The 144,179-nt window shown below is 37.4% G+C and overlaps 1 protein-coding gene across 5 annotated transcripts; it reads right to left on the bottom strand.

Annotated features, from left to right (window-relative positions):
* Nucleotides 1-31,064: 31,064 nt before the first annotated feature.
* Klhl13 (kelch like family member 13) lies at nt 31,065-139,107 on the bottom strand. 5 transcript variants are annotated; one of them, XM_051140929.1, is made up of 8 exons: nt 139,031-139,046; nt 107,970-108,035; nt 74,191-74,332; nt 53,837-53,969; nt 53,110-53,306; nt 40,503-41,298; nt 34,326-34,439; nt 31,065-32,207 (listed from the first exon to the last, which is right to left on the bottom strand). In XM_051140929.1, the coding sequence occupies exons 3-8, from the start codon at nt 74,302-74,304 to the stop codon at nt 31,717-31,719; spliced, it is 1,845 nt and encodes a 614-aa protein (XP_050996886.1). In that variant the 5' UTR covers nt 74,305-74,332; nt 107,970-108,035; nt 139,031-139,046; the 3' UTR covers nt 31,065-31,716. The 5 variants fall into 5 exon arrangements, with proteins under 5 accessions (XP_050996886.1, XP_050996887.1, XP_050996890.1 ...); XM_051140930.1 differs by lacking the exon at nt 139,031-139,046 and adding an exon at nt 109,769-109,883; XM_051140933.1 differs by lacking the exon at nt 107,970-108,035 and having other exon boundaries at nt 139,031-139,107.
* Between the last annotated feature and the right edge of the window lie 5,072 nt (nt 139,108-144,179).

The following is a 144,179-nucleotide window of genomic DNA, read 5'->3' as shown; positions in this document are numbered from 1 at the left end:
ATTTTGGATATTAGACCTTTGTCAGATGTAGGGTTGGTGAAGATTTTTTCCCAGTCTGTAGGCTGTCGCTTTGTTCTCTGACAGTGTCTCCTGCCTTACAGAAGCTTCTCAGCCTCATGAGGTCCCATTTATTAATGGTTGACATTAAGGCCTGGGCCGTTGGTGTTCTGTTCAGGAAGTTGTCTCCTGTGCCAATATGTTCCAGGCTCTTTCCCATTTTTCTTCTAAGTGGCTTAGTGTCTCTGGTTTTATGTTGAGGTCTTTAATCCACTTGGATTTGAGTTTTGTGCAAGGTGACAAATATGGGTCCAGTTTCATTTTTTTACACATAGACCTCCAGTTAGACCAGCACCATTTGTTGAAGATGCTATCCTTTTTCCATTGAATGGATTTGGCTTCTTTGTCAAAAATCAAGTGACCATATGTGTGTGGATTCATATCTGGGTCTTCGATTCGATTCCACTGATCAACCAGCCTGTTGCTGTGCCAGTACCATGCTGTTTTAAGTACTATTGCTTTATAGTACAGTTTGAGATCAGGTATGGAGATTCCTCCGGAGCACCTTTTATTGTACAAGATTGTTTTAGCTATTCTGGGTTTTTTGTTTTTCCATATGAAGTTCAGAATTGAACTTTCAATGTCTTTAAAAAATTGTGTAGTTATTTTGATAGGGATTGCATTGAATCTGTAGATTGCTTTTGGTAGGATGGCCATTTTTACTATGTTAATTCTCCCGATCCATGAGCAAGGAAGATCACGCCATCTTCTCAGGTCATCTTCAATCTCTTTCTTCAGAGTTTTGAAATTTTTTCATACAAGTCCTTCACTTGCTTAGTTAGGGTAACTCCTAGATATTTTATATTGCTTGTGGCTAATGTGAAGGGTGTGGTTTTCCTAATTTCTTCCTCTGCAAGCTTGTCATTTGTGTATAGGAAGGCTACAGACTTTTTTGAGTTAATTTTGTATCCAGCCAATTTGCTGAAGGTGTTTATCAGCTTTAGGAGTTCTCTGGTGGAGTTTTGAGGGTCACTTATGTACACTATCATATCATCTGCAAAGAGGGATAATTTGACTTCCTCCTTTCCCATTTGGATACCCTTGATCTCCTTTTGTTGTCTTATTGCTCTGGCTAGAACTTCGAGTACTATATTGAAGAGATATGGAGAGAGTGGGCAGCCTTGCCTTGTTCCTGATTTGAGAGGAATTTCCTTGAGTATCTCACCATTTACTTTGATTTTGGCTATTGGCTTGCTGTATATAGCCTTTATTATGTTGAGGAAAGTGCCTTGTATCCCCGATCTCTCTAAGACTTTAAACATGAATGGGTGTTGAATTTTATCAAATGCTTTCTCTGCATCCAAGGAGATGATCATGTGGTTTTTTATTTTCAGTTTGTTTATATGGTGGATTACATTGATGGATTTCCGTATATTAAACCATCCCTGCATGCCTGGAATGAAGCCTACTTGGTCATGATGAATGATATCTTTGATGTGCTCCTGTATTCGTTTTGCAAGTATTTTATTTAGTATTTTTGCATCTATGTTCATAAGAGAAATTGGTCTGAAATTCTCTTTCTTTGTTGAGTCTTTGTGAGGTTTAGGTATCAATGAGACTATGGCCTCATAGAATGAATTTGGTAATTTTCCATCCATTTCTATCTTTTGGAGTAGCTTGAAGAGTATCGGTATTAGCTCGCCTTTAAAGGTCTGGTAGAATTCTGCACTGAAACCATCTGGCCCTGGGCTTTTTTTGGTTGGGAGACCATCGATGATTGCTTCTATTTCTGTAGGGGAAGTGGGACTATTTAACTTGTTTATCTGTTCTTCATTCAACTTTGGCAAGTGAACTTGATCAAGAAAATCGTCCATTTCCCTTAGATTTTCAAATTTTGTGGCGTATATGCCTTCAAAGTAGGATCTTATGATTCTTTGAATTTCTTCAGTGTCTGTTGTTATGTCTCCCTTTTCATTTCTGATTTTGTTGATTTCAATACTGTCTCTCTGCCTTTTAGTTAGTTTGGCTAATGGTCTGTCTATCTTGTTGATTTTCTCAAAGAACCAGCTTTTGGTTTTGTTGATTCTTTGGACTGTTTTCTTAGTTTCTAATTTGTTAATTTCAGCCCTGAGTTTGATAATTTCCAGGCGTCTACTCCTCTTGGGTGTTTCTGCTTCTTTTTTTTCTAGGGCTTCCAGTTGTGTTGTTAAGATGCTTATGTGCGATGTTTCCAATTTCTTTTAAAGGCACTTAGTGCTATGAATTTTCCTCTTAGCACTGCTTTCAATGTATCCCACAAATTTGGGTATGTTGTTTCTTCATTTTCATTGAATTTCAGAAACTCCTTGATTTCTTTCTTTATTTCTTCCCTGACCCAGGTGTCATTTAGCAGAGAGTTGTTTAGTTTCCACAAACGTGTAGGCTTTTTGTTATTTCTGTTGTTGTTGAATTGCAGCCTAAGAGCATGGTGATCTGATAGGATACAAGGTATTATTTCAATCCTCTTGTATCTGTTGAGGCTTGCTTTGTGACCTACGATGTGATCAATTTTGGAGAAGGTTCCATGGGGTGCAGAGAAGAAGGTGTATTCTTTCTTGTTTGGGTGAAAGGTTCTATAGATATCTGTTAGATCCATTTGACCCATGGCATTGGTTAATGATGTTATTTCTCGGCTTAGTTTCTATTTCAATGACTTATCCTTCAGTGAGAGTGGGGTGTTGAAGTCTCCCACTATTATTGTGTGGGGATCGATGTGTGGTTTAAGCTTTTTTAGGAGATCTTTTACATATGTGGGTGCCCTTGTATTAGGAGCATAGATGTTCAGAATTGTGATGTCATCTTGGTTGACTTTACCTTTGATGAGTATGAAGTGTCCTTCCTCATCCCTTTTGATTAATTTTGGTTGAAAGTCTATTTTGTTCGATACTAAAATGGCTACACCTGCTTGCTTCTTGTGACCATTTGCTTGGAATATTTTTTTCCAACCTTTTACCCTGAGGTAATGCCTTTCATTATGGGTGAGATGTGTTTCTTGGATGCAGAAGAATGTTGGATCTTGTTTATGTACCCATTCAGTTAGTCTGTGTCTTTTTATTGGAGAATTGAGGCCATTGATGTTGAGAGATATTAATGACCAGTGACTGTTAAGAGTCTTAATTTTGATGTTGTTTCCAGTCGAGCGTTTGTGTAGTTGTGTTTTTGCCATGGGATAGTTGTCTATTTCCTGGGTAGTTTTGGTTGTAGCTTGACCCTTTGGGATGGAGTTTTCCTTCTAGTACCTTCTGTAAAGCTAGGTTTGTGGATAGGTACTGTTTGAATTTGTTTTTGTCATGGAATATTTTGTTTTCTCCATCAATGGTTATTGATAATTTTGCTGGGTAAAGTAGTCTGGCCTGGCATCTGTGTTCTCTTAGGGTTTGCAGGATCTCTGTCCAGGCCCTTCTGGCTTTTATGGTCTCTGCTGAGAAGTCAGGTGTAATTCTGATAGGTTTACCATTAAATGTTATTTGGCCCTTTTCCCTTGCAGCTTTTAATATTTTTTCTTTGTTCTGCATGTTTTGTGTTTTGATTATTATGTGGCGGGCAGTTTTTCTTTTCTGGTCAATTCTATTTGGTGTTCTGTAGGCCTCTTGTATGTTTATAGGCATCTCTTTCTTTAGATTGGGGAAATTTTCTTCTATGATTTTGTTGAGAATAGTTTCTGGGCCCTGGAGTCTGATGTCTTCTCTTTCTTCAATGCCTATTATCCTCAGATTTCTTCTTTTCATGGTGTCCTTAATTTCTTGGATGTTTTGTGTCAGGAGTTTTCCAGATTTGGCATTTTCTTTAATGGTTGATTCAATATCTGTGATTGTATCTTCTAGCCCTGAGATTCGTTCTTCCATCTCTTGGATTCTGTTAGAAAAGCTCACCTCTGTGTTGCTCGCCTTCTTCTCTGAGGTCTCACGTTCTCGTTTTTCTTCTGTCTGTGTGTTTATCATTGAATCCATTTTCATTTTCAGATCTTGAACTGATTTTTTTATTTCTTTCATCTGATTTTTTGTATATTCCTGAGTTTCTTCCATTGCCTCTTTATAGGTCTTCAGAGCTTGAACCGTTTTACTTATTTCTTTCATCTGGTTGTTTGCACTTTCCTGCAATTTTTCCAGTTCCACTCTATGTGCTTCTTTTATGTCTCTCACCTGTTTGTCTGCGTCTTCCTGCATTTGATTACGAATTTTATTTGTTTCCTCCATTATCATCCTCATTACTAAGGATTTGAGGTCATTTTCTTGTATTTCCGTTGTATTTGAGTTCTCTGGGTTATTTTCTTTGGGATAGCTGGAAACTGGAGACGCCATGTTGTTTTGGGGTTTTTTGCGTATGCTTTTTCGTTGTCCTTTAGACATCTTGCCGTCTTTGTTTTTGTTGGGTAGCTTCCAGAGTTGAATGGAGGGTGTCTGACGATAGATTCACTTGTTTTCTTACGATTTCCCTAGGCTGCGAGCTCAAAGCTTCACTGGTGTGGATGTTAGGAGGTTAGCCCTGTTGTTCTGGTCTCTCACAGCCAGTGATCCTCAGTCCCCCTCTGCTGTGGATCCTGCAATTGTTCTGGGTCTCTGAATGAGCGTTGGGTCAGGCCAAGGTATCCACAGCCTTCTGTGTTCCCTGCCAAGTCCAGCCAGGAGCACTGGGACCGAACCACGGGCAGAACTCAGCTAGATTCTCAGGGCCTGAACCGTCTGCCAAGCTCAGCTAGGGATTTTGGGCCCAAAATGCACACAGGGTCCAGCCAGAATTTTTGGGCTGGGACTACGCACCAAGCTCCGCTAGGGCCTTTTGGCCCAAAGTGCGTGCTGTGGTCAGTTATTGACTCAGGGCCCGAACTGACCACCAATCTCAGCCAGGAATTCTGGATTCAAACTGCACACTGTGTCCAACCAGAGTCTTAGAGCTGGTGGAACTGAGAGCTCTGTCCAGCCTGTGCCACAGCAGGAGAACTGCGGCTGCTCTGAGTTAGCGCCAGTGGTGGAACAAGTGCTCCGCCCGGACTGTGTCACCGCAGGGGAGCTGCCGCTGAGCTGAGGTGGTGCCTAGGATGGAACTGAGCACGTCACCAAGCCTGCGCCACAGCAGGAGAACTGCGGCTGCTCTGAGTTAGCGCCAGTGGTGGAACAAGTGCTCCGCCCAGACTGTGTCACCACAGGGGAGCTGCCGCTGAGCTGAGGTGGTGCCTAGGATGGAACTGAGCACGTCACCAAGCCTGCGCCACAGCAGGAGAACTGCGGCTGCTCTGAGTTAGCGCCAGTGGTGGAACAAGTGCTCCGCCCGGACTGTGTCACCGCAGGGGAGCTGCCGCTGAGCTGAGGTGGTGCCTAGGATGGAACCGAGCACGTCACCAAGCCTGCGCTACAGCAGGAGAACTGCAGCTGCTCTGAGTTAGCGCCTGTGGTGAAACCAAGTGCTCCGCCCAGACTGTGTCACCGCAGGGGAGCTGCTGCTGAGCTGAGGTGGTGCCTAGTGTGGAGCAGCGTGCTCAACTAAGCCTGCGCCACAGCAGGGGAGCTATGGCCACGCTGAGTTAGTGCCTCAGGCAGAATTGTTTGCTGGGCCGGGCCAATACCCGGGACTCTGGGGCCGAACTGTCCGCCGAGTCCAGTCTGGGTCCAAAGGCTCCACGCGACCCAAATCCTGCCCCGAGTCCCCTCTCCCGCAGCAATTCCCACCAGCCACCACACCAATCGCCTCCACCGGAAGGCTATGAGCTGCAAACCTCAGCCGCCGCTGCTGGTGCCGCTGGTGCTGCTGCCTCTGCCGCTGCCGCTCCGATCAGAGAAAAACCATGCTCCTCCCGTGTGCAGGGGCACGCAGGTCCTCCGCACCCTGGTCCCTCCGAACCGTGGAGCACTCCTGCTGCCGTGATGTTTGGACCTCGGTGTTCCTGGCTCAGAAATCTGTGCAATTCCCTGAATTGTTCACTGGAGCCTCCAAACGCGGTCCACACTGCTCGCCGCCATCTTGGATCCCCGATGTTCCTATTTTTTAACATGTATTTTCACTCCCCTTTCTTGCCATAAAGCTAAAAGATTGTAACTATGCTAAATGCTATTGAACTGCACATTATAGAACAATTAAAAAATTCCCTGGATTCCTGCAGGCATGATTACCCACTCCAAAGCCTTTGCCACAGCAGACCTTGAGGGGGTGTAATCTCTGACTGCCTGTGCCCAGAGGGAAGTGTGGTCTGCTAAAACACTGCCCTCTGACCCCTAGAGGCAAACTGGCCCACTGAAGCATCTCTGTGCTCTGATATCTTTCCACCTGCTCCCCAGCTTACCTGGTACACAATCAGGGAGCTAACAGAGAGAGGGAACTAAAAGAGGTACCTGACTACCCTGGATCATAAACAGAGAGCCAAAGGGGACAGTGATCTCAGCAGAAGTAAGTAGGGTGCAGGACCAACTCCCAATTGTCTATACCTACCCTCAAACTCTCTGACCATCAGAGCCCACCAAACCAGCTAACACCAGAGATATCACAATGGGAAGAGGTCAGCATGAGAACACAAGCAACAACTACCAGGACCATTTGATACCACCAGAAACCAACAGTCCCACCACCACAACAAGCCCTGGAGATACATCTGAAGCACAGGAGAAAGGCTTCAAATCTGAGGTTATGAAATGATAGAGGCCTTAAAGGAGGAAAATAAATCCCTCAAACTAGAACAGGAATACACAAAGTAAAAGATGAAAGAATTGAACACATCGCCGAAAGAACTTAGTGAAAGACAGGAAACTGCAATCAAAAAGGAGGAGTAAATAAGTGTAAGATGGAATCTCAGAGTCATTTTGATGTGCATTTCCCTGATGACTAAGGATGTTAAGCATTCTTTAAGTGTTTCTCAGCCATTTTATAGTCCTCTGTTGAGAATTCTCTGTTAAGTTTTGTACCCCATTTTTTGATTGAATTATTTGGTTTAGTGGTGTTTGATTCCTTGCGTTCTTTATATATTTTGGATATTAGCTCTTCGTGGGATGTAGAGTTGGTGAAGATGTTTTTCCAGTCTTTAGACTGTTATATTAATTGATGACCTTAGAAGCTGAGCTGTTGGTGTTCTGCTCAGGAATATATTACGGTTACCAGGTGGTGGTGGCACAAATTTTCAATCCCATAACTTAGAACATAGAGATAGATGGATCTCTGTGAGTTTGAGTTCAGCCTGATATACAAAGAAAGTTCTAGGGCAGTCAGAGCTGTTTCACAGATAATCCCTGTTATGAAAGAAAAAAGATGAAGAAGGAGACAGAGAGTGAGAGAGAGAGAGAGAGAGAGAGAGAGAGAGAGAGAGAGAGAGAGTGCAAGAGAGAGCAAGAGAGAGAGGGGGGAGAGAGAAAATGAAAAATGGAAGCCTAGTTCCTCCAAAATTGGAGAGTGATCTAGTTCCTATAGCTGTGGTGACAAGCTACCCAAACTTTAGGCTCTTTAATATATAACAAAGACACACTGTTATTATATCATAATTCTGAAGGTCATAGGAGATTAGATTCAACTGGGTTATGTGTTTTGCAATTCACAAGATTGGAACCAATATGTGACCTGGGCTGGATTCTTAGAGGCCTCTAGAAACCTAAGTGACCTATTTTAAAAGTTTGGCCTGATTTGATTAGTCTCATCTAGGTAATCACATTGGTTTTTAAAGCATCTTACAAAATTTCCTTTGTGGAAATGTTACCATAGTCACAATAGGTCATGGGTGGATAGTACTTTTGAACCATCTTAGAAAACAGCCTACCACAAAGGATTTCCCCCTATTTTACTATGTCTATAATACTTATGTTTTCCAGAGACCTCTTGGGCCCAGGAAGTGTCTTTCTTTGGATTTCACAATAGGAAGTACTACCACAGCAGTAATGTTTCCAACGCTTAATTCCAATAAAAATTTGATAAGTCTCATGAAATAGAGAAAACAGACACAGAAATAAAGTCAAAACCAGTAAATGTTTTTCTTTTCCCAATAATGCAATTATTTAATGGTACTAACATGTCCTAAACTTGTATTCGATTGGAAAGCTAAGTCTAAGGAGAGTTTTAATGTGACCATCTCTGTGTGACTAAACTAGAAGACATATCAAGTAGAAAGACAAGAAGTGTTAATGATTAAAAAGTTAAGACAGGCCCCTGGAATACTCCATCCCTGGAGACCTGTGCCCACCAAGACAGACAGGTGAAACTTCTATACCCCAGCACCCTGCTTGCTGAATGCACCTAGGCAAGCCCATCAGACTTGAGTTCTGTCCTTCTCCCTGCCCACTCCATCTCTGGGACTACAATGTACCTGCTTTCTCAGAGGCAAGTGGCCATCAGGGACTATCAGGTGAGAACTCTGTCCACAACTCCTTTCCTGTCCTATTCTCCTGAAAAACCTAGCAGCAGTGAGCCCTGCCCTGTCCATGGTACACTCCATTCCTGGACCACAGGTCACCCTCCATTCCTGGAGACCAGTGGCCACCTGGGGCAGACAGAAGCCAGAAGACATCTGGCACCACCAAGTTCAGCCTCCATTCAGAGAGACCTGTGACAGACAGAGGCTTGCAGCCAATAGGGACCACCAGAAGCCTGTGACCATCAGGGACGATCAGATATAAATTGTATCTGCTCCCAGGCACTCCATTCTCTAGACGACAACTTGGCCTGCATTACCTGAGGCCTGCCAATACCAGAGACAACCAGATGGCTAAGGGCCAGTGTATGAACACAAGCAACAAGATCTGGGGAAATATGGCAAGCACTATAAGAACCCAGTTATAATACTACAGCAACTCCAGAATATCTTAAAATAGCTGTGTTAAGACCTTATATCCCATCTTATAAAGATGATAAAGGCCTTTAAAGAAGAAATGAATAAATTACTTAAAGAAATACAATCAAACAGGTAGAGGTATTTAAAGAATAAACAAATGAATCCCATAAAGAAATACAGGAAAAACAAGTGAAGGAAATGAATCAAACTGCTTGAGATCTGAAAATGGAACTAAAAACAATAAAGTAAACACAAATTGAGGGAATCCTGGAGATGGAAAATCTAGTGAAGATAACAGAAACAACAGACTCACGTATCACAAATAGAATTCAAGAGATGGAAGAGTTTCAGGATATGATAGAAAAAATTGATACATCAGTCACAGAAAATGTTAAATCTAAAAAAATTCTGACACAAAACATCAGGGAAATCTGGGATACTATGAAAAGACCTAAGTATAATATGAACAGAAAAAGGTAAAGAATACCAGCTCCATGAACCAGAAAATATTTTCAACAAAATAGTAAAAGAAAATTTCCCCAACCTAAAGAAAGAGATGACTATAAACATACAAAAAGCATACAGAACACATATTAGACTGGTCCAGAAAAGAAAATCCTGTCACATAATAATCAAAACCCTAAATACACAGAACAAGGAAAGAATATTAAAAGCCGCAAGGGAAAAGGTCAAGTAACTTACAAAGACAGAACTATCAGAATTATACCTGACTTCTCAACAGAGATAGAAGAGCCTGGACAGATGCCTTGCAGTTTTTAAGAGACCCATAGATGCTGATCTAGACTACTATACCCAGCAAAACACTCAATCACCACAGATAGAGAAAACAAAATGTTTCAAGACAAAACCAAATTTAAACAGTATCTATCCACAAATCTAGCCCTATAGAAAACACTAGGAAGAAAATGATAACCCAAAGGAGTTAACTACATCTAAGAAAATGAAAGAAATAATTCCACATCAGTAAAAACAAAAGAAGAGTAGCTCTCATAATCACACACACACTAGCACCACCAACATTAAAAAAAAAAAAAAAAAAAAAGTAACCAACAATTAATATCTCTCAACATCAATGGCCTCAACTCCCTTGTAAAAATACATGGGCTTATAGAATCAATGTGAAAAACAGGATTCATCATTCTGCTGCATACAAGAAACACATCTCAGCAACAAAGATAGATATTACCTCAGAGTAAAGGACTAGAAAAAGGGTTTTGAAGCAAAGGGACCCAAAAAGCAAACTCGAGTAGCCATTTTAATATATAACAAAATAGACTTTCAACTAAAATTAATCGAAAGAGAGGAATGGAGATTTTATATTCATCAAAGGAAAAATCCACCAAGATGACGTCCCAATTCTGAGCATCTATAATCCACATGCAAAGTTACTCACATTCATAAAAGAAACATTACTAAACCTTAAATCATACATCAACCCCCACACATTGATAGTAGGAGACTTCAACACTCCTTTCTCATCAATGAGCAGGTAATTGAAACAGAAACTAAACAAAGAAATAATGAAATTAACAAATGAGATGAATCAAATGGACCTAACAGACATTTACAGAATGATTCCAACCAAACACAAAAGAATACGCTTTCTTCTTGGCACCTCACCCTCTCCAAAATTGATCACATAGTTGGTCAAAAATCAAGACACAACACACCCAAACTTATGGGACACAATAAAACAGTACTAAGGGAAAAGTTCCTAGCACTAAGTGCCTTCATAAAGAAATTGGAGATATTCTGTACTACAGAATAGTAGTGATAAAAACTGCATGACATTGGCATAAAACAGACACCTTTATCAATGGAAATGAATCAAAGACCCAGAAATAAACCCATGCACCTACAGACACTTGATTTTTGACAAAGAAACCAAAACCATACAATAGCAAGAAGAAAGCCTCTTCAATAAATGATGATGATCTAACTGGATATCTTCATGTAGAAAAACCAAATAGATCCATATTTATCACCCTGCAAAAAACTAAAGTCCAAGTGGATCAAAGACCTCAACATAAAACCAGATGCACTAAATCTAATAGAAGAAAAAGTGGGGAATAGCCTTGAACTTATTGGCACAAGAGACAACTTCCTGAATAGAACACCAACAGCTCAGGCTCTAAGGTCAACAATTAACAAACATGACCTCATGAAACTGAAAATCTTCTGCAAGGCAAAGGACACTGTCAACAGAACAAAAGGACAGCCTATAGACTGGGAAAAGATCTTCACCAACCCTACACCCCACAAAGGGCTAGTATCCAAAATATATAAAGAACTCAAGAAGTTGAGCACCACCAATCCAAATAATCCAATTAAAACTGGGGTACAGAGCTAAACAGAGAATTATCAACAGAATAACATCAAATGGCTGTGAAATACCTAAAGAAATGCTTGATGTCCTTACTCATCATGGAAATGCAAATCAGAACTACTCGGAGATTTCTTTTTACACCCATCAGAATGGCTAAGATCAAAAACATAAATAACAGTACATGATGGCGACAATGTGGAGCAAGGTATACACTCCTCCATTGCTGCTTGGAGAGCAAACCTGTACAACCACTGTTGAAATTAATCTGGGGTTCTCGGAAAATTGGAAATAGATGTACCTCAAGATACAGCTATACCATTCCTGGGCATATATCCAAAAGTTGCTTCCCATATCACAAGGACACATGCTCAACTATATTCATAGAAGCTTTATTTATAATAGCCAGAAACTGGAAACAACCTAGATGTCCCTCAGCCAAAGAATGAATAAAGAGAGGTGGTACATTTACACAATGGAATATTACTGAGCTATTGAAAACAAAGACAACATGTAATGTTCAAGAAAATGTACAGAACTAGAAAAGATCATCCTGAGCAAGGTAACCCAGACCCAAAAAGCCACAGATGGTGTGTATTCACTTATAAGGATATTAGCCATAAAGTACAGGATAACCATGCTAGAATCCACAGACCCAAAGAAGCCAAGGATGGCACAAAGGAAGATCCTTAAAATTCATTCAGAAGAAGAAATAAAAGAGGCATTTGAGGTGGATGGAGGAAGGGTGGGAGAGGGAGTGAAGAGGGTAATAGGGATAGGGTTAAAATATGGAGAAAGCAAGGCTGGTGGGGAAGACTGAGAGAGAGAAGGGAAATCAGTGGGTAGCATCTCTGAGACAGGGGAGGCTCCCTGGAGTCTATAGTAGTGATCCTAGCTGAAATTCCTAGTAGTGTGTGTTAAGGAGCCTGAAATCACCATATGCTATAGCCAGGTGGAACTTCCAGTGGAGGGAGGCAGACACCAACCCATCCATGAAACTTTCAACCCAAAAGTTGTCTTGTCTACAAGAAGTGTAAGGATAAAGATAGAGCAGAGATTGAGAAGATGGCCAACCAATTACTACCCAAACTTGAGACTCACTGCATGGGAAAGAGCCAACCCTTAACACTTTTAATGGTACTCTGTTATGATTGTAGACAGGAGCCTAGCATAACTGTCATCTGAGAGTCTTCATCCAGGAGCTGGTGGAAATAGATGCAGAAACCTACAGAAACTGGGCCCAAAGGGGCTCACAGAGACTGAATTACCAACCAAAGAGCTTTCATGGGCTGGACCTAGATCTCCTACACATAAGTGGCAGCTTATGTGCAGCTTAGTCAATATGTGGGTCACCTAACAATGGAAGTAGGGCCTGTTCCTGTTGCCTACCTGTGGATTTCGTTCACCTAGCTTGACTTCCTTGGCAGACCTCAATGGAAGATGATATGTTTAGTCCTGCTGTGACTGGAGATTCCAGGGTGAGTTGGTACCCCTTGGGAGCCTCCTGTTCTCAGAGAAGAAGGAGAGAGGGGAAATCGAAGGAGGCCTCATGAGTGTGGGACTGGGAGGAAAGGAGGGCGGAGGCAGGCACCAGGGTGTAAAGTGGTTAAATCTATCAGGCAGTGGTGGTTCATGTCTTTAATCCCCATACTAGAAAAGCAGAAGCAGGTTTTGAGTTCAAGGTCTCTGAGTTCAAGGCCAGCATGGTCTACCGAGTGAGTTCCCAGACAGCTAGGACTATGCAGTGAAACCCTGCCTTGGAAAAAAAAAGAAATTAAGACAGAAATTCAGGTGAAATTACTAGTTGAGGGGCTAGAAATGGGCTAACAAGGCATCACACTATATTTAATGCCATTATAAAATAATAGCTTTCCACTACTCTTACCTGATTCTCCTTTTTATAGTTGCCACATTACACACACACACACACACACACACACACACACACACACACACACACACACACACACACACACCAAAACAAAACAAAACAAAAACATGGAGCACATTTCCCTCAGTTTTAATTTGCTTTCTGCTGCTATGATTAAACACTAATGAAAATCAACTTGGGGAGGAAAAGCTTTATTTTGTCTTACTGCTCATAGTTCATCACAGAAGGAAACCAAAGAAAGAACACAAAGCGGGAGTTTAAAGCTGAAACCATGGCGGAATCTTGCTTAATGGGTTGCTTCCTCTGGTTTCTTGGCTGACTCATACAGCACAGGCCTGTCTGCCCAGGGATGGCATTGCTCACAATGGACTGGATCCTTCATCAATTAGCATTTAAGAAAATGCCCCAACAGGCATTCTTACAGCACAGTGATGAAGATGATTCCTCAATTGCAATTCCTTCTTCCCAGGTATGTCTATGTGTCAAGATGGCTAACACTATGGCACTCTTCTTTGTGATTTCATGTACAAACCAGTTATTAAAACTTAGACTATCCTGGAAGTGTTCGGTAACGTCCTTTAAAAAAAGTTAGATGTGAGACTGGAGAGGCGGTTTGGTGCTTAAAAGTACTCACTCCTCTTGCAGAGGACCCAAATTTGATTCCCACACCCATATCAGACATTTCAGAAGTTTCTGTAACCCGAGTTCCATAATGGAGGATCCAATGTGGGCACAGCACTGATCAACACATACTACAAACAGGCACAAATACAGAGAGGGGGGTGAGAGGGAGGGAGGGAGAAAGGGAGGGAGAAGGAGGGAGAGGGAGGGATGGAGAGAGAGAGATATGTAATAAAAATTAAAATTTTAGAAGTGTGATATGACCTTATAAAATTTCCCTTGTCAGTGTTGGCATAGCAATACTCTGGATGCAGTTACAGGTGGTAAATGGCTATTGAAAGAGGCAAAATCAGTAAACTGTTTCCTCCAGAGATGGCTCCAACGTGGGTGATTCAATCCTTAATATGCAAATTTATGGTAGAAATAATACTTAACAGTTCTAAGCTGTAAAGGGTCTAAATTAAATGTAATCTGATCTTTTCTAAAGAAGTTAGGATAGTAGATAGAACTCAGTGTCATGACCAGATTCATCTCTCTAGAATTATCCCTTAGCATGCTGGGGGGAGGGGTTCTCACTAACCACACGTTCCAACTGCTATAAAAACAGACTGGCTGCCAAGGTCAAAGAAGAAACATGGATCAGTGTACTTGTGACTTTTCTTGTCCTTATGACAAAAGACCTAACCACAATGACTTAAGGAGGAAAATTCTATTTAAGCTCACCATTTCAGAGGGTTACCATCCATCATGTCAGGGATGGCAAAGCTGAGTAAATCTGCCTATGGTGGGCAAACACTTGGAGGTGATTTGTTCTCCTTGCTCACACAGGAAGTGGAGACCACAGAGAAGAAAAAGGCATGACCACAACTTTCAAGTAACCTATTTTTACAAGCCAGGTGCCACCTCTTAAATGTCCTGAAGCCTTCAAAATAGTGCCACAAACTGGTAGCCAAGCATTGAAGACATGAGTCTGTGGGAGACTTTTCAGACTTAATCCATAGCTTTCAGGCTAGTAGTAAGACAAATGCTGAACTTAGCTTCAATATCACCAGCTTCTTCTTTTTATGTTGTTCATTAAGTTATGTTTAGATATTTTAAATCACTTTAAGTTGTTCAATAATGATTTTTTAAATTGCACAAATAATCCAGGGATACCTTTACTACACTATAGTTTGCTTTCCTTAATGCTAACTTGCATATCTTTGGCCAAATGAACAAAGCAAGGCCACTGCAGTGGCTCAGTCCAATGAAATGCAGGCTTTACTGGAATGTTGCTGGGTTTCTTACACTAATCTTCGTTTTCTGTTCTAGAATTCAACCCAGGTCCTATATTGTAATAGTTGTTGCAACTCTTTGGTCTTCCCCAATCTGTGACTGTCTTTGCCCTCATATTGACACTTTTGAGATGTGTTGGTCAATTAATTTGTTGAATGTTTCTCAATTACCTCAAGTCATTTTCTAACTCTCACACTGCATCTTGGTCAGGTTCATTTCTTAACATTTGTCTCTAGTTAAGGACTGCCTAAGTATTTTTTTTCCACATTCAACCACTCCCAATTTGTCACCACTATTTTGCCACAATTAGATTTGCTGCTTTTTGGATGTCTCTGGAGAATCAGTTTGTGATGTATCATGAGTAATGAGAACATTGTCAGAGCATCCAATGTGAAGCTCATTAATATGGTAATCATGCATCTGTGTTGTCATTTTGCCTAGTAGTTTAATTATGACAGAGGACTGTGGTGAAGCTGAACAACAGGGTAACATGGGTGCAGTCAAAAGTCATGAAGACAAGATAAATGCAGTACATGAAACCCCATGGAAATGCATGACATAAATAAGGTAACTAGACAACGTTACTTCAAGCCAGTTGTACATGAGAACCTTTCAAGTTTTGAGAGATGCTGGGCGTGACAAATAGCAATGGATACTGTATGCCCCTTCATAAAATAGAGGAGAAGCAGCTGAGATGAAGATTATGTGGAAAAAAAATTTTTGAAAGACATTCTTCACAGTTGAGTGAAGAGTAGGGTATGACTTTCACACGTACTCTGGTGCCTCATATTTGACCATGTCCCCTGGATGGGGAGACCTGGTGGCACTCAGAGGAAGGATAGCAGGCTAACAAGAAGAGACTTGATACCCTATGAGCATATACAGGGGGAGGAAGTCCTCCTCAGTCACAGTCATAGGAGAGGGGAGTAAGGGGAAAATGGGAGGGAGAGAGGAATGGGAGGATACAAGGGATGAGATAACCATTGAAATGTAATGTGAATAAATTAATAAAAAAATAAAAAATACAAAACCAAACAAACAAAAAACAACAACAACAAAAAGAAAGTGTCTTAATACTCCTGAACATGAGCTCCCTCCCTATAACAGAGTCATCTCCATTTACCTTCCAGGTCTATTGGCAGTGGTCATGGGGAGGAGAGGCAAATGCAATACAGCTTACAATGCAATATATTGGGACAGACTTAGGACTGCAAAATTCCACGAAGTGATTCAATTGTATTATCTATGCTGCCAAAAAGCCACTGATGGCATGGATCTGCTCAGCAACACAGCTCCAGGGTTTTTACTTTTAAGGAGTATGTTGCCGGTCTTGCTCCGTTGTGGAGCTATTTTGGTGTTTCCCTGCTTCCATAGCTCTTCTAAAAAGTCTTCTCTAAAAGTCTCCCTCTCTCACGCTTTTTATTCAAAATTTTGCTTTATTCATGCAATACGTTTTTGTCACAGTCTTTCCCCTCCCCTAACTCCTCCCAGATACTGCTTACCTCCATACATACCCAACTCCTCCACTCCCACTCTTCTCAGTCTCCTCCCACCCCACTGAGAGCAAAGAGCAATGTTGCTGTCAGGACAGTACTTGGTCAATGATGGTCAAATGTTGATCACATTGTTTTACATATCTAATTAAATCCTCCCAATAACCCAGAAAAGTAAGCACCATGGATATTATTTCCACTTTAATGGGAGAAATGAGACAGTTTAAATGATCTGCTTGAGGTTATATGACAGCTGACATTCACATCGCTAAACCAGGCCAAATAAACTTGGTCCCATGCCAATGCTCAGCCTGGGATGGCAAACTCAAAAATCTTCAAGGGCCATCAAAATGTGGGTAAGCAGAAAGTGTTGGACACCAGTTGTGGCAGAAACAACAGGATAAAGAGAGTAGATATGGTACAGGAGAGAGAAAGGAAATGGCCGCTGTGGCCTTTGCAGCTCCAGGACTCCATTTCATTCTAACCATAAGCTGTTGAATTTGCAGATGAGACAACTGGAACTTAGATGTGCTCAGTGCCTAACAAAGAAATGGGTAGTAAAAGGCCTTATATGATCATGTTCATATCATTTCAGGGTCTTGTCTAGGGTCAGAGCTATGCAGAGGAGGCCAGATGATTTTGTCTTGGGAGTGGTTGAGAGGGCTAGCCCAAAGAAATGTTAGGAGGACAGGCTCAGAATAACATACACTGAAGAAGAGTTGAGTAGGGCTCCCTTCTCTGAGAATTTCTGAGAAAGTAAAAATAAAAAGACAGAACATTCTGGGAGAAACAAAAAAAAAAGCAGATTACAGGGTCAGAATGTGATTCATTAAAGGAGAATTCAACTAAACTTTCTCTCCTGGGTGTTTTTGTGAAGGGGGAGGAATGAAAGTGGTAGAAAGAAGGAAGATCCCAGCAGGTGATATTGCGGGACAGAGAAAGAATGTTCATTAGTTACTATAGCAATCAAGGTTCAAAGTGGATAGAGGGCAAATGGTTGTTATTATGTGTATTTTCCTTTGCTTCTGTTTCAAATATAGAACTTTATAGCTAACTCTTTCTAAGTTAAAAATTATATATATATATATATATATATTTGTGATACAAATAAAGAGCTTAATATTTTTGTTCAAGTATAGCATGTACTTTAACCTTCCTGCCTTTCCACTAACCTCATTAGCTTCTACTCTCTTAGAACAAGTACCCTTCTATTTTCATATATATGTATATATATGTCATATAAACTGTATTTACATATAGGCTTCATGTGTGCAGAAAAATGATATTTCATGTCAGCTACTTTTTCTGCTGTTCTGATAAAATATCCTGGCAAAGCAACTTAAAAGAGAAAGCATTTACTTTAACTCAGCCTGTGGTACTGTCTTATCATGGTGCGGAACTCCTTTTGAGGCAGCTCTCTGCATTGCCTTTGCTATCGGGAAGCAGAGAGTAATGAATGCTGGTACTCCCCTAGCTTTCTCCTTTTTATGCAGTTAGGGACTCCAGCTAATGGAATGGCGTTGCCCACTGTGGGCAGATCTTCTGACCTCTATTAACCTAATATAGGTAATCTCTTTATATTTTATAATATGGATTTTGTATGTCCCACTAAACCTCTGCACCAGATAATTAAGTGATTTGTGGGTATCATTTAAAAGAATTTATTCTGCTTGTGATGGAATGAGGAGGTGAATGGTACAGGGAACTAACAGATATGGAACTATAACTAGGGCAAGGGTCGAAGCTGGGTTAGAGTAATGAAAACTAAAAACAGCAATACTCAGAGAAGTCTTCTGTTCTGGATCACTACTCAAGTTAATTCAAGTCACTATTTAATCCTGATAGTCTTCAATCTTAATTAATATTAGTCTGAAAGAAGAGGTAGAAAAGTTACCTGCGACTATATGCTATTACTACTGTTAGTCAACACTAAAACAATTAATTCCAATTATTGTTCCATTTATTTGGCAGTATTTTGAAATGATAATCATATAATCACTATGTGCCTCAGCCAATCCATGCTTAGTTGGAAATTCAGGAGAAATTAAGTCAAATATCCCTATATGAATTTCCACAAGCATGTTCAAGAAGCATTATAACAGAAGAAACATAATAGACACAAGCCAAACATTCATCAAGTGATGAATGATAAGCAAGAATGTGTTTTAAGTTGTATGCAAAATGAAATACTATGCTACAATGAAAAACCAACTACAGATACATGGTACAACATGAGCAAATCTTGAAAGGATGCCAAAGAAGGCAGACACAAATTGGTATACATCACATGCCATTTTTATATTCCATTTATGTGACATATCCCAAATGGGTATCTATAGACTTTTGAGTACTTTATTGGGTTCTTTATCCTATCACCCTTCTCCATCACAATTCCTTTCAACACCTCAACATTAGGTAGGAGAGAAAGAAGGATAGAGGGGGAAAGGGGTATCTATATAGTTAGATTACTTCCTGCTGATTAGGGGTATTGAGGTCCTCATGGAAAGTTTGATTTTCATAGTCAGGATAATTCACACCAGCAACCCGCCAACAGCAGCAGCCAGTAGCTGCAGGAGCAAACAGCAATCACACAGCCTCTTGGAGCTCTGATATTATCTATCCTCTCAATAGTCCCCAGAATTCAAAACATAAACTATCTTCAGGGACAAAATCAAGCCCCCTGCCAGAGCATGAGACCAATCATAGTTAGCTGCTAAAGTCAATCTGAAGCAGCCCCATATCCCACACCTAGGATTAAAACAAAAAGCACATGCACATAACATTTTCGTATTTTGAAAGAAACCAAAAATCCTTACTGCAGTTCCTGGCCAGAGGCTGAAAGTTAAGCCAATACTGTGACTGATCATGAGTAAGGTGGTTCTGGGAGAGTCGTGGAATCATAGAATTCAAAGTCAGTTTAGCTTTGGGCTCAGCTTTAAAATTTTTAAATTGTGGAATCTGTGATCATCAACAAAAAAATCTCTGAATGTGAATTCATGCCAGGTGTGTGTTTTAATTAATTGCATGGCACTAGTCTTCATTAAAATACGATTTTCCCTCTAACTATAAAAAGATGGGAGGGAGGGCAATTGGGCTATTTTTCATTTACACTTTTCCACAAGTGACATTTTAATTATTCCCCCAAGAAAAATGTCTTATTTCTCTGGCCTTTCCTGTTTAGAAAGCCGAAGTGTACGCTTCCCCACAGGACAAACCATTTGTAGAGCTATTGGGGGATCAGTGTCAACTCTCATTCTCTTATGAGACTCTGCTGGGTCTGTAGGACAAGTGGGCACCATTTGTCAGGATTGGTCTTTCAGACTCCTGCAGGGCAGCTCTCAAGCAGTGCTGCCCATGACTGCCTTTCTTCCAGGAAGATCCTTTCCAATGAGTCTGCTCATGCACTAGTCTCCATCACAACATGGGGATTGTGTGGTCCAGTGATCAGGAGCCACTCGCTTCACATCCAAACGAGAAAAGACATCTTTGTTTTAGCTTGTTTTAAGACAGCAGTGAGGCTGAGGCAGGAGAATTACCATAAAGTTTGCAGCCAGTCTCAGCTACCTCGTGAGTTACAGGCCTCTCAAGGGCTGATATTACAGGCTTGAGGACCACACAAAGCTTAAGAAAATACTTCTTAAAAATGGCTATGAAAGTCATACTGCCCTCTCAATTACAACTTTCATCTGCAGGGACCTAGTTGTGGAAGAGTTGCTGCTCTCATCCTAAGCAAGGAATCAATGCAGGTTTGCAGAGTGAGAACAAATGTACCTACACAGTAAGTCTAATAGAAGCTGCAAATTCCTTCACAGCTCAGAGGAGTACCTGGACCTTGACTGAATTGTACACGCAGGGTGCCTGGAGACAGCACTGATGGAGGGCTTCCCAGTTCAGGAACTCCAAAGAGACCTTTCTTTGGACATTAGAATTTTAAAACCTCAAGCCTTATTCCAAAAATATAGGATGCAGTCCAGAGGAAAATCAGTTAGTTGGTCCTCAGGTGCCCCAGTGCCATGTCACTAAAAACTGCAGTAGTAGTCCACATTAGGCAAGGGGTCCTTTCATTGGTTTTCACATGAGTTTGGGTCGTGTTAGAAAAAAAAATTACCAATGAAAATAACACCAGTAAATTAATTTAATAAATGCTTTCAGCAATACTGTGAACAGACTCTACTCATTTATACTGGTGGTAGCCTTTGTTTTCTGTTGTCACTTTGTCCTAAGGAAAGTTATTAGTAAGAAAAAAAATAGATTTGTCAAAGGACATCTGTCCAGGTGAGGGGATCTAAGAACTGGAAAGAAAATGAGGCTTTCACTTAGTTGGAAATGCAAAGGGGACAGAACCTTAAGGAATGGGTCACCCAAGACACAGGTCTATGAAGAGAAAATGGACAAGCAGAGTGAATCTTGTTTAGTATGGCCATTGAAGGTCATGGGCAACAGTGACCCCTAATTAAAAAAAAAAAGCAAAATGCCTCAGTGGGTAAAAGTGCTAGTAAACAGGGTCACCAACTGAAGTTCAGCCCCTAGCACCTACATGGTGGGAACAGAAAACCTACTCTGCTAACTGTCCTCTGATCTTCACATCTGCACCATGGCACACTTGCATACAATCACGTGGCTGCACACACACACACACACACACACACACACACACACACACACACACACACACACACACACACACAATGAGTCTTGTCTTATTCGGTCCAGAAAAAAAAATGGCTCAGCAGAAGTGATGGTTAATCTTGTTCATCAATCTGACTACATATAGAATGAACTACAACTTAAGCAGCAAGAGACTCCTGGGAGGGTTTTTAAAAATCAAATTGTTTGAAGAAGGAATACCCATCCTAAATACAGATAGGGATAGCCCAGAAAAAAGGACATGGAAGGACATTGTGTTTTGCCTGCTTGCCTCCACTCTCAATGGCAAGTTCATCTATCTTGTGACATAGCATTTCTTCACTGAGATTAGAACAACTTCTTTGGATCTCAACATAGAATGATGATCAGCAGCTCTCCAGGTATCCTCCAGGCCTTCACCAAGAGAGGCATCTAGCCTCATGGACTTAACGCCTACCAGCTTCCTGGCCTTTCTGTTTTAAGACAGTATCCTGTAAGCAAACCTATATAAATCCTAACACACACACACACACACACACACACACACACACACACACACACACTTATTTTAACAGTTCTACTCCTTTAGAGATATCTGAGTATTACAGAAAGTAAAAGCATGTGCTACAATCCTAATAACCAAGTTTGTTTGACCTCCAGGACCCACATAATAGAAGAAAGCTAATTTTCTTCAAGTTGTATTCCAGACGTCCATCATGGCATGTACATACTCATATTCACACTCACACACACTCACACACACATACACATACCTCACACACATACACACAAAATAAATGAGTGTAAATTAAAAAGTAAAAATTAAAAAAAAATGTTATGGAATATGCTGCTATCAGTGCAAAAGCATGTATAACCATGCATGTTAGTGCTTACTCTGTCTTGTTACAAAGGACGAGTCACTGTTATACAAATTCTTACTGCCTCTATAAGGATAGCTCTTCAATTCTCATTAGTATTTGCAGTCTGGCATGCATATATTCTCAAAGAGGGGGAAAGAAGATGTGGGTAGAAATCTGTGTCTTCCAGAGAATTGAAGAACTAACTCTGTTCTCATATTGAGACCTAGGTCAGAACAACGGAAAAACTTGGGCAAGAATCCTGACGAGCACAGGCATACATCCTAAGTTCTTCCCAGCCACAAACATGTAACACATCTTCATTTTTCACTCACAACAGTGACTCACAAGCCCTGGCTTCCCCTGAGTTCTACTTCTCAGGCCAAGCAGAGGAGACAGAAGGGGAAATTATATGTAGGTGGACTGGTGTGAATTGTTGCATCACACAGAGGATGCCGGAAGCCAGAACTCCCAGGAAAGGCTTCCTGCCAATGCCTGGAAGTGGAGAGAAGGATCTTAGGTATGGCACATTTGGAGAATAGCATCTACCAAAAAAGTAGCAATGGCCAGGCATGTTGCTCAGGCTTCTGACCCTGTTACTTAGAGCTCTAAAAAAATCATTAAAACTCTAGTAAGAAGTTTTCACTCATCATACTTCAGGGGTTCAGTGGGACAATATATACAGATGGTGCCTAACTTCCTTGCCATCATACTGACCTATATTTAAAAAATTGTGCTCTTTGGTGATAAATATTTTATGGGTATGATGGATTGAAGAGAATGGCCCTCAGGGGCATATGTATTTGAATGCTTAGTCACTAGTTAGTGGAACTGTTTGGGAAGGATTAGGATGTGTGGCTGTGGCTCTGTTGGAGTAGGTGTTGCCTTGTTGGGGAAGACATGTCACTGAGAGTGGGCTTTGAGGTTTAAGAAGCTCATGCCTGGTTCTCTCTCTCTCTCTCTCTCTCTCTCTCTCTCTCTCTCTCTCTCTCTCTCTCTCTCTGTCTCTCTGTCTCTCTCTGTAGCTCTCTTTGTGTCTGTCTGTCTGTCTGTCTCTATCTCTGTGTCTCTGTCTCTCTGTGTCTGTCTGTCTGTCTGTCTCTCTCTCTCTCTGTCTGTCTGTCTGTCTCTCTCCTCCCTGTCTCTCTTCTTTCTCTCTGCCTGCTGCCTGTGGATCAGGATAAAAAGCTCTCAGGTACTGCTCCAACACCATGCCTGTCTCCTTCTCATCATAATGATAGTGGACTAACTCTCTAAAACTAATGCAAGCACCAGATTAGATGCATCTGTAAGAGTTGCCTTGATGATGGTGTCTCTTCACAGCACCAGAACAGCAATTAAGACAGCGGGTATTCAAATGTGCACTGAGAGGGCAATTTTGAAATGTCTTCAGCAAGGTAAGGATTTTAAGAAGGAAATTATATTTAAGTATGCATTCAAATATATTTAGGGAAGAAATGCCATAATTGTTATAAATTTTTAAATATGTTAACAAAATTAGATTATACAAAGATAGTAAGTGTTTATAATTGTTTCATATAAACAATGAGTGTGCATGTTTATTATATTAGTACCTCTACTCATCACTATGTATAAATTTTTAATGTTCAAAATGAAATGTAAATGAAATTTTCATTCCATGTAAATAGCTCTCAAGTTATGACCTTCCTTGAAGAAGAATCCAGGAGAAACAAAGTGAAATGTTCAGCATCTGTGTCTGATTAGCTAACTTGCCCATAAATTCATAGTCTACCATGCAGTGTCATAATGAAACATGTGTGTGTGTGTGTGTGTGTGTGTGTGTGTGTGTGTGTGTGAGGGAGAGAGAGAGAGAGAGAGAGAGAGAGAGAGAGAGAGAGAGAGAGAGAGAGAGAGACAGAGAGAGACAGAGACATAGACATAGACATAGAAAGAGACAGAGACAGAGACAGACAGACAGACAGACAGAGATAGAGACAGAGAGAAAGCATACGGGCATGTGTATGTATACCTAAGTGAATATAAGTATTTATAAACATATACATATATTCATTCATATAATCAAAAGAAAGACCTGCTCTACAGGAGGACATATATGCATGGTACTATAAAGATGTCCAGGAACGCATAATTGAGGATCTCACAGGCTGCAGGGGTGACTTTATTGTTACTATTATTTGGCTAAATAGGCATAGTATTAAACTTTCCACTAAATTCATACCACTATACCCATAGACTAGTGTAGCTCTCAGGCCTCATCAAAAATGCTTCCTTGCACAGTACATGGTGGTTAACCTGAGCTCAGATATTTGAACATTTGGCCCCCAGTTTGCCAGTAGTGTTTGGGAGAGTCTGTGGACTATTTAGAAGCTGTTAGCCACTTAGGTATGCATACACATGCATGGTATGTAAAAAGACTGGGTGTTTCATAACACTGAGATAATTATGGGATACCTTGGGCCTTCTTTATCTCCAAGAAAACCTTGCAATAATATAAGAAAGAAAATTTTCCTTATTGTTACCATTGCTGGGTTTCAGTTCCTAGTACTAAAAAACATATATACACAGTGTGATTTGAAGGGGGGCTTGTGAAATATTTCGTCCTGGTTTGTAACACATTTTAAATGGCAAGTTGTGTGCAACCCATTCTGCACAGATAGGAGCAATGGTTGAAGGCTGGCTGCCTTCTCTGATGGTGCTGTTGTGTTTTGACATTTGGAGCCACAGGGTATGTATGTTACTACGGAAGGCCCTCATTTTTGGCTTTCCGTTCATCTCCTTCCCAAATACCCATTCTCATGCCACTGTTCACATCATGCCACTTTCCACAGCCATCACAGCTTTTATTTAGCCCACTGCAGTGTAAGCGCCTAGCGCATGACTAGATTGAGCTCCAGATGTTTGTAGTCATCTTTGCAGCCCAGGTGTGGTGGGGAATGAACATGGTATCTATAGGCTCACATATTTAAAGGCTTGGTTTGCAGTTTAGGAAGAATTAGGAGGTGTGGCCTTGTTGGAAGAGGTGTGCCACCAGGGCTGGGCTTTAAAGTCTCCAAAGCTCACACCATTCCAAGTTAGCACTCTCTCTTTGCCTGCGACCTACTGAGCTCTCAGCTACTGCTCCAGCACCATGTCTGTCTACCTGCCACCAAGCTTCTGTCCCTGAAGGGCATGGACTCTCTGAAATTGTAAGTAAGCTGCAATACACTTTCTTTTGTAAGGTGTTTTGGTCATGCTGTCTTGTCACAGCACTAGAACAGTAATGAGAACAGCAGGACTCCTCATCCACGGATATGAAATAGGCTACACAATGATGAGTACTCAGGTAAGGCAGGAGGCAGGAAACTACAGCCTGTGAACTAAGTAGGGCTTGTGGCCCTTTTCTATGTAGCCTGAGTGAAAAAATGGCTATCATTTTTTTTTCTTGGTTTTTCGAGACAGGGTTTCTCTGTGTAGCCTTGGCCATCCTGGACTCACTTAGTAGACCAGGCTGGCCTCGAACTCACAGCGATCCACCTGCCTCTGCCTCCCGAGTGCTGGGATTAAAGGCGTGCGCCAAGACGCCCGGCTCGGCTATCATATTTTTAAATGGTTGGGGAAAAAGGAAGAGTAATGTTTTATAATATCCCAAATTACATGAAAGTCCAATAGCAGTGTCTTTCAATAAAGTTGCATCCATGATAATTAATGTAGGTATTGTGTCTTTTTGTATTCCAACAGTGCAGATGACTAGTTGTGATGGATACCATATAACTGAAGAGGATTAAAAGGTTCACTGGCTCTATACACAAAATGTATGCCACACCTCCTAATATTTTGGGTTTTTTTTTTCTTTCTAACCTCACTTTTCTCCATCTAATTTTTTAGCATATAACCAATTGACACATGTGAGGTAAACAAGTGTGATAATTGGGTAATATATTATTAGTGAATACATTTAGTGATGAAATAACAACTGACTATAAGATCTCAATCACATGAATTACATTCACCAGCAAATCTTTGAATTGTATTGCTACATTACCTCAATAATATTCAGCACTTTTAAACTGACGAAAGATAAATACATTTTCTGTTCATTAAATCTCACTTAAGACAGGTCAGAAAAACAATACACATTGATGTCATGCCTCAGAAGTCAACCTATTGATATATCAAAAAATGTGTATTAGTTCTTCAAACCACCCTTTACACAGACTATGTAAAACTACACTATATTAAAGGTATTACACTGATGTAATACTTCTTTGTGGTTCGGTGAAATGGGTGAATTTTCTTCTTATATTTTTCAATTTTAAAATACTTTACATTTTTATGATTACCAAAATTTTTAAATACTGATTTGATCAACTTAAAAGAGTGCTTTACCGACAGCCTACAGACTGGGAAAAAATCTTCACCAACCCTACATCTGACAAAGGTCTAATATCCAAAATATATAAAGAACTCAAGAAATTAAACACCACCAAACCAAATAACCCAATTGAGAAATGGGGCTTGGAACTAAACAGAGAATTTTCAACAGAGGAGTATCAAATGGCTGAGAAACACTTAAAGAAATGCTCAACCTCCTTAGTCATCAGGGAAATGCAAATCAAAACAACTCTGAGATTCCATCTTACACCCATCAGAATGGCTAAGATCAAAAACTCAAGTGACACCACATGCTGGCGAGGATGTGGGGAGAGAGGAACACTCCTTCATTGCTGGTGGGAATGCAAACTAGTACAGCCACTTTGGAAATCTATCTGGTGCTCTCTCAAAAAAATGGGAATAGGGCTTCCTCAAGACCCAGCTATTCCACTCCTTGGAATATACCCAGAAATGCTCCAGCACACAACAAGAAAATTTGTTCAACCATGTTCATAGCAGCCTTATTCATAATAGCCAGAACATGGAAACAGCCTAAGTGTCCCTCAGTAGAAGAGTGGATAAAGAAACTGTGGTACATATACACTATGGAATACTACTCAGCTATTAAAAACAAGGAATTCCCAAAATTTGTGGATAAATGGATTGAGCTAGAAATGATCATAATGAGTGAGTTAACCCAGAAGCAGAAAGAACCAAATGGTATATACTCACTTATATCTGCATACTAGCCCAAGGGGCATGTCCCACGAAAGCCTTCACTTACCAAGAAACTGGGACAGAAGGGAGGGCATCCTATTGGGACTCTAAATGAGAGACACATGGGAGAATAGCAAAATAAAAGGATACAGAGGGTCCTAAAAACCTACAAGTAGAACAATATGATAGACAGATTTGGGCCCAGGGGTCCCGCTCAAACTAAGGCACCAGCCAAGGACAATACAGGCAGTAAACTTTAAAGCCCTTCCCAGATCTAGCCAATGGTCAGAAGAATCTCCACAGTTGGGTGGAAAATGGGGTATGACCTTCACAGTTACTCTGGTGCCTCATATTTGACTATGTCACCTGGAGGGGGAGACCTGGTGGCACTCAGAGGAAGTATAGCAGGTAGCCAAGAAGAGACTTGATACCCTATGAGCATATACAGGGGTAGGAGGTCCCCCTCAGGAACAGTCATAGGGGAGGGGAATAATGGGAAAATGGGGGGGGGAGGAATGGGAGGATACAAGGGATGGGATAAACATTGAGATGTAACAAGAATAAATTAATTTTAAAAAAAAGGAAAAAAAAGAGTGCTTTACTAAACCTTTAGAACAGGCACCCTTTAGAATTGTCTTTGCACACACCCTTGCAAAGTGGCTTTGCTTTGTAGTTTCTTCCCTAAAAGCAATGTGATGTGCAAAAGACAACCTACGGCGCAAATGCTTGTAAACAAAAAGCTCAGGGGTCTAGAATCAAATAAGAACCAAAGCTGACTTCCCACAGAAATGTCTTAAGATGAAAAAAAGTGCATGTAATTAAAAACATGATTTAACTGCCCATCTAGAGTATTCTGTCAGGAGCAAATATGCAAGAATGAGTTCAGAAATGCTCTCAAAATGCTAAATAAATGAAGTAAATAAAAATGTCATATACTTTTATAGAATTTAAATCTCCTCCAGCAATTGTAAAAAGGGGGTTTACAGCATTATTTTTTATTTTTACTTATTTTTCTTATAATTTATTCAGATTACATCTCACTGTTACCCCCTCACTCATATCTTCCCATTCCCCCCTCCCTTTTTTATCCTATTCCATTCTCCTAGACCTGTGACAGAAGGGGACTGCCTCTCCCATGATACGATCACAGCCTATCAGGTCTCATCCTGGTAGCCTGCTTCCCCTTCCTCTGAGTGCCACCAGGCCTCCCCACCAAGGGGAAATTATCAAATTGGCGGCACCAGAATTGACACAATTTTACATTCTTAGGCAAATGTTAATCATATGAATTTTTAAATTATAGAAACAATATTTTGTCTTTTAGACCCTAACTACTTTGTCCAAGAAGAAACAAATTAACCTTCTGAGAGTTCAATGATTCTATCAATATTCCTTCAAGTACACCAAGAACCTATGAAGATCAGTATGCTGGTTGGTTTTATGTCAACTTGAGAGAAGCTAGATTTATCTGAAAGGAGGTAACTTCAATTGGGAAAATGCCTCCATAAGATCCAGCTGTAGGCATTTTCTTAATCCATGATTGGTGGAGAAGTGTACATCCCATTGTGAGTATTTCTGTCGCTGGGCTGGTGGTCCTGGGTTCTTTGAGAAAGCAGGCTTAGCAAGCGATGAGGAGAAAGCCAGTAAGCAGCATCCCTCCATGGCCTCTACATCAGCTCCTGCCTCCAGGTTCCTGCCCTGTTTGAGTTCCTGTCTGGTCTTCTTTCTATGATGGACTACAGTGTAGAAGTTTAAGCCAAATAAACCCTTTCCTCCCCAACTTACTTATGGCCTTTCATTACAACCATAAAAGCCCTAACTCAGACAACAGGCAAATGCAAGAAATGTCCGTAAAGCCAAGAAATGACCAGTGGCAAAGATTCTTTTTCCCAAAGAAAATAATTTGCTGAGAAAGAAATGTGTAACAACTTCCCAGATGTTTGAACGATTTAATAACTATTACAGTAAAGTGTGAAATCCAGTGCTTCTAAATAACACATGGCATGGACACAAAAAGAAGACTGCATATGTATTGCATTATTCTCTGTGACCAGCTGCTAGATCACCAGCTCCACTTCCTTTTCTCTCTTTCCTATTCTCTTTGTGTTTTTATGTAGCTAGAGGACTTCTGGCAAGTAGAATGTGGCTGGCTGTGATGAAGGCCTCTTTCCACGTTGACCACTCCAGCACTCACACCTCTAATGTCCCACTTTCCTCCTACCACCTGAAGGGAGGACTCCGTGGAACTAGGGATGGGTAGCCACAAGACGCAAGGAATCTTCACTTTTTGGAAAACAGCTACCCGATTAGGAATGCCAACCTGGGATTTGTATGGCATTGACTAAAATAAATGCACTAAATAGATATCTAGAAAACTAAAATCCCCAGAGAAGTTGTGCTCACTTAGGAACAATCTTGCCTAAGTGGAGGAGTCCTTCAAATGCTAGGTTCTTCCAGCAATCTCCAAAAGTATCATTCAGGGAAATTTGTTTACTAAACTATATTTAACTCAAGAAAGAAGTGATGAGATGTATGCTGCCAAGCTACCCCTCTGGAACAGCCTTACGGTCTGGGTTCAGTTTGCATTCAAGTGCACATTACTCACTAGTAGATGTAGTGGAAGAGATGGCAATTTTTGTTTTTTAGGATCCTAGTTAAAGACTGAATCTTTGGCTGGGTGATGGGAGTGAACCATCAAGTTCCAGGACAGCCAAAGCTACATAGAGAAACCCTGTCTGGAAAGACAACAAAACAAAACAAAAATCTTAGAAGTCACTTTACATGGTTCCACCTGAGTGGACAAGACGGATCTTGAGTGCCAGAGAAATTGTCCTCAGAAGTATAACTGCCTTTGATCTCAGGAAGGTACCATGAGTCTGTGCTTCTAGCTCCTTGGAATGCTGAAGCAGTAAGATGGCTTGAGGTGAAAAGTTTAAGGGCAACTTGAGCAATTATGTTAAGAAAGACTTTCAAGAAAAAAAAGGAGAGGCATGGGAGAGGAAGTATAAGGAGCAGAGGAACCCTGAGCCAGTATAGTCCTGAGTGAATGCCTGCTGTTGGCATGGGCACAGCCACAGCAAGGATGAAGGCCTCAGAAGTATGGGAAATTGTCAAAGCCTTCTTCCCCTGGCCCAAGTGCAAGTGTTTACGAACAATTGGCAAATTTGAACAAAAACTAGCGACTGCAACTCCCTCCTCTCAGATGTTTGCAGCCTGAGATTGCTGGACTTTAGACACCTCCTATCCAGGTTAGCTCTTTCCCCTTTCCCATGCTGTACATAATAACATGCTTGGGTTGCAGCAGGAGGAGTAAATGCCACTCAACCAGAGTCAACCATCTCACCTGGACGCAGCTTTTTTGTACATGTCTGTCATTTCTACATTTCCCTCACCACCCTTAGTCTGGACCAAGCTTTGCAAGTCACAGCAAGGAGGGAAGAGAAGAGAAAAGAAAGAGAAGGGAGTGCATGTAACTGATTTTGTAGTTTACCCAGGCTTGGCACTGGGGCTGCATAATAGCAATTAGCATCTTTCACAAACTATTTCCTCAAAGGCAACAATCAATGTGAGGTGAAGGGTGGCCCAAGTCTTTCTCCTTTGAATAAAAGTCAATACATTTATTTGTTCTACCTCCTCAGTCATGCCCATTGAACGATATTTAATAAGTGGAAGTCAAATCAGAGAATAACTGATAGCACAGAGCAGAATGACATTAACTGTTTTATTGAATAAAAGATGGGGAAACATGGACACTGTAGAGCAAAAACAGCTTCTCAGGTGAAGCTGCTACACTTTGTGCTAAATAACCTCATGAACTGAGAGTACACAGAATACACGAAACAGGTAAGTTACCTCAACAGCAAAGGAGAAGGAATCCAGATCTTTAAGAGAAAATTTGGTCAAGTGACAAATTTAGTTGCTCAAAATTTCTAGCCCTTTTCCACCTAAATTCAGTATGGTTCTACATATATGCATTCGATGTGTGCATACTGAATCTCCATTTTTCATGGAAGCTGCTTTTTAGAAGAATTTTTTTAATTTCACATATAATTTGACCTGACACTCAATTTTTAAAAATTTGTGTTTGATATAAGCATGTGTGTGTTTATATCTGTACACACTTAAAAAAAAACCCAAACCAATCCTTATAAGCGGAGGGGTCATTATTTCCCTCCCCGCAAAATGAATGTTGGTGAATTTTATTTATTTCTCCTGTGTGTCTTAGAAACTTGGTGTGTTCTCAATGCACCCACACAATCAGGTGGGCTGACAGATGTGTCAAAAATACTTTATGAAAAGAGGGAGGTAGCTCATGCGAGTTGGCAACCTTTTGTGTGTTGTTTCTTGTCAGAGCAGGCTGCCTCCCTTTGACATCTTACAGTTAAAGATGAAAGGAAAACGTCTTTGCTTTGAAGCCTAGTGAGCACAGTTGTACATTTACTATAATCCACCTTCAACCTGGCTTATAATGTAAGATGATGAATACCTTACACCCAGTACACAGCATTTAAAATTACTGAAGAAACGTTTTGTAGACAACACCTTTTGTTTTCATGTTAAACATCAGCTTCTATGAGATATATTTCCAGGATGGTTTGTTATCACTTTATAAACACTCTAGGCCATACGAACACCACAAGTAACATCAATGTCAATTTTTTTCCAATATCTGTTTCAATTACTGGAGGCTAATTCTAACATATATACTACTTAAGGGGGGAAAAGAAGATAATCATGACACATTGCAAAGATAGGAATACCACATTTTAATTGGAAGGACTCTAAGAGAGTCCAGAGAGAGGGGACTCTCTAGAAGGTGATGGTGTGGTTTCTTCAGGTGGAAAAACTGTAAGTGTGCAAGCTCGAATACCACCAAGGGACTCTGGAAGGTCAAACACCTTATGCCATTCATCTTTCTCTGGATCATATTTCTGCACTATCTCTACCATACAGCGATTATTCCACGAATATCCCCCAACCACATAGATTTTATTCTCAAAGACAGCGACCCCAACATCACTCTGCCCTCTTAACATGGCAGCAATTGGGGTCCACTGGTCATGGATAGGTGAATAGTATTCACAGCTCAAGACATCATCATAATCACTGGTGCCCCGGAAATGATTGCCACCAATGACATAGAGCCTGTCTCCCACTGTACACATGCAGTGTAGGCCTCGGACAGTGGTCATCGGTGCCTTCTGGGTCCATTTGTCAGTATCAGGGTCGAAGCACATGAGTTCCTTTTGGAAAGTGTCATGGGTAATTCCTCCTAAAGAATCAAAATAATAGGCATGAGGCAAATGATCATAAAAATGTGAAAAGTAAGGCTCTCTCATAGATAATTAACTTTTACCTACATTTTATGTCTTACAAATAGTGAATTTAGAGTGTCACTCTATATTCTTTGACAAAAAAATTAAAAAAATATCATGTTCAACTATTTAAAACAAATGAAAAGGGCCTTATTACAATGACTTTCTCAAATGACGTTCCATCACATTTAGGGAGTTTCAATGGATGGAAATATATTTGGCCACTATTAGAGTTGAGTTAGCAGTAAATTCAAACTACAAAGCGTCAGTCTGTTGTGACATTTTAGGGGGTAGGCTATGGGGGTTGATTACTGAGCTAGATTCTATGTACCCATTAAATCCTTTGCCGAATTAGAATACCCATTCAATGTAACATAGTAGGGTTATGACTATGAAGCCAGATATTTATTTAAAATTTTTGAAAGTTTCATGCCAATTAAATACCAACCAGGAAGACTATACAAAATTGTTGGTTTTTTAGAGTTTAGGATGGGCAGAGAGAAGATGATATCTGCTATCTGCTTTGCAAAGCTAAAGAATTAGAATTTTGAACATAAGGACAGTTTTATATATGTAGCAGTTGGTTATCTGGTAAAATTACCTACAAATTGAATACAACTGGAACACATATAATCAGACCTATGTAATAAAAGTATCAGACTCTATCTTCAGCAGACAAAAGACATACCTAAGCTAATTATCAAGTGGCCAGATAACAACCAATGAAGCATAATTTTCTATGCTTCAAAGCCCTAGTAGAAAGCAAACCATTGTTTTTTGGTTATAAAATTGGCCTGTTCCTATCCTGACATCAATGTGGAAGATTGCAACATATACCAGTTATGCCAAAGCACTTCTAAAACTATTCAAATGTCCATTTTGAGCCAGAGAACTGGGAGTTCTTTTATAGTAGTAGAGCACTTACATACAGGAAACAGGTTGGCGATACAATATGATTTTCTTTATGGCTGTCTCACTATAAGATGCCCCATGGTCTCTCATGAATTGGACCCTGGAAGCCTGCAAATCACATGCTACACAGTCCTTCATTGATCCTCCTCAACTACAGACATCATAAGGCAGTGCTTTGTGGCTCATCATCCCTGTAACAGCTTTGCTCTTTAATGATGTAACTGCTTGCCTGGTACTGGTAGGCCTCCAACTGCAGGGAGGGCGCTGTCAGAGGCAGACTGAACTAGGGAAGAAAGAACAGAGGGGGTGGAAGAAGAAGAGTAGAAAGAAGAGGAGGGGGAAGGAGGAGATTAAAAAGAAGAGAAAGATAAAAAGAAGAGGAGGAGGAAGAGAAAAGAAGGAAGGAAGGGAGTAAGGAAGAGGAGGGGAGAGAGGAGGTAGAGGAACAATATTGCCTAAAAACAGTTAAATGTCAATATCAAAGGTGATCGTTATGTTAAAATATATTTCTGAGTACTACAAAAGGGCAATTTGAGAATGAAAGTTGTTATTTGAATACTAAATAAATTTGAGCCATTTTAGATTTTTTTGTAGAAAAATGTATCTTCATTTAATGGTACTACAGTAGAACCGCCATTATAATACTAAAGGAGTTTTGTGTATATATGTATATATGTGTGTATACATATATATAATATATAATATATAATGGGTTATACTTAAAGAGAATATTATGCATGTTTTATGTACAACAGAGTTTATATGTTATATAATGAAATATTTCCTAATATGCACTAGCCAAATATTAAGTCAAACAAATTTTTACTACGTATGAATGGAGAATATGAATGGTGTTTACTATAACTATGGAGTATTGGGACTTACTTTGAAAATAAACTGGAGAACATAAATGCTTTCCAATTTCTTATAAATTATACATCTACAGCTGAACTGGTTTGGGGCTCACTTATAAACTTACAGAATACTCATATACATGCAAATATACCCTTGACAAAAGTCCTCCTTAAAATATATATATATATATGTATATATATATTTACTAGGTTTTCAAGAAATTGTTGTTATTACTGGCACCAAATGGAATGATCATATGCTGAAAATAATAAACATTATGACATTGTAGTCACAGGGTAACTGTCTACCTGAAATGTACATCACTCCTCCATACACAGTTCCAGCATGGCCATAGTGCGGCTCATTCATTTTGGCAACATAGGTCCATTCATTTGTTCTTGGATTGTAACATTCTACAGTAGCTGTTAGAAAAAAAGAAATGGAATTAATTTTTTAATCTCAAATTTTATTTTTAGTAGAATAATATTATATTTATCTCAGAAAAATGCATAAATCATTATGAGAGTCCTCACAGGGGCTGTTATCATATTTTTGAGAGTATATTAATATGAAGCACTAAATGTTATATTAGGCTAGAGGATGTAAGTATCTAACACGCTACACATCTATAAAACTCACTAAGAATTTTTTTTAATCATCTGTTTATAACTTTTTAATTTGACATTTCTTTACTCTAAAAATATAGAGAAAAATGAAAAAAATAACGAAGGAATAACAAATCAACTCTGAGTATCTGTTTTGACATAGTGCATAGGAACACACATCACTATATGCAAAACCAATTTTATAGTTGAGCTTGACAGTATAATCATTGGCTGATTTATTCCCTACATATTTGACCATGGCAACTGCTGCAACAATTACTACTACTCTTAACCAAAAGATGGTTGGCAATAATGTGTCAAGTTCTTTATTAAGTGGACTTCCTGTCAGTAATAAATTTGTTATCATCGACGTGAAGTACTTAGGACAAGTAACCACAACTACATAAATATCTTTCAATCTATCAGTTGTTGGAAACCACAAGATCAGAACAACAGCAGTCCAGACTGATAGAAAACATTTTTTTTTTTCAAGGAAAGAAACAGAGATGTTCTGAGGACTGGTAGGAAGCATGAAGTCTAGACAGACTCAAAAGGTTCAGATTATTTACCATAGACACTGGAAAAGCTAACCCAATTCTGTTTCCTTCAACCCTGTCTTTTCTTTTCAACTGACAAAACCACAACACTATGCAGAGAAGCACAGCACCAACCTCAAAATAAAAGTTGCTTCAGTAGCTTTCCTTCCTTCAAGCCTTATGATAGTTCCTACATTACGAGATGGTTCTAAGCAGTGGCATAAACAGCCAATCTAAGGTTTAGGTATTTCTAGCCAAATGCAACCCTACCTGAAGAATAAACCTTTGAAGCAGATTTTCTACTTAATAACACAGGCAAATATAGGGATAAAGGAATCATTTTGTTTTCTGTTTTATACACTAATTTCATTTCTTCCATCAGTTCACTTATTCAAAGTACCTTTGCTCCTCTCAATCCTTCTTAGTAGTCTCCTTTTCCACTTACTTTATGTTTAATTTTTGTTTTTTATTTCAAAATCTTTTATTATCCTCATTCTAATTTATTCTGTTGATGTCCTGTATGAGGTTCTGAAGTCTTTTCAAAAGTTTTTAATGGACACATACATATCTCTAGGTACAATATGATGTTCTGATGTGTATATACATACATGATGGCCAAGTCAGTATAATTAATATATCTGTCATCTCAAGTACAACTATCTTTTATTTTGCAATGTCTTTTTAAATACTCATTTCTATTTGCTTTTAGCATGACCATCACCTGCCAAGCAAAACACAGAGTACACACTATTCTCTATCCCCCTTTTCTGTCTCTCTCACCCATACACAGAGTGACTTAGTGTATTAAGTGGCATGTGATATTAGAAAAGTAGTAAATGGACAAATTTTCTATGAAAAAGTAATCTAATCTCACAAATTAACAGAAAGAGGAATTGAAAAAAAAAAACAACTTTCAGATTGGCATGGTGGCACACATCTGTAATCCTAGCAGAACCAGGCAGCACAGGCAAGTGGATCTCTGTGAGTTCAAAGGCAGCCTGGTCTACAGAGCGAGTCCAGGACAGCCAAGGCTACACAGGGAAACCCTGTATTGGAAACAAAACAAAACAAAACAAAAAACTTAAAAAAATAAACACTTCCCTATGAGCATATACAGGGGGAGGAAGTCCCCCTCAGGAACAGTCATAGGGGAAGGGAATAAGGGGAAAATGGGAGGGAGGGAAGAATGGGAGGATAAAAGGGATGGGATAACCATTGAGATGTAACAAGAATAAATTAATAAAAAATTAAAAAATTTAAAATAAAATAAAAATAAATAAATAAATAAATAAATAAATAAATAAATACTTCCTGGTATCATCTTCTCTATGTAGTTCAAGCCAAAAGAAGATCTGACTAGTTATATGCTTCTCCAAATGCCACCTTTTTTCCCTTGAACTTTGAAAATTCTCCATTATAACTTTCCTTTCCTGTATCTTATCCACCCGTACAAATGCAGGTTCCATTATTTTCCTCTTATTCTTTTTATGGTAGAGTTAGAAAATGAATAGCTAATTGCTGTGGTTGTTAATATTCCCCTGTATGAAAAGATAATGCTATTCCTCTGCCAGTATGTTAATTGCACTTTTCTAATAGGGGTTGTAGGACTCATCCAGAGTGTCTCATGCAGGAGCTTCTCAGTGCAGGATGGAAATTCATCTCAGTAACTGTATGATAGCTCACAAACCCTTAACGTCCCTTTTCCAGCTGAGCCATCGATCTCGTTGAACACTTTTCAGTTCCTTTAGCTTTATTGTCAACTTTTAAAGTTCTTCTGTGTGCAACTGAGTTTATTAGGAAAAGTAATAAGCATTCATTATGAGAAGAAAACACAGTGGACTTTAAATCTGATGTGCATGTTCTTGCTTTCATCTTTCACACTTCTGCAATCACAGATTGTTGTGGGTGAAACTGACAAACAGAGGAGGGCAAAGAGAGCACAAGGCAAGGAGCTTGAGCCCTGAAGTGAAGGTTACAACCCTGAGTCCCAGGGAAAATGTAGGGTAGGTGTCAGCAAACGTCAGTACCTGCCCAGTTCAGCCCCCTGTTTATTTCTTTTCTGCCCACAATCAGCCCCCTGTTTATTTCTTTTCTGCCCACAATCAGCCCCCTGTTAATTTCTTTTCTGCCCACAATATAGCAAGATGAATGGCTTTGCACTTTTAAAGGTTGTTCCATAATGTATTGGAACCGAGGCTCGATCATTTGTTTATAGATTGTCTACAGTTGCTATTGCTCTATAAGAGTGGGGCTCATTAGTTGGGACAGAGAATTAATATGTTCCCTCAACAAAAGGGAACATGCCAAGATGAGTCAGCACAGTCTTCCTCTCAAGTATATTATAGCTGGAACTCAAAGCAGGTGCTAGTTAGGGTGAGAAAATGAGCAAAGTCTCTTGATCTGAGTTTTGTACAATGATTCTTTCTGGCCTGAAGTCTTCCTTGGAATCAAGACTCTCAATCTGTATGCACGTACTAGGTCAAACATGTAATTTAAAATTTTCCATATAGCGTACCTTAAACTGTTTAGTAAAACATTTATTTGACAGTGATGCTGTTTGGGAATTAATAATTTCCTACCTAAGTTTAGGAATGATGTTACAGTTTTATGATTTATAAATGAGGGTGGGGTGTTTGTGTGGTGTGTATCTGATTCGCTCTCTAGATGAGCTCTCTCTGTTTCTGTCTCCTTCCCTCCCTCTCTCTCTCTCTCCCCTCCCTCCCTCCCTCCCTCCTCCCTCTCCTCTCTCTCTCTCTCTCTCTCTCTCTCTCTCTCTCTCTCTCTCTCTCTCTCTCTCTCTCTCCCAGACATAGTATATCCCTGGTTGTCCTGGAATTCACTCTATAGATCAGGGTGGCCTCAAGCTTGAACTCAGAGCTCTACCTGCCTTTGTCTGAGACTAAAGGTGTGCTCTATCATGCCCAGCTAAGGGAGATCTCTTAAAATGGGATGGGATATTAGAAAGTGAACTTTAATTAGAGCAGCTTCATCACAAGAAGGGTTAGTATCTGTATTGTAATAAGACAAACAGTTGTAAAAAATGTGGTTTGTCAAAAAAATGTGGCTTGTCAAAAAATGTGGTTTGTCAAAAAAATGTGGTTTGTCAAATAAGATTAAAATCAATTGCTAGCATTTCAGGTAGAATCTGAAATGAAATGATATAATATAATATTTTAAAGTAATTATATATTCGTAGGTTGACCATTGTGGAACCTTTTTAATGTTAGGGTCTCCATGTATGACCTAGATTGGCTTTGAACTCTGGATCTTGTGGCCCCAGCCTATCATGTGCAAAGAATTCAGGTATGAGCCATTAGGCCTAGTGATATTCTAGTAGTGCCAACAGGTCTACTTTTTCCTTCCATTTCTTCCCTCCAACCTATCTTACACACACCATATTGCTTTCAAATTCATGGCCTCTATTTTTTAATTGCACGCACACACACACACACATTTATAAATATATAATACAACCTTCCATAATTAGAGGTAGAGATCATGTTCTTAGTAGTCTATTCCTACCCTATTTGCCCAGTGCACTCATGTATTTCTTGTTCCTATCCAGAAACAACATATGAGAAACACAGAACTTGGGGATGCATGAGAAAAAAGGATGCTTCTAGCTTCTTGTTTTACATAATGATTCTACTTGGCTCGAAGAGTATAATTCCCAGAAGAATAATACTCCTAATTAACATTATGGACACTATAATGAAAATTAAGTAGCTGCATATTTACAGGGATGATCATATTAACAAAGAAGCACTAAGAAATGGACCGACTCCATGTGCAAATAGACATTTCAAAAGAACCACCAACGGCCAAGGTTAGCTGGCTAGAATTCTGTCAATTCTTGAGGACTATCTGTAAGGCAGTTAGCTTCCCAATAAACCATAAAATCATCACTTGTACTATCTAGACATTTCCAGCTATCATACATTTTAAAAAGTACAATAACATGAAGATAATGTGTGTGTTAAACCAAGGAGACCCGAAATGACAATTTTACACTAAGGGCATGAATGTCTCGTGCTTTTAGAAAGTTGACTAATGAAATAAATAGGGAAACTTAGGTAGTTAATGATCTTGTCATGTAACTTCCCAAAGCTACAAACCTTAGTCCTAGGAAAACTATCATAACTCCAAAGGGGAGAAATCAGATAGAAAAGATCAGTAACATTAAGGCCATGCCACTAAAAAAAAGTGCTCTATATACAGGAAAATATAAAAGTTCTTTTCTACAATAAATTCCTCAACAAAAAAAATCACAAACATCTCTTATTTCTTCTAATACTGGGGAAAAAGATTCTGAGAAACACTCTAAATGCACTTAAAAGTCATGGCAGATGATATGGAGATTGGGATACTAGTCACCTCAAGGACTCTATTTAGAATCAAGGGACTAAAATAAGGCCAGCAACTGGGGTATACATTACATAATTAGCATAGTTCTTGGCTACCACGTTCAATGTTCTGAATTTGAGATCCCACACAGGGCAACCAAAACAACTAACAGATAAAATCCGTCCACCAAACCACCTCAAACCATCAAAGACTATTTCTAGACACTTTTCAAATAAACATATATTGTTGGCAATTAAAAAAGACTAACCGACAAGAGAAGTGAGAGATATAAAATGTGGTATCCCTGGCATTCATTACAGGGAAAATTACATTATTCACTTTTAATCAAATATAAGAAAAATACACCTTATGGGGCTAATTTATATAGTCAAAATCTTTCTGTAAAATACACTTGTGATCAGTGTTTGACTAGGAAGACAAAAGAAGTATACAATGGTGAGACTTGTCTGATGTTTCAGTAAGTGTGTAATTTTGAAAACTAATAGCACAGATTTTAATTATTATAGTTAATAAACTTTTCCAAATACTGAATAAGCTGTGTACATTTACTTCGATAAGAACATTATCTTCTTATGTAGTCTCTACCAGGTATCAATTCTGGAAATGAAGCTCATGGGCTTTTAAAAGTGGAGCATGAAGAATTACGCCAAACTTCTGCCAAGACTAATAGCATAGAAATTAATTCAATGCACATTACAGTTGACCTTTCAATATGAAAACTATATCTACATATCTATCTATCTATCGTCTATCTGTTATCTAGTTGTTACAAGACAGCAAACTATATTATGGACCTTGGCCAACAATATGTGTAGAGATAAGGCATACAGATGGTCTCTGATATTTTCTTAGAAAAATAGTTTACAAATGAAACCCTAGGTATACTATTGTCTTTAACCTAGAACTGTTTAGTTTGTGATCTAAAACAAAATTCTGATTAAAGAAAAAATGTGTTCTATGTATAAATACAGAGACTTACGCAATTCTCCAGCTGCGTTTCGCCCACCAACTGCATACAGATATCCTTTGAGGGCACTTAGGTGGAAGAAGGTGCGCTTTTCGTTTAAAGATGCAACTTGTATCCATTTGTTGTATCGAGGATCAAATCTAAACACTGTATCGACAGCCGTTTTTCCTTTTGTATCATAATTACTCTGCCCACCAACGACATAGAGAAAATTTCCGATGACAGCAATGCCATGCTGGTATCTTGGGGCATCCATGGGGGCTAGAGATTTCCACTCATGGGTCTTTTCATCATACATGCGCAATTCTTTACTGACAACAAGCTGCTGCCTCAGGACTCCTCCGAGGGTAACCAAATGAGTGGTGTCAGACCGAATGGCAGTCCTGTCTGACTGCATAACCGGCTGCATAAATGGCATCATTTGGTAATTGCTGGCTTCCAGAAGCAAATTGACACAAGTATTGTCAGTTCTCATGAAATCCACCGTTTGCACGTAATTAATGAGCTCCTGTGGTGCCATCAGCGGAAATCGTATGTTCTTCATTAATTTTGCGGCAACATCCATTCTAGGCTCTTCCAAGCGCAGCCAGCGACAGGTAGCTCTGAAGAGCTCAAGTTCAGTGCATTTCTTAAGGCTGTTACTAGAAAGCACAAAAACAAGACGCTCAAAGGGGAGTTTCAGGAACTCCCCAGTGCTCATCAATGCAGAAAAATTCCTTAAGACGAAGGTGTTGACATATTTATCCACTTCTGTCAGATGGTAGGTGTTGGCAATCCGTCCAACTTCAACACAATTATCCAAAGTGACCTAGGAATCCAAAAAGAAAAAAGAAAAAAAATTAAGACATGGCTCCTTTCTGGACATCTACATTTGATCACAGAAACTCTTACTTCAGAGTAAGAGTGCTTTATAAAGTCCATATAGATGCAAATAAAGATTCTTATTTAAGTGCATAAAAATGTAAAAAGGATACAAACAACCTTCACCCGATTTAGCAAAATGTTGCCTAACGAAAAGATCTGTTAACCTAAGACACAATATTTCAATTGACTGTGTCCAAAATAACTTTTCCTTCCTCAAAAAGTGATGCAACTCCCAAGTACTAATGAAATTATTGCCAGATGGAAATTTAGAAATGTCGGACAATCATGTGTTATTCGGTTATAGTCAAGTCTATTTCTTCCTCTTGATTGTTCAAAGAAGCAGATCACAAAAGAGAAAGCAATATTTGCTATCCAATTCTTTGACTCCCATTTTATGTAGAAGTATCACTTTTTACTATCCTTCCAATAGACTCTTCAACTTTGCTGTTCACAATAAATCATTTAATAGCACAGTTACTTCTAGGACAAAGTTATCTTATACACACACACACACACACACACACACACACACACACACACACACAGATATATATATATATATATATCCAGAAATACAAGCTAGACAATTTGTTGAAGACAGAAGAAATGCATCTATAGACCCAGCTATCCCACTCCTTGGAATATACCCAGAAGATGCTCCAGCACACAACAAGAAAATTTGCTCAACCATGTTCATAGCAGCCTTATTCATAATAGCCAGAACATGGAAACAGCCTAAGTGTCCCTCAGTAGAAGAGTGGATAAAGAAACTGTGGTACATATACACTATGGAATACTACTCAGCTATTAAAAACAAGGAATTCCCGAAATTTGTGGATAAATGGATTGAGCTAGAAATGATCATAATGAGTGAGTTAACCCAGAAGCAGAAAGAATCAAATGGTATATACACACTTATATCTGCATACTAGCCCAAGGGGCTTGTCCCACGAAAGCCTTCACTTACCAGGAAACTGGGACAGAGGGGAAGGCATCCTATTGGGACTCTAAATGAGAGACGCATGGGAGAATAGCAAAATAAAAGGATACAGATGGTCCTAGAAATTGACAAGTAGAACAATATGACAGGCAGATTTGGGCCCAGGGGTCCCGCTCAAACTAAGGCACCAGCCAAGGACAATACAGGAGGTAAACTTTAAACCCCTTCCCAGATCTAGCCAATGGTCAGAATATTCTCCACAGTTGAGTGGAGAGTGTGATACGACTTTCTCACGTACTCTGGTGCCTCACATTTGACCATGTCCCCTGGAGGGGGAGACCTGGTGGCACTCAGAGGAAGGACAGTAGGTAGCCAAGAAGAGACTTGATACCCTATGAGAATATATAGGGGGAGGTAATCCCCCTCAGGAACAGTCATAGGGGAGGGGAATAATGGGAAAATGGGGGGGGGGGTGGAATGGGAGGATACAAGGGATGGGATAAACATTGAGATGTAACAAGAATAAATTAATAAAAAAATTAAAAAAAAAAGTTGTGCAGGATGAGTTAAGGTATTGTTAGTACCTTGGCAGTGTAACTTTCCTTAGTTATTCTGTTAGTACCAACACACTCTAGCACTAGCTGGAGTCAAAATGGGCCCAGAATAATGTTCCCAGCATAGACTGAAATATGCCTCAAAGTAGAAAGCAAGCAAAGGGAGAAATGATCAAAGTGGCCATTCCTCAGCAGGATCTCCTTTCAATGTTCTGATAACTGACAGGCCAAAATGAAAACCAGGAAACTAATAGCAGCAAACTTAATACAAAAAATAAATCATAAAACAAGCCCACCACGCAAATATGTCCATGTACGTGCACAACACAAAGATAGCAAAATGCTCAAGTGCATCCGTGTGTGTTTCTTAACTATTATCACAATGCATGCTCAATTTGTAGCATAAAATCCATGAATGTATTGTTAGCCTCATGACTACAATGTTAATAAGTATGTTATATGGTTAGGAGAAAAAATGGATAATCCTTCTATTGATGTTTCACTTGAAAGATGAAATGAAGGGCTGGTGATGTACAGTAGGAGGCTATTTGTCTGGCATGCATGAAGCCATAGGTTCCACCCCTAGTACTAAAAACAAGCTAAAAGCATTACTTCTTTGCATAAAGTAACAACCCAGTTAGATATTCTAACAGTGAGAACTTTAAGATTAGGCTACAAATATTTTCATAGATATATTTCTCAAAAACAATGTGCACATCTTTTCTGTTATTTGTTCTATTTTGTTTAATAGCTTATTTTTAATTAATTAAAATATGGTGGAACTGTTTCATGCAAGTACACAATTCACATGGACGACTCTTACTCCACCCTTTCCCCACTTCTTATCATCCCTATATACCCCTTTTTTTCTTTCCACAATTTTTTTTTTTTTTTTGTGGCTCATAGGGTTTTAACAAAGGTCTGGATTTTACCAGGGTCTTCTGTGTGAGCATGGGTTTCGAGCTATCCATTTAAGCCTGGAGGGCTCAGCAGTGGGTAGACAATGGACGACAACGTTTCCCCTAAGAAAACTGATTTGCTTATTGTAAAAATCATCAAAATGTCTAAGTGGTTATTTTATTTGGTAGCTATATATTTAAAACACCAAAATCAAACTAATACAAAACAAGGAAAATAAATCCTGGTCCTCTAGAAACGCAGTTTAAAAATATACCAATACCTTTGATTTCTAATGTAAAATATATTGCTATAATGCTATTTTAGAAGTGGCAGGTCGGTGTGTCACAAAAATCTTCAACTGCATTGAGTAGAGTTATAGTCCATATTTGATTACACAGATGGTAGTAAGTGGAAAGCATTACTGTTTGGGGTGATGAATCTGCTTCCCAAGACAAGGAAGAAAAGAAGGTAATTTGTACTTTAAAAAATATGGATAAAGAAACTGTGGTACATCTACACAATAAAATACTACATAACTATTAAAATCAAGGAAATCTTGAAATGTGTAGACAAATAGATGTAACTAGAAAAGATCATCCTGAGCGAGGTAACCCACATCCAAAAAGACACCCATGGCATCTACTCACTTATAAATGGATATTAGCCATATAATACGCAGACCTAAAGAAGCTAAATAACAAGGAGGACTCTAGGGAGAATGCTTAATTCTCATTCAGAAGGTCATCAGAAGCAGTTGAAGAGAAGGAACAGGATGGGAGCCTACCATAGAGGTCCTCTGAAAGACTCCACCCAGCAGGAGAGCCAAGCAGATTCTGAGACTCCCAGCCAAACTTCTGGTTGGAGCACAGGGAGTCTTATGGAAGAATTAGGGGATATAAGGACCTGGAAGGGAAAGGAGCTCCACAAGGAGACCAAGGAGCCAACAATTCTGGGCCCATCCATCCATGGTTCTTGGTTGGTGCATCAGTCTCTGCAGGTCTCTCTGGGCTCAGATGTAGTAGATAGACAGCACAGTCTCCTTTTGGGTTCCATAATATGGGGAGTAGGGGCTACCTCTGACATGGACTCTGGTGCTCACTTACTGATCACTTTCCCTTGGTGGGGCGACCTTGCCAGGTCACAGAGGAAGAGAATAGAGGCATTCCAGATGAGACTTGATAGGCTGTGGTCAGGTGATAGGGGAGGAAGGATCCTCCTTTCTGAGGACTAGGGGAAGGTGGGGAGGCGGGATGAGGGAGCGTGGGTAGTACTGGAAGGAGACAAGGGATGGGGCTACAATTGGGATGTGAAGTGAATACATTTTAAAAAATAAAATAAATAAAAGGACTGAACAACAAAAACAAGAGAAAATTCTTCAACCACATCTAGGCCCTTTTAAAATTGTTCTTCATAGGGACTAAACAGATGGCTCAGCAGTTATGAGCACTGTCTGTTCTTCCAGAGGTTCTGAATTCAATTCCCAGCAACCACATGGTAGCTCACAACCATCTACTGGGATCTGATGCCTTCTTCTGGCGTGTAGGTGTACATACAGACAGAGAACTCATATACAGAAAATAAATCAATAAAATGTTTAAAATTGTTCTTCAAAGTTTTCCTTATATTTCTTTGACATATATTATTATAAGTTATCTTCTTAAATCAAATCTTCAAGCCATCCTAAAAACAGTTCACGCATTATGCTTGTGCTAGTTGTGTTCTCATTAACATGTTAGTTCTTGCTGCTGCTGTAGATTCAAATGATTCCAGCTGCACCCAAACACCTTCATTAATGTAATTTAACGATTCATTGGCACATTTGATTAGAAAACTGTGGCATTATTTTGTTAAAGGAGCAGTGTTATATACAAAGAGATCTTGGTACAGATTAAACAAGTGAATGCCTGCTTTTATATCTCAAGAGCAAAAAATAGAGATTAAAAAAATCTGAAAACCTCAACTATCCCTCACCTATGTTATAGAAGTAATGCCCCTTCTCAGTGAGAAATAATGCCACACACTTAGAGATGAAGTAAAGCTCTTTATTAAATAATGCTCCTCTGTGGCTAATGCCTAAATAAGAATCGACAGCCAAAATATTTCATTAGCTTATATCCACCTTAGGCTTATGCATTGTATATGGGCTACTGTCATCTTTATATCTTTTTTGAGCCCAGACCCCAGGTCACACTTTACACAATTTAAACAGAGATAGGAGACTGCAAGTCTGGCCACTTAGGCAGATAGGAGATTTACACAGAATAGACATTGTATATTGCCAGAATTATTTTAAGTATTCCACTGTTGTTCTTTCTCAAATAATTGTTATCAGGGAGTTACCTTACCTACCCGGTAGCAATGTATTTTCCTGATAAGAGCACAAGGGATTAAAGGCAGACCTGAACTTATTTAATGGTTTAACCCTATGCCGCCTCACAGCCCTAGCTGCCTCTTCCAGGTATGTCTTTGGTACAGAAATCAGGGACTAATGGATGGCTGCAAGTCAGTGTTATCTCCTTTGTTATGAGAATCAGAGCCTCACTGCTGATCAATTCTGATGAGTAAACGTTTACATCCCAGCACCCTAAATTTTGTATAGCTCTAATATGCCTGGTAAGCATGCTACTCATCTTCGGGGTACTTTGGAGGCAGTGATCCTTTAGCTAAATTCCACTTGTGTGACTTAATGCTTCCTAAGCAAACCTATTAGTAAGTCCTGTATAATACCAATTCTATCACCAGCTTCTTCTATATCAGCCGTTCCATACATTAAATTCCTCTTGGTGCTTTCTAGTTTGTTAGAAACACTGCCCAAGGTGAGTTCAACCAACTTGAAAAATGGAAGCATATGCAAGTAAACAAGCTAATATGGGAGCAGAAGATGTAAAATACATTTCCTGCCGGACATGCCTTCATAGGCACAGGACACATCACAAGGCACAAGTTAAAGGTTTGGATAAGAACAAAGGGATTATTAAAACATACATTAATCAATTAGAGAACTAATCCAATTATAGGCCAAGGATCTAAAGACATACAAATGATCAAAAATATATCAAACAGTGTTCAACAATCTTAGCTGTGATCAATAACTATATTAAAAACATTACATATTTTTCCCATCAGGGGAATACAAATCAAACTGTATCAGGTTTAGTAGAATCAAGATACTCTAAAGAGACATTTGTATCTCTCAATCTATCAGATTATTGAAACAACAGATGCCAGATAAATGGAAATGTCTCCAGGAATCTCATGCTGGGAGAAAAGAAAAGCCTCAGCAAGAACAGGAATCTTATCTCCAGGAAAGGGATTTAACACATAGTTGTCACTTGTCAGACAACCTTACAGGATGAGACTGAAGTCCAGATACCCATGGATCAATAGTGTGATGGATTGATTGGGACTACATAAATGCACCCTGCATTTAAACTTTTACCTCACTTCAAGACCCCAAAGATAGGCTGGAGGGTTAGGGGGTCCTTGAGGGATCGATTTGTCCCTTTCCAAATGTGGCTACATTGAATACATTATCTCTTTCTCCTTTCCCTTTTCATTTGATTATGGAGAACCTGTGGCCAGACCTGTCTTAGACACAAGTTGTGAGCCCAAAGTTCAATAACAAAACTACTGTGAGATTCCATCTGACAGTTTGTTAAAGAAGAGAAAGGCACTCCAGAGAATGGGAGTGTGCTAGAATAGCAATCATCAGAAGAACAAATGAAAACTGTTGGCTAGGATGGGGGTGGGATGAGGGCAGGAATTCACTACTCCAGAAACCATTGTAGAAGCTCTTCAAAAACTAAAGATAGACCTTTCTACCACATGATCCAGCTATAACACTCTCAGGTATATACCCAAGTCAATCTATATTGCATACCAGAGACGCAAGTTCATCCATTTTACCACAGCACTATTTACAATAACTATAGTAGGGCATCAGCCTAAATAGACATTAATAGGTGAACAGATGAAAGTGTGATACAATGAAATGATGTCATTTTCAGGAAAATGGATGATATTGAAGGATATCATGCAAAAGGAAACAAACCAAAGAAAGACAAATATCTGTTTCCTATTATATGTGGAAGTTGAATATTAAAAATTTTTTTCTTACGAATTCTGAATTGTTTCTATACACACACACACACACACACACACACACACACACACACACACACACACACCATTTTATTTCAATTCCAAGTATCCTATTTTGGCAACCTAGTATTATATTGCCTTATATTTTTGACAAGCCTTTTATTCTTCATAATAATAATTTTGCAGAGAAAACAATAGATGACAAATATTTCAAACCAAAATAATTAAATAAATGAAAATCTTGATCTAAGTGCATTTGTAAACTGGGGAACGGCTATAAAATATTGTGGTGCTATATCATATGGACAAAAAATACCTAATGTAATTTAAATTAAAAAATTGTGTGTGTGTGTGTGTGTGTGTGTGTGTGTGTGTTTTGCTTGATGTGTGTATGTGCACTGTATGTATGCCTAGTTCCTGGAGGTCAGAAGAGGGCATCAGATCCCTTGGAACTCTAGTTACATTGGTTGTAAGCTACCCTGTGGGTGCTGAGAATCAAACCTGAATCATCTGAAAGAGCAACTGGGGCTCTTAACAGCTAAGCCACCTGGCTGGTCCCTTCCTTTTATTGTTTTAGTGATAGAAATAAAGACAGCTTATTAAAGAAGAGGAAGGCACTCCAGAGAATGGGAGTGTGCTAGAGGCCTGGGATGGAAAGTAGACTCAAAAGCCCTAATGTCATTTTTAAAAATTATGTGACTGAAAACAAGGCAACTTCTCATTCCCTCATAACATAGGAAAGTAGTTTTTTAATTTTATAAATACTTTTTATCTATTCTGATTACAGCCTTAATCATCAGTATTTATGTTCATTTCATAGTTCTCTTTTCCATAACAACCAAAAAATGACACAGCGATAACAAAATTGATGGATCCTATAAAATCCTATAAAATAAAATAATGATTATTACCTTAAGAGAACAGCAATCATCGTAAAGAGTAACAAAGTTACAGAGAAGCTTGGTTTTTTTCCCCCTTCTATTGAGCCACAGGCTCTGTTACACAAACAAATGTGGAATTCTAAGGAACCCGAAAGAGCATTTGCTATCATATTTAAAGCTATCATCCAAAACTAGTACATGTTCTTCCTGAATGTCATTTTGCCAATTCACATTTTATTAGTCACTGTTCTTCCCCCTTTATTTATTTAACCACTTTCGAGGCTGATCCTAGCCCCCTCCCTCCTCTCCTCCCAGTCCCACCTGCATGCCTCATCTCCCCATACCCGCCTCTTCTTCTCAGAGAAGGGGAAGCCCCCAAGGGCTAGCCACCACTCTTTATCAACACATGTGATTAAGAATTAAAAGGAATGTTTCTCCCGATCAAAAGGGTAAGCTTAGACACAGACAGAGTCAAACTCTGCCAAGACAGTGTAAGCAAGTCCCCAATAGTTTCTGCCTTGGAAATTTGTTTGTCAGAGATACTAGGCCAGAAGGCTGAAGTTGATGCTCCAACGTTACAGAGAGTGTTGGGTGACTGTTCAGGCAGTAAACTGTCTCAGTAATCTTTTCATTTTGGAAGCTGCTCACTGCATGTCCAGTTCACTCAAGTAATTAAGTTTTATCCCTTCTCAAGTTTCTGATGGTGTTAAAGACCAGATAGTTTAGTCTTACAATCAAGTTTAGTTGGTTAGGGGTTAAGATGTTTTTAGAACAAGATAGATGTTTTAAGTTAATAGAGATGAGATAGGATTGATATTGATTTTCATTGAGAAATTAGACCCAAGAAGATAGGAAAGATGCTTTCTTCAAGTTTGACAAATACAAATAGCCAGATCACTATGAATGTAACATTTATATAACCCTTGATTATCTTGTGGTTCTTCCTGCTATATGTAGTTTATTTTACCCATGTCTAATAATATAAATGTATATGTTAAAATTAATAAAAAAAGAATGCCATGTGCAAGTTAAGTAATCTCAATCTTAATTAAACAGTCAATTTTAAAAAGGAATGCTTCTTTTTAAAACTCTAACTTGATTAGTGCTTCAGTTATTTGAGCTTTAATCTGAAGGTATCATTACAAACATAAAGCCTGTTTCCTCCAAAACATTTGGTTTCAGCATACAGCTTTTAAAACATAGGAAAAATCTTATAAGAAATTACGCATAGTAACTTGGCCCAGAGAATAACTAAACAAAAAAAAACTTCCTATGTGAAATAGCCATAGTATCTTTTTAAAAAAAAAGACTTATTTATTATTTATGCAGTATTCTGCCTACATGTGTGCCTGCCCACCACAAGAAGGCACCAAATCTCCTTACAGGTGGTCGTAAGCCACCATGTGGTTGCTGGGAATTGAACACGGGACCTTTGGAAGAGCAGTCAGTGCTCTTAAACCTATGAGCCATCTCTCCAGCCCCAAGTCATACTATCTTGAAACGTGAAGTTCTAAGTAGAAAAGATCCCAGGGATACTGCTTTGTCTATTTCCCTTTCCCTTGCTAAGAAGGAAGGGTGAAATATTTCAAAACTGAATAGTGTTTATCTAAGAAACACAATGCATCAGAAAAAGAAAAGACCCTGAGACTACCCATCAGTTTTCTAAAACATACTTCAAAGACTGTGAGAGAGGTGACTCCTACCATGAAAGCATACAGACACATCTTCAGTAAGCAAGAGGAAGCATAAACAAAGTAGAATGATGTTCAGAAAAAGATGCATCTCCTAGAAGTTCACTAGCAAGGAAATCTGCAATGAAGAGGCAGAAGAACGAACCATAGGAGGAGTCAATATTGCTAATGGCAAGCCTTCTCACTAGACAAGGGTCGTAGCTTGTCTGATGAAGCTATTAAGAGCAAAGAACATAATCTTGAAGACAATATTAACTGTTCATGATAATAATGAAGGCATCTCAAGGTTACAAGCCTTAGTTAGAGCAAGCATTTCAAACAAATTAAAGAAACAACTTCTGAACTAGGGGAGATGTGTAAATATATAAAATTACTATCATTCCATCTCTAAATAAAGTTGTTTTTAAATAGAGTTATCTTGAAACATTCTTCTATACTAATCTGATAGAAATATACTAACATTAAATGTAGTTGGTGTGGTGGTTGATGCTTTTAATCTCAGCACTTTGGAGGCAGAGGATGATCCGTGTTGAGTGTGAGGCCAGCCTGGTCTACACTGAGTTTTACAGGGCAACCAGGGGTACATAGTCTCAAAAATGTATGTACATATAAAAATATATACACATTATTTCTCTCTCACTCTGTCTCTCTCACACAAAATACTCTATCCCTGTCTTTCTGTCTATCTGTGTCTCACACACACACACACACACACACACACACACACACACACACACACACACACACTACATTTGGTCATCTTTTCTCAGGTAAAGAAATTGATCAAAATTTCTGAACTTATATATAGCAAACTTCTGTCAGAAAATAGGTCAATACTGCTTCTTGTTCATCTCTGTCTCCAAAGAAACCATAGCACTTTCCCTAGTTGTTTTTGAGATGAGTATATGTGCTGAGCTCAGTGGGAAGCAATGTTAAAGAGTCTGAAAACATAAGCTGTAAGGGCTACTATTGAATTAATTCTTGAGCTTGTGACATTATGAAATTCCATACTATTCCAGTTTACTTGAAGCTGTCACATGCTGTTACTGACATGAAACGAGGGGGAGATGGTTGTTAATAGTATGGGCTTTGCATAATGAGATTAAAATGAAATTTATTACACAAATTTAGTAATGCTGGCAAACAGCAGCATGAGAGCTTGATAAACTTCATATAGGCTATTCAGCAGTAATGATTCAAGTCAGTAACAAACCACCATACTGTCATAAAACTTTCAAAATAGCAATTAACTTAAAATATTACACTAAGATGGTTAGAAACATATTAAAAACAGATTTTATTAGTATAATTAAAGGAGTATTAGCTGACCTATAGGAAGTTTCTCATTTCAAAATGTTCTTTCCTTAATATGCCTAATTTTTATTTTATTTTGAATTAACACATATATTACTTGTATAAATTTACTGATACAATGTGATATTCGTTTTATATATCTTAACCACTCATAATTTCTCCATTGTATGGAATTTAAAATATTCTTTCATAGCTATTTTGAAATATGTGAAACATTATTAAAAAATAGTCACTATACTGTGCTGTGCTGTTATAGAACACCAGAATTCTCCCATTTATTGTTTCTTTACCTACTAACCAATTTCTTCATGAACATCCTTTAATCTTACATTCACTGGAGTCTGGTAACCACTATTTCCTGTTTCAATGATATGAGTATGAACAGGTAATATTCATTTTCCTATACATGGCTTATTTCACTTAATATAATATACCCCAGGTTTATCCTTGTAACTATAAATGATAGGAATTCATTCTTTTCATCATTCCATTATGTACTTATATCACATTTTCATTTTGATTCATTTTTGATAAGAAGCATCTCATTAATAAACTAATTAGGTAAATATTTCCCCAAAATTTAATGTTTAAGGAAGCACTCATGCTCAAAAGTCTTAAAAAGCTGAGGGGCAAACTGCCAATATCAAAGTTGACATCACACTTAAAACGAATTATAGGAAAATATATTATCTGTCAAAGAGTGAATTAGAAAATATATAAAATTTCACTATTACTATAATCTTAACCACAAAAATTCCAGGAATGATAGCAATCTCATTATCTCTGTATAAGCCAGAGAATTTCCTGAGATAAAATAAAGCAAGCCTTGTAGGAGCAGAGTAACTCTTATGCTGTTCAGTGATTCGTTGATAAAAGCTAACCACACCCCAGCAGGACATGTTCTAAGGACTCAAGGTTCCTGGCTTTGCAAGTTAGCACTTATCTGCTAGTTCTCAAGATTGAGTCCCCATATTCAAAGAAAAAGGCCAAGCCTGTTTTAACGGAATTCTAGAAGCTCAGATTACCTTTCTACACAATTCTATAAAAGAAGACTACTGGAAAAAAATAAGTCAAGCATATAAACTCACAGAAATAAATCTAAATTAAAGTATATAAAAGTACTTAACAAGGTAAGGCATATATATTTATCAAATGTTATTAATATTCCACATCACTTGACTACAGGGAAGGTTTTTGTTAATTAAATAATTCTACGCTGTAAAATGCACTGATTTTATTTTCCACTTACTCCCACAGCACACGTTATATAACATCCTTTGCTGATGAAAAGTTTTACACGTTTATACAATTAAGCCTTCTCTAACTCTATATGAGCATGTATCACAGGAAAAGTAAGATATGAAAACATCTTACCCCAGATATGAGAAATACTTTACAGAAGTCTAAAACCGGCAGAATCTGAAGAAAGCTGGCAGCTTCCAGTGTATCTTGAAGGTTGTCCATGTTAAGAGAAAGCTTCGCAGTATAGATGAAATCAATAATTTTCCTTAGCCCTACTTTGCTCACGCCATGAAGCTTAATGCACATTAAATCTTGCTCTTTCATTCCACCTTAAATGAAAAGACAGTCCATTAAATGAAGGTGGAGAATTAAGGACAAACTCACTTCTGCTGATAATTAGATGCAGTAAAATCAAGGGAAAGTCTTATTACAAGTAAGTACCCATGCCCCAGTTGGGCTTTTGCAGGTTTTTACAGGCAAAAGAGACTTAAAGAAAATTCTCTCTATATTAATGGGGATCATATATAATACAAGTGCTTTCAAATGTTCTCCTGTCACTTCTTATCTTTTGATAGATTAAAGACCATATTATAAGAACACGGAGTCTCTGATAGTCCATTCAGATATGTAAAAAGAAAGACTATGAAGTAGAGGGGATGATGGCACAAAACATGCTTCAATTTCCCATGACAGAACAGCACCACACATAACCACATAGACTGCTGAATATTTCTTTTGAAAGTATTTTTAAAAATATAATAACAGAGAGTAATTTCAGGTTAGAAATTAAAAAATAAACTTCAACACGGATTTCCCCTATTTTGTGCATGTGAATACAGAGTGGCAAAAGCCAACCTACCTGTGAACATAGCTTTGAAGTAGTCACTAGCAGATGCCATCATTACTCTGTGCACAGGGAAAGCATCATCTGTGTCACCTGGCAGCAGGGTCACATCACAAAGCAATCCATCATGGCGAAGCTGCTCAAAGCCCTGTAACAAGACATGAGTTGAGCCAGGAAAATCAAGGGAAAGAAGACAGGCACAATTCCTGTGTGCTAAGCTGCTGTTTACAAGCTCACACATCTAGTGTATTTTTAAACAGAGCCAAAAGATTGCTCAAAAAGAATAAAAACTGTTTTGTGTATATATAGGTATACATTTTACTCCATGAAAAATAGAATATTAAAGCTAATTTTTATTAACATCAAACAGGAAAAGTATGTAAATTCATTTATTTACACATATATTTGCCCTACTTTGAGAAAAAATTGATTGTTTATACTGCTGTTTTCCCCATACATAATATAAAAACCTTCGACCTTACAGAACTGTTTTATATAATTGCATGGATACTACTGCTCTAGGACTTTAATAGAATATTTTGCATTTCGATGGCTTTTCCCCCCCTTGAGACAGAAAGGGAGAGGGTACCTATCTGTAACAAGTGCAAGCCTAGAGTTCATTTTATCAGTTGAATTGTTTACCCTCTTTGAGAATTAAGGATTGTACCTTAAATATTCCAATGCTCAGTTTACTGCTGCCGCTGTTTGGTCAATTATCTTTCAAGACAAAGATTTAATTATCTTTGATAAAAAGGAGTGTAGGGAGTCCCAACAGGAGGCTTAATTGTCTCCAAAGGCTTAAGGGATTAGCTCAGAATGAACTGGCTAGCCCCTACAGTGGGAAGGAGAGACAGAGCCCAGCAAGAAGAGTCCCTGTTGATTTACTGCTTCAGCTAATCCACCTCTCAGGAGAATGAGATGCATTGGTTACAATGGGCAGATTCCACAATGTATGTATATGACATATCATATTTTAAAAGATCAATTATATAATTTACTCCATTAAAAATAATGCACAGAGGAAACGTCATGACAAACTGCTGAAAGGGAACCATACAAAATTTAATAATGACGCAAAAAGGGGAAGAATGTTACAAGACTCAATTTGTGGTTTCAAAGGAATGTTTCATTATAAAACAAAACAGGAGTGATCGAAAGTGGTATAAACACTTTCTAAGATTATAATAAACTAACAAAGTAAGAACCAATACAAAGGATTACTTTGTCCCCTTTGTATTTTTATATCTTGAAACTTCAAAATAAGCATATTTCACAGATTTAAGAAACAAAAAGATATAATTTATTAAGAGTGATGTTCTGAAAATATTGATTCTGTGCATAGGTAAAATGCAAACCACAAACTAAGCTTCCCATTGTAATTTTATAATGGTTTAATAGAACTGAAACTTCAAAGAAGTTACCTGATCCACCCTTTGCCCTTCTAGGGAGAGAAAAGTATTCACATTATAGATATATTGTATTTGTGTTATCTCCATGAATGAATAGCATATTTTTTTTCATTTTTTTCTTTTTTTTTTATTAATTTATTCTTGTTACATCTCAATGTTTATCCCATCCCTTGTATCCTCCCATTCCCCCCCCCCATTTTCCCATTATTCCCCTCCCCTATGACTGTTCCTGAGGGGGATTACCTCCCCCTATATATTCTCATAGGGTATCAAGTCTCTTCTTGGCTACCTGCTGTCCTTCCTCTGAGTGCCACCAGGTCTCCCCCTCCAGGGGACATGGTCAAATGTGAGGCACCAGAATACGTGAGAAAGTCGTATCCCACTCTCCACTCAACTGTGGAGAATATTCTGGGCATTGGCTAGATCTGGGAAGGGGTTTAAAGTTTACCTCCTGTATTGTCCTTGGTTGGTGCCTTAGTTTGAGCGGGACCCCTGGGCCCAAATCTGCCTATCATAATGTTCTACTTGTAGGTTTCTAGGACCCTCTGGATCCTTTTATTTTGCTATTCTCCCATGCGTCTCTCATTTAGAGTCCCAATAGGATGCCCTCCCCTCTGTCCCAGTTTCCTGGTAAGTGAAGGCTTTCGTGGGACATGCCCCTTGGGCTAGTATGCAGATATAAGTAAGTATATACCACTTGATTCTTTCTGCTTCTGGGTTAACTCACTCATTATGATCATTTCTAGCTCAATCCATTTGTCCACAATTTCTGGAATTCCTTGTTTTTAATAGCTGAGTAGTATTCCATAGTGTATATGTACCACAGTTTCTTTATCCACTCTTAACATTTTCATAAATGCCCCATTCCTTTGCAAACACAAACACTCTACACCCTAGTTCTGTAATTCATCCATTGTCTCTCTTATTCAGAAATGCAGATGTAAAAGAATAACAATGTATCTTGCCAAAGCAATGTCATCTTGGAGAAATTGCTCGCATACTTAAGACAAAAACTGACCCCTTCTATTCATGTAAGGAGGAAAAAGTGTAGTAAGTCGATGGGACATGCCTTTAAAATTAGGGGTATGGCTTTCACACAAACTCTGGTGCCTCATATTTGACTATGTCCCCTGGAGGCGGAGACCTGGTGGCACTCAGAGGAAGGATAGAAGGCTACCAAGAAGAGACTTGATACCCTATGAGCATATACAGGGGGAGGAAATCCCCTCAGGAACAGTCATAGGGGAGGGGAATAAGGGGAAAAGGGGAGGGAGGGAAGAATGGGAGGATACAAGGGATGGGATGACCATTGAGATGTAACAAGCACAAATTAATAAAAATTAAAAAATAAAATAAAATAAAATGTTCAAAGCAAATGCAAAACACAAAAGTTAAACATACTGATGTATCAGGTAAGAGCAGGTTATTTGGGCAAAGTTTGGCTTTAAATAAAGCTATAGGTCTCCCATCAAAAAAATAAATAAAATAAAATTAGGTGAACATCCTTACGTACTGAATGAGCACACCACAGTAGGGGTAAGACTGTCAATCTGCTGATAAGGAGAAGCCCATGGCCCAGTCATTTGGAGAGCAATACTTTTGAATTCCTCAGTGCTTTGCCATATCCATGGCAGAAATGTTCATGTTAGGATATGCACAAACCCCCACTTCACTCAGAAGCTGCCAATTAAAACTTTAAAGTCATGTAAGCATGATAGGGAGAGCATTAGCTTTGGTCATATTATCTGGGAGCTGGAAATGCAGCTTCTCCCAAGAATGAACTGGAATGTTTGCTTAAAGAGTTTGTTTGTGAAATAACTGTGAAGGCTGAAAATGTGAAAAACAAAATTAAGCCAGCATTTAGAAAGAAAAGTTTGGATCCAATGGCTTAGCTTGTTTCCCCTTCTTCCTCAAATGAATCTGAAGTTAAATGTGTATCAATACACTTTTAAAAGTTAAAACACATAAGGATAAATCCAGGTCTAGTGTCTCATGTCCAGATAATAATAAAAAGCATTGTATCTCAGAGTACAAAGACAAACTTGATGATGCCTTATGTATAGACACTCCAGAGCACTTCAGTGGTCTTAACAACTTTTGAAATTAACAATCTATACAACAATGGAAAGATGTGCTCATTCCTTAACATCTGGACAGCCAGGCTTAGCTTGACTAAGATGTCAGGAGACTCCTCATCACAAAGTAAGTCATTTCAAATCCATTTACAATATCATGAAAAAACTCAACCCTTTCTATATATATAGTTTGGTGTCATGGAAGCCCTCTGAATCTGCCTTCAATATATCTGCTTTCTGTTCTAATTCTCATATTCTTTCCATTTTTAAAAACTTTTTAAAATTTGAGAATTGCATATACAAGTACTATATTTGTACCATGTTTATTCCGTTCCTCCCTCTGTTTTCCCCCTACACATCCTCTCTCAAATTATTGATTTCTTTGTATGTGTACTCTCTCTGTCTCTCTGTCTGTCTCTCTGTCTCTGTCTGTCTCTCTGTCTCTGTCTCTTTCTGTCTGTCTGTCTGTCTGTCTCTCTCTCTCTGTCTCTCTCTCTCTCTCTCTCTCTCTCTCTCTCTCTCTCTCTCTCTCTCTCTCTCTCTCTCTCTCTCTCACACACACACACACACACACACACACACACACACACACACTCACACTATTGAGTCCATTAAGAACAGTTTTGTGTTTAGGGCTGTACCACTTGGATTGGGTAATTGATCAGAAGGATTGTCCATGGAGAAGACTGAGTCTCTCTCCTAGCAACCACTGATTGCTTGTAGTTCTTCATTTAAGGGTGGGGCCTTGTGAGATTTGCCCATCTGCACTGGAATGTCAACTGATGTCATTATGTAGGGCTTGTTTAGGAAGCCATGTTGCTAAGATTTCATGGGAGCAGCCTCCCTGTCCTACATAAAAGACACCGTCTTGGGGCAGGCATCCAGGCCTTGTAGCTCTTACGACCTTCCCATCCTCTCTTTTGATTTTCCCTGAACTTTTGGTATAGGGATTGCCCTGCAGATGGATCAACTGAGATTGGCAGCCCAGAGTCTGTTCTTCTCTGCATTTTACCTTGTGTCACAATCTTCTCCCCTGGTCAACTCTACAAAAGATCTTAGAGATCAGGCACAAAGTGTGTCCATTCATTAAAGAAATAATTTTCTCTCACCAATACTATACTCATTCCTTTGATATAATTTCTATAGATGTATGTTGCCCACCCCTCTACACATAGAGTTCTGTTTTATGGACGATGCTTAGCTGCTAGTTAATGTTTAAGGATTCCCCTAAAATAGTTTCCATTGATTTAAAGTTACCTTTCTGCCTTATATTACTTCTATTGCTGCATTTATTCTGGGCCTTAGTTCTGATTAAGAAAAACTTGTTTGTCCCCAGTTGCTAAATATTTACTTTTCCACCTTCTATAAACCACCCTATATGTTTTATATTTTATATTTATATTTCTTCTATATTGTTTTGGGGCAAACAAGCACTATAATGTTTTTACCTTCTTTAAATTTAACCAATGTAGTAAAGCTTCAAATATTAAGAAGAGGCATGTACATAAGTACCCTAAAGATGGAAATATTAACTCAATCTAAAATGTCAATTATTTTATAAAATGAAAGAATACATTGGTGTTATAAAATTATAATATAGAAATAAACAAAAAAACATTTTAAAAGTTGGTTAGATAGCAGTAGCACTTATATGAAATAAAAAGCAACTCTGATGTATGGTATGGTATTAAAATAATGAGATAAGCAAATATTTCTACCAATTTCTGCATTTATAAAGAATTTAGTAGTTTATTATACTAATGTGATGACTATAATTTTACAAAAAGAATGAGCGAAAACAGGAAACTCATCTTGACAAGAACCATAAAATGTACTGATGGAAAATGTGTTTTACAAATAAAGATGGAAGATTTTAAGAACCAAAGAAAAGGCTAAGTAATGAGTTTAATCTTTAAGTTGATGTTACATATTTGATTAAAAAAAAAACAATAGGAGCTTTGTTTTTATGAGGTTGCTCCTCATTTGATTCAAAGGAAAGTGGAGGAACAGATGCATTTAAGCCAAAAGAGATATATAGGCTAGACATAAAAGTTTATATTAATACTAAACGCTGTTGTCATTATGTAACATGGCTTGCAATTTCAAAGCATCTAATGGCTCTATATCACTGTGTATATCATAACTCCTGCTTTTCAAAGACTTCTCAAGCTTGGCTCTAGCCCAACTATACATCCATAACTTTTATGACCCTGTGTACTTTAACCCATCATATCAGGTTGTCCAACCCAGGCTTCCTCCTTTTCCATTATCTTTTATTTATGCCTTTACTTTTCACATAGATGGCCTCCTTCCATCAAAGCCTAGTTTAAAATTGACCTATTTTATAAAGCTATTTCCAATCAAATCCCCTCTAAGATAATTAAGCAACTTTGTTCTAGTTCTCAAGATTGAGCATTTAACTATAGCTTATAAATCCATTTCCAGAGAAGGAAAAATAGCAGAATTTTTCTTCATGTTACCGCCTCAAAACCTTAAAAACAAGACAAAATAGATGAAAAATACAGCTTTTAAAGATCAAAAGAGCAGCATCTGTGAAAGTTGAGAAATAAATATGATGAACCCATAATTGTTACAACATACTGTCTGGAAAGAGGTACAGTCTGGGAATCCAGATAAAATTCAGTTTGAAAAGTTCAAGACATGGAGGGGAGGCTCACAGAAGTTGACCCACCAACCAAAGAGCATGCATGAACTGGTCCTAGGCCCCCTAAACATATGTAGTAGAGGAACATCATGTGGATTCCCCAACACTGGAATAAAGGCCCTCTCTGACTCTGATACCTCCCTTTGGATCCCGTTGCCCTAACTGGGATGCCTTGTCTGGTCTTGGTGGATGAGGATGTGCCTACTTCTGCAGGGACTTAATGTAACAGGGTGGATTGGTAGCCATGGGGACCTCCTCCTTCTCAGAGGAGAGGGAGAGGGAAGAATTGGGGAAGGGGTGTTAAATGGGGGAGACTTGGAGAAGAAGATGGTGGCTTGTGATCAGGATGCAAAGTGAATAAATAAATAAATGGAGAAAAGAAATTAAATAAATACTTACAAAAGATTTTTAATTTGTTAAAAAAGGAAAAGAACAAGACAATTAAGGGTATAGAATAAAATATAAGGAAATATAAGGAAATATGCCTTCTTATACCCCTCCTTTTCGAACCAACCTCCAGTAGAACACGGCAAGGCAAAGGCAAGGACTTGGGCTATCTTGCTTCCTGTAAGTAACTATCTAGCATTGCAAGGCAGTGCCTAAAACTCCAAGGAAGAAGAATGCATGATAGCCCATGTGATAAGTGCTCACTCTTTTATTTCTCTATATCTGTATCAAGACATGTGTGTAGTTGTGATACATATGTAGCACGGTAGAGGATGAAGCCTCATCTTTTAGATCAAGGAGCGAATCACGATAAGTAGAAAGTATTTGGAAGATGGTCAATATGAAGCAGCACAGCCAAGAGACACCACAAAGTGTCATACTGTGACATTTTTCAACTATTAAAAAGGGAACAGATTATTAACATACATGACAAAGTGAATGGGTCTAAAAGACTAGCCTGTGTAAAATAAGCTAATGTCAATATATTATCAGTTATATTAAGGGACCACAATGAGGTAATGAATAAGTTAGAGTCATGATATCATTCTGTATCATAATTGTGATAATTAAATGAAATGGCATATTGGTGATGCATATACAAGTACATGCAAGTAAAAATCACTTTCACTGTATGTTCCAATTTATGCAACAAAAAGTAAGAGGATATATACTGAGTTGACAGTAACTAGCACCCAGCTGGCATGAATATAGTATCAGACAAAACAGACTTCAGAGCAAGACTATGAGCAAGGATAATGTGAGTCATTTTCTGGCATAGGCATCAATTAAACAAGAGAATGTAAAATTATTAAATGTTTCTATGTCTAAGAGTAGAGTTTCAAAATACATGAAGCCCAAACTGGACGAACCAAAGAGAGAAGTAAAGTCATACTTGTAGCTACAGATTTTATTTTTATTTTTTTATTTTTTTATTTTTTTTAATGTTTACCAATGCTTTTTACTTTATTTTTTTTAATTAATTTATTCTTGTTACATCTCAATGTTTATCCCATCCCTTGTATCCTCCCATTCCTCCCCCCCCAGCCCCCATTTTCCCATTATTCCCCTCCCCTATGACTGTTCCTGAGGGGGATTACGTCCCCCTGTATATTCTCATAGGGTATCAAGGGGGACGTAGCTACAGATTTTAAGACTGATCCTCAGTGGCCTTTAAATGTGATAGAAATCAGTAAGGGTATAGACAACTCAACCATACCAGTCAAATCTATCTAACAAGATTGACAGAATACAATACCAAGTAACCTTAAATTTATATTATTCCCATGATATTTAATGGCTCAAATGCTATTGTGAGTTCTAAAACTTGTCTTAACACATTTTTAAATGATCCAGGTGTTGCAACAAATATCTTCTGACAAGTTTGAGTAAATGAGAAATTCCTCAAGTATTTGCAACCACAACAATGACTGGCCTAGCATTGGTACAACAGTGGCACTTCTTTCTTGGGGTCAATAACTGTCTAATTGGACATAAGGCCCACTCAATAGGAGGGGTTTCATGACTGGAAATGGAAACTACCCATGGCTGGAGAGGTCACATGCCCTAGAAAAGAATCCACGGCTGTCATCTCCTAGGCCACTATAGTTTCTAACTACATTCAATTAAGTGCAGCTCTTACTCCTCATCAGAGAAACCACCTTTCCTCCTGCCTCCAGAAGATAGAGACTATTGCAGAGATCCAGAAGTGGTCAAAAGGCACAGAACAACTGACCATAGGATGTCCTGCCCCAAATGAAACACTTACGATGCAATTCCTACACCCAAGGAATGTAAAAAATTTAACAGAGCAGTAGGGGCCAAAAGACTATAAAAGCCAGAGACGTGCTGCTATCTAATATCTTCTGAACAAGACAGGGAAGCCACATCCAAGAAATGTGAAGGAATATAGCCCTCCAAACAAGACTTGTATAAGGACAACACCAGATGACATGCGATTACAGATGGAGGAAATTTCATAAGGATCTACCCCCTAGAAGAAGTGCAATCTGGCTGCTAAGAGAGAAAGAGACTCAGCCTTCTTCAAGTAAGAGCTCCCTTATAGGTTGTTCAATCACAAATGGTCAGTCCTAAATGGATATACACATGAGTAACATTAAAGGGATGTAGTAGACAGTGTGTGTGTGTGTGTTTATCAATGGAAGGAAAAAAAAAGGAGGCCATGCATTCGAAAGGTGAACACATGAGCATTTGGAGGAGAGGGAGAGGTGGAAATGACATGAATACGGTACTTATGTATGACACTCTTAATTTTTTCAATTGAAAAGAAATTTTAAAAATTGGAAAATACATAGGACACTTCCAAATAAGTCACGAAAAATTTCAAAGGGAAAGCAGAAAGTGTGTTTAACTGAATGAAAATATAACATCTCAGAATGTGTGGGGAAAAGCTAAAGCTGCATTTAGGAGGGATTTATATCTGTAAATGTCTAGGAAAAAGTCTCCTATGAAAGTTCTCCATTTTTTCCACTATGAAACTTGAAATAGAAAGCCAAAAGCCATTTGAGGAAATCCTTAAACACACACACACACACACACACACACACACACACACACACAGAGAGAGAGAGAGAGAGAGAGAGAGAGAGAGAGAGAGAGAGAGAGAGAGAGAGAGAGAGAGAGAAAACTTGAGACATAATGGCTAGGAGAGATACAAATAACTAATACCAGAATTGATAGAATTGATAATCACCTCTAGCTATTTAAATAACTGTGCCAATCAATTTGATAATTCAATTGAAATGGATAAATTGATTAAAAGACACGAATAATGAAAGTTTATTCTAGAAGAAACAGATAATCAAAATAGCTATGTAGCTGTAAAATTGGATTTTTACTTAAAACCCTCCCTTTAAAAATACTTGAAGCTGAGATGGGTTTCACTGGTGCAATCTAGGAGAAGGGAATATGTCTCAACTCATTTCATGTGACTAGAGATCTCTAAGTTGGGTGCACTGTTGGGCACTGATTCCAGGATTTGGTACATGCTACCCATACCATTATCTTTGGTTTGTTCTTTGAACTCATAATTGCCCTGCCTCTAGTTCCTGAATGATAGTATCACAGGTGGGTAGCACTTTATCTAGCTCCACCTTAACACTCAAATCAGGTGGGTAGCACTTTATCTAGCTCCACCCATTACCGTAACACTCAAATCAGACAAATATAGCTGAAGAAATACAGCACTAGAATCCACCAAAAGATGCTCATCATGGTGATACATGACTGCAATCTTAATACTTGTGCCCAGGAAATGAGCCAGAGAATTGTGAGTTTAAGGTCAGCTTGAGCTACATAAAGGGACACTGACTTATAAAGAAAGAATAAAAACACACCTATCATGAGTATAAATATACAATAAGTCTTAACATGTCAAATTTAACAACATAAAAAATGGGTAGCATATTATGGCCAAAGAGGAGTTTAATCTCTCCAAGGCAAAGTACCCTTAGCAATGAGAAGCCATTGAGAATAATTTATAGAATTCGTAGAATTGGAAAGGAAGATCATCTTAACAGTTACAAGAAAACATGGGAAAAGTCCAATATCCAGTTAGGATTAAGGAATAAAACAAACACACCGAAAACAAAATGAGAACTGTCAAAACCATACTATGTAATATCATATAACAACTAAAATGCCCTATAATCAAGAATAAAACAATGTGTGTTCTCTCTCTCTCTCTCTCTCTCTCTCTCTCTATATATATATATATATATGTGTGTGTGTGTGTGTGTGTGTGTGTGTGTGTGTGTGTGTGTGTGTGTTAATAACTTTTATTCAGCAATTTTCTCCAGGTTCCTCCAGTGCAATAAAGTATGGGAAGGAATAAACAACTGGAAGCCCCTACATGGTGGCTCACAACCTTCTGGAACTCCAGTTCCACAAGCTCTGACACCTTTTTCTGGCCTCCTCAGGCATACATACAGTGTACATACACTCCTGTATGCAGGAAAAAACATTTATATAATAAAGTAAATCTAAAAATTAAAGAAAATACTCAATAAGTTTTGGATAATAACACAATAAAGTAGCTTAAAAGGGGCATGTCTCAGACACTCTTCCAAACAAGGACGTGTAGCAATCAGAAGTATAATAGTTTCATTGTATCCTAACCTGGGTGATCTAAGAAGTACTTCCCCCAGCTATAAAATAAGCTTTTTTTCCCCCTATTCTAGCTGCCATGAAGGAACATAAAGGACAAGTATGACTTTGATAGAACCTTAGCAACCTAAATTACTGTAGCTGTTTTATAACATGTCACTTTCAATTAATACATGTTATATTAGCATATTTTGAAGCAAGGTTTCTTTGTGTAGCCTTGGTTGTCCTAGAGCTCACTTTGTAGAACAGGATTGTCTCAAACTCACAGAGGTCTGTCTACCTTTGCCTCCTAAGTGCTAGCATTAAAGGCATGTGCTACCCATACCAGGATCAACAGTACCTTTGAAAACTGTTTCCTTTATTATCATAATGTTTTGAAACAAGATAAAAAAAGGTCATCAACATGCAATGATCAACAACCCAAATATCTACTTTAAATTAAACATTCCATGAAGCTAAACCAGTGGAAAGCAAGACACAGTAATTCACCCAAGCTTTTAAAACATTCTATTAACTAGGTAATAACTGAAGGTTATAAAATTATATCTTATAGTGAATTTAAATATGAAAATTAAGCAGAGAAAATAAATTAATAGCTAAAATAGAGAAAAACATGGAAACATAAGTGTTTTAGGCACTAGCCATTAGGAAAGGTAAGTGTCAATTACAAGTCTTAATGGTTAGAACAGAAGGGTATTTTTCAGTTTTTATGTGTTTAAACAAGCATAGCCAATATCCAGTAAATGGTTTCTATTCTATAATAGAAGTATTCAGCAACTAGCATGTATAGCTACCAGCTGGAGCATGGCACTTTCATTATGGCTCCCTGTCCTAACATGGGGCTTACAAATGCCAATTCATATTTTTTTTGGCAGAGAGAACAGACAAGGAAGGAAATAATGTGTGTAATAATATTTTTTCTATCAAGACTGAAATATATTATATTGTGCCATAAATTGTTAGCTTCTATTGATATGTTTTTACAATTATGGATCATAAACAGTTAATTACTATAGAGATTAAATCTTAAAGGGTAAAACAGTTCAGAATAAAGTTATGGTATAAAATGCATGTATAAATGCAGAGTCAGAAAACCTGGGTCAAGTCCTAGTATGTGTATTCTAAATGGGTATATGAATCTTGGTAGGCCTCCTAAATTCTGTGATATCTAGTGCCCCTATATATAAAGTGGTTATGACAATTTTTGCTATTTTTGTCTTGTGACATATTTTCAAGTATCGAGGAAAGATTATACCTAAATGCATCATAAACTGCCATCTAAATTTATTCATCCCATAAATAACATCCATAAGAACAGCAAAAGAGGCTGAGTGGTCCCTCTACAGCAAGCATGAGGCTAAGCTCTTTACTTACATTACCTCTTTTAATGATGTTAACAATATGAAGAGATCAAAGGTGGATATTTATGGAGAATACTCACACACTCCAGCACTAGATCATATGGCATATAGAGAAAGGACATGTTAGATCCCAGGTCTGGAAAATATTTCTGAGAGCTGACAATCAGCAAGGCCTGAATTATGTGGATATAGTGTAGAAGCTAGTAACTGCTTTAGTCACAAAATGGCTTACATGGGAGAAATAGATCAATAGTTATTAAGGTGCAGTTAGATAGGAATAAAGAGTTCCGAAGTGCTGTTGCCTAACAGGGTACCTACTGAAAACAAGCATGCATCACAAAGTGTGAAAAGCTAGAAGAAAGGATTTTTTAAACTTTTTACCATAAAGAAATGGTAAATATTTGAAGAGACATTTAATGTTTTCTTTGTTTTTGGTTTTTGGAGTCAGTTTCTTTTTTTAATTAGTTAATATTTATTTTTATTTTTACCTATATTTGTATTATTGTACATATATAAAATAAACTACCTACAGCAAGAAGAACCACAAAACAATCAGGAATTAAATAAATGTTACATTCATAGTGTTTTGGCTATTTGTATTTGGCAGCCTTGAAGAAAATATCTTTCCTATCTTGGTGCATCTAAAATTCTGAATGTAAATCAGTATCTATCATATCTCATCTCTATCAACTTAAAACATCTATCTAGATCTAAAAATGCCTTAACATCTAAACAACTAAGCTTAATTGTGAAGGGTTTCTTAGTATAACCCTGGCTGTCCCAGACTCGCTGTGTAGACCAGGCTGGCCTCAAGTTCACAGATCCGTCTGCCTCTGCCTCCCTGAGTGCTGGGATAACATGTTACTTTCATTTAAACATTATACAACCTATCATGTACCAAAACATACCACTCATTTATGTGTCTGATAATATATTTAAAATTACCAAAAAATGAAAAAAAAGAAGCATGTTACAAAAAAATCCATTTAAGATGACTCATTATGAATAAATAGGAGACAGATAAAAAAAAGAAAAGAATATTCCAGAGAAAGAAAAGAGGAATACGACCAATGATATATGAACAAACAGTGTAAGTTTTGAGGACAGTGAAAATTTCAGTCATGTAAGCATTTTCTTTGACCCTGTCTTTTATTAACTCTGCTAAGCTAATGTTCACGAAAGGGGTATGTGGTAGAGTGGATAAAGGATTAGAAATTGATGCAGTACCTACAACAGAACAACGAAGGAACATAAAACTGAATGTATTGTGAGTAACGCTTGACAGCCATTTATCAGAGAAGGATTTGTATCTATATTGTATAAGAGGACAACTATTATCGAATACTAGGAAGATAAATGGGGACAAAAAAAGAACTGGGCCAAAATTCGAAGGAGACATTTCCCCAAAGATGGCATAGAAATAACTATAAGCACAAATGAAAAAGTTTTCGACATAATTAGTAATTGGGGAAATGCAAATCAAAATCATGACTAGTACTTCACACCTACTCAGATGACCATAATAAAACCACACTGAAGAATTGTTAAGTAATGTGTACTACATGTTTCTTTACTGTACTGCATGTCAATGAGTATGTACTACATACATTCTTTACTGTTAAAAAATCGGACTTGACAATAACAGTGTAAATGTAGAATACTGCAGCCACATCAGCAAACATATAGCAGTTCTTCAAAAGATTAAGCATACAATTACCACAGGACCAAGCAACTCCATTCCTAGACTCATACCAAAAAGAAAATATTCATAAATAGGTAATCATAACAGTATTGTTCATAAGCTGAAAACTGGAAATCACTGAGTGCCCATCAATGAACAAATGGATGCAGAAAATGTAGTACATCCATGCAATGGGATATTGTGTGGTGATAGAATGTTGTATACTATAACATGGATTAGCCTTGAAATCCTTATAGTAAGTAAAAAAAAAATTGAGTCACAAAGGCTATGTGTTCGATAACTTCATGTATATGAAATGTTCAGAATAGACAGAGCTATGAAGCTAAGGAGATTCGTGGCTACCTAGGGACAAGGAAGGGGTTGGCAGCAGATGAGGAGTACCTACTAACAGATACAGGTTTTCTTATTTTGAGATGATAATATTGTAGAATAGACTATTGTGACAGTTGCAAAATCCTATAAACAGTCTAAACCCCACTGACTTATATACTTTAACTAGGTGAATTATATGCTATATGAATTTCATCTCCTATTTAAGTGTTAAATGCACCTGAAGGCATATGATATCAAGAATCATTATCATAGACTGCATAGTTAAAAAAAAAAAAGACATTGTCAGCCCGGGATAAGAAGGAGAAGTCAAAGATCCAAAGGCTTGGTAAGAAGTAAGCACAGATGCAGTAGTAGTCAAGAAATAGGGGCAATAAAATTCTCCTTGGACTTTTAACAACCACTCCTTAAGCTAACTCTGGCTAATCTTCTTACTTTAGTACATGTAATTTGTACTGCTAACTCCATCATGGATTCTCCTGGAGTGTGTTCAAGGTTCTAGGAATCCAAGTTGATTCCATATCAGATGTTTCTAGGCCCTTTGACGGCCCAATGTAGCAGGCTACTTAATAAAGATGACTAATCTTCTGGAGTTACTCAGGCCAACCAGACGGATACCTCATTTGGTGGACCCATCACTTTTGATCATCTACATTTTTCCATGACATTTTCTCTGTTTAGCTCTGGTGGAAGGAAAGCAATATTTATCCTTGACCTTACTTTCCCATAAATTGTGACACTAAATCTTCATTTCTTTCACCTAGATTACAAATATGGAAACTGGTCCAGAGAGGATAAGTGACATTCTCAAAGTCACATAACTAGCCAGGAGTACTATAATTAGAACTCCAGTTTGGGCTAAACTAGATGAACCAAGTCGTTCTACAGTTAGGAAGTGGGTAATCATTCAGGACAAGACTTGCTAAAAACAGTTGCTCCCCATGGTCTTCACCACATCACAGTACTTTTGATGACAATTCAAGCTGGAGTTTGTGCTGTTGCTAATTTTAACATGATGATAACATTTATATATTAAGCACTTCTCTGGCTTATTCCCTTGACAACCACGCATCCAAAATTAGATAGAAAAGGTTCATTCTTGGTTAGTGCTTGGTCTTAAAAACCTGTTTATGGGAACATACTTTCTAAAAATAATATTGTATTAATGCTTTGAGAATTTCATACAATGCATTTTGATCACACTCATCCCTTCTCCAAACTCTTCCCAGCTCTATCCCCACCTCTCTACCCACCCAACTTGGCCACCAGCTCCTCCCCCTTCCTCCTCCCTCTTCCTTATTTCTTCCTCCTCCTCCTTCTTCCTCCTTTTTCTTTTCCTCCTTCTTTCTTCTTCTTCCTCTTCCTCCTCCTTTCTTATTCCTCCTCCCCTCCTTTTTTTCTTCTTCCTCTTCCTCCTCCTTCCTCTCTCTTCTTCTTCTTCTTCTTCTTCTTCTTCTTCTTCTTCTTCTTCTTCTTCTTCTCTCCTGTTCCTCCTCCTCTAACCCATCAACTTCAATTTGCATAGCCCAGGTGTGAGTCCTTAACCAGGTTTCACGCTCTTAAGGAAAACAAACTCTTTCTCTTCCATCAGCTATCAAATGCCAATAGCTCCTCAGGTAGGGGTGGTACTTTGTGCTGATCTCCCTCTCCACCATACTTGGATTTTGTCTGTCTTGAGTTTGCACTGATCTTGGATATGCTGTCACAATTACTGTAAGTTCATATGTGCAGTTGTTCTATTGTGTCCGGAAAACACTACATCTTCATAGTCACCCACCACTTCTGCCTTTGACTCTTACACTTGTAATGTTCACCTCTTCCTTGATGATGCTTGAAACTTTTGGGGAAGGGTGGGACATAGACTTCTCATTAGGTATGAATATTCTTCATTCTCTTTTTATCTGTACACTGACTAATTGTTGGTCTCTGTGCTAATCACTAACTACTGTAAGAAGTAGCTTTTCTGGTGAGGATTGAGAGATGCACTAATCTATGGGTAAAACAATAGGTCATAAGGATTTGTTTTAATACTCTTGTCACTTTAGCAGAATGATGGTAGCATATTCTCCTCTAAGGACCAAGACCAGTATAGGCACAGGTTATTGGCCCCAATAACAGTGCCAGAGACGGGTTCCATCAGCTCACAGGGTTGACATCTGGGTAACATTGAGGATTATGATTCTCCTTCAGTAGCTTGCATAGCACCTTCCAGCACTATGAAAATAGGCCAGCAGGGGGGAAGCTTCCAGGTCTGTACTTGTTTAAATGTTCCATGTTTTATACTCAAGTATGTGGTTTCTTTACCAATAAGGTCTTGCCATCAAGTGCTGGAGGGTAACCTAGAGCAAATGAAATATCCTGTAATGTTTGAGAGGTTTTTGAGACAACACTGGCCCCCAAATTCAAAGATGTAACCAGGTCCTGGTCCCGGTATTTTTGTTTGCTAGTATGTTGAGCATGTTGTATCTAGTTGGGGTATTGTCCCCCAGTTATAGGACAAAACCACTTAAATGCTTTTTGTATATGTATTATGTATATATTTTAGGGTGCTTCTACAGTAGTAGCTTTCCATATGGCCTTTTTTCAAAGCCTTTAGTATTAGTTTGTCCTTCCTAGATTCCATCCCCCACCCCAGTTAATTCTTCTTGTTCCATTATTCTTCTTTGTCCCTTTATATCACTAAATTCTATCTGCCTTCACTAGAAAGATCTCTCCTTCCCTATGCTCCCTACTAGCTATCTAACTTGTATGAGTATTGCAAATTAAACACACACATATCTAAAGACTCACAGCTAACATCTGCATATGACAGAAAATGTGATGTTTGCCTACTGGGTCTCGGTTATATCACTCAGGATAACTGTTTCCAGCTCCTTTCATTTATTTGTGAGTTTTACAATTTTATTATTCTTAACAGTTAAGTAATATTCAATTGTGCAGATGCACATTTTTGTTGTACATTCCATTTCTTGGCTAGTATGAAGACGGATGAGCAAGCATTTCTATGGTAAGATGGAGAATCCTTTGAGTGTCCATGAGTGGTATAGGTGGATTGTGTGGTAGACTGACTTTCAGCTTTTTGAAGAAACTCTATACTGATTTTCATACTGGCGGTATCAGTCAGTAATCCCACTAGCAATGGGTAAGTGTTTCCTCCACCCTCATCCTTACAAGCTTCTGCTGTCATTTGTTTTATTGATCTTGGCCATTATGACTGGGTTAAAATGAAATCTCAAAGTAGTTTTAATTTGTACTTCCCTTATGGCTAAGGATATTGAACTATTGTTAAATGTTCCTCAGATATTTGTATTTATCTATATTTATTCTTTTTAGGAGGCTGAGATAGGATTGCCTCAGTTCAAGGCCAGCTTAGACTACATAGTGAGGTTCAGGCCAGCTTGGGCTACAGAACAAGATCTCGTCTCAAAACAAGCTAAAATGGTAAAATAGATCTGTGTACTGAATCAAAAGAATATATGACTAAATGACAAAAAGTTAACAGGGAAACATTTAAGCTATTTTTAATGTCCCCTCACTGTAACAATAACTTATATCCCATCTCTCTATCATTTTATCTATTCATCCATGGAGAAAAACATCCACTTTTGCTGGTGGAAAAAGATTCTTGCCTGTACACAGTAGTGCTACTGTACAATTGACCCTCAGTGTGTTCTGTGGGTTCATTATCTGACAGTTGAACAACCTTGGATGAACTGTATAGGTAAGGGCACTTTGAGATGGTTGCATATATACTGAATATGGTATGTCAGTACTTCCATTCTTCTCATTTGTCCTTAAATAATTCAGCACAGCACCTATCTACCTAAAGTTTATACTATAGCAAGTCAATAATCTCGAGATGATTTTAAGTTACAGAGGATATACTGAGGTCATAGAGAAACACTATGCTATTTTATGTAATGATCTTTAAAAGACTTTGGTCCCTGTGATGAGTTCTGGAACCAATTTCCTGTGAATACTGGGTGAAAATGTATATCCTCTGGGTAAAAGCATCACTTGGGCACTTGCTAGAAAAATGAATTGCTATGTCATACCCCAGAGTTTTAACAAGTCTTTCTGATTATCCTAAAATGTGCTAAAACTTGAAAACCACAGCTTTGAACTACAGTAGTGATCACTATTCTGTTTAACACTTTAAAATTAGAAGGTTCACAATGATTGGCCTGAAAACACAAGTTTGAGTATATATCCATCATTCGTATGGTACATATGTTTCTGTTTTTCTCATTATTTTCAAATTGTTTTTTAGTACAAGGACATTAAAGTAGCACCTTACTGCTTTTTATGTTCTTGATGTCTTCTGAATCCCTTATTATCACCTTACATGGGCCAGAAAAGCCAACATTTATACTATGTGTACAGTATCAAGATACCCAAAGATTGAATCATTTTCCTCCCTGACCCTCATATTTCTGTCAAGGACTCCCAAATAACAACAAACTTTAGAACCCATCTTCTAGCATTTAAAAATTGAAAATTAAAGGCAATAGAGAAATGTCCTGCTTAAGAGTCGTATTTTAGAGATAAAGAAAATGAGGCCAGAGACATTAAACTAAATAGAGATCACATAATAACTATAAGCATCATCTTTCTTTTTTCTTTTTCTTTGCTTTTTCTTAAGATAGGGTTTCTCTGTGTAATAGCCCTGGATGTCTTGTACTTACTTTGTAGACCAGGCTGGCCTTGAACTCAGAGATCTGTCTGCCTCTGCCTCCCGAGGGCTGGGATTAAAGGCATGCGCCACCACACCTAGCTCTCATCTTTCATTATGTACTACTTCAGGGTACTTGCTCTTGATAAAATATATTCATAAAACTCATCTAGTAAGATTTTATTTTAAGATACATTAGAACATTATATATATAATCTTATATATCATTTATTATAAATATTAACCTAAAATTAAATATAATTTTAAAAGTATATATATATATATATATATATATATATATATATATAATGTCTTACTTAGCAGAAAAGATTGACAGAATTTAACTGCATCTAGAAGGTACTTATGCCCACCAAGGATTCTACTATTCTCTAACTCATCAATGACCACTTGGAATGTCACTGTCTATGCAGAGTAGTTCTAAATCCCTGTGCCTTGTGTTCCTTCTACTTTCTGCCCCTTCCCTTCATGTTAGTTATTAATTCGTACATTTATCAGTGGGATTGCATGCAGTAGCCTCCATCCCTACTCCCAAACCTACTATAGCCCATGAGAACTGAGACATCAAATAAATGTGATATTCAGGACTATGACAAAGATGACTGTATGACAGATTAGAAACTAAAATATTTAGAACCAGAAGCCTGTGATTTTTACTTTGGCTGTTACACAATAGAGATTAGAGAGTCAATGTTGATAAACAGGATATTCTTTAGGGAGGAAGGAGAAGTGGGAAGGAATTATGTAAAAAAGTGATTAAAAATAAATTTAAAAAATAAAATGGCCTACTAGCAAGATACACTAATAAAATGGAGAAATTAACTGTGGCAATTATTTTAAATTTAAGAATGCATGCTATTCAGGCAGCAAACCGTCTCTGTCGTTTTTTCATTTTGGAAGTTGCTAACCTGTATTCCCTGTATACTCAGGTAATTAATTTTATTCCTTCTCAAGTCTCTGATGGGGTTACAGACCAGATAGGTTAGTTTTACAATTAAGCTTAGTTGTTTAGGGGTTAAGATTTTTTTAGGTTTAGATAGATGTTTTAAGTTGATAATGAGGAGATATGATAGATATTGATTTACATTCAAAATTTTAGACGAACCAAGATAGGAAAGATGTTTTCTTCAAGGTTGGCAAATACAAACAGCCAAAACATTAAGAATGTAACATTTATATAACTCCTGTTTTTTCATAGTTATTATTGCTGTAGGTAATTTATTGCACATATGTGTAATAATATAAATGTATGTGTAAAGAAATAAAAATACAGAAAAAAGAAATAAAGGTTGAGAATGACACAAGAAAAAAGAATGCATGCACTTTAATCAAGCTGTCTACAATGGTGGGGTATTATTTGTTTTTCTAAGTAATAGAGCCCATTTCTGAGAAATTTCATGCTAACAACAATAGATGAGCTGAAAACAGAGATTTTCTATGCACCTTCTGTTCCCATCTCCACACATTAATAGCCTCCCCAGTTACTGACAGCCTGCACCACAAAATAACAACCAAAACTGGGAGCTCTTGTAACTGTACAGATCTTGCCAAGGAGCAGGTGAGAGTACCTGTAACACCACACAGCTGTGGGAATTGCTGGTAAAGATGCGTGTGCTTCCTGCCTTGGAAGACTGCAAATGGGAAGCGAGGCCCATTTCACTGCTTCCAAGGGACAGTTTCATGTGCTGGTCGTCCTCTTCCACAAGAGATCTGAAAAATTTGAAATCAGAAGGAAAGGAAAATTAAAATGTGCGTGATTCACAATAATGAAATTATTTAGAAAAATACTCAGCTACTGTTGGTAGTCATTTAACTATGGAATGTGCTGAGGTCTGTTTTACTGTATGCTAGCCCCATACCCCATATACAATCCTATAGTATAGAAGAAATATACATATTTAAATCCTTTTCAAGAACAGAAAGGCAGAGAAGAACAAAGGAATAGTCTTAAACATCAGTCTCAAGAAACTTTTAGGGTGACAGTATTTGCTTTCTGTGTTTTACTGTTCAGATAGAAATGCCATCAAATTGTGTCCTTCATTATTAGGTTTAATTTTTAGTACCTGACTTTAGAAAGAGAAAACTAACAAGGGATGTATTTAATCACTGCTCTGTATCAAGTACTTGACAAGAATTTTACACATGTGAGCTCCTTTATGTTAACAAAACCCAATTCAAAAGGTATTATTATTATTAGCTCCCTGTTCTTTTTGTTTTACATTTTATTTATTGTGTATAAATATCTTCCTGCATGTATTGTCTGTGCAACACAAATGTGCATGATGCCTACAGAGGCCACTAGAGGGAACCAGATCCCCCTGGAAACGATGCTAAAGATGGTTGTGAGCCACCATGTGGGTGCTGGGAACCAAATTCAGGTCCTCTGCATAAGGACCAAGTGCTCTTAACCAGTGAGCTATCTCTCTAGCTCCTGTTTCCTTTTTTCTTAAGGAAAGCAAAGAAGTGTTAAAAATAACTTATCCAGGTTATTCGAGTAATTGAGTCAAGATTTTTTGTTTTTTGTTTTTATTAATATTTTTTATTTTAACATATACATGTATATTATTATACACATGTAAAATTAAACTACCTACAGCAAGAAGAACCACAAAACAATCAGGAATTATAGTAATGTTACATTGAGTCAAGAGTTTAATTTAAATTTGGTGTTATTCCAATTCCTATCCCCTCACACTAACAAATGTTTAAAAATACCTGCAATATACTAATGCACTACTTCATGTTGCTGTTATTAGTGCTAGCTCTAGTCAACTCTAACCTAACAAAAATTTACACATGAACTAAAAAAATTTAGCTCTCTTTCCTCAACTTGGGAAATAACTTTATTTTACTAACATGTCCATTTTTTCAAAGAAATGGATGACATAAGTAAGAGACATCCATATATTGTGTTTTATATATATATATATATATATATATATATATATATATTATATACATATGTATATAAATTTTCCAAAGGACCATAAGAAAGGATTTCAGAATGTACCAGAGACTATAATGAAACCTTAGATAATTAAAGGTTTTTCCTTAGGTTATATTAAAAATTGACCACCCTAAAATGATGTCATTACTTCTTCCGAGAGGCCTTTTGTACACTTAACTCTGCATTGCCAAATGGCTTCTGGATCATGTGCCTAAGAACAAGGAATTCTTGGCTCTCATTGGTTTGTTTGTGCATTCATGATAGATACTGCTAGGTGGCTATTAGGAAAAGAAAGAACACCGGCTTGAATTTTCATAGTTATCTATAACTTCCTGAATTTTAGATTATTTCATTTCTTAATTTGATCATAAAATATAAAGATTAAACCATTTTCCTGTAATATCTATAACCTGAGCTGCTCAGTTTTAATTAGAATGAGTTTTACAACTATAGCTACTTTATACACAAAGATGTTGCATTTTGAATACTGACACCAATCAAGTGCGTTCAAATTCTGCAATAATTAGCAGAAATTCTTGTCTTAAAGGTCACATCAATTTTTCTTAATGATATTAGAGCCACAATATAATGAAAAGGAATTAATAATATATAACCATGTTTTATTCATCTCTCATAGATATTTAATAGAGAATAATTCAAATAAGATTTTGACAAGCAGAAAAGAAAATGAACATACCCTCCCATTAAAATATAAGAAACAGCTTTAAAAGGAATGATAGACTATATATATAATTTACATAGCATATAAAATACTCATATACAAGTTTGTAGACAGGCTCTGGAGTTTATAGAATCAATTGAAAAAGTCAGAAGTAGATAAATTGTGAGGTACATCTCTACCTAGAAAATATCTATCCATCTCAAAGTATTTGGATAGTGAATTCGAGCAGACTATGTGATTAATTTCTATACTCCTTATACAAAGCCTGGGACAAGAGGCTTAATTTCTACCCTGTGACTATGGAAACCCATTTCTGTGAATCATTCCAAAGACAGTTCTTTATCATCCAGTTCTTAAATGACCATCAATTATCATTTTTACAGCATGGACAGGAGTAAAGTTGCATCTGCTCCATCGTTATAACATACCCTACAAGTTGCTTCTTTGAATAAACTACAGATAACAACTTGTTTACTTGTTATTTGTCAATTGCTCTCAAAATTGAGAAGGCCTATATGGAAATGCAACCCGTTATTGGCAATAGGAGATAACTGGCCTTCTAATTAATTACTTCAAAAGCTGAAGAAGTCCTCATACTTGATTTCTGGAATACTGAGAATACTGACTCTTTAACATTCAAAAACATTCTCTATTAATTCTGCACCAGTAACAGTACCTGTCATGTCAACGTTCTTAGGAGACTCATTTTCCTGTTCTATCTTTTTATTTCATTAAGTTTATTGACTACAAGGAAGGAACATTGTTCTTCAACCCTGCAAGGAAGTAATAGCTTTCTCCTTCTGTAAAGCCTAGGTCACAATTATATCACATATGTTAAAGGACTGTTTATCAGACAAATTCCAGACAAAAAAAATATTTTCTTAAAAAAATCCCACTCATTTTTCAAGGCATATAGTTAAAACAATATGCATGCCAGTGGTTCTCAAAGAAGAAATCTTGCTTCCAACCCTTGCCCCTTGCGATGCACACGTCTCTTGACAATGGCTGTGGACATTTTTCATTGTGGGAACTGAGGGAGGGTGGGTAATTACTGTCATCTCTTGGGATGCTGCTAGACATACTATAGTACACAAGACAGTTTTATATGTCAAAGATATTCTTGAGCAAAAATGTCAATGGTGCCAAGGTTGAGAAACCCTGGTATTGTGGGATTGACTTTCACATGAAGTGTTGATAGAGTAATTTCATGTTTTAAATATTTCCCAATCCTTGGCATGACTCCACAAATGTTAGAAGTACAAAAACACAGTGGGGATTACTAATTACCACTAAATCTTCTAAAGCCATCTAACAGAATACTACAGCTCTCCTCATTCCTAACATTTTGAAAACTCAAGTGTTTACAATGGATCAGTAGATAAGAGCTCTGGGGTTTATAAGATAAATATATAGAAATGTTTTTTTATATTTCATATAGGAATAACAAATTTTTAATTCTGCTTAAAACAACTGTTAACTGGATTTACTTTCACAGAATACGTTATGATCTTGCAAATCCTGTCATGTCATAAATATTAAGAGGTAACTTAGAGGAGACAATGCCTTCATCAGTTTTTCCAAAACTTTAATCTTTCTGCTACATTACAGTCTACATATGGTTACCACCCTAATCCTGCACACTGAACACATTTTATTTTCAAAATGACAACCAACTACTGAACACAAAACCAATGTTTCACAAAATTGGCATGAACCAGCCAAATGTGTTTGCTCAAAGAAAATAATCACTGTTTTTGTTTTTGTTCTTTTGAAAAGCAATAGTTTAGAGATAGAGGCATCTTTACTCATTTTACTAAAACCACTGCAAACGTGAAATAACTGAACATACAGCAAAGTGTTTACTTACACTGCTGTTTGAAGAGAAATAAAAAAGTTTAAGTAATTGTTATTTTGTTAACAAGGCAACACCAACATTGTAGTCTTGTCTCAAAATTTCCATATTTTCTAAGAACCTCAAGGAATACAAATGTAAATAAATGCAAATGCACAATTCATATAGACAGATGGAAAAATAGTTAACAAATAAAAATGATGAATTTCTTCAGTATTCCAGAGCGTGCAAATCAACACAGCACATCTATCCTTAGAACCTATAAATTATCAAAGAGTAAAACACAAGACATAACTCTCAAAATCACAAGTGCAGACATGCACGAAGTCCCTGCGGTCTACGAGGAGCTGTTCATCCAAATGGATATTTGACAAAAGACTTCTAAAAATTACTATACCAGTCTTTTTTCTTTCTTTTATGATAATGAAGGATTGCGTACTGCATCTCTGTCCTAGGAGACCACCACCAAAGGAGTGCTCTGAATGTTGTTAAAATGTTTCCTATACAGAACAGTGATAAGTAAGTTCAATTGTTTAAGGTTGTAAGAAGAACAGAATATTTTCATAAATTGCTTGGTTGGTATGCTCCATGGGAGGATACCTCTAATTTGCATTGAGTCCAAACACACAAACTCTTGCGGAACAGTCTTCAATCTCTATATCCAAAAGTCTAAGTTTATAAAACCAGTACTATTGGTTTGGAAATTGAGGAGGTATTATCTTGGTAAGTTGTAAAGTGCACGTTTCATTTTCTTAGTTTCTGTAGCCATAAATAGAAATCCATCTTAAATGCAAAGGCCAGGGAAGGTGACATTTCACTCTTGAAGAAAAGGAAACAGTTTAGTGCTTTTTGAAATTATTATCATGAGAATACATTGAAATCACATGACTTTTCTTGGTAGGAAAGTTATGTATGACAATGTATACACTGGCAGATTAACTTTTAGTTTACATCAACTAAAGAACAACACACTGACACTAAAAGGAAATAGTGTGCCTTATACATTCCTGCATTGCCTGAAATTTATCATCTAAAACATGAATTAGAAAAAAGTAAAGTGTATGAACAACAGCTTTATTGTTTCTCTCTATTCAGTCACTGGTTACTTTCATGGTGTGACTTTTGGCTTGCCGTCATTTCCTTATACATATTTAACATGTACTGTAATAACAGTTTCACTACAACAAAAACATGGCTCTTGTAGTGTCTAAAGTATAACACAAATATTTTAAGTTCCCAGCTCAATATTATCATAACCAAAAGTTAGCGCCAGTGGGTGAACATATAATAACAGCAACACTAACAAGACAACAAACGAGGCAGCCATAAATGCTTTAACAGTGCCATGAAGCAGGCTAGTTAATCAAGTCAATGACTCAGCCTTTCCACAACCCAGCCCCCAGGAAAAGAAAAGACAGTTTTCAAACTCACAGTTTTAAAAGAAAATCAAGAAAGGGGTTTTCTTCAAAGAAGTACTCTCCCTCCATTTGTCTGTCTGCTCTGAAGTAGAGTAGTGTCTGCTAGCAGCAGCATTTGCTAAATGAAACATTTCTTGTGATAAAGTTGCATGGCAGGTGGAGGAGAAATTTTGCCACCTGTTCTCATACTCATTTGAATTTGAGTGCTAAATCTGTCAAGGTATTTCCTTCCACCCTTGAGAAATGAATAAAAAACTTAAGATAATAGAAGCCATTTCCCATTAGTTTTCAGATAGATTCAAAGTATGAATTGAATGTTAAATATATTAATATATTTTTATTCTTCTTCACCCATCCCAAACAAAAACTAAATAATAAGCCAAAGAAGTTTGTATATTTATACTCATTCATTTTTTAATCTCTCCATTATGAAAAAATTAGGGAAGTACAAAATAAAATTTAGGAACAAAATTTCCAACTTCTGAAGTTAACATCTATAAAAGAAATAAGTCTATGCAATATAAAAATCTATTTAAAAACAGTTGTTTAAAAACACAAAAAGAATCTGTAATATTTCAAGTACTTGCTTGACTAAAGTCAAGCAAATAAAGTGTCATTTATAGTATCATTCCATGAAGAAATTACAAATACCATGGTAGCCTGTACTAATAAGACATAAATTAATTTCTGGCTAAAAAATGTACAGACAACATATCACCTTAGTAAGATTAGGCTTGAAAGGAATCAGAAGGAACAAAACTTTAGGGAGTTATTTGTATTTTTATGATAAATATGTTAAGTCTATTATTATTGATCAGAAATAGTTTTACTACAAGAACTGTTTAACATAAACATTTTTATTTTTATCAATTGCTGCTATGTTTTCAATATTCTATTTCTTATGTGCTAATACAAGTGTCTAAGAAATAATCTAGATGATAAGACTATTTGTCAAAATGGCATTTCAAAGTAAAGGAATCATTTGCACATTTCTCACATGCATATAGCCACCACATTGAAACTGGAATTACATTAGTAAGTAGCTGATGTCCATAATAACACAGGAATAAGATCATTTACTCAGCACCTGCTGTGTACTAGGCACTGCGCCAGGCACATTCTCATATGGTACTTAATCCTCATGACAATCCCACTTTCAAGACTGGGAACTGAAGCTCAGGGAGTTTAATGCCTCACATACATATCATAACTATGAGTCCAAACCCATGTCTAAACCTAGAGCCAACATTGTTTCCATGACATGAGGGCTAAAAGTTAAAAATAGCAGAGACTGGAGACTGTTTAATGCTTCACATTTAAAAGCTTATTTTATAAATACAAGAAAGGTAGCATAAAAACACATTCTGTTGGCAGCAATTTTATGATTTAACTGCGTCCAAAATCCCCTGCTTTGAGTATGGGAAAAGATGATGATGAGAGAACAGTTAACAGATACAAGGTCCAGATGGTTCAATGCAATGACTGCTAATGATATACAGTATAGAATAACTATAGTTGTTAAAAATTAACTGAAGATTTGAAAATAGCGAGTAGTGAAGATTTTAAGGATTTTATTTCTTTGTTTGTTTGTTTTTTCGAGACAGGGTTTCTCTGTGTAGCCTTGGCTGTCCTGGACTCACTTTGTAGACCAGACTGGCCTCAAACTCACAGAGATCCCCCTGCCTCTGCCTCCTGAGTGCTGGGATTAAAGGTATGCGCCACCAGACCTGGCTGATTTTTAATATTTTCAAAATAAATAACAAATGTCCAGGGTTAGATAGATATAACAATTTCATTGTCTGATTATATACATGATATTGTATAGAGAGATATCACAGTGGATCCTATGATTGTTCATAATTACTAATATGCCACTTATAAAATTGAAAATAAGTGAAGCAAAAAAAAAAAAAAAAAAAAAAAAAAAGATAGAAATGAACCAAACTTGTAACTTTACCTACTTGGGATGCTGAGAAAAGAATACCTCTTAAGCCTAGGAGTTTGAGAGTAGCCTGGGCAACACATCAAGACCTTGTCTCCATCCCACAAAAAAAGGTAATAAATAGGGCTAAAAAGATAGCTTTGTAGTTAAGAGCATTTGCTGCTCTTCCATACAGTCTGGGTTTAATTCTCAGCACCCACATGGGGTAGTTCAAAACTGCCTGTAACTCCAGCTCCAGGAAACCTAATACCCTTTCTTGCCTCCAAAAGAACTTACACAAACATGGGGTGCCCACTTTCATGAGTATGTACACACACACACACACACACACACACACACACACACACACTAATACATAATTAAGAAAATAAAATCGATCTTTTAAAAATAAGCAAAACAAACATTTTAAAAATAAACATACCCAATTTTTATTACTCCACTTTCATAAAATATCAATGGTAAAATTATGTGCTAATATGGGAAGAAAGAACAGTACTTCCTTGATCATAATTCAGATTTAGGAAGAAATTTACATTACTGGTAGCAGCATTTAAAAGAACAGATTTTGAATTCCAATGCTGACTATCATAATCACAAAAATAGCACTATGACACAGATGAGGGAATTGGGCTAGACAAATGGAATGACAAATGATACTCCATTAGATAACTGTAACAGGATGAAAGTTAATTATCCAAACCAAAAAGCATTTGCACTGAATATTTCAATCCTGTCCTTGAACAACTCTAAAATTAATGATTTTGCTCTCAACCTACCATATTTTAAGACTGTTCTGCTCTCATCATTTAATATACTGGTACTAATTAAATTATACCAAATGTCATATACCTTGGCCAAAATTTGTTATATTTAAGAAGGCTGGTTTATATATTATTTTTATTCTTCACATTTTGGTGATAAACTAATGGGTATATAGGCAGATAGTGGGTGAATAGGTGGAAGAATAGGTGGGTGGATGAATGGGCAGGTGAGTAGATGAATGAGCAGGTGGGTGGATGAATGGCAGGTGGGTGGATGAATGGGCAGGTGAGTGGATGAATGGCAGGTGGGTGGATGAATGGGCAGGTGAGTGGATGAATGGCAGGTGGGTGGATGAATGGGCAGGTGAGTGGATGAATGGCAGGTGGGTGGATGAACTGTAGACGATGGACAACAGGTAGAATCCACTATAAATTCTGAAGTAGAAATAAAATAAGTGAAGAAATGATTAGTGATTGTTCATTCCCTTCCTGGCATACAGAAAAGATCTTATCCAGAGAGTCAATTAATTGCCTTTAGACAGCCACAAAATATGAATGATTGCACATGGAAGTTGTAGTAGCTTAAACAAGAATGCTCACCATAGAGGCTTGTATTTGAATGCTTAGGAAGTAACATTAGGAGGTGTGGCAATGGTGGAGCAGATGTGGCCTTGTTGGAGAAAATGTGTCACTGGGTGTGGGTTTGGAGGTTTCAAATGCCCAAGCCAGTCCTTAGTATTTCTTTCTTCTGGCTGTCTGTGGATCTGGATGAAGGACTCTCAGCTACCTCTCTAGCCCATGTCTATCTGTGTGTCATTATGTTTCCTGTCATAGCAACAGGCTAAACGTCTGAAACTGTAACTGTAAGCCAGCCCCACTTGAAATTTTTCCTTTATAAGAGTTAGAAAAGTGGGGGGATAGACAGAGGGACCTGTAGGGGACAGGACTCCACAACAAGACCAACAGAGCCAAGTAACCAGAACTCAAGAGGGGCCTGCTGAGACTGAAGCACCAACCATGGACCTCACATAGGCTAAACCTAGGCCCCCTACACAGATGTAGCTGATGGGCAGCCCAGGCTTCATGTGGGTCCTCTAGTAAGGGGAGCAAGGGTGGGGGTGCTATCTCTGACATGGACTCTGTTGCCTGGGTTTTTATCACTTCCCCCTGGAGGGGCTGCCTTGTCAGGTCACAGGAGAAGAGGATGTGCTCAGTCCTGATGTGACTTGATGAGCTGGGGTGGATGCGTGGGTGGGGGCTCACCTTTTCTGCAGAATAGAGGAGGGGGGATGGGAGAAGAGGGAGGGAGGATGGGACCAGGACGACTGGAAGGAGGGGCCTACAACTGGTATATACAGTGAATTAATTAATTAATTTTAAAAATTAAAAAAAGAGTCATAATCACAGTATCTCTTCACAACAAAAACCCCTAATTAATACAGGGTAGTAGTGATAAGAAGATGGCAGTTTGTAGAAGTCAGTTGGGAGAGGCAACATACACTCCAATTACCACCAATTATATGTAGGACACAGAATTTATCCTGCAGTAACCTTTTTGGCAGAATGTTCTAACCTCCAGCCATTAATCAATCAGGCCAGGCTATTGAGAAGCCTCAGTATACCTGCGGCAGTGAGTGAGCTGAACTGCTTTCCCTTAAATCCCCAATTAAGAAAGTGAAACAGACACTCCAGCTCCTTCAATATCAATACAACTTGGGGAGTAGGGCAGAAGAGGGAGGGAGGATGGGAACAGGAAGATACAAGTGAGGGGACAACAATCGGATGTAATCTGAATAAATTATAATAAATTTTTAAAAATAAAGCTGAGAGGAAAATATAGACAGTGGGGGGAAACTTTTTCTCTTACACAGGATTGTTCAATTCTAGTGACATATTTTAATAAGAGATCCATACTATGAACAAATTGGGTTGCAATTGCCTAGAATTCTAGTTTATTAAATATTCAAACACTAGAGTTATGCAAATTTAATATTTATTTAGAAGGCAGACCCCATAGACCAAGAGGAAATTAGAAACCACTTAGACAGATCTACTCAGAAAAAGGAGAGTCATTAGCCCAGTACGAGCAGGGGTGAGTTGTGAAAAGCCCAACCATTTTGTGGATTTTCCAGTTATATCCAACTTATGTTTATTATTTTATTATTTTATGTGCATAGGTATTTTGCCTCCATGTTGTGAAGTAGTAATAAAATACCACCTTAATTTGAGATAATAGGACAGAATCCTTTTTTTATTCTTTTTTATACTGAACATTAAACAGTGCTTTATATGCAAATCATAACTATGACAATCAGAGCGGGTGAGAGGCGCACAGAAAGAAATGAGTCATCAAGGAAGTGAGAATACTAATGAGGTGTTAAAAGCTCGTCCACTGGTTAGAAAACGGTACCTTTACTATATCTTGAGTTATTCCTTGAAGGAACAGTTTCCAGTCTTCAAAGTCAAATCTTTTCACTGGCCTAAAGTATTCTACATAAAAATGAATTTGACTACATATTTCTTAATGATCCCTTCTGGAAACCCACTCAATCAGAACAAATTTCAGGAATCTGAAAATACATCCTGTTATCATCCATTCAAGTGAGCTGTGCATAAAATATTTGGGATTCTAAAAGGCAACTGCCCAACACCAAAACATTTCTGCCATGCCCATATTCTAAATGTATGATGATCAATTTCATATGCATTATGGTTTAGCATTTTCACAAATAACTGTTTTTATAGCTCAGAAAACTATGTCCTTGTTCAAAGGTATTTAGTCAAGCAATATTTGCTAACCCCAAAATCAGCCCTACATTCTTGGCTTCAAGATAACTGGGCCTACTGCTAGGCAGTGGTGGCACACACCTTTAATCCCAGCACTTGGGAGGCAGAGGCAGGTGTATCACTGTGAGTTCAAGGCCAGCCTGGTCTACAAAGCGAGTCCAGGACAGCCAAGGCTACACAGAGAAACCCTGTCTCAAACCGCTGCCTCCCCAAAAGGTAACTGGCTCTAGCTCTCCTTAACTAACTTAACATCCCAACTAGTTCATAGTAAAGATTCTTCATTAGAGAATAAATACATTTTATAATTTAAGTTAAGAGCTATTTTTGCTTTAGAATATGTTGCTTTTATCAGTCACTGCTATGCTTTTTGTGTACCTTTAACCAAGCAGTATGGAAAAACAATCTTATTGAAACACTTGTAGGACATAATTCACTTAATTGACAATCCCCAGGATTCCTGACTGGTCTTTCACATCATGTGTTCAGGGATAGGGGCAAGGAAATGAGAGAAAGGAGCAGGCAGGAGATGGGTAAATCATGGAGGAGATAGGAAGAAGCCTTATGTAACTCACTCAATTTTTTTAAAAAGTATGCATATGCATGTTTTGTCTCCCTGTTGATCTATGTGCCTTGAGCATGTCTGGTGGCTGTGGAGGCCAGAAGAGGGCATTAAAGATGGTTATGTGTCACCATGTGGGTGCTAGGAATTGAACCTGGGTCCTCTGGAAGAGTAGCTAGTGCTTCTTAACCAGTGAGTCATCACTCTAGATCCTGAAAACCTACTAGTTTTTAAATATTATATATATCCACTCCTCTAGGAGTGGATAATGTTCCCAGATGACATGGGTGATTAAATAAAAATCTCATTGCACAGTTTACCACATTTTGAGTTATTACTGGACATGAAGACTCCAGAGGATCCCTAAATCAACACAGCTCTTTTTGCATTTTTGCCCAGTAGAAGTACTGCTGCTGAGGATAACACATATGTTGGATGTAGGACATAGAAAAATCAAGTTCCAACTAACCAGGAAACTTCTTTCCTGCTAGCTAGCTTTAATCATCCCATAAGGTGCTACTGAGCTTGCTTGCAGGGTGGGGTGAAAAGATAACAGTGGTCTTAGTCAATGTTGTAATACATAAACTACAATGCCAACTTCCAGGGAATATGTGCCCACTGGTGCAATAGGGGCATGACTATTATAGGATAACCAACTGTTCTCTTGATCAGCTTTGAGAAGCCTATCCCATAGGAGAGATTTCATGACTGGTACTATTAAAGATTTTCTGTGCCTGGCCTTTAACATTAATTGTAATAACAACCAATAAAATGAGATTTGAAAAATCTAAAAGGAAACACAACTCAGAACTAGGGTAAATCATCAAACATAAGTATAAGCAGATGGAGGGAAAATGATTAGACATTTCAAAGCATTTAGAATAACAGAAAGTGGTTTCTAAGATGCCCTCCAGTTCCTACATAAACAGAACACTATATGAGATCATTTCTTTGGTCAGTGAAACAAATCTTCCTAATCTTGATAATACTAGAATTGAATGCTGAGCAACTACTCTACCATTCAGCTACATGTTCAGCCCCAAAGCTCTATGGTTTTGAAACCAGAAATGAAAAAGTGAAACTAGTTGACTTTACAATGATTATTAAACATCATTTTGGATTTTAAGAACATTGACAGTGAGAAATAGAAATGTGGAAAAGAAAAAAGAAGGCAGAAGAATGGCATGCACACACACACACACAGGCCTGAGCTTGACACTCTAATTCATCATTCTCCTAATGTGCTTGTTTTAAAATTTTAGTACCTTATAATATAATACTTAAACCTTTTAAAACAAAAATGTGGCTAGTGAGATGGCTCAGTGGGTAAAGGTGCCTGCCACTGAGCCTGACAACCTGAGTTTGATTCACGGTCTCCACAGGGTGGAAAGCATCCTAGGTTCTGCTCTATTGCTGTGAAGAACCATCATAACCAAGACAACTCTTATAGAAGAAAGCATTAAATTGGGGCTTGTTTACAGTTTTAGAGAATTACTCCATTATTATCATGGCAGGAAGCAGAGAGGCATGGCACTGGATCAGTAGAACGTTACATCCTGACCTGCAGGAAGCTAGCAAAAACAGAGACTAGATCTGGTGTGGGCTTTTGAAACTTCAAAACCTACCCCTAGTGCCATGCTTTCTTCACTGAGGCCACACCTCTTCATCCTTTGCAAACAGTTCTACTAACAAAGAACTAAGCACGCAAACTTGTGAGCCTATGGGGGCCATTTTCATTCCAACCACTACAAAAGAAGAGAGTCAATCCATGCAAGTTGTCTTTAACCTATGCACATACACTCTGATAAATGTGCATACCCACACAATAAGAAAACTGAATTAAATAGAGAAAATACTATCAAGCTCCTGCATTTGAAGTGGTACCACATCTAGAGAGTCAGGTAACTGGAGTTGAGTTCAAAACTTCCCTACATTGGACTCCAAGTTTAGTAAAGTACTTTTCAGGCCTTAGTAACTTGAAGAATCAGGTTTAAAACTCAGTAAGAGAAGCACAGACAGTATTCATTTACTGTTGTTTCACTATTAATACTTCACTCAATTGTTGGTAATTAAGGAACACTCAAACTCCAATACTCTCTCATTTTCCTACAGGAGACCTAGAACCAAAGGACATAAGAAAGGCTATCAATCACATGATCATATGCTATTGCTTTATAATTCTTTAAAAAAGAATACAATTGTAATTGCATTGAATTTTACTGATTCTTAAGCCAAAGTAAATGTGTTTTTAATTGACACGTAAAAAGACTTTTAAAAGATTCTCTGCAACCTGTGCCTATTTGACTTTGCAGAGCTGTGTGAGAACCTTCTAGCTGGTATTGTTTTCTAGCAAACTTTATACTTCACCTGATTTTGAACAGTTCTTTGAATAAACATTACATGTTTTGAGAAGACAGAAAGAAATGTGAAACAATTGGGGTTTTCAATGAGATATGATGTAGTTACAGTTACATCAACAAACTTGCACCACACAGTAGGTTTAATACTTTCTAAACAGCACTAGTATCAATGGAAGAATTTTGTGTGCTTACGTTTATTTATCAAACTTAATTAAGAAAATGAGTTTCTCAATTTATCCAAAAGATAGCAGTATTGATTACTTAATTAAAAAAAAAAAAAAGACATAGGAACCAGACCTGGCCGTACATTCCTATAATCTCAGCACTCTGGAAGGCAGAGGCAGATGGATCTCCATGAGTTCGAGGCCAGCATGGTCTAGAAAATGAATCCAGGTCAGCAAAGGCTACATAGAGAGACCCTGTCTCAAAAAAACAACAGCAACAAACCAAACCAATCAAACAAACAAACAACAAAAAGAGACATGAGGTGTGGAAATCTTACCATAGACTTTGTTTTATGACGTCTAATAAATACAATTTTAGTGACTAGCATTTTAGTTCATATTCTTACAATCATTTTATGTTATTATGTCTCCCTGCACAATTGATGCCATCAATATCTATTTATAGAATTGGAACAAAAAAATTTCTTCTGTAGTGTTCTCATGATGCTTTCAATCCAGATTATAAGGCTAACAATGGACAATTCTACTTTAATAAGTTGTTCATTAAATCTTGTGGTAAGGGTTTCAGAGTTGCCCATGTAACATTTAAATTACTGTAATTTACAAGAAAAAAAGTATTGACTCAGATTAATATAGCTTAGTTGTAAGAATGCAAAGGTTATAATATCACTTGGGCTAACTGGAACAATTTATTACAATCCTTATACAAGTCTCTCATCAATGTGTTGATCTGGATGCATTAGAGCAGATACCTGAAATTATTCACATCCCAGAAACTTATGGACATGTTATAGGCAAAAGGATGCTGTGAATATGCTCAAGGCAAAAGTAACTAATAGTATGGAGCTTGATATGCCAAGATTATCTTGTATTATTCAGGTAGCCAAATCCAAGCACATAGGTCCTTAAATGAAGAAACAGAGTGGGTTAGAGAGTGATTTTTTTAAAAAAAGAAAGAAAAGAACCCATCTTGGTGACTTTGAAGATGGAAGAGAGTCAAAAGTCAGGGAATGAAGTTACCCTGCAGAAGCTGAAATTCTCCTTGAGCTATGGCCAGCAAGGTAATGAGGACCTTAAGCCTACACTAACAGAGAACTAACTACATTTAGTCACTGACAGGAAATGAGCAGGAAACAGATTTCCCCCAGAGTCTCAGCCCTGCTGACACTTGCATTTTAGCTTGCTGAGATCAGTACCAAAATTATGATCTACTAAACTGTAAAATAATACACTTGTGATGCTTTAGGCCACCAGTACACATTAATTCAATACTAAAGCAACAGAAAACTAATAAATGGAGAATTTAAATTTTTATTGAGTGCTTGTGTATAATTAAGCAAATGGATATTATTGTCCTCAAGAAAATATTAAACATACTGACTAGAGAGGTGCCCTTGGACAGTGCAAAAAAGCACTGTCCATGGTATCTAGTTTCCACAGGGAACCAAAGTAGAATAGTGCACTAAGAAATTATACAGAGCTGGGCATGCTGGCGCACATCTTTAATCCCAGTCTCTGAGAGGCAAAGGCAGGCAGATCTCTGTGTGTTCAAGGACAGCCTGGTCTATAAAGTGAGTTCAGAACAGGCAAGGCTACACAGAGAAATCCTGGCTAAAACAAAAAACAAAAAAAAAAACAAAAAAAGGAAGAAAGAGGGGGAGAGAGGGGAGGGAGAGAGGGAGAGACAGAGGAGAGAGAGAAGGGGGGGAGATATTAAACAGGCTAAGTGTGGTGGCATTTGCTTGTATTCTTAGCTCTTGCAAGGCAGTACTCTGGGTTCCAGGCTAGTCTGTTCCTCACAACAAGTTCCAGAATAAGCAGGGCTCCACTGTGAGACCCTGGCCCCAAAACAGACAAAAATGCAAATAATTTTAGAAAAGAAATTATGCAAAAGAAATATCAGAAGGCAATAATTAATCCAGATCAGAATAGCAAGTAAACAAAGTTGACCCAATATTTTCCTACAACTTTACCAGCTGAGAGAACCTGTGGATGGATCTCTTTTTCTACATACCACCACTCACTTAAAAAAAAAATCAAAACAAAACTCTCGACTACCAGACGGCTGCTTCCTTTTAATCCTAGTGAGTCAGTATCTACTTCAAATATGAAGTAAAATGTAGCAAAAGTGGTCCAGACCTTGCCGAGCATCCACAAGACCTGAGACGTATACCAAGAAATGACATTAAATGGAATTTGGAAACAAACCTCCACATAAATGAAAGGGCATTAGACGAAATAAAAAACTTTGAGCTCTGGTATCCCTGGCTTTAAATTATGGCTTCATCTGCTATTTTTTGATAAATCATACTGAACAAACTAATTAGCTTACCTGACACTCTGTGTCAGTGAATGTAAGAACAGGAGCATACATTTGTGTGCAGGTTGGAGAAGCATCACGAAAAGGGCTGAGCAGTTTCATAGTAGTACTCAATAAATCATATTAAGCATGCAACACCATGACATTTAAAAAATAGGATAAATTCTCACATGAAACTTAGAGTATCTGATATGCATGACAAAGTTTTAAGCTATTTTTATTTTTTATTGAGGGATATAATTTCACTTCTCCACTGAACCACATTTTAAGATATGCTCTGAAACAAGGTGGGCATGTTCTCACCTTAACATACAGTAAATGTCAAAATTTGAGGAAAAAACAACAGATACCTTCATCATAGTGACTGATGTCCGTAAAAATATTTTACTGTAATTGAAAACGATATGATGTCACTTTAAACAGAAATTCCATTATATAGTTTAGATGAAACTATTGCTGCTTGGGAAGCTATGTAAGTACCATTATGTGATAAAAAGCATCTGACCAATAAATTATTTCCTGTCTAACATGAAGGATGGCCTTCCATTTTGTTGTGTAAAATGATACAATCAGCTTTAAGCATAAATTGCTTTATTTTGAATACTACATAGTATGCAATTTTAAATTATGGTACCTCTTTTCAATTTGTGCCCTAGTAGGCTCAAGGCCCATTTTTCTTCTGTCGTGCCTTCATTGTCCTTAAGTCAGTTATCAAAATTGAATATATTTAATACTTATCTTGGTTCAGAATTTCTCCAGAAGTAAAACATGACTAAAAACAGAATGGAAGATAAAAGAATAGTCATTCTGATTGACTGCAAGGACTATATCTGCCTAGCACTTGGCAATTATTCCTGGCATGCAACAGCAAATAACTGGTGAATGCTACTAATTTACAATATGATGGTTCCTGGTTTAAAATAGTTTCATACACATGTGCGTGCACACACACACACATACACACACACACTTTATTTGCTGTAAAATATGCATTCAGAAGCAAATATTCTGAATTGTGAACTTTTCCTATATTAACCACATGCAATATGAATGGCTTTTGTGATGCTTGGAGAGGTGAAGGCTACAGCTCACAGTCACACACAAATATGGTAAACAACACACCACGCAGTATGCTGTGATGGTGGTCAGGGATGTGCAGGAAGTTAGGTGTGTTGAATTCGTTGTTTCTTACTTGTGATAGTTTCAATTTACAAGATGCCTAAAAAAGTGCTGTACACTTTGAAAAGCTAGAAAAACATGGCTATGGCCTCTTTGGTACAGACTTGAAGGAACACATATTAATATACTCTCCCTACCATTTCAACGTAAAATATCATCTGTAGTACTTATCTCTTTGTTGCTGTTGTTGTTTTCTCAAGACAAAGTTTCTCTGTGGAGTCTTGACTGTCCTGGACTCACTTTGCAGACCAAGCTGGCCTCAAACTCACAGAGATCTGCCTGCCTCTGGCTCCCTGAGTGTTGGGATTACAGGAGTGCACCACCATGTCAGGCTCAATACTTGTCTCTCAATTCTTTAACTGCAATAAATTTATTTATACTGATGTTTGCCAGTCTCTTAATTCTCTCTCACTCTTTCCTCTCATATTTGGTTCTACACACATCTTGCCTGAACATTCTGTCAAGTTGAATGGGTAGAATTTCTAGGAATTGTGGATTTCTCATAACAATGTAAAGATTAACAATTGTACCTCTTGCCCCTCTATGGGCAGCTGTTTTGTGGAAAGGAATTCTGGACAGCACCATCTCGTTAAGGATAAAAACAATGAATCAAGATAAATTATTTGCAAGTAAAATTCTTTGAAAAGTGAAAGAGACACTATCTGTCTTTTTATACATGGTTTACATGCAGCATTTTGCAAGTTCATTAAATGGTTTTTAAGAAGTTTTTTTTTTAAATACACAACGGGATTGAAGAGAACATTTTAACTTTATTTGTACATGCCAGACAAAAATATCTTAAATAGCTAAAATAATAAATGTTGATAAAGAGTAGAACAGTCTAGACATAGGCATCAACAAGAAAAGTCTGCAAACACTAAGGAAGCTGACTTCCCCTTGTGGGATGTCATATACTGCATCCCATTCACAGTACCTAATATACAACCTAACATAGAAATGGTGCGTGAGAACAACTGAAGCATGAAGGGTCTGGAAACCAGGACACATGGGACAGTTTCCAAGCTTGGCTGTATTCAAGAAATGCTTTTAACTAGACTAGCTTCATGAGACTCCAGGAAATAGGAGAGGAGGCACTGATTTCGCACAATACAAATAAGAGCTGTCCATGGTGAAAGGCACTGCTCTGCGGAGGAGGTGAGCTCTCCTTCCCTGACAATGTTGAAGGAGGACGTGGACTGTCATCTTTGAGGAGTATCACAGAAGGGATTCCTGCATTAATTAAAAGAAGTGTGAGCTCTCCAAATCACGTCAAATGTCCCTGTGATTTTCTATTAATAAATGATAAGGAGAACCCTCTACGAACCAAGACAATGCAAATTCCTGATAACCATGCCACGAAAGCTACAGAGCAACACAACTCTGTCTGATGCATTGGTTATATTATTTACTGATATAATTTTGTTATGTAGCAAAGACATATCAATCAGACACCCAAATAAAAAACTGTGAAAGCAACTCAATAGTCTTACTTAGTTTGAGAGAGTTTTAAGCATTGCAGTAGCTAAGAAAGATTTCTTAAACTGCAAGTTTTGATCTGTACTATGAATTAGGACAGGGCAATCTTAGGGAAAAGAAGGTGAAGACAATATCAAACAAAAAATGCACATTTTGGTTATAGCTGTCCTTTAAATTATCCAGAAATTGGGGGAATTAATATAGCATGCAAAGCATGTGTGGGGGTGATCTAAGGATGGGATTTTATTGATTAAAGAAATTGCTATCGAACACCACACTTTTGGCATTAAATATAAAATATAGTTTACATATTCAACAAATTTTAAACAGAAAGCTAACGAGGGCTAAAGGAGGACAAGACTCATTCTAGTTCAAATTAGTTCACTAATAGCTGCCATCTTTTAGCTTGAGAATGTTAAAATAATCTAAGGGAAAGATCTCACAGTACCTAGCTTGGTAGAATTCACTATTATAATGCATCATCTACTTCTCACCTAGTTAGTTTCTATCTTTTCATACCTGTATTACTAATAAAACTTGCTGTCTGTGGAGAAAAAAGGTTGCTAGTTACTGATACTGTTAGACTCTAACAATGTATTCATCCTATAACATTGGCCTAAAGGAGCCATTTGCTGTTTTAAAACAATGAATACCAAAACACTGGCAAAGCACTTAGATGTGGTTGCCCTTTCTGTTTTATTAATTTAAGCCACATGACAGGGGCACTCGTATGGCTTGCACCTGGCAAGAGGAGCGTCTTTACTAATGCAGTTTTCACTAACCAGGAAAACCTCCCTGAGGCTAAGGTTGCACTTCAACCTACTGTTGAACAGACGGGTAGCACAAACATGTCACCAAGGGCCCAGTTTCTATTAAGACAATCCCTTCAGAAATCCAGATGGATAGGATACCATTCTGCGGAGGAAAGACTATGTCTACTCAGTAAGCAGAGTCAAAAAAAAAAAAGTATTCTAAATCATTTGTCTCTCCTAACACATTACAACATAATTGAGATGAAATGTATTTTCTGCTACATAAACAATTTTCCTTAAAGGGGCCATAGTCGCTATTATGACACATTCTTGAAAATACTGAGGTATTTCAGCAATTAAAAGAGAGAGAGAGAGAGAGAGAGAGAGAGAGAGAGAGAGAGAGAGAGAGAGAGAGAGAGAAAACAATTTTGAACTATAAAATCCAAAGGGAACAAAACTAACATTTCTTTTGTTTGATGTTTGCAGTAAATTAAATGTTCTGTATTGTAGCTGATGCTAGCATAGCAGGCCTGACCTGTCTACAGCATCAAAGCAAAGCTGGAGCTAAACAGCACTGACACTGGGCTTAGAAAGACCATGTGAGAGCCTTCACAGTTTATAATACTTGCTGAATGCCTACAACACAGTGGTACTATAACTAAGAAAATGTGATTTGGGCAGTTCTCTTTTTGAAAAAAATACTCAGTTCCAGTCAAAGTCATGTAATGTGCCTTCAACGAATCACAGAATGCAATGATAAAGCATTGCAGAGCATTGTTTATGCTGCAGAGGCACACACAGAAGAGGATTATACACAAACTGTGACTAACTCTAGATTTCAGATTACTCAAAATATTATTTGAAATTCTAAGACATGGTTTCACAAGTCAATATCCAGCAGATCACAATACACCAAGAGGTCTGAATTGAACTATTCCACTGCAATGCAAGGAGTTTAAAGTGCAACAGCAACAAAATCCAAGATTGATTTGCCAGTCAAACAATTCTAAGAGCACATACTTGTACCTGACCCAGTAATCTAACGTAGTTTTGATAATTTGGGGGTGAAATTTTATACTGAAACTTAAATATCATTTTGCATACAAAAAGATTTAGAGTATAAAGTACTGATGCCAACAACATATTAAACAGGATGTTTTATTATTTTTGGCCAAATGAGTCAATGCATTGTGATCTAAAAGATAAACAACTTATAGATTCCCCAAGTGAGTCTTTTCCATATCCAACATTTTCCTCCATGCATATTCACATATATTTGGTAGTAATATGTTTATAAAGAAAAATAAGCTGGGACAATTTAATATAATATTGCCTGGTACCAGTCAAAATAGTCTAGCCTAACCCTTAGCTCCACAAACATGTCTTTCAATCCTACCTATGTACACTCCCAGGAAACAGCATTCACCACTGCAAGATCACAGTGTTTTCTAGTTTTTACTTTCTAAACCAGGTCAAACAGGTGAATTTTCAAAAGAAGACTGCCATTCATTAAAAATGTTGTTTTGCCTTGTGAGCTTGTAGCTAGTAAGAGTTAATAAAATATGGGCATATATTTAAACATCTCTAGAAGGGGCAAACCAGCCTCAAATAGGACTATAATTTGGATCATTTGAACAGTGAAATATAGTAAAAAAAAAAAATACCATAAGCATTAATTACTATTATTCATTGTAGCCGGTGATCTTTGCAGGGATTTCTTTTGTTTACAATCAAATTGCTTTTGGTATACATCTCATCATTGCTAATTAGCTAAGATTCATAAAGTCAGGAAGCCATCCTATTTTCTCCAATAATTGGAAGGAGCACCACTAACAGTCACCTCCCATTAATCTGTGCTTTTCCTAAATACAGTATCTGAAATGCAAGCATAGCTGTTGTATTTTCACAAATATCATCTAAATTATTTCACTTCGGGAAAGAGTTTACTATCCAATTAAATAAAAGAACCCAGAACACAAACAAGGGGGATCATGAAAACGATCTCAAAATGATTCTGAAATGCCCTCATTTTTCAGTGCTTTCCAGGGAATCACTTTACTGACAATAAAAACATGAGCATCCTTCCTCAGCAGCTGAGCACCTTTCAAAAGACCTGACCCCATACATCTGAATGTCACATCAAACTAAGTTTCACATCGGCAACTCGCAACAGACTTCTAAACGCATATTTCACTTAAAGTAAAAAGAATTTTCACATTCTGACTGCTGAAAATATTTTGAAGGGAACAGTCAAACATCCATATTACTCAAAAGCTTTCTTTGTATTAAAATTGTTTTCTAAAAGGCCCAGCTTTCCTTCATTCATTCCTCTAAAAGAAAAAGATTTTGAACAATACTTCAAAAGAACAGTTCATCATATCTCCCAGATCTTGTTTTTAAAGCTATATATTATAGACTTAAAGTATTTTTTAATTACATACAGATTTTCCAATGTATTTCTATAGCCTTTTACTTAAAACACATTTCCAAAACAGCTGTTTATAGATTACTATTTTCAATCTTTGAATATATAAGTAACTGCCCATAGAAATAACAGCCACTCCAATTCAAACTTGTACTTCACAACTTGAATGAAAACTGAGAAAGATATAATAGCAATCATTCATTAATATTTATACAGAGAAAGGCTCATTTAATGAACTCTGAATGTTTTGAATTCATCCAAAATAACATACAAAACATTTTCATACTTAACATCGCACAAGCATCAAGCATCAGCAGTTTTGAAGCCATTACACAAAAGAAATCACTGTTTTGGATGTATAAAAATTCCAAAAAATCTCATGTTAAACATTCAAGTGTCCTCATACGATCCTTTAGCTATACCTACATCGTAATGATGAGATTTGTATTTTACACTTTAAGTGAAAATAAACTCCAGGAAAACAAAAACAATGATAACATGTGCACACCAGTATCTGTAAATGTAAGCAATCTTGGGGGTTTTTGTTTGTCTAGCTGCTTTTCTTCTCTTGGCTTCTTTTTTTGTTTCTCAATCTTGTCAGTTGAGGGATGTAGCTATTTGGGATCCCCCTCCCACGTTTTGCCACATGGCAGATTCATGAATGAAATCCCACTTTAATATCCTATTTTCTCTCACTTACATGTATGCTGGAGAAAGTGGAGTTGACCTGGATGTTTTAAGCACAGGAACTGAGAATTTCCAGATAGCAGGAGAGCTCGTTTTCCATTTCAATGGCATGTTGTCACCACGGTACTACAATAACAGTAAACAGCGTTTCCATAACAGACTACCAACTAAGATTTCCATTCCACAGTGGACTGACACAGCAGCGAAGAACAAGCGAAAGATTCTGCCAGTGCCCTTAAACCGACGCTTCCAATCTGTACAATAGGAATGCAAGGTACCTCCTTTAAATCCTCCTGTCCCCTAAAGCAATAAGATGATTCTATCCTTCCAACTCAACAATAGTGCCACCTCGTTAGGAAAGTGTTGACTGCAGTGTGAGTATGTGCATGCGTGTGTGTGTGTGTGTGTGTGTACACTGTGCTGTGCATAGTACACAATGCAGCTTTACTTAAAAGCAGCTAGGGTGCTTTTTTTTTTAAAGCTTGCAATACCATTGTTCTACCTTAACAGGGAGACTGCAGCACTGTACTCTGTTCTGTACCTATTAACCTGATTTCTGACCAATAGTAGCAGAAAAAAATAGATGGGTTTCATATAAAAATGAAACAACATACCTACTCAGAATACATTTGTCATCCTCTGAACATTCTTCTTTTGAGCTGCAACAGTACAAATGGGATATAAACCTCAGCATAGCCTTAGGCCACAGCTAATAGAGATCAGTGACTAAATTCAGCAGCCTGCTTTCCTCCTGTGCAAGCTCTGGCCACACAATACAAGAATGCCATTATGGGAAAAGCCCATTTAAAAAATGCCAGGTCCTCTGTTTTCCAGTTAGAAGAAAGCAAAATGTCAGAGCAAATATAAACTGCTGCAGAACTCTGCGCGCTCTTCTAGTAACTTCTGATTCAAGTTGCTCTCCTTTCCCTATTTTTATTTCCAAGCCGGGATGAGCAAAACCTCAGACATTTACAACATGCTGTGAAAACACGAATATCGCTCTGTCTTCTGCAGCCGAGAAGTACAGAATAGCGTGCTTTTAATAGCAATCCTCGGAGGGACGCTATCAACAATCTAATTCAATACTGCCCTCCCCTTCTTCCCCTTTTCTCCTCCCGTTCACCCCCCTTACTCTTCCCCCGCCCCCAAACAGCTCACAAATTGTCTAGAGGAAAGACCGACACCGCTGGCCGAGCAGGTGTCCAGTAGGGACCACTCCACAGCTCAGCAGCGGTCCAGTAACCTCTTGGGATTTAGTGACTGTCAAAGAGGTTCCAAAAATTGAAGCTGCTATTACAGCAGCGTGAGGTATTCCAGGAAAGCAATGCCAAATAAAGGCTTCATCTCCATTGTTTTAAAATACTGCCTGAAAATAGTGTTGTGAATAATCCCGAAGCGATTGTGGGTTTTACACTTTTGTTTAAAGCAGCAAAACGAAGTTGCGAGATTTCTATGCAATCAAAAAAAAATATTTTTAAAAATAGGTTAAATTAAGTTATTATTATGTACACCACTTCCTTTACCATCTGGAAAATATTGCTTCTCATATGGGCAAGTTGCTGCTGTCAAAGTCTACCTTCCTAACACCACTCTATTCTACTAAAAACAAAATTATCTTATCTCTGTCAATGTCTACTTAATAAAGGCAGACCACCAATTACAGCAAAGTCACTACCCTTTGAAAACCAGAACTGCACCAACAAAGAGCTCGTGTTTATTCTAATACTTATGCCCAGACAATAAACTCATACCTCCAGCCAATCATTTTGGCTTTCAGAGATTCTTTCCAAATTGTCCCTGGTCTCTAAAGACTTAAAAATATTTTTTACATTAAAAAAAACTATAGCTGAATGTTTCTTTAATAAGAAACTATTTTCAAATATCCCCAAATATAACATTTAACATACCACAAACATAGCATGAAATCAGTTAGGATAATCACAACCCCCTTTTAAAATTTAGTTCATTTTCTATGAGATATAAATATGAGAAAAAAAATGAGAATAAATACGAGAAAAGCCATTTTCTATTAGATATAAGTACAGATGTAGGAGGAGCATTTACGTACACATAAACGTCTGGAAAGACAAGGTTTATTTGGAAATACTGATCAGTAATCCATAAACCCCATAAATATTAAATTGACATCAGCCAACACTACCTCCCATGTAATTTTTATTCTATCATAAAACACAAGCCAGAAAATCCAATTGTATTTTCAACTCCTTTTAGTACTCAATGCAAAACTGTCAGGGAAATCCTTAAATGAATCAAAGAAAGGCATATTCATCACCATCTGAGCAGTCAAAGCATACATTTAAAAAAAAACTCACAAATACAATTAGGCCATTGTCAGTATCTCACATTGGAGGATTTTATGTTTCTAGGAAGGACCTCACAAGTAGCCAGCAAAGGTAAGTTGTTTGAAACCCAGAGGAAAAATACATGCATAAATATACACAGACAAGCAGGCACCTCATTCCAGAATGAGCTTCTAATAAAATTTCAAACTCTGAGGCACATGCAGACATTTCAAAATATTAAACATATAATACCAATATATTAGCTGTTTGTCATAAGAGGGGTATATTTTAGGAAGGAAGGATTTAGGCTTTTATGCTTATGGCAACTCTACAAAGCAGCAATTGTAAATGTGACTTCACCTTCTGAGAACAGTGACTCCCAGACTTGTACCAAACCACAGTGACAGGTGTTTCAAATAGTTCTTTGCCTAGAGAGACACCTCAAAATTGCTGAACAGAAAACAGGACAAGAGTTTTCTACCTTTTTAAAGTATACAGTCAATGGTCACATTCTTAGGCATACATAGCGTTTAAGGCATCATTCTTCTGTCAACAATCAACTGACTGACACCAACCCAAAGCAAGATAACACATCAAATTTCAGTCTAGATTTCTGAGAGACTTAGTGTTATGTAGAATATTTTAATAGGTGTTCAAAGTGAGAAGAAACTAAAACTGCTACCTTCCATCCCATTTTCAGCACCCTTAAAGACGCAAACCCAGAATATGCTAGACCTAATTGCGAGCATTCATTTACATTCAGTTCTAGGTTTGGAGTTTAATAAGTTGTTATATCCTTTTTAATTATCTGTCACAAGCAAATAATCATTATGGCAAGGGCATAAGAAATAATTACTTTAAGTAGAAATATGGTCTCTGAATTGTCATCTATTTAAATCTGCTTAACAACATCACTTCTCACATATCTTTTAGAAATAAATTTTACCCAGGTAAAATTGCCTCCTTTATGAATTAGCAGTATACCAAAATTAACCAGATTTCACTCTATTAGCAGAGAATCTAATCGCAAATATTGAGTATGATCATAATTACCCTTATATCTCAGAACACAAAGTATTTTCATCTATATAAAAGAAAATGATTAAATATACATTTAAAATTTAATTTTACCCAGATTTACCCAGATTCAGTGAAGCACTACTTTGAAACTGATATTCGTAAATGTCCCCTAATCATATCACAGGAACTGCTGATTTTATTTATTTGGATGCTACCACATAAACAGATAAGACAAAAGGAAAACTTCTATAAAAATATTCCGAATATTTTATGAACATTAATTACTTAAGTACCTGTGAAATGTGCACCTGAAAAATAAAATAGCCAGAAGGCCATGGTGGTTCTTGGTCAAGGCCATAGAAAGAAAGCTCATTCTTCGATAGTTCCTACATACAAAATCCCATTGCTTCCAAAGTAGAAAAAGAAGATTTTTAGAACTGGTAGATTCCTTAGAAAATATCTTTTCCAGTATTTGCATATGTGGAGATGAGAAATCTAAACTCAGAAAAGTTAATTTGTCTTCTGTCATTGTGCTGACTCGCACAACATTGCTTCCAGTTTCCTAGTCCAGGGTTACTACTATAGCATTCCTAAAGACTCTTCATTCAGACTATGCATTAGATGTATGCTTCTATCTCAAGTGAACCACATTCTATTAATTATCCCAGCATATTCTAAAGAAACAAGGACAACTAAGAGATATTTCATTCTTCTATTGGATGGACACTGAAAGACAGAAATGGCACAGAATCGCCCAAATGAAAAGGTGCACACACATAAAGAACCACATCTGAAACAATATGTAGAAGAATAGTCAGGTGGAAAATAACATAAGTACAATTTGAGGCAGTCTTGGTATAGAGACAATATAGCTAATATTCATTATTTTTATCAATGCAAATAAATATGCCTAAATAACCTATAGACATGTGAATTTTCTGCTACAGCCTGTCATATCAGTTCATCAAATAAATTCACTGATACTTAGGTGCCTATTTTCTCCCTCAATTACTTTTCTGATAGGCCTAAGAACATACATTTTCCCTCCAATTTTTGGTTAATCTTGCAGTAGTTACAGATAAAGACTAATAGCAGCAGGCATAGTATATGCAAGCAGGCACAATGTAATTAGCAAAATGACACTATCTCTTCAGACCAATCTAGAATATCCATGTTACTCCTATTGTCCTGATAAAACTATATAAATCATACCACGCTGCATACTCCATTTATGTTTATGCTCTACCAATGAATTTGTAAAAGTTTGTAGATGGTAACCAAGTAGAACTTCTAAATCTGGCCAAACTTGCAAAGAAAAAAAAAAGGTTATTAGCACAACAAAATTTTTTTGAGAACTACACTTCATATTTGTGGTTATAAACAAGTATACATGTGTCTTTCATACACAGTAAAATTATATGTGCTTGTTTGTCTCCTTAATTTTTCTCTGTGAACTCAAATACAAAATATACAGTAAATTTCTTCATAGATACTTTTATAGCTTTGTTATAATCAATCTCAAAGGTTTCTCAGGGAATATTACATTAGATAATTCTATTTTGAAAACTTTTCTAGCAGAATTACATAGATACGCATGGTTCCAAAAGAGATCTATAGAAATATATACAAGTAGAAGTACCCCTGGGAGAGTACCACTATCTTATGTTCATAAGCAGGTACAGAAAACCCCTTACTCCATAGCAGCATAAATAACACGAAGGGCAGGACACTTGAATAGATCCAATGGCTAAGAGTAATAAGTTATGCAGTGCTAGAACAGCAATGTAAAGAGAAAATGTACCAACAAAACAAAAACAAAAACAAGACACATGATGTAAGAACCAAAGAACAATATTGTTCAAGGAATAAGAAGGGACATAAAGACTGGAATGTTAAGAACCTCCTTATTTTTACATAAAACATTTATAGTTGGAAGCCTTACTTGATTGTCATCTACATACTTTTGCTAATTGATTGGGAGAACCTCTACCAAAGAAGCCATGGGGCTAAGACAGGAAGGAGTAGGTGTGGGTGGATGAAGATACTCAGGGACTATATTAAGCAGAGAAGAAAAGTCCAGCTCAGACCCACAAATTCTGACTATACTTACTATGCTCACTCTTCTGCTAAAGTTAAAAAAAGATTAATGTTGACTGTAAGTTCAGAAGTTATTGCCTTCCCTACTGTATATCTTCTGGTACTATCTATATTATTTGTATCTTTTCTTCTTATCTACCCTTCAGTGTTTAAAATTATTCCCATCTGTTTAGAAATGCTTTAACTAGTATCTGTAATCACTGTGGAACTAGTAGCAGAAATGAATTATTTTTAATATATACTATTTACATAAATTGTTTTTACACTATCATTTTACAATTATTTGAAAGCAGCAACATAAAAGGATAGTTTGACATCATCTTAGGAGGGATATTTTACTTGGTGGCCTAGTAGGATGCCATGCTGTTAGTATACCTCATACCACAATCATGTTAATCCTTCAAAGAGAATCAAGATATCCTTTCATTCGTATAACTTCCTGACTCAACATCATTTCTGTCATATTGGGAGGCACTCTGTGGACATAATTTGAGTGAATTGAATGGAAAATACATAAGCAGATGATCGACTCAATCAGAATACCCTAATGAAGAAACATGCTTGAAATAGTATTGCTAATTTGCTATCACTACAAGTAGAAGTCAAGTGAAAGGAATATTCGTTAGTTTGATAATTTTATGCTACAGAATCCTTAATATAAAAATATCTATCTATCAACATACCTATATTTCTATCTGTTGATCTATTTAAAATACAGTATCAATATCAGGTGAAGGCTTGATTCCCAGATGGTGACATGATTTGGAAAGGAGTTGGAAAGTAAAAGGTAAGGAAGGAGGTCACTTGGGCATACTCTGGAAGACATAACTTGGTCCGCAGCCTCTCCACAGCCTCTTAGACATCATAATGTAAGCAGCCTCTATTCTATGTCCCCAACCCCATGATATTCCAGCTTGCCTTAGATGTAAAGGATTTAGATGACCTTGAGCTGAAACCTCTGAAACTAAATTGTTTCACTAAGGCATTTGTCACCTTGGTGAAAAACTGACCAGTCCAGATGCCATCTGGATAAAAGAGGTACATGTTAAATAAAATCATTCATAAGTAAAATAAACTGGTCTACTGAAAAAGCTGTGTTTTCTTTCACTCCAAATAAGGATTATTCACCCGGCTAAAAACCTCTCAGCAATGTCCTAAGGATATCCTTAAATTACTTTGAGGGAAATAAGACATTAAGCTTCCAAACTTACCCAAGTAAAAAGCTATTCGAAAATGTGCAGGGCAGGATAGAGTGTGACTTAGTAAGAGACCATCAGAATGCTTAAAGCTATGGGTTTGACACCCATGAGAGCCAAACATAATTAAAATAAGTATGTATAGCAAATTTGAATGAACTACTAAGACTATGGGTGTTTTAAATGAAAATATTTACATTTTAAATATTTCAGGACTTTGTTTTCATTTTGGTAACTTTCTATAGAAGCAGAAGTAACAAAGTTGAATGGAGAAAATATGGCAATTTTTATATTTGTAAGTATATTTGTACGGTTTTGGTAAAAGTCAGTAATTTCTAATCATGTTTATCTATGATGGTTGAAAAAATTTCAATAATAAGCACAGTGCATACCAAACAAAAAGTGTGCCACTTAAAGAAAACCAACACTTTATATACTAATTTAGAAACATCTAGTCATTGATAAAGCATGAGGGTTTGAAGGCCTTTCAAAAAGATTTACTTCAACGTTCCAACTTTAATTGATGAGATACTACCACTATTTTAAAAAGCAAATTTTTAAATGCAAAGATCTACTACATTCCCATGAGAACACTGGTGTCTTGGCTAAAGATGAGATTGGAAGATTACTGATTATTTTGTCTCTTTCTCTCCTTGTTTATAAATTTTGATTATAGTGAAACTGCGATCTTATTTTGGTTGCCAGAAGTAAATCCTTTCATAGAAACCTAATCCTAATGATTCATTAAAATTATACAACATTATACCAAATTGCTATATGAAAGGTTGTGATTTTCTTTTACTTTTTTCTAGACTTGTTTATTGAAACTTTAAATTTCCTATACATATATACAATAAAACTACTACTGTCTGCTGAGTGGTGGTGGCACATGCCTTTGATCCCAGCACTCAGGAGGCAGTGGCAGGCAGATCTCTGAGTCCGAGGCCAGCCTGGTCTAGATAGAGTTTCAGGACAAGAAGAGTTTTACAGAGAAACCCTGTCTCAAAAACAAACAAACAAACAACAAAAACAAAAACAAAACCCACCACCACTACCAAAACAACCCCATACAAACCTCTACTACTATTAACAAAAAGTAGGACGGGCAGATCTAGACCCAGGGGTCCTGCTCAAACTATGGCACCAGCCAAGGACAATACGTGCAATAAACTTTGAAGCTCTACCCAGATGTACCCAATGGACAGGACATTCTTCACAGTTGAGTGGAAAGTGGGGGTCTGACTTTCACACGAACTCGAGTGCCCCATATACGACCATGTTCCCTGGATGGGGAGGCCTGGTGGCACTCAGAGGAAGAATAGCAGGCAACCAAGAATATATCTGATACCCTATAAGCATATACAGGGATAGGAGGTCCCCCTCAGTCACAGTCATAGGGGAGGGGAGTAAGGGAAAATTGGGAGGGAGAGAGGAATGGGAGGATACAAGGGATGGGATAACCATTGACATGTAATATGAATAAATTAATAAAATAAGAGTGGATTGTGCCTAAAAACAAAAAGTTCATTTGCGTATGGGACCATATGCTTTAGTCTTGTACCATGGGCAATGGAAGCAGAGATCTAAGGTTATCTGGGCTACAGAGTAACAAGACCAGGTCTCTGATAAATAAAAGATTCAATTGTATAAAGAAAAAAAACTTCAGCAATAACTCTATCTCAAACTTGAACCTAATGACCACTCCTACAACATGAAGCCCAACAGTTACATTAAAGGGTGTTTGCCATTATTTATTTTCTATGAAAACACCCTATAGACATGACTAGTAGCTTCATCAGTGCCTATATTTTTCGTGACTATTCCTAGAGCCTTCTCATTTTTTGATTTGGAATTCTTTGGTGATTTTGAGAGCTCCAAAGTAAGTAAAAGATACCAAAAATGCACTGAAACATGACAAACGTATGGTGTTTGGTCTGAATTATAGAAGCAAGTTTAAACATTGCATAATTCATTCCTTGTCTTTTATCTCATGTTCCATTATTTGCTGAATGCTAGTTTGAATAAAAATTGAATGCACCTTCTATGTTAACCATACGTTTAAGCTAAAGGTAATCTGCATTTGAACTTTCTATTTGAATTTCTTTCTACAGCTGTTAATATATTCAGAACTCTGTCTTCAAAATCATAGATGGACCTTAAATAACCAGTTATTTCTTACAGCATTATGAAGCTATGTAACACTTCAATGAAAGTACACTTTCCTGTTGGCTAGTATATAAAGTCATCGTTCCTTCTTCAGCTTCATCTATGTCAGATATACTGCAGGATATTTTTATCAGTTTTCCATTAGTGGATCTGAGCAATTTGTTTACGTTCTTATGACATTTCAAGATAATAAAGCAAGAATATTTATGCTTGGAGGTTTTCAGAAATAAAACTTTCACGATTCAGATTTGTAAAGTATCACAAAACTTGCAAACGACAAAACTTGAGGTAGCCAGACTGAGCTTAAACTGCTCCTGTAAAATGAAGAAAAACATTAGCAAGTTTAAGAAGATCATGCATTCCATCTGGGTGTGGTGGTGCACGCCTTTATTCCCAGCACTCAGGAGGCAGAGGCAGGTAGATCTCTGTGAGTTCAAAGCCAGCCTGGTCTACAAAGCAAGTCCAGGACAGCCAGAGCAACACAGGGAAACCCTGTCTCGAAAAAGCAAAACAAAACAAAAAAAACAGGTTACCAAGAAGAGACTTGATACCCTATGAGCATATACAGGGAGAGGAAATCCCCCACAGGCACAGTCATAGGGGAGGGGAATAAGGGAAAAATGGGAGGGAGGAAAGAATGGGAGGATACAAGGGATGGGATAACCATTGAGATGTAACAAGAATAAATTAATAAAAAAATTTTTTTTAAATTACAAAGCTAAAAAAACATATTAGTCACCATAGACAGTGTCATATAAACTTCTTATATATCACAAATATCAGAATCAACAAATTTACTCTGTTTAGACCAAACCTCCTTGAGAGAATCTGCATGATAAAATAGTTGACATAAGCAAGCACTGAAAACTCTGCTAGGCGTTACAAATACACAAGAGCACACCTGACCTGAGTGCATGTCTAATCAGACAAACCCACAGGAGAAGACATACAGTGATGTTAGAAAGCTTTAGCTACACAGCACTTCGGACAGCCTAATTTTTTAAACATTCTATTAAAATATTTTCATATAAAAGAAATCTGGCCAAATTTAGCTATTGAAATACCAAAACTTATTTTTCATTTTTTAGTGACATTTTTCTTTGCCTTTTACCTTCCTCAAGTTTAAAACAGACACAAGACTTTCTAAAATACCTCACTGTCTTCAAACTGCACAAAAGCCACTGCATTGTGATATGCTTCAAATAAAGACACAGAAATGTGCACAAATGGTGGCTTTCATGCCTCACCCTCGCCTGCCCTTGTCCCCACTCTCTTAGTTGATATGCTTTGACATAAAACACAGATTCTGCTGAGAAAAAGCTGTTCTTTCCTTGGCTCTTCACAAGGCAATAGTGAGGCCCAAAAAACTTTTATACCTTTAAGGTAAATGCTCTGTCTGAAACACTAGTGTGTAACGAATCACCTGGGGTGAATAAAATGTCAAAGTCAGGGGGCGGGGACCCATACTCTGCATTTTAAACAATTACTCCGACTCATTATCACTCAAGTAGGCTTGGGGAAAGACTGCCTTAAAGCCAAGGTATGGAACCTCCTGCCCAAGATACCCAAGCTACAGTAATAGTTCCCTCTCTCAGTCGCTGGCCTCTTTCTTAGCACAGCAGCACTGGCTGCTCACCACCAACTGTCAAACTGCTATCCAGAATTCTTATCTTGCCCTCCCACACTCAACATCCTTTCCAGTGAGGAAGCTCTGAAAGCAAGGTGTCTAGCTGACAAAAGCAGACAGACAGATGCACAGTAGGAAAAAAAAGTGTGGTGTACAGGAATTAGGAAACAAATACAGTAAAAATTAGATTGATTACGCAATATAGGTTTAAAGGTTAAAATCTTGTTTTAAAGTCCATTCATTAGCTAAAGAGGGCAGAACAAGAGACCTGTGGTCTGGCTGCAACTCTGACACTAATTAGCTTAATGACCTCAAGTGCTAATTTTCTTTTCTGTAAATTGGGGGAAATGCCACTGTCTTTGTTTATCTCACAGCAATGTTATGAAAGTGAAATGAACTTTGGTTTGCGAATACACACTGAAAAGTACAAAGCACAATACAATGATGCAAATATTATCAACACATTTCTCAATCAACACAGACCCTAGACATCAATGGAAGTTTATTTGATAACTAAATGTCTTCAAATACCTCAGGGTCTTATAAAAATAAATTCTCATCAGAAAAAAAAAGCAGGTACAGGAAAATTTAGACCCTTAGACATACCCTGAAGTTGATTTTTTGAATATATCCTTGAAATCGGCTTGTTTTAAAGACAATTGCCTCCGTCTCCTAAAAGTGGAGTGCAAAAAAAAAAAAAAAAAAGTCTGGTTAATTGTGGCTTCATTGTACTTGGTTCAAATTTTTCAATGCATACTCTGAAAATATTTAATGTAATTTAACAGGCCGTATTTATAAATTCTGATCATTTAAAGCCACATGGAACATTTTAATACTACATAAGTTAGTTTTACAAAACAGTAATAGAAAAATATGGTTGCATTTGCTTCAAGAAGCTTTCTTAATGTTTCAGAAGCCATAAAATGTAGGCTGTCATTAAATAAAACATTGATTTGTAGCCGATCTACAAGACAAAGCTAATCAAATTAGCATAGAAAGAAACATTTTTTTTTTCAGTAGATATCCCCTCAGCCTTTGGAATGATTTGTCATATTTTTAGCTTTTAAAGCCTAAAGGTCAGTTCTTTTCTGACACACTGCTTTGCCATAAAGACCCAAAAGCAAATGACAACCATTCGATGGTTGCAGAGAACATATGGCTGATGGTTTTCTGGGTTCATTTACTGCCATTTTTCTTGTTTTCACACTGCTTTTAATTAACAAAAACAGGTAAATAGAGGTACAAGCTCCTGTACAGAAAAATTGTGAGACTTTTTTTTGGTGAAGTTTTCTCCTTTTTTATTATATATATATATATATATATATATATATAATTATTATATATATATATATCCCAACATTGGGCAGACACGCTCTTGTACTGCCTCGGGAATGCAGTTTTAAAAATAGAGACTACTACAGAAACACTGCAGTATATGCTGCTGACAGTCAACTCTCCTAAAAAAAATTACAATTTGCTGGCAGATGTTTGAGGCGCTCCAACACAATGCATAATTTATTTGCATTTATTGCATTGATGTTGCTATGAAATTATACCAAAAAAGCATTAACCTTACTAATATTGTCCTTAAAATAAACCATCTCAGATCTTTTCAAAGCACTAGTGCATTATTAAAGTCAAAACTATATCAAAGTCTAAGAGAATCTTTAGAAAGACCTTGACAAAGACATTATCCAAAATATTCTCTTAAGTCTAAAGGCATTCCATAAAATATGATGATTATAGAAATTTTGATTTCTATTTGAAAATTATAAATTCAAGACAACATCTTTCTAAGGGCAATACCATCTCACAGCTTATTTTTAAATATTATGGCTGAATAATATTTTTAAATATTATGGCTGAATAATAAAAAGGTATAATAGATTAAATTCATATTTGTCATTATTTTATTATTAAGCCTTGTCAAGCAAATGCCAATTCTATTACTTCTGTGCTTACAATATACTAAAATATCTTTAAATATAGGTTATTTTATATTCTTATTAATATTATTCCTTTTCTTTGTGTATGTAAGAGCAATCTTGTGTGCCACCTTCTGGTAACTAAGTGAAATTATCTATTTTTACACAAGTCACTATTCTTTATTTTAACTTTTAAAAAATACATATTTCTCAACCTGTATTACATTTATGCTATATAAATAAATCCATTCCACAGTCTGAAGTAAAATAAAAATTCCTTAGAGGCTTTTTAAAAAAGAAATCAAGCTTTACACATGCTCCCTATGATTTTTACATGGTTACCAATATGTCTCCTGAAATCTACAATACATATAAAATTGATTTTTATATACCGCTTCACAGCCACATCTCAAAATCACAGGCTTGCTATTTTAATAAATAAGTAACAGTAGTAAATAAAGAAAAAGAAAGGTCTCTTACCAATAAGCCCATTTTTCTCTTAAGGTTTGAACTCTCATCATTTGTCATGTTCTTGTGGATCCCTCTCTCATCAAATTCTCTGGAGTTTTAAAGTTAAGAGCTGTGATGCACAGCTAGGCTCTGCTACTACACAGTAGCGCACCCCAGTGCATCTGCCTGGTATAGCACATCAGCTGTAGCTCCCAGAAACGGAAACAAGCCTTTTATATGCAAAAGCCTATGTCCTGCACACCTTGCCTTGATAAGAAATTACAGTCAGTGTGGTTGAACTATTTATATTCCATATCTAAACTCCTGATCAAATATGAAAATGAGAACCAAATGAATCCCGAGCTTAGTTCCAGCAAACTGAACAGGAGCAAAACGCTCATGTACAGCAGAGGCAATGTGAGACAAATGCTAGCACCAGGAGCTCTGACTCAGGCAAAACATGCTTACCTAAAAGTAATCTTATTTTTGCAAGCATCACTGTTTTATTATTTGCAATATGGTCTTAAATCTTTATTATCTTTCACACTTTCCCATCTCTATTATAGACAATAATCAATCCTAGGCAATCATTAAGTCCTACATTTTTTTCTCCTACATCAATTTTCCAAAAATCTACCTCCTAATGGTTTGTCTAAACAAATAAGCTACCTCAAAAAAAAAAAAAAAACCTGGACACATGTAACTGTTATCTCTGCAACTCCCATTTTTACTCTCCAATCACATTATTTCTCTATCACTCTTGTAAATAAAGCTACATGTGATAAAAAAAATTAGATTTTGGTAACTACTGAAATCAGCTCTGTTAAGTACATTATTTAGTGACACTGACATAAAGGCGGATGAGACACAAGTCTTTTGGTCTCAAGAAGCTCCTGATTGAGTGAGGCACAAAAACGTGGTACAAGAGCTCCAGCAGCATAGAATGAGGATCCCAAAGCAGAGGGACAATGCAAACCCTGCTGCAGCTGGGGCTAAATACTGACTTGATGTAGCAGGCAGTGGCTGGAAAGGGGGTAGGAGCGTTGAGGGACATGAATTTTAAGGCATACAAAAGACCACATAGCAGAAGACAACACAGGACAGCAAGAAGATTTGCATATCCCCCTTTGTGCTATGAGAAACCATTTGTTGAGTGAGCATAATTAATCAAGCAGTAAGTTCAGCATCAAGCATCCAGTACACCATGGCTGACGGGCTTTCAGCTGTCTGCTATACCAGCCCAGAAATACCGGCATATCAGTCTCTATCATACCCAGTTTTCTTCGTTCTTTCTTGCTTTTGCTCCACAGGTCTTCCTGGCATACCATTTGTCTCTCAGCCTCCTTTTCTAAATGAAATCCACCCTTTTAGATTTACCCCAAGTTGCATTCTTTTGTATGGTATCATCCAGCTTTGCTTAAGAGGGACTGCACATTACTCCGGATGTCTAGGATATAATGTCTAAGAAATCATTTTGATCCTATGCCCATTACATGAAATGGGATGGTTAGAAAGGTAACAATAAGGGCAGAGGACAGAGTATGGGGCAAAGGGAGCTCAAGAAACCCACTTATCAAAGTGACCCAGATATCTAAGTATATACTGCTTTTTATAACTTCTTAAACCATGCTTAAACCTCAAAGGGGAATATTGGAATTGTAGGAGAGATGGGCTTCTATTAGACAGGAGGAGCTTTGCATCATCACTAATTATATTGTATAGATCTAGTTTAAAAAATACAGAGGACAGATGAAAGATGCCAACAGAACACCTAAAAGATGGACAAGTAGACCTTAAAAACAGTTGTGAAGTTGAGGAAAACTGTGACTGCGTTTTTATCACTTGGAGTAAAGCAAAAGAATTCACCTTGAGGGCATCCAGTAAACTAGAGGAATTCACGAAGACCACAGAAAAGGAGATGGGAAATGGAAGCCAGTGTGAATTGTTTTATCTAGGTTCAAATCTTCTAGGATGGGCTGTTAGAGGAGAAAATCAAGGAGTAAGACGAAAGCGCTAATTTTTTAAAGGGTTAACTGTTTGGCTAGCAGTTTAATCTAGGGCAAGAAAGTGTCCTTAGGTGTGTGGACAACAGTGTTCTCACCCTATGGAATCACATTCAGCTTTGTTTCATCGTGTTTATGGATACACAATATCTTAGGATTTATTCAATGATGCAAAAAACCATGATGTTTTCATTTATTTTAAAAAAGTAGGTAATACTTAAAGTGTATGCTCTCTGACTTAATATTTCCCACACAAACATTGTCTATGTACCTTCTTTTTTACTGAGAGTAAAATCCCACAAGTTCCTTTTGTACTAATTTGTAAGGAAAAAAAACACGGAGGGAAAAAGAAGCACGTAACTTTGGAAATGCGCCACACCTTCACAAGGGGTTTTCAGGATGGACTAGGAGGCAGCCAGACAGAAAAATCATCTAATTTGTCTTCATAACAATTTTTAAACTGTATTTTAATGATATTATGGATTGAAAACAGAATAAATAAACCAGACCCTTCACCCATTTAGCTTTGTAGAAAACAAGAGTAATGACCACAGCATTTCCTTTAGGCTTGACAGGAAAGAAAGCAATCAGCTTTACATTCCTGGTTAGAATGCATATTTTACTCAAATGCACCTAGCTAGATCATTTTAAGGTGGTAAAGGGAATGGGGGTGAGCGGTAAGGACAAGAACTATCAATGAAAGTATGACAAGTATCATATAATATGTGTGATTCTAACAAGTGTCTATTAGTCTAGTATAATTAACTTACAGTCCACTTTAAATATCATCTTATCACATTCATGACAACATTCTATCTGCTGATAATATTTAAGACAGCTCAGAATATGGTTGAGTTAGGTTGTTTGTAGAATTTTCAGTCCTTAAATCTATGGATGATGTATTTAGAAAATCACTGGTATAAAGAAAAGTTAGTCTGGATATTTATATCAAAAGTAATCATTCATATTCCTATAGAGCAGAAGTTCATATTTCAGGTTTATTACCAGATTTCAGTAGTATTACCATTCAATGATTGTAGCAACAGAGGCAAAGGAATGAGAGTAGCTAAGAATGCAATAACTGTTGCCTGTGCTTTCATAGGATTAGTACAAAGTGGAAAAGGAGGGCAGAGGACAGGGTTTCCTACTCTGGTGGTTTGAATAGTTATGGTCCCCTTAGCATCATGTGTTTGACAGCTTAGCTCATAGGGGGTGGCACTATTAGGAGGTGTGGCTTTGTTGGAGTAGGTGTGGCCTTGTTGGAGGAAGTGTTTTGCTGTGAGGACAGGCTTTGAGGTCTTCTATGTTCAAGGTATGGCCCAGTGTAGCTCACAGTCTCCTTCTGCTGACTATTGATCAAGATGCAGAGCTCTCAGCTCCTTCTCCAGCACCATGTCTGCTTACATGCCTCTGTGTGTGTGTGTGTGTGTGTGTGTGTGTGTGTGTGTGTGTGTGTTCAGGTGAAACACTCATATACACAAGATAGGTAAATAAATCTCTTCTTAGAAAAATATTATGGAGAGCTGGGCTCAGTGGCATACGCCTTTAACCGCAGCACTTGGGGAGGCAGAGGCAGGTAGATCTCTGCAAGTTTGAAGCCAGCCTGGTCTACAAAGTGAGTTCAGGACAGCCAGGGCTACACAGAGAGATCATGTCTTGAAAAAACAAAAACAAAAAAAGGAGGAAGGTGGGAGGGAGGTAGAGAAGGAAGGAAGGAGAGAAAGAAGGAAGAGTATGACACACATACCAGACAACTACACAGCAACACAATGGACAGAAATTCATACTAATTAATCACTATTCAAAGTAGACCATGAAATCTACATGTTATATTAACCTTAAGTTAATATAGTACTTTAAAAAAGGGCTAGGATATACAGGTTAGCATATTAGTTAATTTACATTTTTTATCATGTTAGATTGAAAAGAACTAGAAACAAGCTAACTAAAATTCCCCAAACACACAGACATTTTTGACTAATAAACAAAAATATCCTCACCTGTCAATTACTTGTCAAGTTGCTTTTCCTATCCAGATACTAGATAATTCAGTTGTTTCAAGTATTAGTTTAAACTCAATCAGCAAATTTTCTATTGTTTTATTACACCTCTTAACTTTGAAGTACCTCATTTTCATTTTCATGTTTACCTGGTCCTTGTGTAGGCAACACACGTGTTAATGTTTCCAGTCATTCTGCCGCTGAGAAAACAAAGGTTTTAAGTGATTCATCTTTGTAACAGCTGCTGAGATAGATGGAAAACAAGAATCCAGGCAACACACACACACACACACACACACACACACACACACACACACACACACACACACACACCCCTAAACAACTGTGCTCTCTAAAAAAGTTTTTCATATAGCAATGGGGAGAGGAACAGGGAGTAGGTGAGGAAGTTATACTATAGCCATTTGACAAAAGTTGCAGAAGAGTCTATCTATACCTGGCCCAGAAATATCTTCCCAATGTCAATTTGGGGTTTCCTTTCATCTATCTATCAATCAGCAACTTCTTGGCGTACATTTTAAGCATGTGTCCAATTAGTTTCATAGATGTTTCTGCTGGGAATTCCATGCTCTCCATATCAACCAAAAAGTCTTCTAGTCATGCGTCTCCTTTCATGATACCCCTTCAACGAAACCCTCCTACACATCCCTTACCTCATGCCTGCTGGGTTCTAGCCTCCTGGGTAGTATATCTCCTACCTCTTTGGATTATAGCTGTTTGTTTCTGTCCCTTCCCCATCTTTCTACACACACACACACACACACACACACACACACACACACACACACACCACATTCTACTCATATAACCTATGAACTGAGGTTGAATTTTCTTATGCTTTTTTAAGACTTAACTCAGTGTCTCACAAATAACAACCCAATAAAAAGGATAAATGTAGGGGAAATCATATCCAGCAGAGGTAGTTTTTTTCCCCTAAATTTAATTTTAATAGGTAAATAATGAATCATTAAAGGGTCTTATCCTCCTCAAACTAAAATATGAGTCACAAGACAGAAATGAAAGACTATAATAGTAAGCAGCATACTGAAAGTGGTTCCTCTCGATGCTTGCGTGATGGAACCTGTGACTGGCAGAATGCTCAGCACAGTAGATAAGTAACTGTGGAGTACATGGATGTGGAGGTGACTCAGTAAATGAGTAATGAACTGTATGGGGCAAAGGAAATTCTTAGCTAGAATAAAAGCAATGCTCATTGTCAATTTTCTAGGTAAATATAAAATTGGCAAGACTTAGAGAAGTGAAGAAATGTAGTTTTACTGCATTATCACCACCTAGTCTAGTGCATATTGAAAAAATGAAGTTGTATCCCCTAAAGCTAGTCATTTCTACAGGCTAGTAATTAAAAATGATAGAAGCATATTCTGTGGATTATTAGATTCTATTAAATTCATATTTCAACCAGTGGTGATGAAAGAACATATTTTAAAATCCAATATTGACAATCCACTAGATGGAGCAAAAATATAAAACAGTAAGTTCAAGCAAGCTCAACGACACAAATTGTATAAAGGACAGTTGACAGTCAACTATACAAATGAGGGACCCTGGTGTTAGCAATCAGGCATCTCCATGACCAGTTGCAGGGTACTTAACAGCTGGATGACTGGCATGTCTACAGCCATCCCAGAAACTCAGCAAAAGCAGGATACATTATCAACAGCCCCCAGGATGCAACTGTCCCCTGAGCCACGGGTGCTTTCTGTACATGCTCTGGGTCACCTTATAAGGAACTCATTCCCCTCCCCCATCTCTCTCTTGTTATCTCCCCAGAGACAGTATCTATAACCCCTCCCTAATAAAACCTCTCACGTGGACTCATCACATAGATCCGCTGCCTAAATCCCAACACCAGGGAAGGAAAGAGACTAACAGAATGGTGTGAAGAAGGAGTGCAACCAAGGGAGCCGATACAGTCAATGTCCATCATATACTCAAAGAAGCCTGTCGTCTTTATGAAACCCACAATGAATATACTCCAATAAACAGGACACAATTAAGTATACAGCTGAAACACAGGAAGGCATAAGGCTACCATGACCTTAGTTTTCAAAATAGAAAAAGACACATTTTTTTTATTAAAGAGCTATGAAACCCTACTCAATTAGATATGTATATAGGTTTAAGGATGTGTCTTTAATCTTTACCTCCAAAATTCCTTGCCTATCCTTTCACACAGACTGACAGGGAATAAGTACCAAGGGTATCAATATAATGAATAATACAATACATTCGACTTCCCAATACAAATACTACTGGACTTCCCACGGGAAGGAGCCTGTTTGCAAAGTGAATTAACATATAGAGTAAGTGAATGGGGGCAGAAGCTGCAGCAGCGATGGGGGCTGACTGCTGCAGATCATTAGCCACTGTCTCTAGTGTGTTTGGGGAAAGCACTGGAAGGCCTGTTGGCTTTCACTAAAAAGAAAAAAATGTAGTCTTAGAATGTAATCATTGAGTTTTGCTAACATCGCACAAATTTGAGGACACAGAAATTTAGCACACAAGGCCTTATGGCCTAGTTAAGAGTCTCAGAAGTAAAAAGGCTGTTAAGAATTTGATCCTAAAGAAAGACCAGCCCATGAGCCACAGAGATTAGTCAGCCAGCAATAAAAACAGACACTAACAATTAAAGGAAGAAGATCCTGGACAATGAAATATAGTAGCCAAAAGTGGGACCCTGCATTAACAAGCCACAACCAAGGCTGAAGTTTGACACCCCATCACTTAAAATCTCCAGGAGCCTCTTTTTTGATTCAATTCTATTCCCTATTATAACTACCAACAATACCACTTTACCCATAACTGCCATCTAGCCATTAGGAAAAAATGACACAACTTATTGCATATACTAAATCTGTGTATGAGAATACACAGGGACAATGTAAGGGGGAACAGTCAAGAAGGGAAATTAAGGAAAGGTTTTCAGCAAGGGTTTTGCAGACTGGAAATACCCTCCTGATGTGGAACTCCCTCTCCCTCCAGCCTCACCCTTTGCCACACATTGTTTGCTCTGTAGTACTGCCAGAAATTATAGCAATTACAGGTTCACTTGAGCTAGCAAGAAGCCTGTTGAAATTACAATGACTATAGCTTCCAGGATGAGGGAGCTATCAGTTATTCACACATTGGTGTGAATGAGTTCAACCAAATCTCTTCAAATAGCAAAGAGCTTTTGCCCTGAGGGAATGAAGCCAGCTGGACTAGGAGAAAGAATTTCTGTCACCCTGGCAATATTAGCTGGGGTACTATTTCAAGAATGTTACCAGCACAGAGGGCTTTGAAAAAATAGTAGAAATCAAGAAACTGGGACTCAGTGAATAAAGATCTCTGCAGCCAATCTAATAACCTGAATTCCATCTCTGGGATCCACATTCTGCAAAGAGAGAGCCGACTCCCAGAAGTTGTCCTTTGACCTCCACAAGTGTTCAGTGGCATACACAGACACCTACACAGATATACATATTTATATATTTAGGAATACATCCATGCACACACATACATACATACATACATACATACATACATACATACATACATACATACATACATACCAATTATAAAGAGGCTATGATTTTGAAATAAAGGAAGGGGTTGGTACATTGGAGAACTTAGAGAGGAAAGGGAAGGAGAAAATAACTGGAAAGTGTGCCGTAGACTAGAGAAACTGGGTGTTGAAAAAATCATACAAAAACAACAAAGCTCAATTTCCCGAACTCTGGCTTCTGGTCCAAAATCTAACACATCTTCCATGACACTCTGCTTCTATACATGGCTGTGGGGCTCAGGCCAGCACTATCCAAGGGGTACACTGACTACTTAAGGAGCTTGACTACAATAATTGTACTTATTGTACGTAGGCTACAAATTTCATCATCATAGATATGATATGAATTTGTTAAAAACTGATTTGCAAGTAAGCCTTTAGAACAAATTCCAATAGATCCTTTGCACAGACTGTGACTGACCTCCTGTTTTCATGGAAGCTCTGCCTGTTCTTCAATTTCAAATATGATTTCAAATTGCATTTACAAAACTCTTCCAGTACTTACCACACAATGTGTAGAGTTGTTTATCACTTCAGCACTCTAAATGAAGACTGTAAGCAAAGCACTACAGGTACGTTCTTCATTCAGTATTCAAGCATTTAAGAAGCATCCACTTTGTACCAGGGACTGTGCTTCAGCTGATGCATTAAGGCTGAACAAATTCAGTTTCCCACTTTCAGTGTGGGGACATTGAGTACATGAGATGTGAAGTAAACATGATACGTTCCGGGTGACACAAATGAACGCAGATAGCCTTAACTGTACTAGGGCAAGAAATCAGAGAACACTTCACAGACGACGCCTGAACTCAGTATTTATAAATAAGCACGAACATGTAAAACATCAAGCCAGAGGGGATTACAGAGGGAGGCTGTACCACTCCTAATTGTGTTAAGGCACAATTCCAACTGTGATGAACTCAGGTTAAAAATAAGATAGTAATAATGGAAGATAGTCAAAGAGATTTCTATGAAGTTGAATATACAAGTCTCATCAGCTAATATTTATCACTTACTATGTGCCAAGTTGTATTAAAAAATATTTCTTCCACTTAGTCACTGAAATTACTTAATCCTTACTACATCATTATGATGTAGGTTTTCATAATATTCCTCTTTCCAAAAGACAAAACTAAGACAGAATAACAAAGTGGCATGACTACAGTTATACAGTATAGTAATATCGGACCTAGAATTTGAAACAAAGCAGTTTAGCTCCAGAAGTCACATGTTCTTAAGTCCCTGGTATATTAGCTTCACATGTTAAAGGAGAGATGGATCCAAGATGACATCCAATTTACTGACAGAAAAAAGATAGATGTAGAAGGGGCTTCCACAGAGCAACAATGTCAACAGTTAAGTTGAGGTTCTAGGATGGGATGGTATTTCTAACCAAATAGGTACCTTATTATGTACTCACTTTGTCCTCTATTTGAGAACTTGGCATATTCATACTCTTGGAATTATTCATAAATGTGACTTATCACCTTTATTAGGATGAGAGCTCCAAAGACAAAACTATGTCTTGTTCAGTTTTTGATGAGCTTCAACTAATATTCAATATGTACTCATTAAAAAGAAACTCCCCATGGTCTTACTACACCCGGGGTCTGTGCTGATGTCCCTGGCCCATGGTACCACCGAAAGCCAAGTGGATCTCCATGATCTATGCTGCAGCCTAAAGCCAGGTTGATGTTTGGGGGCTGTGATGCTGCTGGGGGCTATATTGATGTGAGTGGCCTGTGCTGCCTCCTAAGGCCATGTTGATGTCTGTGGTCTGGGCTGCCTCCAAGACCTTGTCTGAGTCCATGCTCATACTGCAGCCAGGGGGTTGTGTTCATGGTCTGTGCTATTGACAGAAACCATCTGGAAGCCCATACTCCATGCTCCTGCTGACTGTAAAGAGCAAGGAGGCTACTTTGGCAGTGATACTGATAACTGCAAATGCGCAGTTGAGAAAGGAGCACATGGAAGGTTCTGTGACAACTCGTACTTCCCCCACAACCCCCCTCATAGCCTAGATCTGTTTGCTTTTTAAAATTCAGTTATTTACTGAATCATGATGGCTTCAAAAATAAAATAGTTTTAAAAAAAAACCTACAGGCGTGATTATTCAATTTCACATTATGTATATACTATAGAGACTTCAATGTTTCTTTTAATAAAGGCATGTTTCCAGCCTCCATATAAAGAATGCAGAAATGCATTCTTGGGAATGCTGGAGTTCAGTACTAGTAATGCATCTGGTATGAAGGAGATGGTGGTTCCTGATCTAGTCTTGAATTCAACAACAATATCCACCAAATGGTAAGTAACACAGTGTGTTTTCTCTTTCTAGTAATCATTAAAACAGAGAATCTACTCAAATTGTGCTTTCTAATAAAGAACAATACACAATATCTACTAGTAACCTCTAAACTAATAGGAATTACTTCCAAAAAAAAAATAATAGGTATTACCCTCAAAAAGGAAGCTTCCATCTTATCTGCAAGCTAACAATGCTAACAATGTATGGACTCACTGCAAGTGCATGAAAACACACACACACACACACACACACACATACACACACACACACACACACACACACACACACACACACGGGGCAGGGGATATTATAAAAAGCTTTCTGACAACTTTCATGGAGGCTTATCCCTCTTTACATCCCCTAACAATGGATGGGCTCATATGTGCACACACATACATACACCATGGGGGGAGCAGGGGTAGGATGACGAAAGAAAGTTTTCTGACAAATGTGAACTTATCCTAATTTACAACCCCAGAGAATAGTTATGAGTCTGGTGGGCAATGTACAGAAACCAGGCCATAGGCAAATACTAGAAGAAGGACATACATTCATTTAAATGTCTAATAATTTTCACTTAGGAAATGTAGTCATCCTTTGATTTAACAGGATATTCAGGTTCAAATAATAATCACTAATCTAAATTTCTAAACTCTATGTTCCACTTCTTTCAGGGTACAACTAAGCATACCACCCTCTAGAATGTTCATAGACACATGGCAAGTATAATTTATTTTGTAATATACAGACTATCATAAAATTCTTTGTATTTACTCTTGTTCTGAAGTAAAATAAAGTTTTAACTATTTTTCAAATTCAATATCAATTAATATACAAGTAGTACAAAATTTAAAAGCTACATTAAAAATAAATGTTCTATGTGAAGATTCTATCGCCACAGATTCACACAACTGAAGTTGGTTCAAAAATACATAAACACAAATCTGTCCACAAGCAAAATATTTTGAAAGTCATTCCAAGACAATAAAATGATGAGCATAAAATAAATATAAGTGTTAACTATGATAGTATATAAGATGCCTATCAAAAGCCCCGTTAATATCACAGCCATTTAACAGATGACAGCTTAGATCCTTCAAGACCAGGTGGCTCTTGTTGGAACTAAACCATGGATCCTGAGGCCATAATTAAATTCTAATTATCAGGTTTGCTTTAGTCTGATTTTCTCCCCTATTTTAGCACCCAGTATATTCAATCTTATCAAATAATTCTACATGTTTTAATAGGCTATAAGCATCCCTGAGGCTGTCAAAATACCTCAAGGCTTTAAAAATAAGTGGCAATTAAAATATTAAGCACATAAAAGGGGAAGCCATATATGTAATAAACACAAGTAATAACTATTAATCAAAAGGAACCTTTATATTCAAGATGTCATTCATCTATTATCTTTTATATCTCTAACATGTCAACAAGGAAGCTGAAATCCATGGTAGTCAAATGATAGTTTGAAGTCAGCAAAGCTGGGACTAAGAACTAACTTATTTTTTTGAAAACCAAGTTTATAAGGCATTAATAAAGGCAGCTTGAGGGAAGAATAAGAACAATAAAGTTATTAGTAGTAAAGGCAGTAGACATGGAGACAGAGATAAGAGACAACTACACAGCACATAGAGACCTGACAGGAAGAAGTACTCATCTTTATGGGACTGTAAAGCATCACCTTAGAAGAGATTGGAAGTGTGTTGTCTTGATGTTTTTCAGCTACAAACATACAAGGGATACACTGTGGATCACAGAGACTTAAAATTGCCTTCACCTGCCTAGGTCTAATTTCTGAAGGTTAAAAAAAATCAGTGTCAGAGGACTTGAATGGCATGGAGATTGAGTCATGAGAAATTGGTTAGTCATTTATTGAGTATTTGAGTATATGATCGACCCATCAGGTGTATCATATGGTTATTGGGGCTGTGCACTGTAGAGTGTATAAGCATGTACAACTGAGTTAATTCGAAATACAAGAATCATAGCTACCATGAGAAACCAGCACCTCTAAGCCCTAGATTAAATGCCCAAGTGTTTTCCACACAGGACTGGCATCTAGATTTTACTAGAGAGGACAAACCTGTGGCTAAATGAATGACAGAGGTGTGTGTGTGTGTGTGTGTGTGTGTGTGTGTGTGTGTGTGTGTGTGTGTGTTGCTGAATTTTTCAGAAATTCACCATTTATAACATCTGGACTAGACAATTTCCTACTGGAAGAACTCTGCAACAAAGCTATTTCTATGGACATGAGGAGAAACTACAGACTACTAAGTGGAGAAGCGAAACAGCATTGAAGATGTCCAAGGGAAAGCCTGCAGAGCAAACAGACTGACAACAGAAAACAAACCACTCCCTTCCTGACCCAACCATCCAGTCCATCTATTGACAAAACCTCAGTGGCTAGGTGGTAAAGAAAAGGAATATTTAAAGAGGATTAGTCCATATTCTTTTTTAAATTAATTTATTTATATTATATCTCAATGGTTATCCCATCCCTTGTATCCTCCCATTTCTCCCTCCCTCCCAGTTTCCCCTTACTCCCCTCCCCTATGACTGTGATTGAGGGGGACTTCCTCCTCCTGTATATGCTCATAGGGTATCAAGTAAACTTCAAATCCCTACCCAGATCTAGCCAATGGACAGGACATTCTCCACAGTTGAGTGGAGAGTGGGGTATGACTTTTCACACGAACTCTGGTGCCCCATATTTGACCACGTCCCCTGGATGGGGAGGCCTGGTGGCACTCAGAGGAAGGATAGCAGGCTACCAAGAAGAGACTTGATACCCAGTCCATTTTCTTAAAGGAAGAAAATAAAAGGTTTAATTTAAAATTGAAGGACCATAAGTAAGTAACTGACAAATGGCTTATATAGAAAAACTAGATTGTTCTTTTAAAAGCAAGAGGCAAGTTACAACCCATCTATATCACACACTTGTTTTTACCAAGTCCATTTTCTAGACAAACTTGCTAGGACAAGAATGTTGTAACTCTGTTGTTTTTATTCTATTACTCCATGCTATATAAATTATTCATCAAAATTACAAATTAGACATCAAAATGACACATGCCAGTGTGCTCTGCCTAACTAAAATAGGCTCCTAAGTACCAATTTATTTGAATCTTATGATGTGGGGCTTATTAGCTTCACACAATGGATAGGAATATAAACGACAAACCCCAAAGTTAGCTCACTTCGATGGTTGACATGGCCATTTCTCCACACAGATCAGCCTTCATTAAGGGTCTGTTATTCAATATGGCCAAGTAAAGGCAACAAAGATGACGTTCCAGGTCAGAATCCATACTGCTCAAAGAAGCCTAGCCATAATTAGATACTGCAGATGTATTTGGGCTGCAAAATTATTTTCTGCACCAAAATCCCAAAATACTGCAAGATCAAATAAATTTCATCTACTTAGATTAAAAGTATATCTGAGGAATGTTGCAACCTCAAAATTATGCCCAACATGCACTTATTTCAACAAAATAGAAAAAGGTATCTTTATTGGCTAGGAATAAATATGAAAGTAAAATTACACTCACTTTAATAGTTTTCAAGGGAATAGTTCCCTAGAGCTTAGATTTTATGAACCAGTAAAATTGACAAAGAGAAAGGAAAGGAAGAGGAAAATAAAGACTCATCTAACTTATTGGGGTAGAAACTTTGTTTGACTAAACAAGAACTTTTTCTCCCAGAACACACTATGTAGTCCAGACTGGCCTCAACTCACATAAATTCACCTGCCTCTGCCTCCTAAGTTCTAGTATTAAGGCATGAGCCACCACACCAAACTTAAGCAAGAACATTTCAAGAGGGAACCCTTATGCACATTTCAAACAGAAATATTTGGAGATCAAATGTGCCTTCTTTTCTTTCTTGTAATTTATTTGGCATCAAAATCTGAGCGGACTTGAAGTCATGTGAAAGTAATTCCTGGCCTGAACTGGCATGAGGCTAGCTATAGGCTTCTCCCACTTAGTGTTAATAGTCCTCAGCTACCCCGTGGAAACATTACTGTGACTGATTGTGACACATCACTGTAAAAAAGAGTCTACTGGGACTGCTATTACATAAAAGATAGGTTATCTTTCAGAAAACTAAAATGAACAGATTTCAAGATATACTTCCCGGCGAGTATTTCTGCACTAAGGGTCAGATTCATAATCTGATTCCCAATCTAATTCACAAGATACACAATCATTGGTCTCCAAGTTTTCACCAAATCAATAGGATTTAAGCAGCCAACAAGTAAGAACAATCTCAGAAAAAAAGAAAGCTAGCTATCCTTTATAAGCACAAAAGTTAACTTTCTACAGATCTGTGTTAACTAGCATGTCATAATATTACCGTTGAAAAGCATCGTATTAGATGACTCTATCTCCCAAATATGACGCTCAGAACTCTTTGGTGTTGTGAGCAGTATGGTCCCTATGGAACAAGAATGACAGGAGTCTGTAGATAAACTCTATTTATAAAGCAAAAGAGTCGGTAGTCATGGGTAATCCATCCAACAGCAGAATTTTCAGGTTGCACACTGGAATTGTCATGACAGTACAAACTAGAAGGATATGCAAGGCTGGCTCAAGGGTCAGTGAAAAGGTTCTTTTACGCTGAAAGAACTAATATGGCTAAATGAACATGAATGTAGAAACTCGAAGAGGTTTCCTCATTGTCAACACTAGGAAAGCCTGAAGGAAAAATCACCAGCGAGTCACTTTGCCACAAGAATTTTGTGCCACTTAAGGCCTTTGCTTATTCTCTGATACATATCAAACTCACCCAGTAGATGCTAATGAGTCAAATGTCCAACTGTTTAAGATGGAGGAAAATTTAAGCACTCTTATAAGGCCCACAACTTGTATCAATAAACAAGATAATGCAGTAACTTTGACAGCATTTAATGAGTTTCCACATGATAGAAGTCACTACACTAGCCTTAGAAAATGAGCGACTAGAGATGAGCATCTCAGTCTCCTTGTGGGTTTTGTGGTCTATGCAGGTGACACAAATTAAAAAGTTAAACAGCTAAGGGAAGCTGAGTACTCTGGAAGCAGAGGTTGGAGGGTTACCACTGGAGTGTAGTCTGGGCTACATAGCAAGTTCCAGGCCACTCAGAGATAGAGAATGAGACCATGTCTCCAGATACAATATATATATTTGTAATATATGTGCTAATATAATATATAATATAATATACATATATATTTGTTATATACATGCTAAGTGTATAATAGTTGTGCAATAAAATGCAAGAGAATAAATTTCATATGATTTGCCTGCAAACAGGTCACATGTTAATTGTCCATCAGAAGTAAAGACATGGAGTGTGAAAACAAACCTTTTAAAGGCCTTAATTGAAGAAACAGCTACAGTGTCTCCCCTAACATGAAATTTAAAATATAAATATTTCCAAATTATGAATTAGTTATACAAGGAAATCCAACAAAGATATAATTGTGTTACTAGTGAATCTTATAAGTGTGAAATATTAAGTGTCTTTATTCCCTCACTGCTTGATAGCTATATCTAGTTGGTACTCTGACTGTGTGCTTAATCTACTTCTGGAGAACCCAGTATTATCACAGAAATAAAGAATGTGAAATATTCAGGGAGAGTAACTAGGCTGGAACCATAATCAAAATAAGAAGTGGCTACAAGTTGCTTAATAACATAATAAAGTAATCTCAACCTGTGGGCCATGGCTCCCGCAGTGGGCTGCATATCAGATATTTACATTACAAGTCATAACAGTAACAAAATTACAGTTGTGAAGTAGCAACAAAATAATTGTATAATTGGGGTCACCACAGCACAAGGAACTGTATTAATGGGTCACAGCATTAGGAAGGTTAAGAACTACTGACCTATAGACATGGAGGGAGGGCTGCAAAGAGAAAGAGAGGTAGAAGGAGGGAGGGAAAATATGTCAGTAGGTGGATGTGGAGAGTCAGTTTTCTCCTATCATGTAGGTTCTATAAGTTGAACTGAGGTTGTAAGGTTTAGGAATAGGTGGCTTTACCTACTGAACCCTCTTAACAACCCAGGAAATGAAACTTAAAAAAAAATGTATCTGGGCTGGCCTTGAACTTGCTATGCAGCCGGGTTGATCTTGATCATTTGATCTTCCTGACTCTACCTCCACAGTTCGGGGATACAGATGTGTGTCACCATACTTGGTTTATGCAGTGCTGGAGAGTAGACCCAGGGCTTTGTAGATGCAAAGCAAGCAAGCACTACTTAATATTAATATAAAGAAAAGTATTCAAATTCTCAATCAAAATTCACACAATTTATCATAAACAGAACATGAACTCTGACTTCAAGAAAGCATCTCTGCTAGTTTGAATAGGAATGGTCCAGATAGACTCAAGTGTTTGAATGCTTGGCCTATAGGGGATAGCACTGTTAGGAGGTGTAGCCTTATCAGAGTAGGTGTGGACTTGTTGGAGGAATAGTGTCACCTTACAGCTTTCAGGTCTCATATGCTGAACCTATGTGCAATGTAACTCATAGTCTCCGGCTGCCTACAGATCAAGACATAGAACTCTCAGCTCCTTCTCCAGCACCATGTCTGCCTGCATGCCACTATGCTTCCTGCCATGATGATAATGGACTAACCTCTGAACTGTAAGCCAGCCCTAATTCAATGTTTCCCTTAATAAGAGTTTCCATGGTCATGGTGTCTCTTCACAGCAATAAAACCATTAAATAAGAAAACATTTTTTATAAATACCACCACACAAAATTTTTGTGAGATAGACATACATTAATTAGAAGCATATTATTCATTAAAAATTAGGTCATAGGGGAATGGAGAGATGGCTCAGTGGTTAAAAGCAATGGCTGCTCTTCGAGAGGTCCTGAGTTCAATTCCTGGCACCTACATGCAGCTCACAACTGTCTATAACCCTTTCACAGACATACATGCAAATAAAGTAAATTATTTTTTAAATTATGGTCATGTATGGGAAAAAAGAAATGAGAAACCAAAATATGGAAACTGTTCCTTCTTTCTCTTCTGCTTTCTGAACACCTTAGTCCAACACCCACTAATAGACTAATCCAAGTAGACTTTCTGGGAGGGGAGCACTAAAGCTGCTCCAGCTAGAACAAAGGCAGCAAGTAGTACTCTGACCTCAACATATGAGCTGTAGCACATGCGTAATCCACCAGCAGCACTACACACACATTATAAAGTTGCAAAGTCCCCTTTACCATGAGCAGTATAATAGTCATGGATTCTAGGGATTATAATATTGACACTCTTAGAGGGTATGGTTTTGCCTATCATAGGTAGCACTTGCCAGTTTCTTTCCTGTAATGGTATTTTCAACATATACTCAGCTTTCATGGGATGAAATTCCATCCTCTGGATTAGACAGATATATACGTGTGTGTGTGTTTGTGTGTATATATACATATATTTCTACACATAAATGTTCACATATAAACTCACAAAACTCACAACAAGAATATGGAGTTCTTCAAGGAACATTTTTCCCTTTTATATTTTTTACTTATCTATATAATCACTAGTGGCTAATTCTATGACAGGGATGTGCCTAGTGCCCAAGAATATGGGAGAATAATGGTTAATTCATTTACCTTTTCATTTAGCAAATACTAATTGAGCAGCAAACCATAGCTATAGGTATCACAGTGCATAACAAAATCAATAAGCGAAGAAGAGCAAAAGGAGAAATTATGACAGCTGAAACAAAATCAACCTAAAAATTAGTATTAAGAACTTATTTGTTACACAGAGAAACTGTCTCGAAAAATCAAACAAGAAATTATTTGTACCATGTAATAATTTAGGACATGCAGCTACTTGCATACTACAAGTTTTTATCGGCATGTGAAATTTTTCTAGGAAGGAAATAAAGGCACAACATGCAGTGTAGCAAATCAGTATTTCTATTTAAACATTCACTATAAGCTAGGAATTTAACTCTTAGATATATTTCATTTAACCCACATATATGTATATACGCATGTATGTATATGTACATGTTTACACATATAGACATACTACATACATATTTATCCTATATAATATCATATTAGTTTAGAGACAAGACAGAATCAGGGAAGTGGAGGAACTATCTATAGTTTACATAGCTAATAAGATCTGGAAGGGAGAAGGTAGGGTGGGACTGAGTGGAGTGGAGGGATGTAAAGTGTGAGAGAAGAAAAAATAAAGAAAAAGAGCATGGTGGCACACACCTTTAATCCCATCACTCAGGAGGCAGAGGCAGGTGGATCTCTGTGAGTTCAAGGCCAGCCTGGTCTACAAAGTGAATCTAAGACAGTCAAGGCTACACAGAGAGCCACCAGGTCTCCCCATCCTGGTGGTACTCAGAGAAAGGATAGCAGGCTACCAAGAAGAGACTTGATACCCTATGAGCATATACAGGGGGAGGAAGTCCTCCTCAGTCACAGTCATAGGAGAAGGGAATAAGGGGAAAATGGGGGGGAGGGAGGAATGGGAGGATACAAGGGATGGGATAACCATTGAGATGTAATATGAAGAAATAAAATAAAATTTTTTAAAAAAGGAAACTCAGAGAAGCCCTGCCTCGAAAAAATAAAAAACAAAACAACAAAACAACAACAACAAAGAAAGAAAGAAAAGAAAAAGAAAAAGCAGGGCTTAGATGGAATGTGGTAAGCACCCCTACTCCTAACTTAAATCACCATATCAGATCTCATTCTATTATTAGAATTTGGTAACATTCAACAGTGCACCAAATGACCAGAATGAACATACATTGAGGTCTTAATAAAGATTTTCCATGTGTTTGACAACAAATAAAAATTATGTAACACAGCCTACCATCCTAAATGGCAGAACTGGGAATAATAAACTTTTAGCCTGGGATTCAGAAAAAAAGGTTTCGACTAAAGACATAAAGTCATCAACATATGGGCAAAGATTAACAGGATGGCTGCAGATGAGACTGTATAAGAGGCAGGTATAGAATTTGATGAAAAGTATGAATAGTATAAGACCTGTGGTAGAAAAAGAGAAATCTAATAGTATTTTTCCTCCCTAGGAACAGAAAAACTTGTATGGTCTGGAAAGTTCCTCTGTATGGCATGACATGCAACACCACCATCATGTACTTGCCATTTGCATAAAAACAGATAGCCTTTCAGTGATGGGAAAATACAATAATACTTTGGATCTAGCGTAAGATCTTATGGCAATATAGCAGATAACTAAACTTCACATGATTTCTGAAGAAAATGAACCAACTGTATAAAAAGCAAATGACCTCAGTATTTTAGGTTTTACTCTCTGCCTAATCCCCATATCCCTCTACTCGGAGAATGCTTGAGTTACAATCAAAAACACAAAAATGTCTTCAAATCAGTTACGGACATAAATCTTGAAAAAGTAACAGGTCAGATCTTTGGTCAGTGATAATTTTTAAATTTATAGCATGGCAGTAGTACCAAGGTTGTCCTCTTGTTTTAGTCAAAATTCAGCCCATTTGTCAATACTGAGATCAAATTTTATGTCCTTTGATCAGCCAGGGTCAATTGGCTTCTGACTTATTCAAAACATTTATTATATGACATTTATTTTCACAGAGAAGTGAAGTAACTTGAGCTTGTTAATACCTATGATGTTGTTCATTCAACTGTTTGAGAGCATGAACGGCTTACTAAATGCATTTTCAGTAATGCATTTTATCATTTATGCTATATAATGCATTGTTTAATGTACAGTAGTTGCCCATTAAGTACAGAATTGGGAGCACTGATGACCAATCAATTCTTGCTAGTGATTTTGTTTGATTAGATGGTTTAAGGAGGTTTTCATGTATTTCTTACAATCAGCCATCTCATTATAATTAAGGAACTGGATCTTGGCAATCTCTAGAAGTGAGGTGAAATAATTAAGTTTAGTTTAGATTCTAGAAATAGCTCAGATTTGTTTTGTTTTGTTTTCAGTTCTTTTTCACACTTTTTTCCTTTGGGGCCTAGATATTTTAACTGGTATAATATATAGTCACTTTGCCCTCATTCCCTGTTTCTGTGCCACAACTAGTTAAGTTTAGTTAACTGTTAACTAGTTAACTGTTTAGTTAATTAGACCTGCTTCCAGGATACCTGCCTAGATCAGTCGGTAAAGCTGCCTCATATAATTGATAATATAATTGTGGTTACTTATCTAAATTTCACAAAATTTAATCTATTAGTAAAATTTATGTTCTTATATTAATTTTCTAATTTTTCAGGTTCCTGACTTGTTTGGATTGAGCTTGTGAGCTTAAGTGCCTTACATATAAGATTTGATTTAATTTTTGTTGCCTATACAATGATCTAGGGCAAAGTTATCCTTGACCAGCAGTTTTAGCCTTATAATTAGACCGTGGCAGGTAATGTAAGTGTTCTGTCTTATTTCTGAGAATTTTCAAATTATGTTCATATAGGTCCTATGAACTATAGTTGAGATTATTCCTAAATATTTATGCTTTGGGCTATTTTACATGGAATGGTTTTCATTTAATCTTCGAAGTAGCCAGTACTACTACCAATAAAAGGTACTGTTATTTTAATTTCATTTATATCAAATTGCTTTGTATACTCCTTTATTGATTATTTTAAAATCTTGTGTAATGTTCATAGGTATATGAATATATTCTCCTCTAGCATCTGTTTATATCTTTTATGGTATACATTTAAGGTGTAGATTATGGTGTTTTAGTATACATCGTCACAGTGAAACAATTACTAATGCTCAAATTAATTCACATTTCTCTGGTGGTTTGAATAGAAATGGCTCCCACAGACTTATGTGTTTGAATGCGTGGTCTATAGGGAAAGACACTATTAGGAGGTGTCGTCCTGTTGGAGGAGGTTTGGCCTTTGTGGAGGAAGTGGAAAACTGTGGGGGCAGGCATTGTGGTCTCCATGCTCAAGCTCTGCCCCCAGTGTGGTTCACAGTCTCCTGCTGCCTAAAGACCAGGATGTAGAACTCTCAGCTCCTTCTCCAGCACCATGTCTGCCTGCACACTTTTTGCCATGATGATAATGGACTGACTAAACCTCTGAAACTGTAAGCAGCCCCAATGAAATAGTTTCCTTTATAACAGTTTGCCATAATCATGGTGTTTCTTCACAGCAATAAAACCCTAAGTAAGACAATTTCCATCACCTTCCATATCTGTCATCTTTGCCTGAAATCTACTCTCCTGGCAAATTTTCATCAAACACTGCAATATCAACTACTATGCTCAAGCTGCACGTCACACATCCAGGACTTTGCAAACTACCTAAGTATAAATGTGTACCCTATGACCCACTTCTCTCCATTTCTTCCTACCCCCTGTCCATGGTTACTACCTTTCAGCTCTGAGGTTTGTTAGTTCTTCCTTAGAGCCCACAGTGAAATTGACGTTTGTCTCATTTCACTTTGTAAAATATCTTCTGGTTCATCCATGTTGTGGGAAATTGCTGTATCCCTTTAAAAAAAAAGAATGGAGACTATTCCACTATGATTTTGTATAGGACAATTTCTTTGTTCGTTATACAAAAGGTAGTTTTCTATCTCTTGGATATTGTGAATGATGCTATCATGAACATGGGTCTATATTAAATAATGGTGATGATGGTCTTCTCTGTTGCTGCTTAAAAACAATCGTTATATTTTACTAACACTGATGTTGGAATTACTTCAGAAAAAAAGAATTTTATATATTAAAAAGGAAAATGTGTATCTTTTTAAGAGCTCTTTTTTCTTAAAATGGACATCTGATCTTTTTCAAGTACCTTTAGCATTTTATGTTTTTCTTACAAGATGAGTAACACAAGGTTAGTATGAATAATTTTTATATAAGTTCAGTGAAGTATTCTAACTTAAAAGGTTAATTTCTTCATATATTCCATAATATACTTGGTTTTTCTTTATCTAGAACTGGAAATTGTCTCATAATTTGCATACATATATATGTACTTTTTGGATATATATAGATATACATATATACCCTTTTTCCTTATGTTTTGGTGAGTCTGAATTGTGTACCACTACATAGTCTCATCATTTTCTATATTCTAGATGACTTTTTTAATAAAAATAATTATCTTTTTTGTCAGAGTGTTCATATTCATAACAGAAAAGACCATGAGATAAAGATATCAAGTCACTACGTTATCAGCTAGAGATCCTAAGATCAGTTCCTGAGCTTCACCAGACTTCACCTCACCTACCCATTCAGTTACCATGCCAACGATAACAGCATTGAACTTAACACTGAAATTACAAAATGATTTCCTTTTATACAGTGACATTATTAATTAGTCATATTCAATATGAAGGTTAGGCCATGTTCATATCTTTTATGGTCAATAGTGTACTTAAAATGTGAAAGTGAAAATTCTATAATTTTCTAAAGAAAGACTGAAATTGGAGAGAGCAGAAACTTCTTGGGAAAGATGCAAAAATCACTAATCATAAAAATTTTAAAAGACAAAATGTAACTCCAAAGAAAAAATGTGCATTTCTCACTAAAAGAATAAACTGTGTGAGGCCCTAGATTCAATCTCCAATACCACAAAAAAAGAAATAGGAAAATAGAAAAGCAAGACCGTAATAAAATATGTACACTACATATAATTCCATATACAAAGTAAATTAAAGTCCTCTGAAAGTTAAAAAAGTAAAACAACTCATTTTAATCATGTAGAAGACATAAAAATATATTAAAATGTCCAAATAGCTAACAAATACACAGAGGCCAAATGATTACAAATGAGAAAAATGTAAAGTGATAACCACAACTAGGAACCTCTTTCTAGTCAAAGAAAGTCTAAAATTAAATATATTGACAATGCCAAGAATGAGTGGTATACATATGTGCCTACTGTATATCCCAGAAATTCCATTTTTAGTATTGTGTCTGTTATGATTTGTATCTTGATTATTATCCCAAAAGTCATGTGGTAAAGGCCTGGTTCTAACTACTGGTAAAATGTTAGGATGTAAGTCCTGCCCTTCCCTATCCCTTTATTTGCTGGTGTCAATGAGATAACACAACCTCTAAATACCATGATGTTCTAACTCACATAAGGCTCAAAGTAATGGAGCCAGCAGAGCCTGAACTGAAACTTCTAAAACCATGATCCAAACTAAAGCTTCTTCCTTGTTTGTATATGCATGATATATGTGTGTATGTGTAAGTGTCTATCCATGTTCATGTGTGTGAATGTGGATATGTACATGCTACAACACATGAGTAATCAGAAGAAAAATTTTCCATTTTGCTTGAGACAGTCTCTTTATTTCATGACTACCTATGCCAGGCTAGCTGGCCCAAAACTTTCCAGAATACAGGCACAGATTAATAGTGGATCTGGAGATTTGAACTAAGGTCTCCATACTTGTGTGGCAAGTGTTTCCCCATTAAGCCATTTCTTCTGTTTCTTTCCTAAGTTAATTTTCTCACTTATCTTGTCAAGGCAATAAAGAGAGGACTAATAACAATATCTAAGAAAAATGAGTACATATTCAAAATAAGAAAATTACAGAAGGGTATTTATTAGTAATACATTTGCTCATAAGACCAAAACATTTAATGCAATTTAGGTACTTTATCAACAAATACACAGGGTAAATTTTGATATATTTTTAAATGGAATATTAAATAATAAAAAGGTAAATGCAACAAGGACTTCAAAATCTCCTCATATATTCCCATATTTTTCTTTGTTGTTATTTTTTCCTTTTTATTGAAAATAGTTTTTTTCTCACATAATATATCCTAATTATGGCTTCTCACTTTCTCCCTCTACTCCTCCCAGATCCTCCCCACCTCCCCTCCCCTCTGGGTCCACCCGCTCCTGTCTCTCATTAGAAAGCAAACAGGATTCTAAGTGATAATAAAATAAATCGTAATAAGATAGAAAACTAATACACCAGAATAGAAGAAAACAGAAGAAAATGAGCCCAAGAAATGGAACATGAAACAGATATAGACACATGACCCATTCATTCATAGACTCAGGACTCTAATAAAAACACTAAACTGAAAGTCCCAATATATGCAGAGGACCTGTAGGATAAATATATAAGATATATTAATCCAAGCACTCAGGAGGCAGAGGCAGGCAGATCACTCTGAGTTCGAGGCCAGCCTGGTCTACAAAGTGAATCCAGGACAGCCAAAGCTACACGGAGAAACCCTGTCTTGAAAAAAAAAGATATAAACATTTTTAAAAGAAAAAGCCCTGACAATACATTATGAGACAAGGAACCTGTAAAGATGCCATTGGGTTTCTTTTAGCGATCTACTACTACTGGGGATGCAGCCTGCCCTTAAGAGTAGATTGTCTCCACCGTGAGAATCCCTTGGAGAAAAATAAATTTTCATTTGCAAGTGGCATTCTATTGGAGATTGCTCCCTTTGGCCAACAACTCAATTAGATATAATCCAATCCCATTTCTAGAAACTTCATTTGGTCACAAGAAATGGCCAGTTAGTACTCTGTCTCCCAGTTATTTGCTATTTTATCTAGATACCCTTCATATATGTATATATTTTAGGTTTATATTTTATTGTTTATATGTTTATATGTGTTTATATGTATACTCTTACATATACATTTTAGATTTATATTCTTACTTTAATAGGTTTCCATACTGCCCCTCAAATGGCCCTTAATTTTACCTGTCTCTCTTCAATTTCCCTCCTTCGTCCCTACCTTCCCTTCCCACCCCACTTGACTCTCCCATTACAGTCTCTGTGGCCTTCCATTTGTACTTATCTATTCTATTTCCCTTCCCTAGAGGTATGTATCTGCCTTGTCATAGTCACTTACCCTATACCTAACCTCTGTCGTTCTACAGATTGTAACTTGGTTACCATTGAATTAACAGATAATATCCACATATAACTGAATGTATATTGTATTTGTCTTTCTGGGTCTGGGATACCTCAATAAGGATCATTTTCTTTTTCTAGTTCCATCCACTTAGCAGCCAATTTCTTGATTTAATTTTTTATTTTAAATGTATTTCTTTTTAATTTATTCATTTTATATCCTGATTGTAGCTCCCCTCCCTCATCTCCTCCTGGTCTCACCATCCCTCCCTCTTCCTCCTCCCATAAAGTCACTGGATTCATGCGCTAGACCCATATCACTGGACTGTACTGCTCCTCTTACTGACTTTTTAAAAAAAGATGTATTTATTATTTACACAGTATTTGCCTGCATGTATGCCTTTAGGCCAGAAGAGGGCACCAGACTTATTATAGATGGTTATGAGCCACAATGTGGTTGCTGGGAATTGAACTTAGGGCCTTTAGAAGAGCAGTCAGTGCTCTTAACCACTGAGCCAGCTCTCCAGCCCTTGATTTTAATGGCTTAGTAGTATTCTATTGTATAAGTGCACCACATTTTCTTTATCCATTCATCTGTTGTTTCCAGTTTCTCGCTATTATGAACAGAGCAGCAAAGAACAAGAACATGGTGAGTAAGTCTCTCTGTGGTGTGATAATGTGTCTTTTGGGTACATGCCCAAGAGTGGTATAGCTGGATCTTGAGGTTGATTGATTGAGAAACTGCCACAGTGATTTCCCTAGTGGCTGTATAAGTTTGCACTCCTATCAGCAATGGCTGAGTGCTCCTCTTACTGTTTGACATGATGAGATAGCATTTGTTTATTGATCTTAACCATTCTAAATGGGTATAAAATGAAGTCTCAAAGTAATTTTGATCTACATTTTCCTGATGACTAAGGATGTTGAACATTTCTTTAAGATTTTCGCAGCTTCATCTTTGGAAAGTTTTCTGTTTAAATCTGTATCCCATTTTTAATTAAGTTGTTTTCTTGATATCTAGTTTTTTTATTTAATAGAGTTGGTAAAACTATTTTCCTGTCTGTAGCCTGAAGCTTTGTTCAAATGATAGTATCCTTGACATTCAGATGCTTTTCTGTTTCCTGAGGTCCATTTAGTAATTGTTATTTTTATTACCTGAGCTGTTGGTGTTCTATTCAGGAAGTCTTTTCCTAAGCCAATGAGTTCAAGTCTCTTCCCCACTTTTTCTTCTATCAGGTTCAATGTATCTGATTTTATGTTGAGGTATTTGATCCATTTAGCGTTGAATTTTATATAGGGTGATATATATATATATATTCTTCTGCATAAAGCCACCCTGTTTGACCAGCACCATTTTTTGAAGATGCTGTCTTTTGTCCAGTGTGTATTTCTGCTTCTTTTATAAAAATTCAGGTGCTCACAGGTGTGTGGATTTGTGTCTGGTTCTTCAATTCAACTGATTGATAAATCTGTTTTTTGTTACAATACTGTACTGTTTTTAACTATTGCTCTAAAGTATAGTTTGAGGTTGAGAATGGTGATACCTCCAGCAGTTCATTTATTATTCAAGACTGTTTCAGCTGTCCTGGGTTTTGTGTTTCTATATGAAGTTGAGAATTGTCTTTTCAAGATTTGTGAACAATTGTATTGTGTTTTGATGGGGATTATATTGAATCTGTTGATTGCATTTGGTAGAATGGTCAAGTTTCCTATTTTAATCCCACTGATCCATAAGCATGGGAGATCTTTCTATCTTCTAATATCTTCTTCAGTTTCCTTCTCAATGTCTTAAAGTTTTTTATCATCCATGACAAAATGATGAATCAAAAGACCAAGAATCTAGTAGTTTCTCAGTCCATAAGTCTGGGTATCTCAGCTCATCTTCAGTATATACAGGGATCCTACAGAAGTAGGCTCTAATGTCAGTGAAGGGAAGAACTTGATAGCAAGACAAGAGCAAGCAGACAAAGATCATATGTCCTTATATATAGGCTTCTAGCAGAAGGTGTAGCCCAGATTAGAGCTGAGTTTTCCTGCCTCAAGATCTGGATTAAAGGTCTGTATTTCTTTTCTTTTTTTATGTTATAAAGAAGTTTATTAAATGAGCATGGGGAGAGAAGGAAAGGGGGAGGGGTAGAAGAGAGAGACAGAGACAGAGACAGACAGAGACAGAGAGAGGAAGAGTAAAAGGAGTAGAGAAAGGTCTGTATTTCTACCTCAAAGATCTGTATTAGAAGTAGATCTTTCCACTTCAAATTAAGCAGAAATCTCTCACATGTGTGCTCACTATTTGGGGGGTTTTAGTTCATTCCAGATGCAGTCAAATTAACAAACAAAAATAGCTATCCCAAAAGTTTTGCTGGGTATAGAAGTCTGGGCTGGCATCTGTGTTCCTTTAGAGTCTGTAGCACATCTGTCCAAGACCATCTGGCTTTTAGAGTATCCATTGAGAAGTCAGGTGTGATCCTAATAGGTCTGCCTTTATATGTTACTTGGGCCTTTTCCTTTGTAGCTTTTAACATTCTTTCTCTGTTCCTTATGTTTAGTGTTTTGATTATTATGTGCCAAGGAGACTTTATTTTCTGGTCCAATCTACTTGGTATTCCATATGCTTCTATGATTTTGTGGAAAATATTTTCTGTACCTTTGACGTGGGTTTCTTCTCCTTCCTCTATTCCTATTCTTAGCTGTGGTCTTTTCATAGTGTCCAAGACTCTGTGGGGTGGGGGAGGAAGATTGATCCACTGAGATAGGAGAAGAGGACAGTGAAAGCTGTAGTGGGTGGTGAGCAGCAGGGATGGGATGAGAGTGGAGGACTGCATTTGGAGAAGAGGAAGAGGAGGTGAGATCTGCAGTTAGCCTGCCTGCTTTCCTGCCTGGAGTCTCCTCTGTCTTTTTACCCAACACACTCACAAATGATTTTTATTATTTTTACTAATTTCTGTGTTATTTAATAAATAGATCTTACCATTCTCCTATATGGATCAGTATCACAACCTTTCAAAGATCATAGCGCATATCTCAATAAAAAGGCACCTTGTCAATTATTACTTAATGGGATTGTTCTGTAAAACCCATTGTATGCTGTATATCAAATAGCCAAGACCCTTTCTGTCTTAACCATTCCCATTTTTGTCTTACAATTCAACTCTTTTTTATAACATCCAGAAATAGGAATCACAAATACATAATGGAGATATGTTCTGTGAAATACATCATTAGGTAATTTTACCAATGTATGTATAACATACAGTATATCTACATATTTATCATATCTATACAAACTTAAATGGCCAGTAACTAATCAAGAGACATTGCTAAAACTCTCAACATGAGGTTATTGCCAATACAACACAATGTACTATCTTATAATAAACATTTTATATAAATAGTAATAAATTATACAATAATATCAAAAGAATAGTTTAATGAACATACAACCCAGTAACTTAGTCATTTATTATCACTGTGAATTATAATATCTTGCACACAACTGTAATAAGGTAAACTTGTATACAAAATGCTGAAAAATAGATTCATTTCTACCAGCATCGCCACAAAGACATAAGTAATGAAATGTCCTATGTTATTAGGATAGATGCAGAGGGCTATAGGGCTTTTCACCTCCATTATAATCTTATAGGACCACAGATGTATATGCATCTATCATTCATGTAAGTTATGTGTAAAGTATGACTGTGCCACATTTTAATAATTACAATCCCACATTCAAAGTTCAATAATACCAGCACTTACACACCACTTACTATTTGCTAATCCTGCTACCAACTGTGTTCTCCATCTCTCTCCTCATACACATTATAAGCAAACACATACCATACTATATGTATTTCATCTTCACAATCATCTTGCAATACAGGTATTATTGGCTCAACTTTACAGGTGATGAAATTAAGTTTACAACAGCTAACATTTCTCAAGACCGTACTCTCACCATGCATAATGACCAGAACATAAAGAACTCTGTGGAACATGCTATTCCTAATGCATCACCTAAACTGTGCAATCAAACTACTAGAAAGAATATTCTTTCACACCTGCACAAACAAGTCTATTTTCTTTAACCATTAATTTAAATTCTTAACCTGCCTTAGGAAGTTCTAAATATCTCACATTAACTCCCTGGCAAGCATATAACCAGATTTTTAGTGACAGAAATGGATACATAATCACAGGGAAGTAGTATTTGAAAATCTTATTGGTACTTCTATTATTAAACTATGATTGTATTTATTCACAGATAATGCTTTTAAAACTACATTTTAAATCGTAATCTCCAGAGACTGTAAGCTAGCTGTTCACACTTTTTATCCATTGTGTTTTCTAGGTATATTCTCTATATTTTCATTAGCTCAGCACTTGTAGTCACTAATACTCTTTATTTATCTGATTACTCACTTATTCTTTTATTTACTTATTTAAAATAATTCCTATTTTTAGCTAGGCATAGAATAAGTATCTATTGAGTATCTTCTATATTATGTATAAAAAATATGACAGAGATCATATAACTTATATAGTAAATTGTTTCTATAAATACCGGTTGCGGAGTATTGCAGAAATCAATTCTCCTCTGTACAGATGATCCATCACTTCTCAGAGCTGAGTAGACCTAGTTAGGAGGAAAAAATTCATTACCAAGACTTTCACAAATTTGCTGTTTTCAAAACGTATGAAAACTTTCTGATGTAAATCCATGTACCTAGTGCCCATGATACATCTTGTGAAAATTACAAAATTGAATGATTTTTACAACAGAATATATTGGAAACTCTGTAGAGGGATTTTAATCCAGTAACATGGCTACTTTGCCTGGAATACAGACACGTCCTTAGTACATGCCTTTAATCCCAAACAATGAAGGTAAATTTAGTTTATAAAAGGAAGCAGGGATGTTTTAAAGCGATGTCTAACTGAGAACCAGACAAAGTGACAAATCATAGAAAATTTTGACAGAATAGGATATGCCCAACTCTTGTGAGAAGAGAGAGGAAAGGGGGGTGACTTAAGAGAGCAAGGCAGAGAGAGAAGTTGTTTTACCAGGGCAGTTTTACAGAGACAGGTTGCAGAGAGATGGAACAAGGTAGCAACAGGTGAGGACATAATGAAACAGAGAATGAGAAGGAGCCAGAAGATTAGAATATATTGCTGAGAGAAGCCAGACTGAATCAAGCAGCTTGGAGAGGAATTTGAGCCAGAACAGCTGAGTTGAACCAGCCAGCCAGAGTTCGGAAGGAGCTAGAACTGGCGAGCTTATTTAGTAGTAAGTCTCAGGCTGAAAACATCCTAGGCTAGGTTAGGTTGTATGGAGCCTAGAAGCTTCCAGGTCTAGGCCTAAGCTAACAGACAAAGGCAGTAAGCCTCCCAGACAATTATATCAGGCAAATAAAAGATACCTTTACAAAACTCAATGGTGAATCATTAAATAGTATTGATAATTTCATGTGAAGTCATTAGCTAACAATTATTTATAAACAGTCAACCACATATAGAGTAAATTAGGTAAAACATAATCAGTGGGCTTGAGGAGTCTATGGGAAGTTAGGTGAGACAAAAGAAATGGAACATATAGTTTTAGGGCAAACATATTTGCCATATAGTCAGAAATACAGGTGAGTGACTCTCCAGCATGTGGAACTATCTCACTACTTAGATGGGATCCAAAACTCCAACTCTGTCCCACCCCACTACCCTCTTTACAGCCTTGCCCTGACTCCAAATCCTAAGGACTTCAGCTGCCCAGAAGCAAGCCACACCAGTCAGAAGAGGTGAGTGACCTGCCTGTCTAAGAAACTGCTCCACTCTCTAGATCCTAGGGGGATCTACTACCCCTCCATACTGTTCCACTCCTGCCCTGCTGCCTTGCTCCTTCCTCCAACTCCAGCAGACTTCTGCTGCCCAGGTGCAGGACACACAAGTGAAAAAAACTATTACTGGACACACCAGTTTGAAAAATAGGTGCAGGCCAAACAAGCCAGAAAAAGATAGTTGAACTCAGGCACAGACTCCCTGCTGGACCAGATATCACACCTGCAGCCAGAACCACAGATAGGCAGCCACTAGTAGATCTCTTCCAATTACTCCGTGCCCCATGCCACAAAGACCAGAATACCAAAGAGGAAACACAAACCAAGGAACAAAACATCCCTCCAACAAAGACAAACATATAAATCAGTACCTAGACCTGTAATCATCCCAAACCCAGATGCACCAGTGTAAGAACACAATCAAAAACAGCCAGGGCAATATGGGACAACCAGAGCCCAGCTATCCTGTGACACAGCAAGACATGAATATCCCAACGCATTTGAAGCACAAAAAAAAAAGCACAAAAAGAGGAAATGAAAAAAAAAAACCTTAAAGAAATTGAGGAAAGGAAAAACAAAAAAATTGGAGGAAATCAATAAACCCCTTAAAGAATGCTGAGAAAGCCAAAAAAAAAAAAAAAAAAACCAAACAGGTTAAGGAAACTGTTAAAGACCTGAAAATGGAAAGAGAAGGAAAAAAAAAACCTACAAACTGAGGGAATTCTTAAAATGGATAAGCAAACAGGAATTACAGAACCAAGCATCACAAACAGAATACAAGAGGTGGAGAAGAGAATCTCAAGCATAGAAGATACAGTAGAAGAAATGGATTCATTTTTCAAAGATAATATTAAATATTAAAAGAAAACACTAAATGTATAGAACAAAGAAAGAATATTAAAAGCTGCAAGGCCACGTAACATATCAAGGCAGACAGACCTCTCAAGAGAGACTCTAAAATCCAGAAAAGTCTGGACAGATGCATTGCAGACTCTAGGAGACCACTGATGCCATCCCAGACTACTACCCTCAACAAAACTTTCAATCACTCTAGATAGAGATATTTCATAACAACGTCAAATTCAAACAATATTTATCCATAAATCTAGCCCTACAGAAAGAACTAGAAGGAAAACTCCAACCCAACAAGGTTAACTACACTCAGGAAAATAAAGGCAAGTAATAATCTCACACCTGCAAAACCCAAAGAAGGGAAAGACACACTACCAACACCACCAACAACAAAACAACAGAAATTAACTACCATTGGCCATTAATATCTCTCAATATCAATGGTTTCAATTCCTCAAGAAAAAGACACAGGCTAACAGAATGGATTAAAAAAAATTACAAGACCCATACTTCTGCTGCATACAAGCAACACACTTCAACATCAAAGATAGACATTAACTCAGAGTAAAGGGTTGCAAAAAAATTTTCCAAGTAAATGGACTCATGCTGGCAAGGATGTAAAGCTAGGGGAGCACTCCGCTACTGCCTGTAGAAATTAAAACTTGTACAGCTACTTTGGAAGTTAATATGGTGGTTCCTCAGAAAATTGCGAATAGATCTACCTTGAAACCCAGCTATAACATTCCTGGGCATACACCCAAAGGAAACTCTATCATACCACAAGGACACTTGGTCAACTATGGTCACATCAGTTTAATTCATAATAACCAGAAACTAAAAACAACCTAGATGACTGTCAAATGAAGAATGGATAAAGAAAATATTATACATTTATATAATGGAGTATTAATTAGCTGTTAAAAACAATGACATCATGAAATTTGTAAGCAAATGGATGGAACTAGAAAAATTATCCTGAGTGCGGTAACCCAAACCCAGAAAGATAAATATGGTGTGTGTTCTCTTATAAGTCGATATTAGCTGTAAAGTAAAAGATAATCACGCTAAAATCTACATAACAAGGAAGGTTTAAAGGGAATATAAGGATCTCCCTAGGAAGGGGAAATAGAATAGATTTCACAGGTGGACTAGGAGTAGGCAGGTGGACTGGGAGTAGGCAGGTGAACTGGGAGTACACAGGTGGACTAGAAGTAGGCAGGTGGACTAGAAGTAGGCAGGTGGACTAGAAGTAGGCAGGTGGACTGGGAGCAGGCAGGTGGACTAGAAGTAGGCAGGTGGACTGGGAGTAGGCAGGTGAACTGGGAGTACACAGGTGGACTAGAAGTAGGCAGGTGGACTAGAAGTAGGCAGGTGGACTAGAAGTAGGCAGATGGACTGGGAGCAGGCAGGTGGACTAGAAGTAGGCAGGTGGACTAGGAGTAGGCAGGTGAACTGGGAGCAGGCAGGTGGACTAGAAGTAGGTGGACTGGGAGTAGCCAGTGTTGGGAACAGGAGGAATCAGGTTGGAGGGGAGAGAGAAACCAACTAGGAAAAAGAACTAGAATTAGGGGATGTTGATGCTTGCTTTTTAAGCTCTATTTTATTTGGGGTATTGAAGCCTTTACCTCTCTTCCACCAATTCCTTAACCGTGGCTAAGAAAGAAAGAAGGTTACTGGAAAGAGGGGTGCAGACCCCTTCACTTCTCCCAGCTATTTAGAGTCAATGGGTTCTTTGGTGGCAATACTAATCTTTGTCAACAGTAAATGCAGCAAGCAGTCTCCTCTGAGTCACTGAGTTGAAATGTTTCTCTCCATCTTTCTCCAAGCCATCATATTTGTCTGTCTCTGGTCTCTCCAAATTGCCATGCCACATGACATACTTTCTCTTTTCTGGATCTAGTATTTGTCTTCCCAAGTCCTAGACCATGCCCCTTTCAATGCTGCATGAGGCAAGTCATTATTAGCTGGCAAAGATTACGCACCACAGGAGGCAACTATCAGCTGTGGACATACTAAAGCCCAAAGTAAAATCCCACAGTTGGGATTAAAACAAACCATATTTACATAACATTAATGAGTTTATAAAGAAACCAAAACTTTCATTACAGGGGCGTATTTCAGGGATGAGGTGGAAACCTAGTACAATAGAAGCTCCATGGACTCAATGAGAGTAACCCTAGCAAAGACTCCTAGTAATGGGGACATAGAGCCTGAACTGGCCATCTTCTGTAACCAGTTAAGGCCTCAAGTGGAAGGACTGGGTCACCAATCCAGCCATAAAACTTTCACCCTATAGTTTGTCTTAACTGAAGAGTATTCTGGGACCAGAGGCTAGCAGAATCATCATTAGAGAGATTAAAAAGACTTCATCGAGCAACTGATTGGGGTAGATGCAGAGTCCCAAAGTCAAACATTAGGCAATACTTGGGGAGTCTTGTGGAGAAGGGGTGGATGGATGAGAGGAACCAAAGGGGTCAGGGACACCACAAGAACATGGCGCACAGAATCAACTGACTGATATTCATGGGGGCTCACAGAGATCAGGGAGCTTGTGTTGGTCTTATCTAGGTCCTCTGCATATATGTTATGGCTGAGTGGCTTGGTGTTCTTGTGGGATTCCAGTCCCAATGGATACACCTACAAAACACTACTACACCCAAGGCTCAAGAAATACTGCAAAAGGGGGAAGGAGGAGACTGTAAGAACCAAAGGATTAGGGAGTTTGCTGTGAAATTATGTCTCTTAGTAATATCAGAAGCTACATCCACAAAATTGCACCAACTTGACTGCTCAAACATGAAATAAACAAGGACACTAATAAATACACCAAACTTGATGGGAACATCCCATGAGGTCTCAAAGAACTACCAGCAACTGAGTAAACTTTGGAGTAGGAAAGGTGGTCCTCCCAGATGAAAAGCACGCCAATTGGTTATGTATGTCCCTAAGACATACAGACAAGTAACCTTATATGTACTTAACAGGTTATATTTAGGAACATACTGTATGCATGCTATAACAATTAATGAA

Source organism: Acomys russatus, chromosome X (genome assembly GCF_903995435.1).
Source record: "Acomys russatus chromosome X, mAcoRus1.1, whole genome shotgun sequence".
NCBI classification, from domain to species: domain Eukaryota; kingdom Metazoa; phylum Chordata; class Mammalia; order Rodentia; family Muridae; genus Acomys; species Acomys russatus.
The sequence above is the reverse complement of the archived record's forward strand: the minus strand, read 5'-3'. Positions and strand labels throughout refer to the sequence as shown.

Excerpts from the sequence above, each read along its gene's own strand:
- Klhl13 (XM_051140930.1), bottom strand. The coding sequence starts at position 109,809 with ATGATGAGAGTTCAAACCTTAAGAGAAAAATGGGCTTATTG. Across the intron at positions 53,970-74,190 it reads ACAGCTGTGTGGTGTTACAG|GGCTTTGAGCAGCTTCGCCA; the intron begins GTACTCTCACCT and ends GTCTTGTTACAG. Across the intron at positions 53,307-53,836 it reads CTTCAAAGCTATGTTCACAG|GTGGAATGAAAGAGCAAGAT; the intron begins GTAGGTTGGCTT and ends TTTTCATTTAAG.